General features: G+C 41.0%; 2 protein-coding genes and 2 pseudogenes across 3 annotated transcripts; 2 read left to right on the top strand and 2 right to left on the bottom strand.

The window, feature by feature from the left end:
• Positions 1-49,310: 49,310 nt before the first annotated feature.
• Positions 49,311-126,248, bottom strand: LOC132098587 (uncharacterized). The gene is made up of 4 exons (XM_059504649.1): positions 126,183-126,248; positions 126,017-126,054; positions 118,870-119,544; positions 49,311-49,520 (listed from the first exon to the last, which is right to left on the bottom strand). Exons 1-4 carry the CDS (start codon positions 126,246-126,248, stop codon positions 49,511-49,513), a joined length of 789 nt encoding a protein of 262 aa, XP_059360632.1. The 3' UTR covers positions 49,311-49,510.
• Positions 61,176-95,465, top strand: LOC132099082 (zinc finger BED domain-containing protein 4-like). 2 transcript variants are annotated; one of them, XM_059505520.1, is made up of 2 exons: positions 61,176-61,237; positions 91,090-95,465. In XM_059505520.1, exon 2 carries the CDS (start codon positions 91,284-91,286, stop codon positions 95,028-95,030), a length of 3,747 nt encoding a protein of 1,248 aa, XP_059361503.1. In that variant the 5' UTR covers positions 61,176-61,237; positions 91,090-91,283; the 3' UTR covers positions 95,031-95,465. The 2 variants fall into 2 exon arrangements, with proteins under 2 accessions (XP_059361503.1, XP_059361504.1); XM_059505521.1 differs by lacking the exon at positions 61,176-61,237 and adding an exon at positions 61,466-61,488.
• LOC132098515 (dol-P-Man:Man(7)GlcNAc(2)-PP-Dol alpha-1,6-mannosyltransferase-like) lies at positions 102,015-106,082 on the bottom strand (annotated as a pseudogene).
• Positions 126,249-131,260: 5,012 nt separating the features above from the next.
• Positions 131,261-135,065, top strand: LOC132098586 (uncharacterized; annotated as a pseudogene).
• Positions 135,066-144,179: the final 9,114 nt, after the last annotated feature.

The following is a 144,179-nucleotide window of genomic DNA, read 5'->3' as shown; positions in this document are numbered from 1 at the left end:
GCGGTTCTTCAGGGAACTAAGGTTACATGCATAACCAAGACTTTTTTTTTTTTCTTTTCTGTTTTTCTTATCAGCATTGTCAACAAAGGATGAGATGCAAGGAGCTTCCTCAAAAATTCAAAGTATGATTTCCAACCCTGACTCTTCTGATGAAGGAGACAGCCTGCATGAAAAGAAAAGGGGAAAAAGAATGGCAAGAAAGGAAAAGAAAAAAAAGTCAAAAAAAGTGGAGTCTTCATCCTCTTCCGATGAATCAGTATCCTATTCCAACTCTGATTCATCTGTTTCATCTTCACCCCACAAACCAAGGAAACATAAGAAGAAATCAAAGAAAGCAGAACAAAAAATGCAAAAAAGCAGAAGAGGTATGTTGTCATTGTCATATGTCATAATAACTATGCCATCATCAATGTTATACTTATAATGGTATCCTAAAGTACTCGGGAAAAGTTTGAAATACTAGTGTAAAATGTTGTCAAGTAAGGCCTTGTCCACACGGACATGGGTATTTTTATAACCGTGACTTTTTTTACGCGGTTCGGCCGTTCGTCCACACTGAAACGCAATATCAGGTCACTGAAACCGAACATTTTTGAAAACTCCTGCCAGGGTGAGGATTTTCAGAAACGCTGGTTGCAGTGTTGTCGTGTAGACAGTCAAACCGGGGGTTTTGCCTTGCGACGTCAGAGTTTGTAGGCTTCTGATTGGCCAACGTGGCTTTACAATATTGCCACCTGCTGGTGTGGCATGCTCTTGACAGCGCTTGATACCGTGTTTTTGCGTTTTCATGTAGACGGCGACCGAGCATGTGTGGACGGGATTTTTTTTTTTAAACGCAGGAGGAAACACTCCGGTTCTAAAAATACCCGTGTCCGTGTGGACTAGGCCTAAGTGCATTATCAAAAACACATGCCTGATAGCGCTCCGGCGCCATGCCGGATTTCCGGCGTACAGACTTGTCTGCAGGAAAAAAAAAAAAAAACAGGTTTGCGTTCGCGTGATCTGACAATTCCCAAGATCTGAGAGGCGCTTTCACTAAACCACACCAGTAAGCCTACTTCAGCCAATCGGTAAAAGGGTAGGGTCTGGTCTTGGTTTTTGGCCAATCAGATTGTTTCAGCAGTCACTCCACGTGCGAATTTGTTGTTTTGTGTTTCCCATACACTACGAATGTGTTTCCCACACTGGCAGCGCGAAACATAGTCAAAGTCATGGAGTGCAACTTTATGAAGCCAGGGGAAGATACCAAACTTGTCGATAAAGGCATAAAGAATAAATTAGACTATCTAACCGAAATTAGCGGAGGATAAACTCGACCGTTATGCATCTGTCTGTCTCGAGGGAGCATGCGGGCTATCTTATTACACACCCGGCATCTCGCCAGAATTTAAAAGAAATCTGTCTGACAAGCTTAAGAATAACATGTTTTCACTTAACATTGATGAGGCCACGGACAACGGTGGGGTTCGGTGCATGAATATACACGGAGAATACACTGTATAAAAATGAATAAAACTCGCGTGCAATTTAATTAATGTAATGCGGAACTACTGTTAGATATGCGGGTTCTTTAGGGACACCTAATCTGTAGCCCCGCCTTAGCTCCGAAGCCATACTGTCTATGCTCCGAAGCAGGCTGCGATGTAAAGATTGCAATGCTGGAATATGTTGTGTGCGTGTCTGAGTGAGGCGCGGGCGCGATCGAACAGTGGAAATATAAAAAACATACTCAGTCATTTTTTTGTTCATACGGGACATCATTCAAACTGCAAAGTGTTAACTTATATTTGTGGACACTCGCAATATAAAACAACAGTGTGCTTTTGTCAAACTGTAAACTCTTGATAAACTGTAACCTACAACTGCCACCCAACCAAAATCTCACACACACAAGCACACACACAGTTTAAACGCAGAAATATTTATCCAACCCCATATAAAAACAGTCTGTCAGTGCCGTCTTTTGGACATTCATCATGGTTTTCATTTCTTGTCCTCAAACACAGCACTAATCTGTTTATTTTTAAGTTACACATTCTACATTGGTTATAGAAAATTAAATGTGTTTTTAATGGTAGTATTATTTTATACAGAATTAAATTATTTATAATTGAGATAGGAATAAAGTTAGTGTTAATTAATATTTTAAGTAAAACAAATATATTGATCTGTAATATAGCAAATTAATTTTAAATTCAGGTACAATTACCAAACATATCTCAAGGTCTTTTTGTCTTTTTATTAATTTAATTAATAAACTAATTATATAAAACTATTGTCAGTGCACTACAAATAAACTGGTTCTATGCCTTTACTTTATTAATAAAACTTATTTAAAAAATACAAGGCTTAAGACATTTATTTTCCTTTGGTGGTACAGCCTGAGACATGCAAAATAAAATAAAAATTGCCTTCTGCAATTTTGTTTTGCTTTTCCCTCCGAACCGTGATGTCTGAACCGAGGTATGAACCGAACCGTGACTTCTGTGTACCGTTCCACCCCAAAATGTACCCATTGATTCTAAATGTACTGGTCCGAATTTATGACAAGGATGCAGGCAGTGTGAAAACACAGCACCTTGCCAAGGGACTATTTATCAAAAAGGGACTATTTATCAAAAAACACCCCTGGATCCCGCTTGACAATTATGTTGATCAGCCATATATCTTGGCTTAGGGGCCCGCTTACCTCCCATGGAAAAAAGTTGAGGCTCAGGATTTTTTTCTACTATCACCCCTGAAAACAATGTCATAAATAGTTTTCACTTCTCAATTAACATCATAGAAAGCTAAATGAATATTTGGTGTAACCAATTTTGTTTATGTAATCCCAGACTCAATAATGATTATCAGGACCCAATGGGGGTTGTTCCATCTGTGTCAGTGCCTATGTGCTCTATGTGAATGATATTGATATTTAAATTGATATTGAAATAATTAACAAAAGTTTGTGTGACATCTAATGTGCCTTGGATTTCTCACATTATTAAGGGTTTTTCTTTCTGCTCTCAAATAGCATTCAGTATATTGTCATTTAATATTTAAAATACATTTCTTGAATGTCAAATTTGATTTGTGAGAAAGTTTAAGCACACTATTTGGGACATTGTTTATATATATATACAGTGTGTGTGTGTGTGTGTGTGAGAAATATTTTATTTGAGTCTTATTTGAGTCACTTACCAATCATGCACCTTTGTTCTCTCCCAGTGTTTCTACCAGAGCATGCCATTCAGAGGTACAAAAAGGTCTTGCAGTACATCAATAAGGGAGTCACCAAAACCCTGGCATACCACAAGTGTGGGGTTGACCGAAAAACAATTGTTGACACTGCAGCGATAGCGGAGCTGGAGGCGTGTGACATTGAAGCCTACAAGACCTTGCGTGAAAATTTTCATAGAGGGCAAAAACTGTCACGATTTGCCGACCAATGCAGGGAAATTTGCATGAAAGAGCCACTTCAAACTGTGATTGAAGAAACAAAAAAAATGGCCAGCTAATTGACCTCTGTCACAGACAAAAATAACTGGTGTTGGCAAGGTTGAAGTTCAAACCTTGACAGTTGACGTTTTATAATTCGGTCAGTTTTTTTGTAATTTGGTCTGACAGGTTTGGAATTAAAACAATGTTTTCTTTATGTTTACCTGCTGTTTTATAGGTTTTTTTGTTTTTGTTTTTTTTGTACATGTACACTTTCATTACACTTTTTGCAATAAATTTCAATGTTCTAATAATTTGTCATCTTGTATTGTGTAATTACAGTTCAGTAGCACATAATCATCTGGTGATATCAGATGATTATTATATTATTCATTAATGGGTCCCCTATATTTTCACTTTAGAATACTGTTCCAGGTTCTAGGTAATTCCCTCAGAGTTATGTAGTAATTCTTTATTAATTACTAATGGGTTCCCTATATTTTCACTTTAGAATACTGTTCCAGGTTCTAGGTAATTCCCTCAGAGTTATGTAGTAATTCTTTATTAATTACTAATGGGTTCCCTATATTTTCACTTTAGAATACTGTTCCAGGTTCTAGGTAATTCCCTCAGAGTTATGTAGTAATTCTTTATTAATTACTAATGGGTTCCGTATATTTTCACTTTAGAATACTGTTCCAGGTTCTAGGTAATTCCCTCAGAGTTATGTAGTAATTCTTTATTAATTACTAATGGGCTCCCTATATTTTAACTTTCCCTCAGTAATTCCTAAGTAGTTCCTTTCATAACTATGTAGTAATTCTTTGTTAAATATTCTAGGGTACCCCGTATTTTCACTTCCCCTCAGTCATTGCCTATTTTGAAATAATTGACCTAATAAAGACACACATAGGCCTACTGTATTGTATATACATGTATAAACCTACCTGAGGTAAGTTAGCTAATTGTGGCAAGGCACTTGGGGTTCCATTCCGAAGTTTATTTCTTCATAAAGACCTCACTCACGAAGCAGTTGGCCATACATGGGGGTTAGGGTAGTAGGGTAGTAGTTACTTAATAGTTTTTTTTCTTGAACCTTAATTAGTAGATACTTATTAGTAGTTATTTAGGAGGCATGACTAAATTCAGTAGTTATTGATTAGTTAATTGTTACTTAACACAATAAAAAAAAACGATATTACATACTGATTAGTTAACACATCTTCCTTAGTAGCAGAGGTGGAAAGAGTACAAAAATATTCTACTCAAGTAAAAGTACCATTACATTAATGAAATTTTACTTAAGTACAAGTAAAAGTACCAGTCTAAAAATCAACTCAAGTAAAAGTAAAAAGTAGCTCATTTAAAATTTACTCAGAGTAAAAATTACTTAGTTACATTTTAACAGTGGGAGGGAGTCAAAAAGGGGACAGGCCAAGGGGTGTCAAACTCAGTTCCTGGAGGGCCACAGTCCTGCACAGTTTAGATTTAACCCTAATTAAACACACCTGATCCAGCTAATCTAATCATTTAGGTTTATTTGAAAACTACATGATATGTGTGCTGGAGCAGGGTTAGAACTAAACTCTGCAGGGCTATGGCCCTCCAGGAACTGAGTTTGACACCCCTGGGATAGGTCTAGTAATCTCAAACTAGTTGTTTTTAATTAAAGGAATCAGTTATTTAGAATAATAAAACATTTGGGCTGTTACCAGGCAAATCAGTATCAACAAACTCATCTTTTAATGCAGAGGAAATGCAGAAGATTCATTGGAAGTGGCATTTAGATGTATTACACTGTTTAGTGCAGGACAAGAATGCATTTAACCTGCAGTTACAAATGCATGAATAATGTTTTGATATACAAAACATAAAATGTTGAATACTCATTTGAAATGATAAAAAATTAATTATAAAAAAAAAAATCAAAAGATACTTTAAATGTGAAATTAAAATGGCCAGTATGTGTCAGCAAGTCACTGTTAATAAGTGAGTCATTGCGATTGAACCGAATCATTTAAACGGTTGATTCATTCAGGAACGAAACACTGTCACGTTGCTCAGAGACGCAAAACTGTGCTTTGGTGGCTGTGTTTGGAATTATTTTCTGTTGTAGAAATAGAGCTAAAAAAGGCAATATGGTGTCTAAAACGCAAGTCTCTTAATTAACTTGTTTACTGAACTGTTATATATATATATGTATGTATGTATATATTCATGATGATTTTTGGAGGAAAAGACGGCATTCTTTGTGTGATTTTGATTTAATGTATGAAATTATATAAATATGTGAATTTTCTGCCACTATATCTTCAATTTTGTGATCATTCTAAATGCATTTTAGGAGACTGAATCACACAGTGAAAGAACGCACTATAAATGCGCGTGCACATCATTAAAACAAAAAACATGATATTATCGCAGATGATATATATAGCACACTCCTCACCACTGTCTTTTTGGCTAATTTGTGCAAAACCTCTTGCTAAAATGTCAAAGCTTCATTTTAACCACCAATGCAACGATGCAATTATTTAGCTTACCTCTACATTCTTGCGAAGGGTTGATGTCTTGTCGAGATTTTATAAGCTGCTAGTTTGGTCTTCCTAAGCAAGTACAGCTTACACTGCATAATAGAGCATACATATGGCCAGGGGTTCACTTCATTTCCTTCGAGTTCAACTTCAGAATATGACGGGGTTTCGTTTTCTGCGGTGTCTGCACCACTAATGCCTGTTTTGACCGTCTGCATCTTTCTTGTGATTTTAGCGCCAGTTTGCCCTCCTGCCCATTATTTACTGACGTAGTTTCCAGGGAGCGATTTTATTTTTATTTTTTACTCAGTAATTAATGTGTTTTAAAATGTAGCGAAGTACAATACTTTAAACAAAATATACTTAAGTAAAAGTAAAATTACAGATTTAAAAAATTACTTTAAAAAGTATTAGTACACAAAAAAGCTACTCAATTACAGTAACGCGAGTAAATGTAATTCGTTACTTTCCACCTCTGCTTAGTAGTTAATAGTAGTGACTGAAGTGTTCATAGATAAATACCTATTAGTTCTGCAATAATTCCTTATCAACTATGCATTAAGTAAGATACAGTATTCTAAAGTGTTACCCACTATGAATGTAATCGGAGGAGGTTTGACCGCTATCCCGTCTCACTATACGGTTAACATTTCAACCAAAGTAACATAGGGGAGCTCACAAAGAGAAAATCTGAGTTACACAGACTCAAGATTTTTATTTGTCACATACATGGTTATATGGAGAGCATATGATCAGCAGTGAAATGTAAGGTGGTAGACTATATGAAATGACATTATATGCGTATAATTCAGGTATAAACAAATGAAATGTAACAAATTAGAAATGTAAGCGTCTAAATCATATGCACAGTTCCATTGAATGATAAATTCATTTTAACAATGCTTATGAACTGAATGTACGAAGGAAACGGTTAAAATAACCACAGCATTAACAACGACCATAAAATAAGAGCGAGGTTTATCTGACAATCAGATGCATGAAAGTAGCGTTGGTTGCTTTAGCAAACAGACATCGGGCGCATTTTCTCGCAGAACCATCATTCGCCGATGGAGAGGAAAAGTTAAATACCTATAGCATTTTATTTTGTGAAAATGAGATGAAAAAGTTTTCACATTGAAAGAGAAGTGATCTCGCTCTCATAGACGTGCCAGGCTTTATCTGCAGCTAAACTGAATAAAAGCAGAATGAACTGATGAAATGTTAAGAAAAAAAACCCCACAATAAATACAATTTATGAATGATGCAGTGCTAATTTACATTTATTACAGTACAGAAACTATAAAGTATATTTTCTACCTCATTCTGTGCAGAAAATTTAAATAACTGCTAATTAAATTTAGTACATAAAACAATCATAAAATTGCCATTAGGAAAAAAATATTGATTACAAATGATTGATTATTATATAGAATTATATAGCAGTGATTTCTTACAGCAAATTAAAATAAAAAAAGAGAATTCCTTGTAAAAAAAATGTTTATGATAATATATAGGCTACAAACATAAAATGATTGTATTATACATTTGTCACTTCTGAAATGATGGCTACGCCCCTGGTGTGACAAAATGTTAGCCTATACATAATACTCTTAAAGCTCTTTGTTTTAAATCCTGGGCTTACATACATTTTTACGTGTGCCATGTCATGCCATAGCATCATTAAACTAGCATCAAACAATGGACAAAGGTTGTTTTTTTTTTACCTATGGTTCTCGAACCATAAAAAGCTGCTGTGTTTGAAAACATGGTAAATGAACCGTGCCGACAGTCACGAACTCGGATAAACTTTACCTTTGTTCATGACCACTCCTATAGCCCCACTTGGCCTGCTATGGCAAATGGTATTTGGGAGCACCGACAAGGGAAGATCAAACCCCAGAAGTGACAGTAGAAACGTGACTGGGCCTGGCATGCACTAGCACTCTCGCTTCTGGCCCAACAGTGGAAACATGGCTAATGACACTGGACATTTAAATAACATACTTTTTGCTTATATACACTTTCCATACCAAAATGCCTTCAAACATTTTTTAAAGTCATAGTTTAAGAAATTGCAGACAAACCTCTTTAATGCTGACAGGCTCTGCAAAAATGTGTGCTTGGTCTTTCTCCTGTAACTGATTCAGCACAGCCCTTAGAAGGACTGTGAAAGGAGTGAGATGGACCTCCATTAATGTCTGCTGAAGCATAATCTGCAACATAACCACATCAGTCATCATCCAAGAACATAAGTATGCAAACAATTAACTAGACTTTAGCCGGTATTTGTTTTGGTACCGAATGCCACGGTTCTCAGGCAAATTCCAAATGGAAGTGATCGTCCCTTTCCCCTTGGAGTGGGGACTTTGAAGCGAGCAGGGCACAAGCGTGCCATTAAGTAGTCATTAGGAATGCACTTTACAAAAGTAGCGACAAAATGTCCTCATTAACTTCAGCTGGGATGTTCCCGTGACAATATGTCCGTCAGCAGATGTCGCTGTTTTACTGTCATAAATGTCTTTTTATTGTTGTTTGCATAACTGTTGCAAATAAACATTTTATATTTTAAAAAAGTTTTTAAAGTCACCTTTATTTATATAGGGCTTTAAACAAAATACATTGCGTCAAAGCAAGACCAACATTCATTAGGAAAACAGTGTGTCAACAATGCAAAATGATAGTTAAAGGCAGTTCATCATTGAATTCAGTGATGTCATCTCTGTTCAGTTAAATAGTGCCTGTGCATTTATTTGCAACCAAGTCAACGATATTGCTGTAGATGAAGTGACCCCAACTAAGCAAGCCAGAGGCGACAGCGTCAAGGAACCGAAACTCCATCGGTGACAGAATGGAGAAAAAAACCTTGGGAGAAACCAGGCTCAGTTGGGGGGCCAGTTCTCCTCTGACCAGACGAAACCAGTAGTTCGATCAATTCCAGGCTGCAGCAAAGTCAGATTGTGCAGAAGAATCATCTGTTTCCTGTGGTCTTGTCCTGGTGGTCCTCTGAGACAAGGTCTTTACAGGGGATCTGTATCTGGGGCTCTAGTTGTCCTGGTCTCCGCTGTCTTTCAGGGCAGTAGAGGTCCTTTCTAGGTGCTGATCCACCATCTGGTCTGGATACGTACTGGATCCGGGTGACTGCAGTGACCCTCTGATCTGGATACAGACAGGATCTGGTGGCTACTGTGACCTCGGAATAAGAGAGAAACAGACAAATATTAGCGTAGATGCCATTCTTCTAATGATGTAGCAAGTAAATAGGGTGTTATGGGAAGTGTTTCCGGTTTATCTAATTAATACAGCCTAAAAATCCTTTAACGGATTTGGATATTAAAAGCATACTAGTATGTTATGTGTAAGCCAGGTTAAAGAGATGGGTCTTTAATCTAGATTTAAACTGCAAGAGTGTGTCTGCCTCCCGAACAATGTTAGGTAGGTTATTCCAGAGTTTAGGCGCCAAATAGGAAAAGGATCTGCCGCCCGCATTTGATTTTGATATTCTAGGTATTATAAAAATTACGTTTTGAGAACGTAGCGGGCGTAGAGGATTATAATGTAAAAGGAGCTCATTCAAATACTTAGGTGCAAAACCATTTAGGGCTTTATAAGTAATAAGCAATATTTTAAAATCTATACGATGTTTGATAGGGAGCCAGTGCAGTGTTTACAGGACCGGGCTAATATGGTCATACTTCCTGGTTCTAGTAAGAACTCTTGCTGCTGCATTTTGGACTGTAGTTTGTTTACTAAGCGTGCAGAACAACCACCCAATAAAGCGTTACAATAATCTAACCTTGAGGTCATAAATGCATGGATTAACATTTCTGCATTTGACATTGAGAGCATAGGCCGTAATTTAGATATATTTTTGAGATGGAAAAATGTTTCACCGGGCCGCGAAGAAATATAGAGTTGAGTATCATCAGCATAACAGTGAAAGCTAACACCATGTTTCCTGATGATATCTCCCAAGGGTAACATATAAAGCGTGAAGAGTAGCGGCCCTAGTACTGAGCCTTGAGGTACTCCATACTGCACTTGTGATCGATATGATACATCTTCATTCACTGATACGAACTGATGGCGGTCATATAAGTACGATTTAAACCATGCTAATGCACTTCCATTGATGCCAACAAAGTGTTCAAGTCTATGCAAAAGAATGTTGTGGTCAGTTGTGTCAAACGCAGCACTAAGATCCAATAAAACTAATAGAGAGATACACCCACGATCAGATGATAAGAGCAGATCATTTGTAACTCTAAGGAGAGCAGTCTCAGTACTATGATAAGGTCTAAATCCTGACTGGACTTCTTTTTCTCTAAGAAGGAATATAATTGTGAGGATACCATCTTTTCTAGTATCTTGGACAGAAAAGGGAGATTCGAGATTGGTCTATAACTAACTAGTTATTTGGGGTCAAGTTGTGGTTTTTTGATGAGAGGCTTAATAACAGCCAGTTTAAATGTTTTGGGGACATATCCTAATGACAATGAGGAATTAATAATAGTCAGAAGAGGATTTATGACTTCTGGAAGCACCTCTTTTAGGAGCTTAGATGGTATAGGGTCGAGCATACATGTTGTTGGTTTAGATGATTTAACAATTTATACAATTCTTCCTCTCCTATAGTAGAGAATGAGTGGAACTGTTCCTCAGGGGGTCTATAGTGCACTGTCTGATGTGATACTGTAGCTGACGGCTGAATGGTTGCAATTTTATCTCTAATAGTATCGATTTTAGAAGTAAAGTAGTTCATAAAGTCATTACTGCTGTGGTGTTGGGAAATGTCAACACTTGTTGAGGCTTTATTTTTCGTTAATTTAGCCACTGTATTGAATAAATACCTGGGGTTATGTTTGTTTTCTTCTTAAACAGAAGAAAAGTAATCGGATCTAGCAGTTTTTAATGCTTTTTTGTAGGATAGGTTACTTTCCCGCCAAGCAATACAAAATACCTCTAGTTTTGTTTTCCTCCAGCTGCACTCCATTATTCGGGCTGCTCTCTTTAGGGTGCGAGTATGCTCATTATACCATGGTGTCAAACTGTTTTCCTTAACCTTCCTTAAGCGTAAAGGAGCAACTGTATTTAAAGTGCTAGAAAAGAGAGAGTCCATAGTTTCTGTTACATCATCAAGTTGTTCTGAGGTTTTGGATTTGCTAAGGAATTTGGATACATCAGGAAGATTACTTACAAAGCAGTCTTTTGTGGTAGAAGTGATGGTTCTTCCATACTTGTAACAAGAAGTAGAATTTACAATTTTGGCTATATGAATTTTGCAAAGAACTAAATAATGATCTGAAATATCATCACTTGGCTGCATAATTTCAATACTATCAACATCAATTCCATGTGACAGTATTAAATCTAGAGTATGATTTCAACAATGAGTAGGTCCTGAAACGTGTTGTCTAACCCCAATAGAGTTCAGAATGTCTATAAATGCTGATCCCAATACATCTTTTTCATTATCAACATGGATATTAAAATCACCAAGTATTAAAACTTTATCTGCAGCCAGAACTAACTCGGATGTAAAATCACCAAACTCTTAAATAAAGTCTGTATGGTGCCCTGGTGGCCTGTATACAGTAGCCAGTACAAAAGTATCAGGAGTCTTGCTCGCTCAAGGTCATGTCTCAACCATTGCCACTCCTTCAGCTGCTCCTTCAATGCTTGAGTCTCCTCTTCCATCTGTTTCGGTCATTACATTGTTTTCATATTCAACTAAACTATATTATTAAAATGCAAAAATGTGCATTATCATGCTGAAGTGCTGCTTAAAAAATATTTCACCTAAAAATTAAAATATGCAGAAAATGTATTCCTCAAACCATCCAAGATGTATATGACTATGTTTCTTCATTAGAACAGATTTTGAGAAATTTAACATTGTCACTTACTCAACCAGTGGTTCCTTTGTAGTGCATGGGTGCCATCAGAATGAGAGCTTTTATCCGAACAGCTTTTAAGATCATTGCAATAATTCACAAGTAATCCAAACTCCAATCGATCAATTAATGTCTCATGTAGTGAAAAGCTGTTTGTTTCTAAGAAACAAACCCATTAAGGCATTTTAAAGCCATTACTTCTGTTCAAAATAACAGTCCATAAATCATAATAACACTTCCTCAAGTGAAAAAGTAATCAGTTTTCTCAACACATAAAAATCCACAGAAATAGTTATACAAAACTAATAATATAAACCATGCTTGATTTTTATCCTGATGGACAGATAGTTAAACACATCTTAATGATCAATTTACTGCAGACATGCAGTTTTTCACAAGAAATTAATTGATGGATGGAGTAATGTGGATAACTTAAAATTATTAGGATGTTTTTCTAAGCTGTTTGAACTCTTGTTTGTCCGATGAAGAAACAAACTCATCTATCTACCTGGCCTGTAAATGTTCAGAAAATTCTAAATTTTAGTGAATTATTCCTGCAATGCTTCATAAGGATATACTTACAGGCTGTGCATTTTTCTGGGAATGTAGACTAGTTTAGAGTCGTCTGTTGAGGGGCACTCCATTCCTTAATAGTCTTTTAAGCATCCAATAATTCAAGATAAGTTCGCCAAATGCAGCCGCCTTCTGTAAAGAAACTTGATTGAGGATTGTGTTTAATCTATAGGAGAATATGACAGCATACAATGAAATAACATGTTTTAAACATTCTTGCAGCAATGGCTTAAGCTTATGAAATGGTTTTAATTTTGCATGATCACTGGGAAATAATATGATGTGTCAGATTGGATTAAAAACGTCTCAAGGTTACGAATGTAACCCTGGTTCCTTGAAGGAACGAGACGCTGCGTTGATCGTTTTGGGGAACGTCCCTGACGAGACCGACTCTGAATATCGTGTGCAATCTGTCCAACGGAAGGGCGTGACGTCACGGGTGGGGTGAGGTGGCGACCAGGAAGCTATAAAAGCACGTGCCGTGCAGCTGGCTTCAGCTTCGAGTAGGGAAGCAAGCGCCAGGCAGGGGTGCCGGGAGTATGGCTCTGCGACGCAGCATCTCGTTCCTTCAAGGAACCAGGGTTACATTCGTAACCATGAGACGTTCCTTTTCAGGAACTCGAGCTGCGTCGAGCGCTTTGGGGAACGATGTGCCCACACTGCCAGACTTCCAAATCCCTGCCTAGTGTGTATCCGAAGAGCACAGCTAAGGCGAGAGAACAGAAGAGCCCGGAGTGGCTCGCATATCAAGGTCATAAAATCTGACAAATGTAGAGGGCGTGGACCACCCCGCAGCGTTTCAGATGTCCAAGAGGGACACACCTGCTGAGAAGGCCTTAGAGGCCGCCATACCCCCAGTGGAGTGAGCCTTGGCTCCCAAAGGAAGGGGAAGACCAGAGGACTCATAGGAGACGTTAATAGGGGCCACCGAAAGGGACTGATGATCTCCAACTCTCTTTAGCAAGGTGATTGCCAGTAACAGGGCAGTTTTAAGCATCAGATGTCTGTGTGAGATGTCTTGTATTGGCTCGAATGGAGCTTTACAAAGAGCCTCTAAAACCACAACCATATCCCAGGGGGGAACACGGGATCGTACTGGAGGTCTCAGCCTCAGCGCACCATGGAGGAAACGTGTAACTAGGGGGTGTCTACCCACTGACTGATCATTGAAAGGGACATGGTAAGCAGCTATGGCCGCCACGTACACCTTTAAGGAGGAGTGGGTTAACCCTGCAGAGAGCCTAGCTTGTAGAAACTCCAGAACTGTACCAACTGAGCAGTTAACAGGGTCAAGCTGGCGGTCTCCGCACCATGAGGTGAAGAGTTTCCACCTCAGGGCGTACAGTTTCCTCGTAAAGGGAGCTCTGGACTGGAGGAGGGTCTCAACAACCTCAGTTGAGAGACCGGATTCTATGAGCTGTGCCCCCTCAGGGACCACACCCACAGTTTCCACAGCTCCGTGCGAGGGTGAATTATCGTGCCCTGAGCCTGTGAGAGTAGGTCTGTCCTGATCGGAATCTCCCACGGAGAGCCGTCGAGGAGCGAGACTAGATCTGCGAACCATACTCGGCCCGGCCAGAACGGGGCTACTAATAACAGACGGACCCCATCCCGGCGTACTCTCGCCAGAACTCCTGGGAGCAGAGCGATAGGGGGGAAAGCGTACAGACGAAGCCTCGGCCAGGTCTGTACCATAGCGTCCAGTCACAGGGGAGCTGGATGACCTAGAGAGAACCAGAGGGGACATTGCGATGTCTCCTGAGTCGCAAAGAGGTCAGCCTGGGCTGTGCCAAACACTCTTCATATCTGCTTCACTACTTCGGGGTGTAGTTTCCATTCCCCGGGCCTCGGCCCCTGCCTCGACAGTATGTCTGCTCCCACATTCAATCTCCCAGGAATATACACTGCTCTGAGCAAGATGAGTTTGCCCTGGGACCACAGAAGGATCTGGTGTGCCAGCTTGTACAAGGGGCGTGAACGCAGACCCCCCTGGTGATTGATATAAGAGACCACTGATGTGTTGTCGGTGCGCACCAACACATGGTGAACTCTCAGGTCTGGGAGGAAATGTTTCAATGCTCGATGGACTGCTAGCATCTCTAGGCAATTGATGTGCCATGTCAGATGGCGACCACTCCACAGACCGCGGGCAGGGTGGCCACTCATGACCACACCCCAACCGGTGAGGGACGCATCTGTCGCTAGCGTTACACGGCGACAAAGAGCTCCCAGCACTGGGCCCTGATTCAAGAACCAAGGTTTCTTCCACATGTCTAAGGCACGAAGGCATCGCCGCGTGACCTTGATAACTCGAAGTGGATTCCCCCTCGGGGAAAAGCCCTTGGACTTGAGCCACCACTGCAGGGGTCTCATGTACAGCAGGCCAAAAGGTATCACGTTGGACACAGCTGCCATCAGACCTAACAATCTCTGAAATTGTTTGACAGTGAGTGACTGGCCTTCTTTGACTCTCTCGACTGATGTGAGGATTGACTCGATCCGAGCAGGAGACAGACGTGCCTGCATCGTGGTCGAATTCCACACTACGCCTAGATAGGTGGTTCTCTGAACTGGAGAAAGTACACTCTTCTTGGCGTTTAGTCTCAAACCCAGCTCCCCCATATGTGCGAGAACGACATCTCGATGTCGAACCGCCATCTGCTCTGATTGAGCTAGAATCAACCAATCGTCGATATAATTTAGAATGCGGATGCCCTGCATACGGAGGGATACCAGAGCCGCATCTACACATTTCGTGAACGTGCGGGGTGAGAGTGCAAGGCCGAAGGGAAGTACTCGATATTGATAAGCTTTGCCCCCGAAAGCGAACCTCAGAAACATCCTGTGTTGTGGAAGGATGGATATGTGGAAGTATGTGTCTTTGAGATCTATTGTGACAAACCAGTCCTTGGATCTGATTTGAGCTACAACCTGCTTGACAGTGAGCATTTTGAACTTCAGTGGCATAACTGAGTGGTTCAGGTGACGTAAGTCTAAGCTCGGACGCAACCCCCCATCCTTCTTTGGAACTATGAAATACCGGCTGTAAAACCCGGATTCCCTGTCTAGAGGAGGGACCACCTCGATGGCCTCCTTCCTTAATAGGGTATTCACTTCTTGTTCCATAACCAGAGCCTGCCGGGGGCCGACTACTGTCGGTGTAACCCCGTTGAACTTCGGCGGTGGATGACCGAACTGAATGCAGTAGCCTTTTTCTATTGTACGCAGGACCCAATGAGATACATTTGGCAGTAGTTTCCACTCCGCGGAAATAACTGGGAGCCGCGCTCGCTGGAGGCCGCTGTGCCCTGAAACTCTGGCAGGGTTGACAGACCGACCTCCTGAGGGCACTGAGGTGAAGCGGGCACCGTATAATGAGGTGGACCATGCTCTAGCCCAGTAGGGGCTACCCTCTGGATCCCTGTGCCACTGGCGTCAGGATCTCTTTGTCGAGGACTTCCGGGCCTCGATAACTGTTCTTAAATCAGCTTGGATTTGGAAGTCCCCGACTCATAGCGTCGCTGAGGCCCTCTGTCCCGACTTGGGGGAACACGAGGAGCCGGCATGTGCCGTGGTCATCTCCCGCCCAGATGTTCCACGAGAGCGACGAGGAAAGAAATTTTGGAACGCCGCCGCCTGTTTCCGTGCCTCCTGGAACCTGTCGACGACATTATTGACTGTGTCGCCAAACAGGCCAGAAGGCTGAAGCGGGGCATCCAGGAGGCAGACCCTGTCTCTTTCTCTGATTTCTGACAGGGCCATCTAAGGCTGCCATAGACCGCCCAATCGTGCGAGCAGTCTCTTTAGTGGCGAGGAGGGAGAGATCAGCGGTCTTTCTAAGCTCTTCAATATCTTCAGACTTGATCCCCTCCCCCTCGTCAATATCTCCCAGCAGGTCGGCCTGATATGCTTGCAGGACTGCCATGGTGTGACGGCAAGCCCCAGCCTGACCTACTGTCACATAACATTTGCCCGCCAGCGAAGATGTCACTCTAAGAAGCTTGGTGGGCAACGTCGAAGCCTTTAGAGACGATGCCGACCCAGGCAACAGATAGCCCGCGAGCGTCTGTTCGACCCGTGGCACTGCTCTATAACCCCGCTCTCCCAGCCCCATCACGTTGCCATAGTATAGTGAATCGGGGCCGAAGAGGCGGGTCGAATATGGATGATTCCACGATCTCGATATTTCGCCGTGGAGATCGGGAAAAAAATGGGAACCTGTGAACCAATGTTTGAATGTGGGTAGTCCAAGTCAGGTCCATAGAGATGTTTACACCAAGTTACATGAAGTTGCTCACCCTCTCCACAGGGATCCCGCTGATCATAAGAGGAGTATAGGGCTGCTGCTGTCTCTTCCTGAAGTCAACAATCAGTTCTTTAGTTTTCTCACATTCAGAGAGAGACAATTGTCCTTGCACCATGATGTAAGTTTCTCTACCTCATCTAGGTATGCGGTCTCATTATTGTTGTAAATGAGGCCCAAAACCACAGCATCATCAGCAAATTTGATGATAGATGTGGAGCTGTGGGAAGATGTGTCATGTGTGTAGAGAGAGTAGAGTAGGGGACTCAGGACACAGCCCTGTGGGTCTCCTATGTTCAGGGTGACGAAGTTGAAGGTGAACTGACCAACTTTCTATTGTTGTAGTTAAGTCCTGTATCCATTCAGTTTCTTCTATTATTACAGCTATTGTATATTCATCATTATCAACTGCTACTGTTCCCTCATCTTTAAAAATGGCTTCTATCACTCCAATTTTTAAAACGACTGGCGCTGATCCTAATGGTCTAAATAATTACAGGCTTATTTCTAACCCCCCTATTATTTCAAAAATACTTGAAAGAACAGTAGCAAGACAACGTGAAATCACATTTAAAAAGTAATGACATTTACAAGAATTTTCAGTCAGGCTTTCGACCCAAACATAGCATGGAAACAGCTCTTGTTAAGGTTATAAATTATCTTCTCCTAGCTGCTGATTCTGTTTTTCTGTCTATTCTTATTCTGTTAGATGTTAGTGCTGCATTTGATACTATTAGCCATTCGGTATTATTGGAACAGCTGGCTTGCATAGATATAGCTGGTAATGCACTTATCTGGGCTTCATCTTATTTAAGTGATAGAAAACAGTTTGTGCAGATTGAGAATGTATGTTCAGGTCCGGTCTCAGTTTCTCATGGCATTCCACAGGGGTCGGTTTTGGGTCCACTTTTATTTATCATTTACATTCTACCTCTTGGTCGTATTTTTCATTCCTATGGTATTAATTTTAATAATAATTTTTAAGATGATGACACACAAGTGTATATTTATACAAGACTTTGTAGAAATGTTTCTCATCCCCCTCCTGACTTTATAAAATGTCTCCAGGACATTAATATTTGGATTACTAATAATTTTTTTTAAGTTCAACACCAATAAGACAGAAGCCCTCCTTGTGGGTTCTAGGTCTGTCTTATCTAAAACTCAATCCTTTACCTTGTTCATTGATAATTGTTCAGTCAATTTTTTCTGCCCAGATGAAAAGTCTTGGAGTTATACTGGATGGTATGTTTTTGTTTGGTTCTCATATTAGTAATGTTTCACATTCTGCATTTTTTCATTTACACAATATTGCTAGACTTCATTCTTCACTCTCTCATAGTACTGAAGTGCTTATTCATGCATGGGTTACATCTCAGATTGATTATTGTAATTATCTTTTATTTGGCATTGCTGAAAAACAACTTAATCGATTACAGTTCATTCAGAATTCAGCAACTAGGATAATTACCCGTTCATGTACTTTCTATCACATAAGTCCTATTCTTTTTAAGTTGCATTGGCTTCCTGTTCATTATTGTGTAAGTTAAAAAATGGTACTGCTTACCTAAAAAGTCCTTCATTATAATTTGGCACCTCATTATCTTTCAGATCTTCTCTACCTGCGGGTATCACTGTTGGTCTTATTCCTGCTTCCTGATTGCCTTGCTGCTGTTTTGTGATCATAGCTCCGTGTAGCTTTGTTTCTCTGTAGAATCTTTATCTTACTACCACTCTCTGTTGTTTAAAGTGATAAAAAATAACTTAATTCACACCATTATTATCTATCAATCTAATCTGATGAATTTGATCGTTCACTTTTATTTTAAATGCGTTAGCACTCGTTAGCTTGTCATTAGTGTTTCCATTCGTGCCTATCACTGTTTTCTCCTCTCTCTTGTTACTCTCTCTCTCTATGGTTTTCACAAGTTCATCAAACAACTGTGGTAAGAATCTTTCATCAAGCACTGTGAGTAATGGCTTCTCCTGCTATTGTTATTTGCACCTCTTGCCACATGTACAGTTTATCTATCTCTGTCGGTGATGAGGGATTCACATGTGATTAAATAGGGAAATAGTTAGTCTGACAGAGAAGATTTCAGAATTAGAGACACGCATCCAAACTTTAATTGAGGACAGTAAGAATGTGAGGGCTCTAGATATGGCTTTGGATGTGTCTAGCTCAGGGAGTCCTGTACATTGTCCGGTTCCGGTAACAGAGCCATCGCAGCAGGGCAACTGGGTGACAGTGAGGTGGCATGGTCACGGGTCAAAACACTGCTCTTCTGTTCCGATTAAAACAATAAACAGGTTCTCCCCACTCAGTGATGCACCCACTGAGAAACTTGATGAAAGCGCTCTAGTTACTGGTGATTATATTGTACGGAACGTGAAAATAGAGACACCAGCCACCATAGTCCAATGTTTACTGGTCCAGTGTTTAGAAATATTTTAACTAATCCAGGGCTGTAACTAATGATTATTTTGGTAATCAATTATTCTACTGATTATTTTGACAACCGTTTAATCCAATTTTATTTTTAGTAACACAAATAGACCTAAGTCAAAACCAATCTTTAGTATGACTATTTATATATAAACTAACAATGAGGCAATAATAATTGGCTCAAATAAAACATCAAAACCAGGAAATAACAAGATTGTAATGAACAACACTGTTAAAATACATAATGTAATGCCTATATATAACATGAACATAACTTAAGCACATTATGAATTAAAACAAACACCTGCAGAGGGAGCCAACGGCCTGGTGACGTTTCACTTTACAGCTTGGTTAAACAATGTTTAAATCCATTAAATTTTAATTTTTGGCCACATGCAGAAACATTTATTTTGAAATCGTGATGTACAATACAATGGCATATTTAGACATAGGTTGATGTTTCTCCTGTGTTGGCAAAGGTTTATGAATGATTTACGTTACAAATCTAGTGAGATAATGCACACGGTTTTTCCAGATTACGTTAAGCAATTAAAATTCACAGCGTATACAGAGGAAGAGTTTAGCCCCTTTCACACATACAGTATTCACTGGTAAATTACTGGGAAGTTACCAATAATAGATGATGTGTGAACAGGACCTTTTCAGAAATCCCGGTAAATATGTTTTGGCAATCATATCATTCTTATGGAGATGACATGATTACTCTGAGCTGTTTACAAAGCTCCGCTGCTTTAGAATTAGCGTTTCTATGTAAATACGCTAGATGGATATATTTGGGCAGTACACCTGCAAAGCGTTAGCACTCGTTAGCTTGTCATTAGCTTTTTCATTCAAACCTATCGCTGTTTTTTTTTTTTGTTTGTTTTTTTCTCCTCTCCTCTCTCTCGCTCCAGTTTTTCACAAGTTCATCAAAACAACAACAGTAAGAATATTTCATCAAGCACGGTGAGTAATGGCTACGCCTGCTATTGTTATTTGCACCTCTTGCCACATGTACAGTTTATCTATCTCTGTCGGTGATGAGGGATTCACATGTGATAAATGCAGGGAAATAGTCAGGCTGACAGAGAAGATTTCAGAATAAGAGACACGCATCCAAACTTTAATTGAGGACAGTAAGAATATTAGGGCTCTAGATACGGCTTTGGATGCGTCTAGCTCAGGGATTCCTGTACATTGTTCGGTTCCGGCAACAGAGCCCCTGCAGCAGGGCAACTGGGTGATGGTGAGGCAGCGTAGTCGTGGGTCAAAACACCGCTCTTCTGTTCCGATCAAAACATTAAACAGGTTCTCCCCATTCAGTGATGCACCCACTGAGAAACCAGATGAAAGTGCTCTAGTTATTGGTGATTCTGTTGTACGGAACGTGAATATAGAGACACCAGCCACCATAGTCAAATGTTTACCGGGAGCCAGAGCGCCTGACATCTTGGCAAATTTAAAAGTGCTGGCTAATGCTAAACATAAATACAGTAAGATTGTTATTCATGCCGGCGCTAATGATGTTCGACTTGGCCAGTCGGAGATCACTAAAAATAACATTAAAGAGGTGTGTGAACTTGCAAGCACGATGTCAGACACTGTAATATGCTCTGGTCCCCTCCCTGCTTACCGTGGTGATGAGATGCATAGCAGATTGTCATGACTCAATGGCTGGATGTCTAAGTGGTGCCCACAGAATAACATAGGTTTCATAGACAATTAAATGAGCTTTTGGGGCAGACCTGACCTGTTGAAAAGAGATGGTCTTCATCCCTTCTGGGGTGGTGCTGCTCTTCTCTCTAGAAGACTGGCACATAGTCTTAGAGTTTGTACTTGACTAACTGGGGCCCAGGTCAGGAAGCAGACAGACTGGCTAAACCGACCATCTGCTAACTGCCTCACGTAATAGAAGTAATTTAATTCTCAGCACATAGAGACTCTTTCACCTAGATATCACACTATAGAGGACTGTGTCTGTTCCCCGAACTAGAAAATACAAAAAACATCCTAACCAATTTAAGAGTAACAATTTAATTGAGGTTCAACAAATAAAAAACAGATGCAATACGGATAAACACATGATAAAGCTTGGCTTATTGAATATAAGGTCCCTTTCTATGAAAGCACTATTTGTAAATAATATGATCACTAATCATAATCTAGATGTGCTCTGTTTGACAGAAACCTGGCTAAAACCTGATGATTACATAATTTTAAATGAGTCTACCCCCCAAGATTGCTGTTACAAACATGAGCTCCATCCAAAAGGTAAAGGGGGAGGTGTTGCTTCAATTTATAACAATGTTTTCGGGATTTCTCAGAGGGCAGGCTTCAAGTATAACACGTTTGAAGTAATGGTGCTTCATATAACATTATGTCAATGTCAATGTCACCTTTATTTATATAGCGCTTTAAACAAAATACATTGCGTCAAAGCAACTGAACAACATTCATTAGGAAAACAGTGTCAATAATGCAAAAATGAGAGTTAAAGGCAGTTCATCATTGGATTCAGTTATGTCATCTCTGTTCAGTTAAATAGTGTCTGTGCATTTATTTGCAATCAAGTCAACGATATCGCTGTAGATGAAGTGTCCCCAACTAAGCAAGCCAGAGGCGACAGCGGCAAGGAACCGAAACTCCATCGGTGACAGAATGGAGAAAAAAACCTTGGGAGAAACCAGGCTCAGTTGGGGGGCCAGTTCTCCTCTGACCAGACGAAACCAGTAGTTCAATTCCAGACTGCAGCATAGTCAGATTGTGCAGAAGAATCATCTGTTTCCTGTGGTCTTGTCCTGGTGCTCCTCTGAGACAAGGTCTTTACAGGGGATCTGTATCTGGGGCTCTAGTTGTCCTGGTCTCCGCTGTCTTTCAGGGATGTAGAGGTCCTTTCTAGGTGCTGATCCACCATCTGGTCTGGATATGTACTGGATCCGGGTGACTGCAGTGACCCTCTGATCTGGACACAGACTGGATCTGGTGGCCACAGTGACCTCGGAACAAGAGAGAAACAGACAAATATTAGCGTAGATGCCATTCTTCTAATGATGTAGCAAGTACATAGGTTGTTATGGGAAGTGTTTCCGGTTCCGGTTTACCTAATTAATGCAGCCTAAAAATCCTTTAACGGATGTGGATAATAAAAGCATATTAGTATGTTATGTGTATGCCAGGTTAAAGAGATGGGTCTTTAATCTAGATTTAAACTGCAAGAGTGTGTCTGCCTCCCGAACAATGTTAGGTAGGTTATTCCAGAGTTTGGGCGCCAAATAGGAAAAGGATCTGCCGCCTGCAGTTGATTTTGATATTCTAGGTATTATCAAATTGCCTGAGTTTTGAGAACGTAGCGGACGTAGAGGATTATAATGTAAAAGGAGCTCATTCAAATACTGAGGTGCTAAACCATTCAGGGCTTTATAAGTAATAAGCAATATTTTAAAATCTATGCGATGCTTGATAGGGAGCCAGTGCAGTGTTGACAGGACCGGGCTAATATGGTCATACTTCCTGGTTCTAGTAAGAACTCTTGCTGCTGCATTTTGGACTAGCTGTAGTTTGTTTACTAAGCGTGCAGAACAACCACCCAATAAAGCATTACAATAATCTAACCTTGAGGTCATAAATGCATGGATTAACATTTCTGCATTTGACATTGAGAGCATAGGCCGTAATTAAGATATATTTTTGAGATGGAAAAATGCAGTTTTACAAATGCTAGAAACGTGGCTTTCTAAGGAAAGATTGCGATCAAGTAGCACACCTAGGTTCCTAACTGATGATGAAGAATTGACAGAGCAACCATCAAGTCTTAGACAGTGTTCCAGGTTATTACAAGCAGAGTTTTTAGGTCCTATAATTAACACCTGTTTTTTTCAGAATTTAGCAGTAAGAAATTACTCGTCATCCAGTTTTTTATATCGACTATGCAATCCATTAGTTTTTTAAATTGGTGTGTTTCACCGGGCTGCGAAGAAATATAGAGCTGAGTATCATCAGCATAACAGTGAAAGCTAACACCATGTTTCCTGATGATATCTCCCAAGGGTAACATATAAAGCGTGAAGAGTAGCGGCCCTAGTACTGAGCCTTGAGGTACTCCATACTGCACTTGTGATCGATAGGATACATCTTCATTCACTGCTACGAACTGATGGCGGTCATATAAGTACGATTTAAACCATGCTAATGTACTTCCACTGATGCCAACAAAGTATTCAAGTCTATGCAAAAGAATGTTGTGGTCAATTGTGTCAAACGCAGCACCCAGAGAAACAAATGTTAATGATAAATCCCCTGTGATGTTTCTACTGGCTACTGTATACAGGCCACCAGGGCACCATACAGACTTTATTAAAGAGTTTGCTGAATTTACATCCGAATTAGTGCTGGCATTGGATCAGCATTTATAGACATTGTGAACTCTATTGGGGTTAGACAACATGTCTCAGGACCTACTCATTGTCGAAATCATACTCTAGATTTAATACTGTAACATGGAATTGATGTTGATGGTGATGAAATTATGCAGCCAAGCGATAGGCCTGTTGCGATAGTCGATAAATCAATTAATCGCTCGATAAAAAAAATGAGCTCGATAATTTTTTCGGCCGGGATGATTCATGTCTCAATTTTTATTTAAAAAAATGTAACGCCATGGTGTGGGGTTATTCTGGAGCGCAGCCTGTGGACAGCCCATGGTAGAAAACACCGTCTCCGATGGCAAAGATGTCCCGTGAATAAAGAGATAACATCTCGCTAGAGTGACCAGCTTTGGGAAGCAACCTTTCATTTGCTTGTGGATGTTTGCGTCTCAAGTGAAATTTAATTGTACTTGCACTACTGCTTTATTTTAATACCGCGTAGCATATTTTCCAAGTAACTTCGTTGCCCTTTCTGTCAAACTGGGCCTACTTTTCGCTCGCTTCATTTGGCCGACTCAGCTAAATATGTCTGTAGGCGTGTAATTGCGTGTGTCAACGCGCCCAGTGAGTTAACACACAGCGCGTGTCGTTTTCTCTTAAAGCGCTCGGGCAGTCGCGCTCCCGAGGTGTCTGTCGTTGCTAAGCATCCATCAGCTGCGATATCCGTAACAACAAGGACATTTCAGCAATGAGTTTCCAACACCGAAAAACCCTTGCTGTAACTCTGTTACAAGATTTATTTATGAAGAAAAGTAAAAAATGCTGCAGTGTTTAGGGGCAGCCCATTTTTCAAAAACGATGGGGAATTTCACCCAGAAGGAAGCTGATTGAGTTGGTTCTTTTCACATGGCCTTGTGCCCTTGCTTCATTCTGAAAAGCTGAGGTTTTTAACTACATGTGCTGTGGACACGCCTGGAAGAAAACGACCGCGTCTCTTCAGTTCTGAGAATGCATACTGCATTTGAAATGACGAACTTGATCACAAAAAAGACGCGATATGTGAACGGCCCCTTCATCGGTCTAAATGTTAACTTTCGGTTAACGGTTAAACGGTCAATATGAGTATACCTAACTGGCATATACACTAGTGATGCGCGAGTCGTCTCATAAACCGCGGGCCCCGCGGGTCGGGTTGGGGCGGGTTAAGAAATTGGCACTTTATTGCGGGGCGGGTTGGGGGCGAGTCACTAAAAACAACATTTTTAAAAATCCATTTATGTTGCATGGAATTTAGTGGTGGAAATTATGATTCTTTCAAGATAATTCGTTGATTTTCAGTTCATTCACCAAAATGATTAATTCACTGATTTGTTCAGTGACCATTTCTTCATATTACACAAATACACCAGCAGTTGGCGAAAAAGAGTGTCTTATGTGTTATGTCTTAAATCAATGAACGTATTTACTTGTGACAAAAACTGATTTGGCTTTATTAAAGTGTGTGCATTATCGCATTAAATAAATAGTCTAAATAAATTGTTCAGATTAACAAAGCACAAGGTTTTATCGGGGATTAAACGAGGAGTTATTTTCTGCATTGCAAATATAAAAACATTTCATTCACTAACGAGATGTATCAGTTCATTCAACTCTTTCACCTACGAGAAGATCGTATTCGTTCACTACATTCAACAAGTCACATGCTCCGTCACATCTTGAGTAGCTCTTTTTGACAGGATGAAACGGTTCACAGAGCTGTTCACGAGCTGCGCATGCGCTGCTAATAGCGCCGCGTTCGTGCGCTGCTGTGGGAGGAACTTCATTGAACGAGAAATTAGTCTTTTACTGTCTATGGTCAGTGGATTACGTAAACGAGAACGATTCGTTCACCTAAAAGATCTGTTCACGAATGAACCATCATAGTGCAATTACAACGTAACTTCCGTGATGTCCCGATGGGCGGGTCAGGGCGGGTCAAGAAATTGTACTTTATTTGCTGGGCGGGCTGGGGCGGGCCAAATAATTTCATAAAAGCGAGACCCGCGAGTTGGAAAAAACCCAGACCCGCGCATCATTAATATACACATAACATACAAACATACAAAATTAATACATTTTAAGCCACACAAAGTCAACATGTTGCTATTTATATAAATAAAATAAAAGTTTATTGATCTTTGAAAAGGTGTACCTGCGTTATTATGCCATTATCATGTTGAAACATTATATAGTTGAAACTGGTCTTAGAACGACAAGATTATAGATTTTTACGCGATAACTTCTTGGACAATTTATCGTCAAGCAAAATTTGTTATTGTGACAGGGCTACCAAGCGATGACATCTCAGATCATTATTTAGGTTTTGTGCAAACTTCATATAGCTAAAACTGTAAATTCTACTTCTTTTTACAAGTATGGTGGAAACATCAGTTCTACCACAAAAGACTGCTTTGTATGTAATCTTCCTGATGTATCCAAATTCCTTAGCATATCCAAAACCTCAGAACAACCTGATGATGTAACAGAAACTATGGACTCCCTTTTCTAGCATTTTAAATACAGATGCTCCTTTACGCTTAAGGAGGGTTAAGGAAAATAGTCTGACACCATGGTATAATGAGTACACTCGCACCCTAAAGAGAGCAGCCCGGAAAATGGAGCGCAGCTGGAGGAAAACAAAACTAGATGCATTTCGTATTGCTTGGCGGGAAAGTAACCTATCCTACAGAAAATAATTAAAAACTGCTAGATCTGATTACTTTTCATCTCTTTAAGAAGAAAACAAACATAACCCCACGTATTTATTCAATATAGTGGCTAAATTAATGAAAAATAAAGCATCAACAAGTGTTGACATTTGCCAACATCACTGTAGTAATGACTTTATGAACTACTTTACTTCTAAACCATGCAGCTATCAGCTTCAGTATCACATCAGACAGTGCACTATAGATCCCCTGAGGTACAGTTCCACTCATTCTCTACTATAGGAGAGGAAGAATTGTATAAACTTGTTAAATCATCTAAACCAACAACATGAATGTTAGACCCTATACCAGTGGTTCCCAAACTGGGGGGCGCGCCCCCCCTAGGTATTGCAGGGGGGGGGCGCGGCACGGCTACGGCTTCCCGGGTTAGTTACAATGCTAGCATAACAGCATGGACAAGTTTGTGACAGTGCTCCCAGCTAAACGCAAACCAGATGATGAATCTTCACCAAATGTAGCAACTTCAAAAGCAAAGACAAGAAAATATGACGAGGCATATCTCGCACTCGGCTTCACCAGCACAACAGTGGGTAAGGAGGAAAGACCACAGTGTGTTGTGTGTCTAAAAATACTAGCTTGCGACAGTCTGAAGCCGAACAAATTAAAACGCCACTTGAAGACAACACATCCCGAGCACAAAGACAAGCCGGTGGAGTTCTTCAGAAAAAAACTCACACAGTGTCGTGCACAGCAGAGTCGCTTTACTAAAGCAGCATCCCTGCCTGCAAATGCTCAACTCGCATCCTACAAAGATGCCTAGAGAGTTGCTCAGTGTAAAAAGCCACACACTATATAGCCGAGGAATTAATACTTCCCTCTGCGATCGACATGGTCTCAACTATGATCGACGAAGCCACTGCCAGCAAGCTAAAGGCCATTCCTCTCTCAAACAATACTATCTCAAGGCGTATTTATGATATGTCAAAAGACATAGAAGAGCAGCTAAATGACAAGATATGGGACCGACGCTTTGCTCTGCAGATGGATGAGGCGACTGACAGTAATAAAGACTGCTTATTGATAACATACGTCAGATTCATTGATGCCGATGATTTGAGGGAGGATTTGCTTTTCTGCAAACAAGTGACGAGCAGAGCCACTGCAGACGAACTGTTTAAAATAATTGACACTTACTTGAGAGAGGCCGATCTGAAATGGGAGGACTGTGTGGGGATCTGCACAGACGGGGCTCAGGCCATGGCTGGGAGAAGAGGGGGGCTGCAAGCGCATCTCCCCTAACGTGCAGTGGACACACTGTATGATACACCGAGAGGCGCTGGCGTCTAAACAGCTGAGTCCCGAACTGCACGATGTTATGACGGATGTCATCACTACAGTGAACTACATTAAAACATTACATGGTAAAATTTTATGATACATGATGCAGTGTCACTTTTAATAATTGTGAAGGTGATTTGTCTTTTTTTTTTTTTAGTTTTGTTCAGGAAGAAGTTGCCATTTTGTATGACTTACAATGTTAAGTAAAGTCCAGTGGAGTTTAGAAACAAAGGATTTGTATGTTTGTGTCAGTGTGGGGGGCTCGAAAATATTCTTATCTTCAGAAAGGGGGGCCCTGCAGAAAAAGTTTGGGAACCACTGCCCTATACCATCTAAGCTCCTAAAATAGGTGCTTCCAGAAGTCATAGATCCTCTTCTGACTATTATAAATTCCTCATTGTCATTAGGATATGTCCTCAAAAACTTGACCCCAAAGAACTAGTTAATTATAGACTGATCTCGAATCTCCCTTTCCAGTCCAAGATATTAGAAAAGGTAGTATCCTCACACTTATATTTCTCCCTAGAAAAAAAATGCTATCTGTGAGGATTTACAGTCAGGATTTAGACTGTATCATAGTACTGAGACTGCTCTCCTTAGAGTTACAAATGACCTGCTCTTATCATCTGATCGTGGTTGTATCTCTCTGTTAGTGCTATTGGATCTTAGTGCTGCGTTGGACACAATTGACCACAACATTATTTTGCACTGACTAGAACACTTTGATGGCAATAATTGAAGTGCATTAGCATGGTTTAAATCGTTCTTATATGACCGCCATCAATTTGTAGTAGTGAATGAAGAGGTAACATATCGATCACAAATGCAGTATGGAGTACCTCAAGGCTCAGTACTAGGGCTGTTCTCTTCACGTTTTATATGTTACCCTTGGGAGATATCATCAGGAAACAGGTTAGCTTTCACTGTTATGCTGATGATACTCAGCTCTATATTTCTTCGCGGCCCGGTGAAACACACCAATTTAAAAAACTAATGGAATGCATAGTCGATATAAAAAACTGGATGATGAGTAATTTCTTACTGCTAAATTCTGAAAAAACAGAGGTGTTAATTATAAGACCTAAAAACTCTGCATGTAATAACCTAGAATGCTGTCTAAGGCTTGATGTCTGCTCAGTCAATTCTTCATCATCAGTTAGGAACCTAGGTGTGCTATTTGATAGCAATCTTTCCTTAGAAAGCCACGTTACTAACATTTGTAAAACTGCATTTTTCCATCTCAAAAATATATCTAAATTACGGCCTATGCTCTCAATGTTAAAATCAGAAATGTTAATCCATGTATTTATGACTTCAAGGTTATTGTACTGCTTTATTGGGTGGTTGTTCTGCACGCTTAGTAAACAAACTCCAGTTAGTCCAAAATGCAGCAGCTAGAGTTCTTACTAGAACCAGGAAGTATGATCATATTAGCCCAGTTCTGTCAACACTGCACTGGCTCCCTATCAAACATCGTATAGATTTTAAAATATTGCTTATTACTTAAAAAGCCCTGAATGGTTTAGCACCTCAGTATTTGAACGAGCTCTTGTTACATTATAATCCTGCACGTCCACTGCGTCCTCAAAACTCAGGCAATTTGCAATTTCCTATTTGGTGCCTAAACTCTGGAATAACCTACCTAACATTGTTCGGGAGGCAGACACACTCCTGCAGTTTTTAATCTAGATTAAAGACCCATCTCTTTAACCTGGCTTACACATAACACACTAATATGCTTCTAATATCCAAATCCATTAAAGGATTTTTAGGCTGCATTAATTAGGTAAATCGGAACTGGGAACATTTCCCATAACACCGATGTACTTGCTACATCATTAGAAGAATGGCATATACGCTAATATTAGTCTGTTTCTCTCTTATTCCGAGGTCACCGTAGATCCAGTCTGTATCCAGAGAAGAGGGTCACTGCAGTCACCCGGATCCAGTACGTATCCAGACCAGATATTGGATCAGCACCTAGAAAAGAACTTTGCATCCCTGAAAGACAGCGAAGACCAGGAAAACTAGAGCCCCAGATATAGATCCCCTGTAAAGAACTTGTCTCAGATGACCTGCGGGTCAAGACCACAGGAAACAGATAATTCTTCTGCACAATCTAACTTTGCTGCAGTATGGAATTTAACTGCTGGTTTCATCTGGTCAGAGGAGAACTGGCCTCCCGACTGAGCCTGGTTTCTCCCGAAGTTTTTTCTCCATTCTATCAGCGATGGAGTTTTGGTTCCTTGCCGCTGTCGCCTCTGGCTTGCTTAGTTGGGGAGACTTCATTTACAGCGATATCATTGACTTGATTGCAAATGATTGCACAGATACTATTTAAAATGAACTGAGATGATGACATCACTGAATTCAATGATGAACTGCCTTTAACTGTCATTTTGCATTATTGACACAGTTTTCCTAATTATTGTTATACAGTTGCTTTGACGGAATCTTTTTTGTTTAAAACGCTATATAAATAAAGGTGACTTGACTTGACTTATTTGTATACTCCTTTGTGCTCTTTTGCCGCATTTCCACTGGAATTACCCGGAACAATTGTACCAGGAACCTTTTTCCCCAGGAACTATTTTCCCCCCAGACCTGTTGCTTTCTGTGTTTCCTCTTCAGTCTAAAGTACCGGGAAGACTAGGCAAACAGTCTGGTGACGTATGTCTGTCTGCGTTTTTCAATACAAACTACACACATTTTGGACAAGCATCCTCGGTAGTTTGGACTTGATAACATCAGTCAGCTCACCTTGGCTACTGCAATTTTCCTCACTGTAGATTTACAATAAAACAAAATATGATATCAAATACCACTGCCTCCTTTCATTTTTCATTTACAAATAATAATAGCAGCAGAAATGTACTTAGTTCAGGGAAATGTGTATATATATGGGTAGTTGACAAATGGCCAAGAAAATTACTTTTTTGGGAAAACATATCTTTTTAAGATAAATACATATATTTGTGGAGTATGAAAACTGCAGTTTCAGAAAATAGTAGTGGTCACTCATTTTGTCAATGACTTCACATATTTCACGTTTTCACTCAGCAGTACTGTAAATGTGTCCTATGGCGTGACATTTAAAAAGTACTAAGAAATTATATTAAATGACATTAAAAAATACTTGAGACAGAATTGTTCACATTATTAAAATATTATTTTCTTAAAGTGATATTTATTTTACATGAAAGTACTAATTATAATCATTTTCACCATGAATAGATGAAGTTGATAAACTTTTCCCTACGCATGTCAATAAAACTTTTTTTTAAAGATATTTTAAAATAAGTATATTTTTCTGTTGTCTTATGTTTGTCACACCATAGGACAAAACGTCACACCAAAGGACAAGGATAGTCATTGAAGTGAAGTGAAAGTGACATTCAGCCAAGTATGGTGACCCATACTCAGAATTCATGCTCTGCATTTAACCCATCCAAAGTGCACACAGCAGTGAACACACACACACTGTGAACACACACCCGGAGCAGTTGGCATCATTTGTGCTGCGGCGCCCGGGGAGCATTTTTGGGGTTCAGTGCCTTGCTCAAGGGCACCTAAGTTATGGTATTGCCGTGAAAATAAAATCCCTAAAAACATCGCATAACATTCATGAACACCATTCCATCAAAACATATTCTTTTTGTTTTATTAATAAGTTTGTCTCTTCCTTCCTAGTGATTTAATGTTGAATGTATCCAATTCCCCGATAACCTTCATTTCATGATATCTGTTTGAAATAATGATAGAAATTAATGTAATGTGTACTTAATTATGAACTCATGACCTATTGTTCCCCCTACAAATGTAACCACTTGTCAATTTCTTATAAAATACAATATAGATTATTATTCTGTAATAACAAGTTTATTATGTAACTATTGTTGAACCTGAACCTCACAAAGGTCTATTCTGATACTGAATAATAAGCAGTAATTCAGTCACTCAGTCAGGGCTGGGCGATATATCTAACGATACAATCATGCGCATCTAGTCAGTAAATCTGACAGGCTATGCGTAGATCACTGACAAGCTACGCAATATTGCGTTCATTATCACAGATGAATCGTCTTCGATAATGAATGCAATATTGCGTAGCTTGTCAGTGATCTACGGCTCTGTCTATTAAATGCCTCTCCATTTGAAAGCAGGTGATGGCGATTTAGCGCTAATCATGGAATCAGATTTAACTGACTATATGCACATGATCAGGGCCTGGTTCCCCGATAACGCTCACTCTTAGCGCGCTAAGAAGACTCGAAAGATATATCTTACCAAAGTTGTTTATGTTCCTAAGTGTTTTCCCCGAAGTGTCCCTTTGGAAGCTTCTTAACACGCTGCCTCTTACGTCCGACGTTACTATGGTGCTGTCCCGAGTGATGGTGCTGAATTAGTTGGCATCGATTTTCCACTTCACATGAAGTTGCATTACAGCGTTAAGAAAGACAACACGTTCTATGCAAATTAAACATTCCTCAAATTATTACAGTAACATTTATTTTAACAGTTTAAGTTATGAGTAGAATATAGACTATAAATTAAATTATCAAATGGTCAGTAATATGTTCACACGATATGTGACGGTTAGACGAGCCGGGTATCCCTCACTAATCATCCACCCTTCTTATCCCATTGTGCCACTTGTGTCGCTTCTTGACATGGGTTTAACGACCTCTAAAAATTATTTAATATATACTTTTATATTAATGGTAAGGTACTTTACAATCAGAATTGATTGACAAGCAGCTGCAGTTACTTCTGTTTAATGCGGTATTGATTGCTATTGGTTAATGTTTTTAAATAAAAAGCAACCTATGAACCAAGAGAGAGAGTTAGATACAGATGGTCGGGACGCAACATATAAAATGGCACCTAGCCCTTTGACCGTAGCCCTCTCCCACGACCACGATGAAGCTCCCTGTAGCAAAAAACCTTAGCGCTGCAAGCAGCTTGACTTCAGGGCTTAAAGCAAAATTTCGCCGCGTTAGCCTGGCAAGCGCAGGTCTGAGAAGGTCCAGCAGCTCCATAATGAGTTGTCTTGGGAAGCAATTTTTTTTCTTTAATATAGCCACGTCAGGCAAAATGTCAAAAGGGCTTAAGTTTTGTCAAAAAAAAACTGACATGGACTAAACGGCTCCGCATCCGGTGCCATCTTTGATTCAATACAAGGACACGTTGGATTATTGCCATAGTTCGTCGTTTATTGGACACCACCATGCTTACCAATTTATAGATAGATTATCAATTTAAGGCCAAATTGTTTGCAAGATTTTCATTATCAAAAGTGATTCGCTTTAATGACATTACGAAATAGCCCAGGCTAATTACCACCATATTTGTTCTGATACCAAATAAAGTCAACTTCATAAATAGGCCTGTATCCATTGCGAAAATATTTTATTATTAGTCTAAAAATGTCAATAACATAAAATCATTGTTGAGCCTCAACATTATTAACATTCAATAGTTTGACTTGTACTGCACTGCGCTGATTTCTAAATACTGCAGTACAGTGGAGGCGACTAGCGTCTTGAGCTCAAACAACACTAAGAGAGAGCTTACGAATGGTCCAGACCAACCTTACGAAAGTGTGACTTTTACAGAAGATATACTTAGAGTACGAACGTGTCGGGAATCGTGCCATAAGGTTAAGAGTGAGGTTAAGGAATAGGTTAAGAACTACTTAGCAATAAGATGTTTTGGGGAACCGGGCCCATATCGTTAGATATATCGCCCAGCCCTACACTCAGCAAGATCCCTGAATTATATTAAGATGTACAGTATATGGCAACACTTCAGTTTGAATTACTTTCTCCGTCATTCTCTTAGGATCACTTCCTTTCTCTGTGGATCCTTTTTAATTCGCTCCCTATACTGTCTGGTCCTTTCTTTTGCACACATCTCTCCCTCAGTTCTTTCTGTTCTAAAAAAAAGTTAAGTAGCATTATAAGTAGTAGCACTGTATTTATGTACTTTGTATTTGTTTATAGTTGTTACATCATACATTGTAGTTATTTTAGTAACACTTCAGAACATTTTATGTAGTCTCCAATAAACAGCAATAAACATTAAAATGTAAGTCATTATTGAATTTAAAATCATCAAAACTGGTCAAAAAAGAATGAAAAGTATGTTAACAAACTTTATCTATTGGCTTTAATAGCTTCTTAAGGAGGTATTGTTCTATTGTGTGACATTGAAGATTGAAGATTGAAGATTTTTCAACACTATTTTTATTTAAGTTAATATTTATGTCTATCGTCACACCATAGGATGTTTCTGAGATTTGGCTCAAAGTTGTAAAAAAATAAAAAAATAACTTGGGTATTAAAACATCAAATTAATGTAAAACACGAAAATGTTTAACCATTTACAGTATTCTAAATGATGAAAATGTGAAATAAATAATTTTTTATCTCCTGTGACGCTGAAAAAGCCACGTCACATCAACTACCCATATACAGCCATTACAATGAAACAAAATATTGTATCAATTGCTTCTTTTTATTTTCATTTTAACATATAGATAAATTGAAAACAGACCAAAGATTACCTGTTAGATTTACCGTATTTTTCGGACTATAAGTCGCACCTGAGTATAAGTCGCATCAGTCCAAAAATACGTCATGATGAGGGAAAAAAACATATTTAAGTTGCACTGGACTATAGGTCGCATTTATTTAGAACCAAGAACCAATAGAAAATTAGCGCCACGGTACACAGCCACGAGAGGGTGCTCTATGTTCTTAGTGTAGTGTAGACTACAGGAGCACTGAGCAGCATAGAGCGCCCTCTCGCGGCTGTAGACGGTAATGTTTTCTCTTGGTTCATTTCTCTTAGTTTATTTGTCTTGGTTCATGTGAAATTAATTTTTATAAATAAGTCGCACCTGACAATAAGTCGCAGGACCAGCCAAAGTATGAAAAAAAGTGCGACTTATAGTCTGGAAAATACGGTACCCAAAACAAATTATATTTTATGTTTAACTACTAAAGAGACGTCTGAGCCAGCGGCACATATCAGAAGGACTAGCCTAGGTGAGACTGCTCTAGGCGGATACATGAGCACTGAACTCCTGCTGATAGTGTGGAACTGACCACCTCCGAAATCGGTGAAACACATTTTTAAATAGGCACTGTCTTTATAAATAAACAGCAGATTTGAGTTTTAAACATCTACATTCTCACCTGAAATACTATTAAGATTTCATTTCATGACACAATAACAGTAATATTCTGAAAATGATCAGAATAAATGGTGGTTAAAATCACAATGCTGTGTGAACTCAACCAATCAGCATGTTTAGCGCCCAAGTCCCGCCCCCAAAAGTTCCGGAAGGTGTTATGGGAAGTGATCCCGGTTCACCTAATTAATGCAGCCTTAAAAATCCTTTAACGGATTTGGATATTAGAAGCATATTAGTGTGTTATATGTAAGCCAGGTTAAAGCCAGGTTCAGCACATTTATTGTCTGTTCTAAACTTCAAGATGAGTTCCTTTGGTGGTAAGGCTTTTAGTTGTGCAACGCTGAAGCTATGGAACTCTTTTGGGAACGTTAGAGAAGGTCCTTATAGTTATTGTTTCAGTTGCTTGCTCGGCTAGCATGTTTACAAAGCTTAGTGTTACATCTGTGAACTCGCTGACGTCTGATGAACTTGCCCGAAACATGTCCCAGTCTACATCATCAAGAGCCACGTGTATGATAGCTTCTGAGTGGGAGGACAAGCGCGTCACTACTCTGTGCACTGGGGGTTCTTGAACGAGCCTTTGTTTATTGTGACAGGGGGGGCGTGGTTTAGCGAAGTCTGCAGCGGGAGAGAGAATCAGGAGACGAGCGGTAAGTGAGTGGTTTGGGAAGAAATTATCATCACCTGTTTCTTGTTCCAGTAATTGGCGTGGAGAGAGTATAAAACGCCAGGGGAGACGGAAGCAAGTGAGAGAGAGACGGACTGCTGACGCGAAGCCGGAAACGAAACCGGAAGGAGTAAATCGGAAGTGCTGTGACCGTGTGTCAGAATAGAAGTCACCATTTGGTGTTTGCAAGTTTTAAGTTATTTTCTGTTTAATAAATACGTCAGCAGTCCTGCCGACCCCTTTGTCCTCTTCCTTGCCCACACGAACTTACTACATTTATATTCTGATTTGAGGAAAATGGCCGCATGGTCCAATTTGCCAAAAGCAAGCTTTGTAGGCATTGTTAAACTGAGAGTAGCAATGATCCAGTGTATTCGGTCCTCTGGTTGGACAGGATATATGTTGATAAAAGTTCGTCATGACTTGCCTGAGGTTGGCTTTGTTAAAGTCCCCAGTTATGACAAGAGAAGCGTCAAGATGTTTGTTGATGTAGCCGCTGAGTGCATCATTAAGCATAGACAAGGCCAAGCTTGTGTCTGCCTGTGGTGGGATGTAAATAGAAGTAAAGATGATCAATCAAAACTCCCGGGTTAGATAGAATGGGCAGCAAATAATGGATAGATGTTCCAGATGAGGCGAGCATGAGCGTGACAGAGTGGAGATATTCCTGGGGTCACACCATTTCTGGAGATATTCCATTGGGGTCATTCACCTTTGGATTTACCGGCCTTGGCTGTTCTGTCCATCTGTAAAACAGAGAAGTTATCAGATGGCGTTACAGCAGTGTCCGGGACCGAGGTCGTGATCCATGTTTCAGACAAACAAAGGATGTTACAGTCCCTTATGTCCCATTGGAAACTTATCCTGGCTCCACGATCGTCCATCTTATTCTCCAGAGACACTTGCGAGCAGAATGCTCAGTAGAGCAAGACTGTGAGCTCTTTTCTTCAGTATGTTGCGAATCCCAGCGTGTTTCTTGATCCATCGCACCGGGTGATTATTCAAGTGGCCATTGTTCATCTCTGCGTTCCGGAGAAACTCAGATGGCCACGATGGGTTGGAGGATAAAGTGTCCTGAAACAGGTTATTGAAGTGGTGTCCAATGTCCAAAAGTGTTCCTTTGTCGTAACTGATCAGTGCAGACATTATGTGTGTTAAAAGAGAAAGCAAAAGTAAGTAAAAAAGTAAATAAAAGCACAATCTAAGTGGAGAGACCTGGATAGTGTCCGAACTCAGTGGGGCCATCTTAATATCATTAATATCATAAAGAGAAACTTACTTAAAGAGGTTGTTCCACATTATTAAGTCACAGTTCTCATGCAAAATGGCGAGGAAGAAATATCTTTCTGAAGATGAAAAGTGTTAAATTGTGCACTGTAAAGGTCGACCAATATATCGGTCGGCCGATATTTGTCATTTTTTAATATATCGGCATCGGCCGATATCCGTGTTTAGTAGCGCAGATTTAAAGTCAGGCACGTCGGCGGGCAGCCCCGTGTTATTGGTGCGGTGGAAAGTGCTGCTGCCGCATGTGAAGGACCCCAAGCCAAAATTTGGAAGATTCAACAACAGTCCTGGGAGATAAAGGTAGTCAGAGAATTTCACTCTGTAACTGGGGTGGAGAAGTTGGCAGCTCTCACAAACACTGCAGCGTGATTGAGGGCTACGTTACTCCGCCCCGCTCACAGACAGCACCGTGCTCGGAGAGAAAGCTGTCATGGAGCTGCCCAGAACTGAGAATGACATTTGTTCGGAAGCATGTTTTAATGCAGACAATAGCCAGGTTTCCATCCAACTCATTTGCATTTAGGGATGTCAATATTCGATCATTTCCATGATCGATTGTCATTTAAATTAACAATCAATTAATAACCTTAATGCTGCAAAATGTGTCTGCAGTGGTATTATTATTATGTGCAAAAGCCAATTGGAAAAGAAGCTTTCTCACCCGAATTAAAGGGGTTTTAGTCTGAATAAAATGCTAGTAGCAGGACTGTAAAATGAATAGATATGATTATGATCATTTGATAAAATGGAGAGAGGGCGCCATACGTTTGAGATCATTTTACTTTGTTGACTGTTTCCCTTCAAGGAGACCGCTGAATGCGCCTCTTTAAATGGTTTCGTGGTGCACGTTATTGTATTTTAAAACGCAATTGCAATGTTTTCAAATGACGCGGGTTTGGCTAGATGTATTTGGAGGTTTTTGCTCACGTCTCGTTCTGCACATATCCAAATGTTTCCATATTCGCAGTGTATCTGAATGTTAAACTATAATATATATATATATATATATATATATATATATATATAAATATATATTTTTTTTTTTAAATGTAAACTAGACGGAAAAGATCATCCTCTTCACATGAGCAAAAACGTCCTTGGCATAACAGCAGAGTGGACCGGTATACTACGGTCTATTTAAACTGATCAGTGTAACCATTTATATGTTTGGTTGACTGTATTTTATTTTAACAATGAACAGACTGTGATGTAAGTTTGAAATTAGAATGCACTTTAGATGTTTTGTGTCATTTATACCAAACACAAATGTTGCTGGTTGCTAGTGTGTTTGCAGCACTACTATTATTTATTTTTTATATATTTTATTTTTTATATTTTTCAGTTTGATTTTTATTTATAAAATTGTATTTATTTAAATGTATAATTAAGTTTACATTTATGTTCCAACAAACTTGAAAAAATCTGCTGAATAAATGCTCTAAAACTTTTATATAAATGATTGACTTATATATATTAACTGTTTTTTATATTTAATACTTGGTCAGTTTATTGATTTGTTTTGTTAACTTTGGATAAATTTTTTATTTTAATACCGTGCAGTGCACAAAATTAAGATTCGAGAGATGGTTCAAGTCAGTGCTCAATAAATGATGAAAAGTTTAGAAATGTTCTGCATCCACTTCTTATTAGTGTGACATTTTAGCATGCAAATGAAGGGGAAAACTTCAAGATATCAGCCCTAAAAATCAGCAGCACATATCAGCCATCAGCTGACCCTGACCTCTAAGCATCGCCATCAGCTATAGAAAAACCCATATTGGTCGATCTCTAGTGCACTGTCTTGCAAAAGGCATAAAAACAATTGATACACAAAACCAGAAAGGTTATTATTGAAGAACGAACTGTCAAAAGATTTGTAAATGATTCACAGCACAGAACAATTCGATCAGATAAAGGCTAATTAAGAAAGGTTTCTGTGAGAAATTAATGTTATAAAGATGTTATTAACAAATTAATGTTATTAAAAGGGCAGCTATAAAAAAAACACTGTTGAGCAGCAAACAGGTATTTGAAGCTGCTGGTGTCTCTGGAGTCCCAAGAACCTTTTGATACAAGATCCTTCAGAGACTGGCAGTTGTGCATAAAGCTGTATTTCGACCACCCCTAACCAAAACTCACAAAGAGAAACGTTTGCAATGGACTCAGAATTACATGAAGATTAACTTTCAAACAGATTTATTCACTGACAAATCCCGTGCTACACTTAATGGTCCGAATGAGGATAGTTGATGAATGGCCACCCTGTTCCAACAAGACTGAGACTTCAGCAAGGAGGTGGTTGAGTGATGATTTGGGCAAGAATATTGGGAAGTGAGAAGGTAGTGTAGGTCCCCTTAGGGTCCCTGACAGCGTCAAAATGACCACTGCAAGATATATGGAGTTCCTAACAGACCATTTTGGTATAGGAGGAAGATTTGAGATTTGCCTTCCGAAATAAAATGATTTTCATGCAGGATAACACACCATTCCATGCTGAAAAAAAAAAAACACCACTGATCTATGAGGGTGTGAAGCAGTACAAGTCAAGTCAAGTCACCTTTATTTATATAGCGCTTTAAACAAAATACATTGCATCAAAGCAACTGAACAACATTCATTAGGAAAACAGTGTGTCAATAATGCAAAATGATAGTTAAAGGCAGTTTATCATTGAATTCAGTTATATAATCTCTGTTCAGTTTTAATAGTGTCTGTGCATTTATTTGCAATCAAGTCGATATCGCTGTAGATGAAGTGTCCCCAACTAAGCAAGCCAGAGGCGACAGCGGCAAGGAACCTAAACTCCATCGGTGACAGAATGGAGAAAAAAAAACCTTGGGAGAAACCAGGTTCAGTTGGGGGGCCAGTTCTCCTCTGACCAGACGAAACCAGTAGTTCAATTCCAGGCTGATGCAAAGTCTGATTGTGCAGAAGAATCATCTGTTTCCTGTGGTCTTGTCCTGGTGGTCCTCTGAGACAAGGTCTTTACAGGGGATCTGTATCTGGGGCTCTAGTTGTCCTGGTCTCCGCTGTCTTTCAGACCAGTAGAGGTCCTTTCTAGGTGCTGATCCACCATCTGGTCTGGATACGTACTGGATCCGGGTGACTGCAGTGACCCTCTGATCTGGATACAGACTGGATCTGGTGGCTACGGTGACCTCGGAATAAGAGAGAAACAGACAAATATTAGCGTAGATGCCATTCTTCTAATGATGTAGCAAGTACATAGGGTGTTATGTGAAGTGTTCCCGGTTCCGGTTTACCTAATTAATGCAGCCTAAAAATCCTTTAACGGATTGGGATATTAAAAGCATATTAGTATGTTATGTGTAAGTGTTATGTATAGCTCCAAACAACAGCTCTGGGAGGCAATACTGGCATCATCAAATGAAATACTGCCAGAAACTATACATGGACTTACAAGTTCAATGGATGAGAGAAGTGTTAAAGTCATCTCCAAAAAGGGTGTAAATATTAATATGTAGCTTGAACTGTAAAAAGTTTTTTTTATTTTTTTTTTTATTAAAAAAAAAAAGATCTGTCCATGCAGCACATATGACAGATTTATGTTTTGAGTTCATTATTATCCATTTAATGTTTTTAAAGTGCCTTCTGCATAATTATTTGGTACAACAAATGTGTTTTTTTTTTTTTTTTTTTTTTTTTATATATCGCTAAAACTGTTGACATTACCAGTTCTTTCACATTTAATGACATTCTCATTTTAAAATAATAGTTGAGGATAAAATTAACCCTTAATCATATTGGCTGATTTGGAAAAACAAACAAAAATGGCCTGGTTCTCTTACGAGAGCTCTCTCGTACTGCGTCTTAGCTAAGACGCTACGGGAAAAGTCTCTTTTCACGAAATACTGAAGCAAAAAATTATCCTTAATTTTGTATTTTTGTAAAGCGCATTTGCAGCAGTACACAGCCATAGGCGAGACGGCTCGTTCGCTCATTGGCTTGTTCTGCGGCAACTGCACAGCCTATCGAGCGCGGGCTGATGCAACATCAGACCAATAAGGGCGCTTCGCGCCCTTCTTGCCACTTACCGCCGAAACGGGTGTGGCCCAACCTAAAAAAGGAGCTCGAAAAGGCTGACTCACCTGATTTTTCATCTCTTCAGCGAAGCTCACGCATCGCTGGATCACGGAGGAAGCAAGCGCCGTCTGAGAAAGCACATCAGCAGGACGAGCCATTCTGAAGCTGCTGGCATCGCCGCCTTCCATTGCCGTTCCTGCTGCGCTATCCGGCGCCTATATCCTTTCAATCCTGTTATATACAAGCTGTTCTTTATGTGTGTGTGTGTGTTCGCCCTGCGACACACACTCGTAAAAGAGCTCGCGTCTTTTTTAAGATGCCTTCCTGCGGCTCGTCAGAGCCCCACTCAGCGAGGGAGACCGGTACGTCATCTGTGTCTCCTGCCTGGGTGAAGATCATGCAGCGCTCGCTCGCTGACGGCGGATGCCCCCACTGCGAGCTGTTGCCATGGTGACTCTGAGGACTCGCCTGGCCTTTTTCTCTGAGCCTGCATTCTCCGCTGCGCTGAGGCGCCGTAAAAGCATCGCTTCCAGCGGATTCCGGAACCGTCTTCAGCTCAACCGAGCTCGCCGGTTCGCCCTGCTTCACCGGCCCCCCCTGCATCGCTTCCCGGTGGGCAGCGCCCGCTGTTTGCCGGCGCGTCGTCCGAGGAAGTCGATCTCAGGGCCGCGTCGGGGGAAGAGGACACGCGCTCTCTGCTAGCTTCGGCTCAGAAGCCCAGCAGACGAGCTGACATCGAGAAGGAGCCGGGGCGAATGATCGTGTTGGCCGCGATGAGTCTCGGCCGCGAGTGGTTTGCACCAGCGCCCCCCCCTCTCGTTCCCGGCTGGATGGTATTTCCCTTTCGGATGAGCGTACTTCTCAAAGCCCGCCTCGTTTCTTCCTGAGCTTCACGAAGAGGTGGCGAAGGCTTGGAACGCTCCATATTCAGCACGAACTCGTTCGTCTGTCTCACTAGCATTCTCCACACTGATGATGCTAAAAACAGGAACTACCACTCACTTCCGCCGGTGGAACAGGCGATAGCGACGCACCTTTGTCCGCCCTCTGCTGGACGGCGGCAAAAGCGGTGTTGCCATCTAAAGCCTCCTGTGTGACGCTGCGTCGGCGCTACTAACGATGGCTGCTTCATCGAAGCGCAGGTGTACGAGTTCCGCTGTGGCCGAGCTCTCACCCAAGCGCGCCGCTGTTTCAGTTCCAGGAATTGTGACTGTCTCAGCGTTTTCTGCAATGCGCAAGCCTGCACAGTTGCCCGCTTGCCTGCACACAAAAGCCGTTATCACAACAGCTTCAGCAACGCAGCTCGAGACCCCCGTTCTCGCTCTACTGGCCGTCGCCCCGCGCCGCGGGGACCGCGGCAGAGGATTACGGTGAGGCCGGGAGCCCCGAAGCCATCCTGGGAAAGCCATCTACGCATGCTGCATGACGCTGCGTCGGCACTACACACGATGGCTGCTTCATCGAAGCGCCAGTGTACGAGTTCCGCTGCGGCCGGGCTCTCACCTAAGCGCGCCGCTGTTTCAGTTTCCAGAGATTGTGACTATTTCAGCGTTGTTTGCAATGCGCAAGCCTGTACGGTTGCCCGCTTGCCTGCACACGAAAACCGTTATCACGGCTACCCAGATATTTCCCGAAAAAGGTGTAATTTCTGGTGTCCCGGCCACGGCCGATGGTGCTATAAATGTAGTGACGATGCCCACTGCTCAGTGCCCATCTCCGCATATAAGCACAGCCCTTCACACAGGGCTCGCGCCTATAAAAGCGACTCAAGTCGATCACGCGCACTACATAGTAGACGTGCCCACTCCTCAGTGCCCACAATCACTATGTCACACGCGTCATGTGGTTTCTGTAAAAACGAAACCCGTGCACGTTCGTCCGGCCACGGCCGATGGTGCTATAAATGTAGTGACGATGCCCACTCCTCAGTGCCCATCTCCACATGTAAGCACAGCCCTGCACACAGGGCCTGCGCCCATAATGTCGACTCAAGTCGGTCGCGCACACTGCATAGTAAACGTGCCCACCCCTCAGTGCCCACAATTACTATGTCACACGCGTCATGTGGTTTCTGTAAAAACGAAACCCGTGCATGCTCGGCCGGCCACGGCCGATGGTGCTATAAATGCAGTGACGATGCCCACTACCCAGTGCTCATCTCCACATATAAGCACAGCCCTGCACACAGGGCTAGCGCACATAAGATCGACACAGATCGGTCGAGCGCGCCGCATAGTAAACGTGCCCACTTCCCAGTGCCCACATACACTATGTCACATACGACGCGGGGCTTCTGTAAAAACGAGGCCCGTGCACGTACATTCTGCACAGGCAGACAGCGAGTTTAAAGTGGTAAAAGTGCACACATGCAGCCCACGGTTACTCGCAGATATATCGAGTCCCACGGGACCCGCTCAGCCTCCCTCCAGTCGGTTAAGCCCCGGAACGGGGTCGAGGAAGAGCGATCTGCCCGCTGTGATCAGCGCGCTCCCCGCCTCAGATGCGCAGCACACTCGAGCGCCGCCGTTGCCCAGTCAACAGAGCGCGTTTCGCATCCAGCCCTTAGCCATTCATGCAAATGCATGGTCAGTGCTTCCAGGGGTTTCGGATTGGGTGCTAGGCATTATAAAGAGAGGCTACACGCTACAGTTTTCTCGACGCCCACCGTGCTTTTCAGCGCGCGTCGAAACTACGGTCAAAACAGAAGTAGCACACATACTTCGGGCCGAAATATCAAAACTGTTGAGCAAAGGGGCTGTAGAGCCTGTGTCTCAAAGCGAGGGGGGGCTGTACAGCAGATACTTTCTGGTGCCCAAGAGAGACGGGGGTCTCCGGCCCATACTGGATCTAAGACAGCTGAACAGGCATTGATGAAACGCAGTTTCAAAATGCTCACGACCAGGAAGCTCCTCGCGCAGATTCGCAGAGGGGACTGGTTCATGTCAATAGATCTGAAGGACGCGTATTTTCAAATACAGATAGCGTCAAACCACAGGCGATATTTGAGATTCGCCTTCGAGGGCCAGGCATACCAGTTTGCAGTCCTGCCATTCGGCTTGTCCGTAGCTCCTCGTACGTTTACGAGGTGCATGGATGCAGCGCTCGCTCCTCTTAGACTCAGAGGCACACGAGTGCTGAATTATTTGGACGACTGGCTGGTTCTGGCCCGATCATGAGCGGAGCTCATGGACCACAGAGCCGTTTTACTCGATCACCTCGAGAAGCTCGGCCTCAGTGTCAATTGGGTGAAGAGTTCGCTGAACCCCAGTCAGACGATCCTGTTTCTGGGTATAGTTCTGAACTCGTGTTCCATGACGGCGCGGCTGTCACCACAGCGCGCGATGGGCATTCAGCGTGCAGCGAGTTCTTTCCGCTGTGGCGCGACTGTGTCGCTCAAACACTGTCAAAAGATGCTGGGTTTTAATGGCCTCAGCATCTCCGGTTCTGCGGCTGGGCCTGCTCCGCATGCGCCCCCTGCAGTTCTGGCTAAAGGCTCGGGTGCCGCGCAGAGCGTGGGCGTCTGGCCGGCTGCATTTCAAGGTCGATCAGAGCTGTGTTGCGGCTCTAGCACCTTGGACAGCGAACGGCTGGTACCGATCAGGTGTAAGCCTGGGGACTTCCCCGAGTGTGAAAATGGTGTCGACGGACGCCTCCACTTCGGGATGGGGAGCGCTGCTCGAAGGCAGACCGTCCTTTGGCCTATGGTCAGAATGGGAAAAGCTCCATCATATCAACTGCCTGGAAATGCTGGCAGTGGAGAACGCGCTGACGCGCTTTTGTCCCCATATCAAGGATCACCACGTCATAGTCCGTTCGGACAACATGTCCGTGGTGTCCTACATAAATCGCCAGGTCGGTCTCGGGTCCCGAAACCTGTGCAGGCTGACGGAACGCCTCCTGATTTGGGCTCAGCGCAACGTGTGCTCGCTGAGAGCAGTGCATGTGCCTGGACTGCAGAATCTGGGTCCAGACAGGCTGTCCAGAGGCAATGTTCCTACGGGCGAATGGTCTCTACACCCGCAAACAGTCCGGCTGTTGTGGCAGAGATTTGGCATGGCGGAGGTGGACCTCTTTGCGTCCCACGAAGACGCTCACTGCCCCGCGTTCTTTTCCAAGAACGAAAGCGCGCTGTCACGGAGATGGCCGTGCTGCCCGCCTTATGCGTTCCCTCCCGTCTCCCTCCTTCCGCAGGTGATAGAACGGGTGAGAGAAACGAGATGTTCAATACTGCTTGTAGCACCTCTTTGGAAGAACCAACCATGGTTCCCAGATTTGATGCAGTAAGCAGATGTCGCCCCGTGGCCGGTACCATTGAGGAGAGACCTCCTCTCGCAGGCCAGGGGCTCGATTTGGCACCCTCAACCGGAGTTGTGGTCCCTCTATGTATGGGCACTCAATGGTTACCCGCTGATCTCGCAGTGAGAGTGCTAAATACCATCACTCAGGCTAGAGCTCCGTCGACACGACGTCTGTATGCCTCGAAGTGGTCGGTGTTCTCCAGCTGGTGCACAGCTCGAGGTTATTCACCCCTTAGTTGTGAGGTGACGGAGGTCCTCTCCTTCCTTCAGGGGCTGTTGGATAAGGGCAGAGCCCCATCCACGCTCAAAGTTTATGTGGCTGCCATCGCGGCGTTTTCTGAAACGGCGTCCGGTCAGTCAATAGGAAGGAATGATTTAGTCATCCGATTCCTCAGAGGAGCTAGGAGGCTGAATCCTCCCAGACCTCCGTCAGTCCCTATGTGGGACCTCGCGGCGGTTTTGGAGGCCTTGAAAGGTCCCCCTTTCAAGCCTATCCAATCGATTAGCCTTCAGCATCTGTCGTTCAAGACAGTATTCTTGTTGGCTCTCGCTTCTGTGAAGTGTGTGGGTGATTTGCACGCGCTCTTGGTGAGCCAGTCGTGCTTGGAGTTTGGGCCCAATGACTCAAGAGTCATACTCAAACCTAGGCACGGTTATGTGCCGAAATCCCTCAACACACCGTTTCGGGCTCAGGTTATTGCCCTGTCTGCCCTGCCGGTGTCAGGGGAGGATGGAGACTCGAGTCTTCTTTGCCCTGTCAGGGTTTTAAGAGCTTATGTGTCTCGCTCTGCTGCCTTTCGGCAGACGGAGCAGCTATTTGTCTCGTTCGGTGGGCGTTCCAAGGGAATGGCTGTTTCGAGACAGACTCTATCCAGATGGATAGTTGACGCCATAGCGTTAGCTTACGCTTCCAGGGGCCTTCAGTGCCCGTTGGGCGTCAGAGCACACTCCACAAGAGGCATCGCCTCGTCGTGGGCGTGGTCTACTGGGATCTCCTTGCAGGATATATGTATGGCGGCAGGTTGGGCCTCGCCGTCTACATTTATCAGGTTCTATAACCTGGAGGTTCCCGCCTTGCAAGCAAGGCTGCTGTCGGTATAGGCGAATCAGGGCCCTGAGGGGAATTCTGAGTTCACGAGCGCTATGCGCTGCCGACTGTTATATGGGCAGTATTGCGTAAGACCCGCATTGCCGCATTGGTCAGGCCTTGCCTCGGCTGTGTGACGTCATATTGCCGCATCTACGGATGCTGCTAGATATGGGACGGAGGGCTTTTTCCCTTTTCTGTCCTGGACTCTCTGTGAGTCCCTCAGGTGACTGTGCACTGTAAATCCTGGGCGTTGCTTCAGGTTTATTGGTGTGTGATCCCTGCGCGCACGGCGTTTTACATTGGGTTCCCGTAGCGTCTTAGCTAAGATGCAGTACGAGAGAGCTCTCGTAAGAGAACGTACTCGGTTACTAAACGTAACCTCGGTTCTCTCTAGAAGAGCGAACGAGTACTGCGTTCTCTGCCGTGCGCACGATTCACTCTGGTTCGCTTCGGCGATGAAATAAATCAGGTGAGTCAGCCTTTTCGAGCTCCTTTTATAGGTTGGGCCACACCCGTTTCGGCGGGAAGTGGCAAGAAGGGCGCGAAGCGCCCTTATTGGTCTGATGTTGCATCAGCCCGCGCTCGATAGGCTGTGCAGTTGCCGCAGAACAAGCCAATGAGCGAACGAGCCGTCTCGCCTATGGCTGTGTACTGCTGCAAATGCGCTTTACAAAAATACAAAATTAAGGATAATTTTTTGCTTCAGTATTTCGTGAAAAGAGACTTTTCCCGTAGCGTCTTAGCTAAGACGCAGTACTCGTTCGCTCTTCTAGAGAGAACCGAGGTTACGTTTAGTAACCGAGTACGTTTTTTGGAATTTGGAAAAGGTGTGGATGCATTCCACAAAAATCATACCATGCTGATTTACATGACTTAAACTAAACAACCACGTCACAGCTGAGGAAGTTTTTTCAAAATACTGTTACCATGGTACTGATGTATACCATGGCCCTGAAGTCTCTTTTGGAACATATTTCTGGTTTTCATTTATTAAATTAAATATTTGCAAATCAACTGTTGGCATAGAGAAAAGCCAAGGTGGATATACTAGCAGAGCTACTGTGGGACTAACATCAATATTACTGATACCTATTTGTTGAGCCTGCTTGCCTACTGTCCAGCCAAAGCTATTCAAATATATCTGCTTATACTCCCAGCACCTCTCCAATATTTTCTTTCCTGGATGATTTGTAAAATGACCTTTAATACCAGTCCAATATACCATTTTAAGTTGAATTTCACGAATGTCTAGTGGTGTTTCACCCATTTCTACCTGCAACGCTGTCTCAGGAGAGGATCTAAATGCTCCACAACATATTCTAAGGGCTTGGTTTTGAATCACTTTTATCCTATTTAATTATAATGTTGATGCTGATCAATATACTATTCTACAATAATCAATTGCTGATCTAACTAATGCATTGTATACCCTTCTAAGAGAATGTCTAGTAGCTCCCCAATCCACTCCTGCCAAGCACCTCAGCACATTGACTCCTTTCTTACATTTATCTACTAACTTCTGAATATGTGACCCAAATGTTAATTTAGAATCCATCCATACTCCCAGATACCTTATTAGTGATACTTGCTCTAATGTTTGATTATACAGTTTTAGCTTAACTTCAGGTGTTTTCTTCTTCTTTGAAAAACATATTACCTGGGTTTTTGCGACTGAAAAACAAAAATCCCATTGATTAGCCCAATTTCCAACAACATCTATAGCCTCCTGCATTTTCTGCCCTACATACTGCAGGTTCTTCCCTTTTTTCCACAAAGCCATCATCCGCATATAGTGCTTTTTCTATTCCTAATTCAATTTCCCCCAAAATATCATTTATCACTATATTAAAAAGTATGGGACTACAAACACTTCCTTGAGGGGTTCCATTATCTACTTGGTAAATATCAGAGTATTTAGTACCTACTCTCACTTGTATTGTTCGTTCTTGCAAGAAATCCATAATCCAGTTATATAACCTCCCCTTAATGCCCATTCTATCTAATTTAATTAACAGTCCTTCCTTCCACACCATATCATACGCTTTCTCGATGTCAAAAAAAAAAAACTCCTATTACCGCTTCTTTTTTCATTAAAGCTTTCCTTATTTCATTCTCCAAGCATACAATTGCATCTAGTGTACTACGTCCCTTTCTGAATCCACTCTTGATATGGATATAACAAATTTTTGGTTTCCAAATAAAATAATACTCGTGAAGTAACCATTCTTTTCATTACTTTGCATATGTTTGATGTTAAAGCAATAGGTCTCTATAGTTCATCGGAATTGAGTGGTCTTTCCCAGGTTTTGCAATAGGTACTATAATGCCTTGTTTCCACGAATATGAGAGTTTTCCTGATTTCCATACTTAATTGTAAAGTTTTAAGATTACATCTAAAGCTTTATCTGACAGATGCTTGATCTTATCATAAACCACTTCATCTTTCCCTGGAGAAGTATGTCTTACCCCTTTTAGTGCCTGTTTTAGTTCATTCAATGTAAATAAGGCATCCATTGGATTTTCTGAGAAAACTTTTTGATTTAACACATCTGGATTATCACTTAACTTTTGTTCTCTTTTTTCCCTCATTTCATCTAAAATGTTATCATTACTATGCACCTTTACAAATGCCTCAGCCAAAACCTCTGCCTTTTCTTTATTACTAATAATTTGTCTATTTCTACTTATTAAAAATGGTATCCTGTTAAAATGATGTATCCCTCCCATTTTTCTAATCATTCCCCATACATCCCTAATGTCAAGTCAAGTCACCTTTATTTATATAGCGCTTTAAACAAAATACATTGCGTCAAAGCAACTGAACAACATTCATTAGGAAAACAGTGTGTCAATAATGCAAAATGATAGTTAAAGGCAGTTCATCATTGAATTCAGTGATGTCATCTCTGTTCAGTTAAATAGTGTCTGTGCATTTATTTGCAATCAAGTCGATATCGCTGTAGATGAAGTGACCCCAACTAAGCAAGCCAGAGGCGACAGCGGCAAGGAACCGAAACTCCATCGGTAACAGAATGGAGAAAAAAACCTTGGGAGAAACCAGGCTCAGTTGGGGGGCCAGTTCTCCACTGACCAGACGAAACCAGTAGTTCAATTCCAGGCTGCAGCAAAGTCAGATTGTGCAGAAGAATCATCTGTTTCCTGTGTACTTGTCCTGGTGGTCATCTGAGACAGGGGATCTGTATCTGGGGCTCTAGTTGTCCTGGTCTCCGCTTTCTTTCAGGGATGTAGAGGTCCTTTCTAGGTGCTGATCCATCATCTGGTCTGGATACGTACTGGATCCGGGTGACTGCAGTGATCCCCTGATCTGGATAAAGACTGGATCTGGTGGTTACGGTGACCTCGGAATAAGAGAGAAACAGACTAATATTTGCGTAGATGCCATTCTTCTAATGATGTAGCAAGTACATCGGATGGTATGGGAAGTGTTCCCGGTTCCAGTTTACCTAATTAATGCAGCCTAAAAAATCCTTTAACCGATTTGGATATTAAAGCATATTAGTATGTTATGTGTAAGCCAGGTTAAAGAGATGGGGCTTTAATCTAGATTTAAACTGCAAGAGTGTGTCTGCCTCCTGAACAATGTTAGGTCGGTTATTCCAGAGTTTAGGCGCCAAATAGGAAAAGGATCTGCCGACCGCAGTTGATTTTGTCACGGTTGGTAAACTGTGATCTCTGGGTGTTTGCACTTTGTGGTGAAGTCTGTGTGTTTCGCGTCTGCACTGATTAGTTTGTGGGCATCTCCGTTAATTGTCATCAGCAACAGCTGTCACTCATTACTCATCTCCTATATTTTGGCTTGTCTCATGTCTTGTGTTTGTGAGATCGTTGTTTAATGTCGTGTACCCTGTTTGTCGGCTTCAGTGTTGTCTGAGTTGGATGTCTGTGTTTTCCCAGAACCTCATCCACTCTACGCACTTCCACTCAGCTACAAACACTTACCTTCGGCTCTATTCCCCGCAGTTCCTGTGCCATCCTCTCCTGCTGCCTTCTCACCGTCATCATCCGGATTCCTCACCTTCTCACCGCCATCATCCGGATTCCTCACCTCCTCACTACCATCTTGGAGTATCGTCTTCTCAGCCTCATTGTTGTCTTGTGTTTATTTGTTTATTCATTTTCATTAAAACTGTTAAACTCGCGTTTGTTTCCAGCCTTTCCTCCACCCCACCGTCACAGATTTTGATATTCTAGGTATTATCAATCTGCTTCAGGTCAGGAAGCAGACAGACTGGCTAAACCGACCGTCTGCTAGCTGCCTCCCGTCACAGAGGTCAGTTAATTCTCAGCACATAGAGACTCTTTCACCTAGATATCACACTATAGAGACTGTGTCTGTTCCCCGAACTAGAAAATACAAAAAACGTCCAAACCAAATTAAGATTAACAATTTAATTGAGGTTCAACAAATAAAAAACAGAAGCAATATGGATAAACAAATGATAAAGCTTGGCTTATTGAATATCAGATCCCTTTCTACGAAAACACTTTTTGTAAATAATATGATCACTGATCATAATATAGATGTACTCTGTTTGACAGAAACCTGGCTAAAACCTGATGATTACATTATTTTAAATGAGTCCACCCCCCAAGATAACTGTTATAAACATGAGCCACGTCTAAAAGGCAAAGGTGAAGGTATTGCTTCAATTTATAACAACGTTTTCAGGATTTCTCAGAGGGCAGGCTACAAGTATAACTCGTTTTAAGTAATGGTACTTCATATAACATTATACAAAGAAACAAATGTTAATGATAAATCCCCTGTTATGTTTGTACTGGATACTGTATACAGGCCACCAGGGCACCATACAGACTTTATTAAAGAGTTTGGTGATTTTACATCCGAGTTAGTTCTGGCTGCAGATAAAGTTTTAATAGTTGGTGATTTTAATATCCATGTTGATAATGAAAAAGATGCATTGGGATCAGCATTTATAGACATTCTGAACTTTATTGGGGTTAGACAACACGTTTCAGGACCTACTCCTTGTCGAAATCATACTCTAGATTTGATACTGTCACATGGAATTGATGTTGATAGTGTTTAAATTATGCAGCCAAGTGATGATATCTCAGATCATTATTTAGTTTTGTGCAAACTTCATGCCAAAATTGTAAACTCTACTTCTTGTTACAAGTATGGAAGAACCATCACTTCTACCACAAAAGACTGCTTTTTAAGTTATCTTCCTAATGTATCCAAATTCCTTAGAATATCCAAAACCTCAGAACAACTTGATGATGTAACAGAAACTATGGACTCTCTCTTTTCAAGCACTTTAAATACAGTTGCTCCTTTACGCTTAAGGAAGGTTAAGGAAAACAGTTTGACACCATGGTATAATGAGCATACTCGCACCCTAAAGAGAGCAGCCCGAAAAATGGAGCGCAACTGGAGGTAAATAAAACTAGATGTATTTAGTATTGCTTGGCGGGAAAGTAACATATCCTACAGAAAAGCATTAAAAACTAATAGATCCGATTACTTTTCTTCTCTTTAAGAAGAAAACAAACATAACCCCAGGTATTTATTCAATACAGTGGCTAAATTAATGAAAAATAAAGCCTCAACAAGTGTTGACATTTCCCAACACCACAGCAGTAATGACTTTATGAACTACTTTACTTCTAAAATCGATACTATTAGAGATAAAATTGCAACCATTCAGCCGTCAGCTACAGTATCGCATCAGACAGTGCACTATAGACCCCTTGAGGAACAGTTCCACTCATTCTCTACTATAGGAGTGGAAGAATTGTATAAACTTGTTAAATCATCTAAACCAACAACATGTATGTTAGACCCTATACTATCTAAGCTCCTAAAAGAGGTGCTTCCAGAAGTCATAGATCCTCTTCTGACTATTATTAATTCCTCATTGTCATTAGGATATGTCCCCAAAACCTTCAAACTGGCTGTTATTAAGCCTCTCATCAAAAAACCACAACTTGACCGCAAAGAACTAGTTAATTATAGACCAATCTCGAATCTACCTTTTCTGTCCAAGATACTAGAAAAGGTGGTATCCTCACAATTATATTCCTTCTTAGAGAAAAATGGTATATGTGAGGATTTCCAGTCAGGATTTAGACCGTATCATAGTACTGAGACTGCTCTCCTTAGAGTTACAAATGATCTGCTCTTATCATCTGATCGAGGGTGTATCTCTCTATTAGTTTTATTGGATCTTAGTGCTGCGTTTGACACAATTGACCACAACATTCTTTTGCATAGACTTGAACAATTTGTTGGCACCAGTGGAAGTAAGTGCATTAGCATGGTTTAAATCGTACTTATATGACCGCCATCAGTTCGTAGCAGTGAATGAAGATGTATCATATCGATCACAAGTGCAGTATGGAGTACCTCAAGACTCAGTACTAGGGCCGCTACTCTTCACGCTTTATATGTTACCCTTGGGAGATATCATCAGGAAACATGGTGTTAGCTTTCACTGTTATGCTGATGATACTCAGCTCTATATTTCTTCGCGGCCCGGTGAAACACACCAATTTGAAAAACTAATGGAATGCATTGTCGATATAAAAAACTGGATGACGAGTAATTTCTTACTGCTAAATTCTGAAAAAACAGAGGTGTTAATTATAGGACCTAAAAACTCCGCTTGTAATAACCTAGAACACTGTCTAAGACTTGATGGTTGCTCTGTCAATTCTTCGTCATCAGTTAGGAACCTTGGTGTGCTATTTGATCGCAATCTTTCCTTAGAAAGCCACGTTTCTAGCATTTGTAAAACTGCATTTTTCCATCTCAAAAATATATCTAAATTATGTCCTATGCTCTCAATGTCAAATGCAGAAATGTTAATCCATGCATTTATAACCTCAAGGTTAGATTATTGTAAATGGATTCATGAGATGGGAAGGTACATCCCTGTGCCTACTACTCTCACCGCCTGAGCCCAGCAGAACGGAATTATGACATAGGGAACCGGGAGCTGTTGGCGGTCAGGCTGGCCTTGGGTGAGTGGCGTCACTGGTTCGAGGGGTCAGCGCAGCCCTTCTTGGTTTGGACGGACCATAAGAATTTGGAATACGTCCGTTCGGCCAAGAGGGTGAGTTCACGCCAGGCCCGATGGGCACTCTTCTTTGGCCGGTTCAACTTCTCTCTCTCGTATCGCCCAGGCTACAAAAATGTAAAGCCCGATGCCCTCTCCCGTCTTTACATGGATACTAAGAGAACAGGTGCATAAACTGAAACCATTATCCCTACAGTAATTGTGGTGGGGTCCCTCTCCTGGGATGTGGAGAGGAGAGTGCTGGAGGCCATACGAGAGAGAGAGGTGCCAAGGGGGTGCCCAGAGGGTAGACTTTTTGTGCCGGCTGTGCTGCGCCCTGAAGTCCTCCAGTGGGGGCATTCATCCAAGTTAGTCTGTCATCCTGGGGTTCGGAGATCTCTGGCTGCCATCCGCCAGCGATTCTGGTGGCCATCCATGGCCCAGGAGGTCAGGCAGTTTGTGTTTGCCTGCCCAGTTTGTGCCCAGAACAAGAGTTCTAATCAGCCTCCTGTTGGTCTGCTTACCCATCCCCTCCCGCACCTGGTCACACATACCCCTTGACCATTGAGGGATTCATGGCCTTCTGGTGGATGTGGTTTCTGAGAGGGGGCCACAGTTTGTCTCCCGGTTCTGGAAGGAGTTCTGTCGACAGATGGGGGCCTGTCGAGTCTGTCGTCAGGTTTTCACCCTCAGACCAAGGGCAGTCTGAGTGGGCAAACCAGGTTCTGGAACAAGCTCTCCGCTGATCTGTCTGTTTTTCCCTATAGTGTGTGTGGTTGTTTAAACTTACCATGTGCTTCTGTGTCACCGTGGTGCCGGTCTCCACCCTCTTGTTTCATTATTATCTTGTTATTGGTCACCATCGCCTGCTGCATCATGTTAATCACTCCTTCTCTATTTAGTCTCCTCATGTGTGCTGTCTGTTGTCAGATCGTCGTGCTGTACTCGTTTATGTTTTAGCTCTGTCCACATCTCTCTTTTGGCCAGCACAGAGATCGTGCCCGTTTTGTTTTTCATCTTTTAGTTTTGTTTTCTCATTCTTCCTCCTGCTTTCAGGCAGCGCTACTCTTCAGCCCTCCTGTGCTCGCGATCACCGATCGCTGTCACTCCTCTTCTTCACCTCGCCGCAGCGCGCCACCAGTTCCTGCCTCAACAGCGCCCCCGCCCCCCTGTCAGTTTATCTGGGCATTGCATTAGTGGATTTTCCAAGTGGAATTCGTCCAGGAGGTTCTTTTGGATCTGCTCCAGACTGCCCTGTACCTGGATAGTTTTTTGTTTGTTTATTTTTTCTTTTCTCATTTGAAATTCAAGCCTGTCTAATATACTGACCTTTTGAGCACCTGCAACTGAGTCCCAGTCTCGCAGTGACACATCATTTCCAACTTTACATCCTCCATAACCCGCACTATGGTTTTCTCCACAATTACAACATTTTGGGTCTACTGCATGCCCACACTTTCCGTACTCGTGCTCTCCTCCACATCTAGCAAAACGTTGTTTTCCATTGCACACTGCAGCTACGTGACCAAACTTCTGACACTTAAAGCATCTTATAGGTGGAGGAATGTACGGTCATACCACGTAACTCCATTACCTTTCTCAGGTAATTTTTCCGCATTAAAATGAATCATTACCGAGAGACTATCTACCTTTTGTTCATTTTTGACATATTTAAGTCTCTTCACATCAACTACTACTGTCCTACCTTCTGTCCATGATAGATTCCGTTTGATAGACTCAACTGAAACATCAGTTGAAATCCCTGTTATCACTCCTTTTACCCATTTCCGTTCCTCCATCATTGTACACGATACTTTTATGCCCAGCAAAGATTTTAGTCCTACTGCAGCTTTTTGCTGCTTCTTATCATGACACAACCACAGTAATCTGCCATCTCTCATCCTCTTTGCACTATCGATCTTGCCAACCGCTTCTTTCAAAGCTTTAGTTATTTTAATTGGATTTAACACATTAGCCGATTCCGCCAAAAATTTAATCATTACCTTGTATTCCTCTTTCGGTCTAGTAACCTGTTTCCTTTCTCTTTCTCTTTCACTATCTGATCCAGATGTTTGATCCCTCATTTTTTTCCTTTTACGATTTTCAGCTATGGTCCAATTACTATTTCCAGTACTTTCTAATTCCCAGCCATCCATTCCATCCGTCTCCGGATCACTTCCTGAATCCACGCAACTTCCTTCCATCACCACCTCAGTCACACCCCAGTGTTGCCTTCTGCCCAATCCCAGCCACACAGTTCTCTCAACCCTTTTTTCCACCAGGCCGCATTTTATGGTCCAAGTGCAAGTCTCGCGGTCGTCTGCTCAGAGCCTCGGCACATGCTCTCCGATGGCGATATTTACGTCACGCCTACCTAGCGGTCCATAGCGGACTCGCGAAAAGTATAACAGAGGCTTAAGATACTAAGACGCGCACGGGAGCATGACTTTACACGCGACATTGCAGAAAATGTCAACAAATGTACAAATGTAGCCTTAGTTGATCCAAATATGGAAAGCAATTTCAAATTTTATAGTTTTGCCACAGTTCTTCAATTAAGGATGATTGCTGCGTAGTATATGGTGTTTCCATTTGCTTGAACTTCTTCAAGTGAGTTGCGGGGCGAACCGAAAATCCTCCTTCACTGATACTGCGACTATTCTTTTGGGTTCATTCGCTGGCATTCTCCACATTTCTTTTTTTCTCCCTTAAAAACAAATTTGTAATTTCTGATGCCCAATTTTACAGAACTAATGGCTGTTGATGACTATTTGAATTGAATTCTGCCAAAGTGCGCGCTTGTAGCCTATGTGTTCATAATGATATGTAATGTCTGAAAATAATTTATGAAAAACAAAATAATTAAACATAAAAACATTAGGCTATAGCTCAGGGGTTTTCAAAGTGTGGGGCGCGCCTCCCCAGGGGGGCCCAGAGCATGTCAGGGGAGGCGCGGGGAAAAATGATAATAAATGTAAAATATAATTGAGTTAAATTATTATAAGTATTTTTTATTATATTTGAATGTTTTTACTTAAACAATACTAAAAAATAAAAAATAAAAAATATGAGAAACATTTTTCACCCAGAAGGCCGTAGCCATGAATTTGCTGATGTTTGGTAAGCCCGCCAATACAGGTATGTGCCTATTAATACTATGGAGCGGTTTCTGAGACCCCCCGATTCAAAGCCTTCAACTTCAGGGCTTAAACCCAAAAGACGACGATATGATGATCAGTACTTGAGTTTAGGATTTACGTGGACAGGACCAGCTGACGAACCATGACCTTTATGTGCGGTTTGTCAAGATATTTTGGCAAATGACAGCATGAGACCCACAAAACTTCGGCGACATCTTGAAACCAAGCATGTTGAGGTGGCAGGAAAACCTCCAGAATTTTTCCAGAGAAAACTTCAAACCTTTCAAGGTCAGAAAAAAATTGTGGAAGATTTTGTCAAATTAAATGGAAAGGCCACTGAAGCTTCATATCGCGTTTCATTGCGTATTGCCAAGGCAGGCAAAGCACATACGACTGGAGAGACGTTAATTCTGCCGGCAGCAAAAGACCTGTGTTCCGTGATGCTAGGATAGGCAGCGGATTCTAAGCTTGATTCTGTTCCACTCTCTGACAACACAATAAGTCGGCGCATCTCAGACATGGAGCAAGTGTTAGACAGTGTCAGAAACAGCCCATTTTTTGCACTCCAGATCGACGAATCCACCGATGTGGCCAGCTGCGCTCAGCTGTTAACATATGTGCGGTACGTGAAAAACATGGACATTCAAGAAGAGTTTCTATTTAGTAATCCTTTGCCCACCAACACAACAGGTGAGCACATTTTCAACAAATTAAACGAATTTGTGAGAAAGAACGATATAGACTGGGAACGCTGCTGTGGCATATGCAGTGATGGGGCAAAATCAATGACAGGCCGCCACAGTGGTCTCATATCGAGGGTTAAAGAGGTAGCTCTGAGAGCCGTGTGGACCCACTGCACAAACCATAGACAAGCCTTAGCTGCCAAGAAGATGCCAAATGATCTTCGGAGTGTCCTCGATGAAGCTGTGAAAATTGTCAACCTGATAAAAGCACGACCTCTAAATGCTCGTCTTTTCCATGTTTTATGCAATGAATTGGGTGCGCATTACAAACAGCTGCTTCTGCACACCGAAGTCCGATGGCTGTCTCGGGGCAAAGTTCTATCACGACTTTTTGATTTGTGTGAGGAAGTACTACTTTTTCTGTCAAATGTTCAGTCACCACTGAAGCAGCACATGAGTGATTCAAGTTGGATCGCAAGGTTGGCTTATTTATCTGACATATTTGAATGCCTCAACATGCTTAATACATTGTTGCAGGGCAGCGACAATGTGTTTTTGGCATTTGAGCAAGTGTCCTCGTTCCGGAGAAAGCCGGATCTATGGGCCACTCGTGTGGAGAAAGGATGCTTGGACATGTTTCCTACGCTGGCTGACTTCATGCAAGAGGCAGGGCCGACAGTGGTTTCTATTCAGCTTTTGGTCGCTGAACACCTAAGGGGTCTGTGTCAGCAATTCACACACTATTTTTCCAACAAGACAATCCAGGACGAGTGGATTCACGATCAATTCAAATTCCAGCCAGCAGAAAGTGACGCACTGTCTATACAAGACGAAGAGGCTTTGATTGATCTGACTAGTAATCATGAACTGGAGCAAATGTGATTACACTCTCTTCGATTGGACATTTCTGGCTCTCTATTCAAAATGAATATCCTGAACTTACACAAAGGGTAGAGATGTTTAAATTTTGGCGTTGTTTAAAGTTCTTTCCACACGCTCTGTTACAGGACATCTGACTGTTTTGACTAGGGTGGACAGTTCTTGCAATTTTAAATTGCTTAAAAAATATCCATCATTGTTTTTGTTTCAGTATTTTTAGTTGTAAAATCGTCATATTAACCTACTTGTTATTACTCAAAAAATAACTGCACTTTTCATGTTAATACAAATAATAATAAAAGTGAGGGGGGGGGGCGCCATTGGGTAAGCTGTGTCAAAAGGGAGGCCCTCTGTCTTAGACTTTGAAAACCCCTGCTATAGCTTATATTTCTTTAGTAGTCTACATTTTTTTAATTAATGTAAAAAATAAAATTAATTGTAAAACTAAAAGTTTTTTTTTTTTTTTTTTATTGTGTTCAGCATGGTGGGATGCATTTGAATTCGTGACAGGCCGCATGCGGCCCACGGGTTAGACAATGTTATTGTTATGACAATGATATTTCTTAAAGAAAAATGTTTTTGCGCATGCACGCACACACACACACACACACACACACACACACACACACACACACACACACACACACACACACACATATATATATATATATATATATATATATATATATATTTTATTAATTCAAAATTCATATCTACAAAATGAAGCAAAATGTCAGAAATACTAAGATATAAATGAAAACAGACCAAATTGTCCTCAGAATCTTTTTTTAATCAGATTGAATAACTGGCTCTTTGAAAAACTCAAGAACAGTCATGAAGCAACTAATTAAAATGTGTTATGCATGTACTCCATCTGTACAGTAATGAAGTCATGCAAATTGAAACTCTTCTCAATGTACTAAGCATTAACACTGTATTAAGAATTTAATTTCTTGGATTTCTCAAAGAGGCTGTTGATTGTGGGCTGCGTCTTGCTGGTGGCAGGGTTAACTGTGTGGCTTTGGGCACCAGTTAGGGCAGTATGGTTCTGAATTCTGTAAAATTTTTAATATAAAAAATAATTTATATATTAAACTGCCCATTTCATATTTTTTCAATACAATAGAATACAGAAAATGTTTACATTTATGTTGTATGTTAGTACTGTACTTTCAATAAAATAAAAACAGTGTGATACTTTTTTTTATTAATCAAATGAAATCAGTGTTAGCAAAATACATTTTAGTATTCCAGAATTGGCACAGAAGCTGCACTTTAAGTGACTCTGCAATTACAACTGCATAAATAATGAGTATGTATTTTATATATGAAGTTTTCAATATGAAATGCCAAATACATTAAATATAAATGAAATGCTGAAAAAAAATATTTTATGTACTACCATTAAATGGGAAACTACTACATCCAGTAGGTGGCAGTCTTTCTAAATGATTTATTGACAGAGCCATTCAAAAGAAACGTCTGGTCACTTCAGTGATTACTCACAGGAAACTTCGTGAATGGCTCATTTAAAAATTTACTCACCCGATTCGTTCAATACACAAATAATTTTTTAGGAACTAAACAAGCTGATTTTAACTTTATAAACGAATAAAGGGCTGACGAGAACAGACTGCAGATGTAGTCATGTTAATGAATATAACAAAGATTGTTGCAAAGAATGAAAACCATTCATCCAGAAGGTGGACAAAAGAGCAACAAAATTATATACATACTATATAGAAAGTTATTATTTAAAAATGCAGTGTTTAAACTGCTAATTTTATTTTTTGCTAATATTTTCAGTCCCTGTCTCTAGATAGCTTGAATAATATGCAACACCTTACTGTAATGTTAAACAGGACATCGTCAAAAATGAAGATAAATTATTTAAGGTAAATAAGTTACACTAACCTTTGTGTACTCTGCAAAAGATGTGGGATGTGTCCGAAGGTAGACATTGTCTCCACATTTCTTTTTTTCTCCCTTAAAAACAAATTTGTCATTTCTGATGCCCAATTTTACAGAACTAATGGCTGTTGATGACTATTTGAATTGAATTCTGCCAAAGTGCATGTGTTCTCTGTAGACATTCACGGCAGTTTGGTTTTCCGTCATCATCAGATAAAAATCCAAAGTAATTCCATATTTCACTATGTGAGTTGCTCTTTTTCAAGAGACTGTCGCGGTCAAGTGTTGTATTTAATTTCATTGTATTCACAGGAACATACCATTGCAATTTAAAATGAAATGAACCGAATCAGATGTGTGTCGGGGGGAAAAAAAAAACACAACACCATATATGGTATATAAGGAGCGAATTCTACACAGGTTTTTTTGTGTGCTTAAAGGGCACCGCAGAAAGACGACAGGAAGACAAAAGACACTATATTGTTTATTTGCGACACAAGTGTTCAACGTTTTAGCAACTACCCCACAAGCCACATACAACAGTACTTATGGTAGAACCGTAATGATGATACTACCTTTAAAAAATACAGTGGCACCGCCAGTATTTTGAACCCTTAGTATCGCGATACTACTGTAGTACCGGTAAACCGTGCAACCCTAATATATATATATATATATATATATATATATATATATATATATAGCTTAATGATTCTGAGTACAACAATACAAAAATAATAATTTCTATATTAAATTCTAAATCTCAATTACATTTACAATTTCATTGTTGCGTGAACCTCTACAAACATGTCTTTCATTTAATTGTAAATAGGAATTACAAATAAATAAAAAAAACTGGTTTAGGGGCATCTCTTAAGCAGCAAGAATACAGAAAAATACCACATGCTTTAAATTGGCCTAAAAACACATTTAAACATCAAAGGGCCTGCGTGTTTTGCCCCACCCCATTTGGTGCCTGACTGCCCCTGAGCGTCTATGCATAATAATGCAAAGTGAAGAATCTTTGCATATGTATGACCTTTTATCAGCTAAAAGGGACTGAATGACTGTAGTTTTGTTTTATTAACCCCGCCTACTGAAAACCTCTATGACGCCATAGAGCCATGTTTCTTCCGTCTGACACCGGATGGCGCTACTACAGCGCACTGTTTACGGCACAGGAGACAAAGCAACCAACTCGATTTCAACACTGGATAAACCGTACGCTCTATTTAACCATTTCACAGCCGAAACTACTGAAACCCCGGGACACGAAGGTAAGTTATAATTGTGTCTTTATTCGAGTGTTCTACATTGTCTCGGGAAGACACATGCATGATTTTGGTTTAGATTAAGTGGCCCGGCTAGTTCGACGAGCTTCTCTGTTTTGTGCGACCTGGATCCGGTTCTGCCTCATCAGGTTATGTCCTATGTGGCCTAACTCAACCACACAATTGAGTTGTCACTAAGTCAAATTCGCTCTTTCTTCGTAATTAAATGTTTACACATAGGCATTTTAAATCCCCAGTAGTCGTTTTTATAAATTCAATAATAAGAAAATACAACGAGTAACTCGAGTTAAAGAAGCGTGACGTGTTTTTCTGTTGTTTTGTCTGCGAGCTAATGCACTAGCCGCTAGCATGTGTCGCTCGAGGTCGCGAGACCGTTGAGGTGAGTAGCTCAAGCAGCACCCCGACTTCCTTACTATGTACAACTCGGAGACAAAATCTTATTCATACTACATGAACATACAACAGGCATACGGTAATTATTATAGTAGTTGGCTACTTGGTGTCTATATTTTTATTTATGCCTTATATCGTGACAACTATCAGAAAATGTAAGTGTTATTTATATTCTTTAAACCAAATATGAATAGTTTAGCATAGTTTGACATGTATAGTGTATATTTAGTTTTTCCTATTAATGGCTGTGATAGGCAATATTGGCATTGATGACAACAATGTTTTGTTTAATTTAGCTATTTTCATTTATAAATAGTTGAAAACCAGAATAGGGCTATATGACTATTAATTGTTAATTATAGCGATATATATATATCAGTACAGACCAAAAGTTTGGACACACCTTCTCATTCAAAGAGTTTTCTTTATTTTCATGACTTTGAAAATTGTAGATTTTCACTGAAGGCATCAAAACTATGAATTAACACATGTGGAATTATATGTGGAATTATATACATAACAAAAAAGTGTCAAACAACTGAGAATATGTCATATTCTAGGTTCTTCAAAGTAGCCACCTTTTGCTTTGATTACTGCTTTGCACACTCTTGGCATTCTCTTGATGAGCTTCAAGAGGTAGTCACCTGAAATGGTCTTCCAACAGTCTTGAAGGAGTTCCCCGAGAGATGCTTAGCACTTGTTGGCCCTTTTGCCTTCAGTCTGTGGTCCAGCTCACCCCTAAACCATCTCGATTGGGTTCAGGTCCGGTTACTGTGGAGGCCAGGTCATCTGGCGCAGCACCCCATCACTCTCCTTCTTGGTCAAATAGCCCTTGATGCCTTCAGTGTGACTCTACAATTTTCATAGTCATGAAAATAAAGAAAACTCTTTGAATGAGAAGGTGTGTCCAAACTTTTGGTCTGTACTGTATATATATATATATATATATATATATATATATAATATAAATAAATAAAATGACAGTTACTATGTAGGACAATCAAGTTGTCGTTATTTATATAGAGCTTTATACATTACAGATTGTCAAAAAAAGTGTTAAACAGGAAAAATGTGTTGATATTGCAAGAGGACAATAGAAAACAGTCAGTTTATCAGTTAAAGTCAGTTCATTGTGAATTCAGTGATGTCATCATCCAGCTCATCCACTTCCATTTCTGTGATGTCAAGTCAACAATGTTGCCAGAAATTGTGTCCCCAACTAAGCAAACCAAAACTCTATTGGTGACACAAATGGAGAAAATCATCTTGGGAGAAACCAGGCTCAGTCGGGAGTGGTTCTCCTCTGGCTAGATGAAAACAGCATGGTGTGGTTTAATTGTATATTATAATATAATATGTAAGGAATAATTGACGATGGGCCATTTAATTATTAGAAAAATAATGCACACCTAAGGTGGTGAAGCGGCCACAAAGCGGAGTGGCCATTACACCTCGGGTGTGCATTATTTTTCTAATAATTCAACGGCTTGGAGTCAGGTATTCCTCTTATACTTTGGTTACCACACCTCAAGACATCGACCAGATGATATATTTGAAGGGATTCGTCCGGTTTTTGTACTTAAATTGCTATTGTGAGTAGGATTATTTCTTCCGCATCTCATCCAATGCCTCTTTTGCTAGTTCCAAAACGTAATTTTGGTAATGGAGGCTTGAGCTGTTGACAGTTATTAATGAAGTTATCAGAAAGAGAGCGAGAGCGGCAGAGACACACACACAGAGAGAGAGAGCTTGTGTGAATTAAGCTAAAGTACCTCTGTGAGTCCCTCAACACTCTTCTGCTGTAGCATCTCTAAACAGCGCTGTTATTACCTCGCTAGTGAGAGATGTCATGTGTGACCTTTAAGTTGCTATATAGCTAACTGATAAAATCGTCAGAGCAGCGCTGACAACACATTTTTGCACAAATTACGTATTATTACAGTTTTATATGCAAAGGGATCTGGAACTGTAATGCGGTCAAGAGAGCTGCCTGGAACTACATTCGCCGTGCATTTCCCAGAAAATAATTGCACACCTCAACGTTCATCAGCCAATCAAATTCAAGCATTCCATTGCCCTGTGTACAAATGTTTATATAAACACTTTGCATAGTTAACTGTAATAATGGTCATGCAGTTTGCACAAAAAAGTGTTGCCCTGACAATTGTATCAGTTAGCCTATATAGTGTAGCAACTTAAAGGCTGCACACAACATCTCTCACTAGAGAAGTACTAACATCACTGTACAGAGACACAAAAAAATTTAGGGCTGCAACTAATGATTATTTTGATAATCGATTAGTTGGTCGATTATTTTTTCGATGATTCTTTAAAAAAATAAATTATTATTATTTAAAGTTTGACAAAAACAGACACGTTCTGCCCAATGTTTTTTCAAACAAATGTGCCAACTGAATGCTATAAAAACATACAGTACTTAACAATTTATTAGACCACCTGTCATAAGACAAAACACGTATTTTAAGAATCAAAAAAAATAAATTAAATATAATTAAATCTCAAAATGTTATTGTCATTTATCGGGCAAATAACAAACCAAAACGGCTAAATAGTATTTATTCACATAATAACAAAAATTGCCTTCTTTGACTTTGATAACCGCTCACATGCTTGCTGGCATTGTTTATGTACTTTCTTGACTGGGAATAAAAAAACATACATCACTTGACTATTTTTTATGCCTTTCTTTCATAGACAACAGCAATAAATATATTATAGCATTATAGCAAATAGCCTTTCTACTGTAACTAAAGAGCTACCATATTTAAGGACTTACCAATACAGTAAGCTAAAAAAATAATTTTGATATTTACCAATACTGTTAAGAACAACGGAGGCTCAAATCTTACAAAATTGGTAAAAAACCTTACATAAATTTGTTAATCAGGGTAGGCAATATAGTTTAAATCTCTAGATCAAACATTTAAATAATAAGGATAATTAAGATGAATAAAATCACATTAATGCTCTGCAGGAACACGCATCGCATGCACTTTGATCACAGTCAGTCTTCTCTTACTGTCATTACTTTATCCTGTAAAAGCATCTGATTTATATTTCAGACAATTACACACTGCTGTCCCTTCAGTTTCTAGTACTCTTACTTGCACTGCATGTTGACTTTTAAACACAAATTCAATGTTGAACAACGGGTATTTCAGCACAGTGAATGTTTTTTGAGTAGTGAGTAGTGTCTCCCTCTCTACTGTTTTCCATCTGTTTAATGCGTGCACCTGCCGCGCCGGCGCTCTTTCAGTAAATATTTCAACTTTACCCAGGCTGTCAGGATGGGCCTTTATGCAAAAATGTTGCCGATGATTTTAATTATTGATAGTAATTTCTATGTTATGTTTTTTACAGAAACACTGAATGACCAAAAAAGCACCACCACCAGTTCAGTAATGTTCATTTAAAATGACTAATATGCATTCAAACATGGTTATCAAGTTTATTTCTAATTACTTAAATTATTTTATTAAATAATACTTGTTTATTATAATGCTTAATTGTGTACTTTCAGATATTTAAAAAAACTGTGCCATTTTACAAACAAACGTGTGTGTATGTATATGTGTTGTGTACATCGGTCTGGCTGCGGTGCCTTCTACAAACGCAGTTAAAGTCAATGTGATGAGTAGACTGCAGTTGGGCTCAGGTGGTTGTGGTGTGGGATGTGTTTCCCATACATTTATTTATTTTTGGAGACTCGCCACGATTTTAAAACTGATCGATTTTCAAAAAGGCTTCATTGAATAAACATAAGTAACGTTATGTACTGCACGTTTAATAATAATAATTCCATACATTTATGTTTAAATATCAAAATGAGGCACGGGTGTTTTTATATCACTATTTCGGAAGGAAGACTTACATTACATTACATTTATTCATTTAGCAGATGCTTTTATCCAAATTGACTTAAAAATAAGGACAGTGGAAGCAATCAAAAACAACAAAAAGAGCAATGATGTATATATAAGTGCTATAACAAGTCTCAGTTAGGTTAACACAGTACACGTAGCATGGGCTTTTAAATAATAAATAAAGAGAAAACGGATAGAATAAAAAAAAGAATAGAGCAAGCTAGTGTTAGATAACGCAGCGTTTGTGAGCGTAGCTCTGCTTTGTTTACAGCTGTTACTGGGGAAACCTCTATTTCTCACGCTTTATGCATCTCCTGCTCGGAAATAATTAATTTGCCATTTCATTATGTCCACCTGATTTACGCAGCAAACATATTTAGTTTATCAAAAAAAAAAAAAAATCTACTCTAGAGGGACTTGGCTGTTGTTATTGATTCTATTTGGAAGTCTACCGGAAGTTAAGTTAGGGCCACAAAAGCGCACATGCTCAGTAACGTTTGTTTATGTTGTTGCCGTTGAAACCATCTATATATATATATATATATATATATATACATATATACATATATTAGGGATGCAACAATACAGTTAGCCCACGGTTCAATACATAACTTGGTTTTTAACCACAGTTTTCGGTTCGGTTCTGATGGCTTGACACGTAAGAGTGTGTTTTTTTTGTTATTCTATGCTTAGGCAATAGGAACAGTAAGAGGTTAAGAAGAAAAAATAAAAACGATTCATTGCAATACTCCTTTATTTTACTTAAAAGCAAAGAAAAGTCCACTAGTTCCTAGTGTATTGTATAATATAAAATATTTTTTTCTTTTAAAATTAACACTAACTTCTCACAACTGCTGGTAGCCCATGTACAAACTGGGGAACACACAAATTCCTAAATTTTGAAAATAAACATACATTTGAAGTTAGTAAACATAAATTGATAATTTCAAATAAACATACATGTACTTCAGTAAACATAAACAAATGAATAAAATCTAAATTAAACTTAACAGTACTCCGGTACAGTATTCTTCATTCAGAATGTAAAGTGCAATTTCACTTAGGTCAGCTATCTATTCTTGTATTTTGAGGTTCTTCTGTATAAAGATAAGCCTGTCAACATTCTCTGCAACAAGGAGCTTTTTGCATTTACAATGTCCCTGGCAGTGGAGAAAATTCTCTAACTCGCAACAGAGTGTTTTTTGGAGGACTTTATTACCTGATCTGCTGTCCTGCTGTGATATTGCTGGGTGATGGTGCCTCAGATGTGCAGTCATGTTGGAAGTTTACAGTAGGCTACACGTGTAAAACAATGCTTGCAAACAGTCATTTTTTTTGTTGACCATTTTTTCTTTCTCTGCATTATACTCAACGGCTCGGAAAAGTCTCCACACCATAGATTTGAAAGACGCCGGCGCTTCCTCGGACTGCCTCACTTCACCGCTCGCCATGTTAAAGTGTGGAATGATGGTTCAGCACCCCTTACGTTAGAGCATAGTCATTGAATATTTACTCGCGGGGAAGAGTTTCCTCATCTCAGCTCGTAGATTTACAGGCACATACAAAACAGTAAATTCGGAGAGAAATAAAACGCACAAATTATTTAAACGTAAAACCGAAAAAAAACGCAATTCACAAGCACGTATTGAACCATGGGTGTCATACCGAACGGTTCAATACTATATTGAGAATTGTGGCATCCCTTATATATATATATATATATATATAGGAATTACGGTGTGTGTGTGTGTGTGTATATATGTGTATATGTATGTATGTATATGTGTTGCGAGGGGCACAGATACTTCAAAAGTATCGCGATTCTCGGAAATTAAAAATGTCAAGATTCCTACATTTTTTTATTAGTATCGATACTTCAAAGAATGACTGCGTTCCAGATTTGTAAGAGGCGTATTTCATGTTGGTGTGTGCAACGCACGCTTCCAGTGCCTCCCTATGGACATCTGTGTTTTTCTCCTCACGCAAGCAGCAAAAAAGCACTATAGCGAGATGGCAGCATTAGTGGCTTTACTAAACTGATTTGGCTTTACTAAAATGTGTGCATAATCGCATTAAATTTAAGTTGTTCAGATGAACAAAGCATGAAATACATGTGTGTGTATATATACACACATACATGTGTGTGTGTGTGTGTATATTAGGGCTGAATGATATGGACAAAATTTCATATCTCGATTTTCATGCCAGATATCGAGATATATATACAATACGATATGACTACGTGTTCTTTTGCTAAGCACGACCTGCACAACACTTCACTCTGTTTAACATCGTTGTGGCAGGGGGGGCGTGGTTTAGCGAAGTCTGCAGCGGGAGAGAGAATCAGGAGACGAGCGGTAAGTGAGTGGTTTGGGCGAAAATTATCATCACCTGTTTCTGGTTCTAGTAATTGGCGTGGAGAGAGTATAAAACGCCAGGAGAGTTGGAAGCAAGCGAGAGAGAGACGGACTGCTGACGCGAAGCCGGAAACGAAACCGGAAAGAGTAAATCGGAAGTGCCGGGACAATGTGCCAGAATAGAAGTCACCATTTGGTGTTTGCAAAGTTTAAGTTATTTTCTGTTTAATAAATACGTCAGCAGTCCTGCCGACCCCTTTGTCCTCTTCCTTGCCCACACGAACTTACTACAATCGTCTTTTCTGAATCCAAAATACTTCCAAATTATGGAAGATGATTTATGGTTTGGCACCAAGTCAGATTCTGCACTGCCACCGGCCGCATTATCTCCCGCACTCATTTTCTTTCTTTCTAATTTATCGGCTGTATCTGTACAGTGTGCATAGACGTTGGAACAGGGGCTGGGGGAGGGCCCTCTCGGGGTCAGGTAGCTGGGGAGGGTTTTTGTTCGTTGTTTTTGTTTTCCGTTGTTTTATATATATATATATATATATATATATATATATATATATATACAGAATCTGAATTAAAATGTTTGATTTAAGCCTACATTTCAAAATTTTATGTCAGAAAATGTATTGTTTTTAAGCCTTTCGCACGTACGATCACACAGGTGTAATCAGTCTAGGCTGGTTCCTGGAGCGTACGATCAAGTGCATCACATGATCAACTGCTAAATTCAAATGTTGAATTTAGCCAGAGACAGGCGTGCTCAGAGCTGTCATATATCACAACTTTTCAGTGTTTTCAACCACATACTGTTTATTTTAGGTTTCAAACATATAAATTCACATAAGTACTAAAAAAACAATACATTTAGAGTTTGTAAAATACACACTGATGTCTATAGAAGAGGTAATAATAATCCTTTCCATTATAATTGGACACGTTTTATTCATATCAGATACACATTGTAACTTCAATGTTTACTCTATTCTATTCCCAGTTCACCCGCCACTTACTTTTAAGTATTTCGGGAGAAGTGGATGAATTCACGTGTTGTAAACATAGAGGTTGTAAATCCAACAGATCCGATTCTCTGAACTGCGGCACAAACTAACACGGCGGTGCCCATCGCGCATACAGCTCAACTAACGCGATCATTATAAAGGTGTTTAAACAACAATATACTTCCACTTGCATGTATTTGACAATCGGAATATCAGATATTTCATGCCATAGCTAACACATTTGTGAATATTCTGAATAAAAAAGGAAAAATGACAATCAAAGCAGATCATCATTCATTCAGCGCTGTTGCTGCTGCGGATTTTTCCGGAAGTGCGCTCGTGTGCACAGACTACATTTTAATGGTTCGCTATGTCATTTGTGTGGAAGTATTTCGAAATCTGTGCACTAGACACGGGCAGCCGTTCAGCACTGTAAATGCAGCGCTACATGTCTGAGGCACAGATAGCAGGAAGCGATCAGCCGTCGGTGTACTGACGCACAAATAAGAGCCCCTTTCCTGCGCGCACTAAAGCTGCACGAGCGCATACTGTACCGGTCCGCACCCTGAACACGAGTAGACCGTGAAGAGCTGTTCAGATCAACTTCTCGCGTGTTGGATGAGAAACGAAATGGACTGAACTGTGACAAAACTGAAATGTTTATTTATTTATTTATTTATTTATTTTTTGTAAATTAGAACTTGCATATACGTTTGGAAAGCCAGAAGTTAACGTCAGTTCTGTATAGGATGATTATTTTTATTTTACCTTGAAATTACATAGACTTAATTTAATTTAATCACCTGCTGTAGCACACTGAAAAAAAAGTGATTCATTCATCCAATTAAAATGTTTTAGGGTAATGATTGATATTTATATATTTTTTTACTTTACTATATTTTAAAAAATATAGATGTGAATCATTACCCTATTTTTTTTTTTTTTTTTTTTTGGATGAATGAAATACTTTTTGCATCTTTGTTTTATTCGCACTAACATTATTTGATTTTAACATTTTTGGAATAATGTATTTATATAGCATACTTTTATTTAGTCTCACTGGTAAAAACCTTTTTTTTTTTTTCTTTTGAAAACCTTAGCCCGGTGACACACTGGCATATTGCACCTGTCAAACATAGTCTATTTTGCCGTCAATACTGTTGACGGTTTCCTTTATCAGTAGGCTTTATATTAATGCTCAACATGAAGAATAGATATTGTTGTAGTAGTAGTGAAGACAAGATCCTGGTCTTTTTCTGCACCTCGGCGGTCTCCCTCAATGTCACCTACAGTAGCAGCAGCGCGACAGCACCTCGTCAGGCACGATTCTGGTGTGTAAAGACACAGAGAACGCGAAGCAGGTGTCACGCAAGTGACAAACAGCAGAAACGCCACGCTCATGCCACGCAGCCAGTGTGTCACCGGCCTTAGTATATATATATATTAGGGGTGTAAAGGTACGCAAAAATCACGGTTCGGTACGTACCTCGGTTTTAAAGTCACTTTTCGGTACAGTAAGGGAAAGAAATGCAAACATTAAACTGCAGGTTATTACTATAAACTTTTTTTAACAATTACAATTACAATTAGTTTTTTTTTTTTAAATACTTTTTAATAAAATATATATAAAATAAAAAAAGAATAAGAAATAAAATACTGCTGCAAAGTTCTCCACTAAATAAAATACTCTGTCTCAAACCAATATCATATAATAAAATATAATGAAAAATATAAATAAATAACTATGATTACAGTGCAGCATTACCAATCCCAGCTTGTAGGCCTGCTCATATTTAAAAACTATATATATAACTTTTCCAAAGTGTAAAGTGCAGCATGAACAGTTTCAGTTTTTAGACCTGCTCAGATTTCGTTATTGCGTTGGCCCGATCGGAATTAAGAGCAAAGGTCTGTTTAAATGCCGACGTGAACTGCGTTTGAATTACAATCGTTTTTTTCCTAGTTGTAGTGATGTTCACACTCTCGTGATGCCTTTTGAAAACCTTATATTGCACCTGTCAAACATAGTCTATTTTGCAGTCAATACTGTTGACGGTGTCCTTTATCAATAGGCTTTATATTTATGCTCAACATGAAGAATATATATTGTTGTAGTGAAGACAAGATCCTGGTCTTTCGGCGCCTCTGCGGTCTCCCTCGATGTCACCTACAGTAGCAGCAGCGCGCCAGTGCCGCGTCAGGCACGATTCTGGTGTGTAAAGACACCGAGAACGCGAAGCAGGTGTCACGCAAGTGACAAACAGCAGAAACGCCACGCTCACGCCACGCAGCCAGTGTGTCACCGGCCTTTAGAATCAGCTGCAGGGCGGGATTTGTGCTGAACGCGAAGACTTCCGTCACTTAATATGTTCGTTTGGAAACACGAAAATGTATATTTTCCGCAAACAAAATATTGCATTCGGTCATGCGGTACACACGTGCACCTTACCGAAAGCCCTGTACCGAAACGGTCCGGTACGATTACATGATACATTATATATATATATACACACACACAATGGGGAGCGAAAGTTTGGGCACCACAGGTAAAAAAGTTTTTTATTAATGTGCATAAAGACGCCAAGAAAAGATGGAAAAATCTCCAAAAGGCATCAAATGACAGATTAGACATCCTTATAAGTAAAAAAATTTAGATTTTATTTCCATCATTTACACTTTCAAAATAACAGAAAACAAAAAAATGGTGTCTGCAAAAGTTTGGGCACCCTGCAGAGTTAATACCTTGTACTGCCCCCTTTGGCAAGCTAGGACCTGACAGTGTCATGGATTGTTCTCAATCATCGTCTGGATAGACCAGGTGATGTCAATCTCAAAGGTTTTAAATGCCCAGACTCATCTGACCTTGCCCCAACAATCAGCACCATGGGTTCTTCTAAGCAGTTGTCTAGAAAACTGAAACTTAAAATAGTTGACGCTCACAAAGCAGGAGAAGGCTATAAAAAGATAGCAAAGCGTTTTCAGATGCCAATATCCTCTGTTCGGAATAAAATTAAGAAATGTCAGTCATCAGGAACAGTGGAAGTTAAAGCAAGATCTGGAAGAACAAGAAAAATATCAGACAGAACGGTAGAGGTGTAAATATTAATCGATTCGTATCGATGCATCGATTATACAGCCAACGATTCAATGCATCGATGCGTCCGCAAGACTATCGATTAATGTGTTTATTTTGCCACCCGTCTGTGTTCGCCTGTCTATTTTCAGCACCCGCTCCGACAATGCGTGCGTACAACCTAGGCTACTCCTAAGCTGCAGGTGGCGCTAACCTCATTATTGTCTTCTTCTTCACACCGCTTCACACGCACGTTACGTTTCATTCACAGTCTATCTATCTATGTTCACACACACATTGAGTCAAGGGCGATGGAACCGGCAATGAAAGTGAAATGCTACACATTCCAGTCGGCGCCAAGTCATGGGTGTGGAAGTATTTTGGCTTCAGGAAAACCGAAGGAGTAGTGGTAAGAGATGTTGCTGTTTGCAAAGAGAAAGACTGTCAGTGTGTGATAAGATACTGCGGCAATACGTCAAATCTATCCGCACAAAAGGCGCCATGGTATTGATGGCGAGTGTAAAGAAAGAACACAGGGCCAGGCTTCCATGCCCCCCACATCACTGTCACTGACAACGTTTTTCCCTCCAAAGTTGTCAAGCACTTCAAAAAGAGCAAAAAACATCACCAAAGACATGAGGCCCTATTGCGTTTAGTACAGCAGGGGACATTGTGCGTTCAGAGCGTAGTGTATTGTCTTCTGAGCATGTGGACCAGTTGATTTTCTTGTAGAAAAATCTGTCAAGGAGCACCACTGAGAGTATTGAACTGTAGAACTGTAGTCAGTCTCCTTGTTTTTGGTTGTTTTGCCATTAATGGGCTGTAGGCTTATGTCCTTGACTTTTGTTACTTGTTTTGATTCTTACTGCACTTAAACTGTTTTGAGTAACTGTTTTATTTGCAAGGTCCCTGCTATAGCCCAAGCCATGAGCCATGCTTCTAAATACCTAAATACCTCATTCTTCTAAAATGCAAATGCATTTTTGTTCTTTTGTAGTGAATGGGCTGTAGGCTTATGTCCTAGACTTTTGTTACTTTTTGTTATTATTGCACTCTACCTGATTTTGTGGAGTTAACTGTTCTATTTGCAGTTCATCTACTGCAGAGGATGTGTGACCATTACCTCTTAATAAGATACAAATTGTATTTTCAAAATGTAACCAATTTTGTATAAAAGAAACGTGCAGGGTTGATGTACTTGAACTGTAGAGGTCTTTTTTTTTAACAGTGAATAGGCTAATTGGCCATAGTAGACCTGCACTGTAAGCATTAGACTTTATTATTGTTATTTTGTTCTTATTACAATTTATCTGATTGCACTTTATTGTAACTGTAGATGCAGTTTATATTTGCTGTTCTATTTGCAGTGCATTGAGCACAACTGCTATAGTGTAACATACAGTAATGGAATACTGTTAATGTATTCTCAATAAAAGGCACATTATTTATTATTTTTGTTGATTTATTTGAAACTTAATAGATATCATTTAAAAATCTATTATTGAATCGTATCGAATCATATCGCAGGGAATTCTGAAGTATCTAAAATAATCTAATCGTTGGCTTAAGAAATCGGTATCGTATCGAATCATCATGAAGGCTCCGATTTACACCACTACAGAACGGCTCGCAGGATTGTGAGAAAAGTAAGTCAAAACCCACGTTTGACTGCACGATCCCTCCAGAAAGATCTGGCAGACACTGGAGTTGTGGTACACTATTCCACTATAAAGAGATACTTGTACAAATATGGACTTCATGGAAGAGTCATCAGAAGAAAACCTTTTCTACGTCCTCAACACAAAAATCAGCATTTGAAGTTTGCAAATGAACATATAGACAAGCCTGATGCATTTTGGAAACAAGTTCTGTGGACCGATGAGGTTAAAATAGAACTTTTTGGCCGGAATGAGCAAAGGTATGTTTGGAGAAGAAAGGGCACAGAATTTAATGAAAATAACCTCTGTCCAACTGTTAAGTATGGGGGTGGATCGATCATGTTTTGGGGTTGTATTGCAGCCAGTGGCACAGGGAACATTTCACGAGTAGAAGGAAAAATGGATTCAAAAAAATTTCAGCAAATCTTGGATGCTAACTTGATGCCATCTGTGAAAAAGCTGAAGGTAAAGAGAGGATGGCTTTTCTACAAATGCATAATGATCCTAAGCACACCTCAAAATCCACGGTGGATTACATCAAGGGGCATAAACTAAAGGTTTTGCCATGGCCTTCACAATCTCCTGACCTCAACATAATTGAAAATCTATGGATAGACCTTAAAAGAGCAGTGCGTGACAGACAGCCCAGAAATCTCAAAGAACTGGAAGACTTTTGTAAGGAAGAATGTGCAAAGATACCTCAAACAAGAACTGAAAGACTCTTGGCTAGTTACAAAAAGCGTTTACAAGCTGTGATACTTGCCAAAGGGGGCAGTACAAGGTATTAACTCTGCAGGGTGCCCAAACTTTTGCAGACACCATTTTTTTGTTTTCTGTTATTTTGAAAGTGTAAATGATGGAAATAAAATCTAACTTTTTTGACTTATTATAAGGATGTCTAATCTGTCATTTGATGCCTTTTGGAGATTTTTCCATCTTTTCTTGGCGTCTTTATGCACATTAATAAAAAATTTTACCTGGGGTGCCCAAACTTTCGATCCTCACTATATATATATATATATATATATATATTGTCGCGGGCTGAAGAATCACACGGCAGGCTGTGATGAAGGTTTAAAGCCCCGGAGGGTGTATTTATTAGTGGTTGTGAACGTGACTGTGCCAGTAGTGTCCGGTGCTCGTCCTCGGTGCTGTGTGATCCTGTTTGCCGGCCGGCTGAGTGCAAGGGGAATCGGTGTCCGGTGCTCAGGTGGCGGGCTGGTCGGTCACTCGCTTTCTGGAGAGATAAGAGACACAACATTAGCTGGCGATCTTCTGGAGAGCTTTCTCACCCGTGTCTTAGGTGCAGCTTTTGTAGTCGCCCTTTGAGCGTCTTCAGCTGGGACCGATCAGCCCGCGGTGATTGTGTGCAGGTGGATCTCCTCCGTTGCCAGGGCGACGCTGATAGGTGCCCAGGACACGGCTCACACTCCCCCCCCCCCCCCCCCCCCCCCCCTAAGTGTCGTCCTGGTCCCTCGGGCTAGTGGGGAAGTGGGGGCTGGGGGGGGAGTCATCCCAGACAGACCTGCGAAAGCTGTCCACAGGCGGGAGAGTCCATCAGCATTGGCGTTGGCGGCTCCAGCTTGATGTTGCACGTCAAAGTGGAAGTCCTGGAGCGCTAGGAACCACCGCGTCGCCCGGGCCATCCATTGCAAAGGGGCGTGATCGGTGATGAGAGTGAATTTCCGTCCCAGGAGATAATACTTCAGCTCCAGGACTGCCCACTTGACGGCCAGCGCCGCCTCCTCCACCGCCGCGTACCGCTGCTCTGTCGTGGACAGCTTTCAGCTGATGTAGACCACCGGGTGTTCCTCACCATCTTGTATCTGGGATAGCACGGCTCCCAACCCGGTGTCGGATGCGTCCGTCTGCAACAAGAAGGGACAGTTAAAGTCAGGGGCCCGCAATAGCCTTTGGTGAGGTCAAGCGTGGAAATGAACCGGGCCCTCCCCAGCCGCTCCAGCAGCTCGTCGACACGGGGCATCGGGTATCCATCGAACTCGGAGACCTCGTTAAGGCGGCGGAAGTCGTTACAGAACCGGAGGGTGCCGTCCGGTTTTGGGACCATGACTATGAGACTGGACCAGGGACTGCGGGAGGGCTCGATGATTCCCAACTTCAACATCTCCTGAACCTCCCTTTCGACGGCAGGTCGCCGGGCCTCCGGGATTCGGTAGGGCCGCTGCCGCACAATGGTCCCTGGAGGTGTGCGTACGTCGTGCTGGAGTATGCGGGTCCGCCCGGGACGTGGAGAGAACACATCCGAGAATTGACCGACCAGATGTTGGAGCTCCGTCCTCTGGGTGGCCGACAGTTGGGGGCTGATGTCGACAACCACGGGAGAGGTGCCGGCAAGTGCTGCGACCTGAGTCCTCGTCCCCTCCCAGCGCTTCAGGAGGTTAATGTGGTATAGTTGACTTTCCTTCCTTCGCCCCGGCTGGCGTACTCTGTAGGTCACGGGCCCCACTTTCTCCATGACAATATATGGGCCTTGCCACTTAGCGAGGAATTTACATGCTGCCGTAGGGACGAGAACCAACACGTAATCCCCTGGCTGGAACTCATTTCCCTCACTTGCTCGATCGTGGTCCGATGGGCGGTCGGCTGCTGCTCCCAGGCCTCTTTGGCGACATCGAGCAGGCCACGGGGCTGCCGCCCGAACAGCAGTTCGAAAGGTGTGAATCCTGTGGAGGCCCGGGGGACTTCCCGGATGCTGAAGAGGACGTACGGCAGCATTTGGTCCCAATCCCGTCTGTCGTCCGCAGCCACGCGACGGAGCATCTGCTTCAACGTCTGATTGAACCTCTCGACCAGCCCATCGGTCTGAGGGTGGTAGACGGTGGTCCGGAGCTGTTTGACCTTAAGGAGGTGGCAGAGGTCAGCCATCGTCCGGGACATGAAGGGGGTGCCCTGGTCTGTCATTATCTCTCGGGGGATGCCGACCCGGCTACACAGCAGGAAGAGCTCCTGGGCGCTGGCCTTGGAGGTAGCCTTGAGCAGTGGAATGGCTTCAGGGTACCGGGTCGCATAGTCCACGATGACCAATATGTGTTCGTGGCCCCGGGCGGACTTTGGCAGCGGCCATACTAAATCTATTCCTATTCGCTCAAAGGGCACCTCGATGATGGGCAGCGGAATGAGCGGAGCTGGGGGAGGAGTATGAGGCGACGTCCGTTGGCAGTCCGAACAAGCTTGACAGAATCGTTTGATCTCCGCCTCCATGCCAGGCCAGTGGAATCTGTCTCGCATCCGTTGGGTAGTATTTTGCGCCCCCAGGTGGCCAGCCATCGGATGGGAATGGGCGAGCTCAATAATCATCTGGGTCCGTGTGCGTGGGACCACCAGCAGTTTCACCTCCTCCCCTCTCCGCTGCGCGACACAGTACAGCAGGCCATTCTGGACCACAAAGAGTGGGGTCGGGCGCTGTCTGAGGCCAGGAGGACAGAGCCGGGGAGCTCGGCGGAGGTCTTTCTTCTTCGGATGGTTCCCGGCAGGGCTGGCAGGCTGGGTAGCTTGAGTGAGTAGTTGCTCCAAGCCTGGCCAGTCTCTCCCCAGCAGCACGGGTACCGGCAGGTCCTTGACCATGCCCACTTCCAGGGGCCCGGTGCCGGTCTTCGTGGAGATGGTCACCACTCTGGTAGGTACACTCTGGGTGTCACTGTGGACGCAGGTGATGGATATGCGAGCTTTGGTTCCCGCCCGTGGGGGAACTATGGAGGACTGGACCAGGCTTACGGCGCTCCCGGAGTCTAGCAAAGCTGTAAACGGTAGGCCGTTGATGAAAACCTCGGTCTGGGGTGCCCCTCGCGGTGGTTCCAGATGAACTGCACAGCCTGCCAGCCAGGGGCGATTGGGTGAGGGCGGTGGCTCAGTTGGCATGGGCTCATCCTGTACGCCGACCTGCTGACTGCGCGCTGGGTGCCCTCTGGCGTGCGTCGCTCCTGGTACACCCTCCGGGGAAATGGCGGTGCTCGCTCCCCAGCCTCTCGTCGCAACGTCGCCTCCGCTGGCTAGACTGCCTCAATGAGATCTCCTACGGTCCGTGGGTTCCTCATTCCGGCTGCCTGCCGAAGGGGGCGTGGCAGGGCATGCAGATACCGGTCCACGACGACGCGTTCGGCCGCTTGGGCAGCGCTGGGGTTCCCGGTGAGCAACCAGTGATGGGTGAGGCGGTTGAGTTCGGCGGCTTGGGCACGGGCTGGCAATCGTCCTCGGTGCTGCGTGATCCTGTTTGCCGGCCGGCTGAGTGCAAGGGGAATCGGTGTCCGGTGCTCAGGTGGCGGGCTGGTCGGTCACTCGCTTTCTGGAGAGATAAGAGACACAACATTAGCTGGCGATCTTCTGGAGAGCTTTCTCACCCGTGTCTTCTTAGGTGCAGCCTTTGTAGTCGCCCTTTGAGCGTCTTCAGCTGGGACCGATCAGCCCGCGGTGATTGTGTGCAGGTAGATCTCCTCCGTTGCCAGGGCGACGCTGATAGGTGCCCAGGACATGGCTCACAATATATATATATATATATATATATATATTAGGGATGTAACGGTACGTGTATTCGTACCGGACCGTTTCGGTACAGGGCTTTTGGTACGGTGCACGTGTGTACCGATTGACCGAATGCAATATTTTGTTTGCGGAATATATACATTTTCGTGTTTCCAAACGAACATATTAAGTGGCGGAAGTCTTCGCTTTCTGTGCAAATCCCGCCCTGCAGCTTATTCTAAAGGCTGGTGACACACTGGCTGCGTGGCGTGAGCGTGGCGTTTCTGCTGTTTGTCAGTTGCGTGACACCTGCTTCGCGTTCTCTGTGTCTTTACACACCAGAATGGTGCCTGACGCGGCGCTGGCATGCTGCTGCTTCTGTAGGTGACATTGAGGGAGACCGCCGAGGCGCCGACAGACCAGGATCTTGTCTTCACTACAACAATATCTATTCTTCATGTTGAGCATAAATATAAAGCCTACTGACACCGTCAACAGTATTGACGGCAAAACAGACTATGTTTGACAGGTGCAATATGCCAGTGTGTCACCGGCCTAAGGTTTTCAAAAGGCATCACGAGAGTGTGAAACATCACTACAACTAGGAAAAAAACGATTGTAATTCAAACGCAGTTCATGTCGGCATTTAAACAGACCTTTGCTCTTAATTCCGATCGTTCTATTTTGCCGTCAATACTGTTGACGGTTTCCTTTATCAGTAGGCTTTATATTAATGCTCAACATGAAGAATAGATATTGTTGTAGTAGTAGTGAAGACAAGATCCTGGTCTTTCCGCACCTCGGCGGTCTCCCTCAATGTCACCTACAGTAGCAGCAGCGCGACAGCACCTCGTCAGGCACGATTCTGGTGTGTAAAGACACAGAGAACGCGAAGCAGGTGTCACGCAAGTGACAAACAGCAGAAACGCCACGCTCATGCCACGCAGCCAGTGTGTCACCGGCCTTAGTATATATATATATTAGGGGTGTAAAGGTACGCAAAAATCACGGTTCGGTACGTACCTCGGTTTTAAAGTCACTTTTCGGTACAGTAAGGGAAAGAAATGCAAACATTAAACTGCAGGTTATTACTATAAACTTTTTTTAACAATTTTTTTACAATTAGTTTTTTTTTTTTTAAATACTTTTTAATAAAATATATATAAAATAAAAAAAAGAATAAGAAATAAAATACTGCTGCAAAGTTCTCCACTAAATAAAATACTCTGTCTCAAACCAATATCATATAATAAAATATAATGAAAAATATAAATAAATAACTATGATTACAGTGCAGCATTACCAATCCCAGCTTGTAGGCCTGCTCATATTTAAAAACTATATATATAACTTTTCCAAAGTGTAAAGTGCAGCATGAACAGTTTCAGTTTTTAGACCTGCTCAGATTTCGTTATTGCGTTGGCCCGATCGGAATTAAGAGCAAAGGTCTGTTTAAATGCCGACGTGAACTGCGTTTGAATTACAATCGTTTTTTTCCTAGTTGTAGTGATGTTCACACTCTCGTGATGCCTTTTGAAAACCTTATATTGCACCTGTCAAACATAGTCTATTTTGCAGTCAATACTGTTGACGGTGTCCTTTATCAATAGGCTTTATATTTATGCTCAACATGAAGAATATATATTGTTGTAGTGAAGACAAGATCCTGGTCTTTCGGCGCCTCTGCGGTCTCCCTCGATGTCACCTACAGTAGCAGCAGCGCGCCAGTGCCGCGTCAGGCACGATTCTGGTGTGTAAATACACCGAGAACGCGAAGCAGGTGTCACGCAAGTGACAAACAGCAGAAACGCCACGCTCACGCCACGCAGCCAGTGTGTCACCGGCCTTTAGAATCAGCTGCAGAACGGGATTTGTGCTGAACACGAAGACTTCCGTCACTTAATATGTTCGTTTGGAAACACGAAAATGTATATTTTCCGCAAACAAAATATTGCATTCGGTCATGCGGTACACACGTGCACCTTACCGAAAGCCCTGTACCGAAACGGTCCGGTACGATTACACGATACATTATATATATATATATACACACACACAATGGGGAGCGAAAGTTTGGGCACCACAGGTAAAAAAGTTTTTTATTAATGTGCATAAAGACGCCAAGAAAAGATGGAAAAATCTCCAAAAGGCATCAAATGACAGATTAGACATCCTTATAAGTAAAAAAATTTAGATTTTATTTCCATCATTTACACTTTCAAAATAACAGAAAACAAAAAAATGGTGTCTGCAAAAGTTTGGGCACCCTGCAGAGTTAATACCTTGTACTGCCCCCTTTGGCAAGCTAGGACCTGACAGTGTCATGGATTGTTCTCCATCATCGTCTGGATAGACCAGGTGATGTCAATCTCAAAGGTTTTAAATGCCCAGACTCATCTGACCTTGCCCCAACAATCAGCACCATGGGTTCTTCTAAGCAGTTGTCTAGAAAACTGAAACTTAAAATAGTTGACGCTCACAAAGCAGGAGAAGGCTATAAAAAGATAGCAAAGCGTTTTCAGATGCCAATATCCTCTGTTCGGAATAAAATTAAGAAATGTCAGTCATCAGGAACAGTGGAAGTTAAAGCAAGATCTGGAAGAACAAGAAAAATATCAGACAGAACGGTAGAGGTGTAAATATTAATCGATTCGTATCGATGCATCGATTATACAGCCAACGATTCAATGCATCGATGCGTCCGCAAGACTATCGATTAATGTGTTTATTTTGCCACCCGTCTGTGTTCGCCTGTCTATTTTCAGCACCCGCTCCGACAATGCGTGTGTACAACCTAGGCTACTCCTAAGCTGCAGGTGGCGCTAACCTCATTATTGTCTTCTTCTTCACACCGCTTCACACGCGCGTTACGTTTCATTCACAGTCTATCTATCTATGTTCACACACACATTGAGTCAAGAGCGATGGAACCGGCAATGAAAGTGAAATGCTACACATTCCAGTCGGCGCCAAGTCATGGGTGTGGAAGTATTTTGGCTTCAGGAAAACCGAAGGAGTAGTGGTAAGAGATGTTGCTGTTTGCAAAGAGAAAGACTGTCAGTGTGTGATAAGATACTGCGGCAATACGTCAAATCTATCCGCACAAAAGGCGCCATGGTATTGATGGCGAGTGTAAAGAAAGAACACAGGGCCAGGCTTCCATGCCCCCCACATCACTGTCACTGACAACGTTTTTCCCTCCAAAGTTGTCAAGCACTTCAAAAAGAGCAAAAAACATCACCAAAGACATGAGGCCCTATTGCGTTTAGTACAGCAGGGGACATTGTGCGTTCAGAGCGTAGTGTATTGTCTTCTGAGCATGTGGACCAGTTGATTTTCTTGTAGAAAAATCTGTCAAGGAGCACCACTGAGAGTATTGAACTGTAGAACTGTAGTCAGTCTCCTTGTTTTTGGTTGTTTTGCCATTAATGGGCTGTAGGCTTATGTCCTTGACTTTTGTTACTTGTTTTGATTCTTACTGCACTTAAACTGTTTTGAGTAACTGTTTTATTTGCAAGGTCCCTGCTATAGCCCAAGCCATGAGCCATGCTTCTAAATACCTAAATACCTCATTCTTCTAAAATGCAATGCATTTTTGTTCTTTTGTAGTGAATGGGCTGTAGGCTTATGTCCTAGACTTTTGTTACTTTTTGTTATTATTGCACTCTACCTGATTTTGTGGAGTTAACTGTTCTATTTGCAGTTCATCTACTGCAGAGGATGTGTGACCATTACCTCTTAATAAGATACAAATTGTATTTTCAAAATGTAACCAATTTTGTATAAAAGAAACGTGCAGGGTTGATGTACTTGAACTGTAGAGGTCTTTTTTTTTAACAGTGAATAGGCTAATTGGCCATAGTAGACCTGCACTGTAAGCATTAGACTTTATTATTGTTATTTTGTTCTTATTACAATTTATCTGATTGCACTTTATTGTAACTGTAGATGCAGTTTATATTTGCTGTTCTATTTGCAGTGCATTGAGCACAACTGCTATAGTGTAACATACAGTAATGGAATACTGTTAATGTATTCTCAATAAAAGGCACATTATTTATTATTTTTGTTGATTTATTTGAAACTTAATAGATATCATTTAAAAATCTATTATTGAATCGTATCGAATCATATCGCAGGGAATTCTGAAGTATCTAAAATAATCTAATCGTTGGCTTAAGAAATCGGTATCGTATCGAATCATCATGAAGGCTCCGATTTACACCACTACAGAACGGCTCGCAGGATTGTGAGAAAAGTAAGTCAAAACCCACGTTTGACTGCACGATCCCTCCAGAAAGATCTGGCAGACACTGGAGTTGTGGTACACTATTCCACTATAAAGAGATACTTGTACAAATATGGACTTCATGGAAGAGTCATCGGAAGAAAACCTTTTCTACGTCCTCAACACAAAAATCAGCATTTGAAGTTTGCAAATGAACATATAGACAAGCCTGATGCATTTTGGAAACAAGTTCTGTGGACCGATGAGGTTAAAATAGAACTTTTTGGCCGGAATGAGCAAAGGTATGTTTGGAGAAGAAAGGGCACAGAATTTAATGAAAATAACCTCTGTCCAACTGTTTAGTATGGGGGTGGATCGATCATGTTTTGGGGTTGTATTGCAGCCAGTGGCACAGGGAACATTTCACGAGTAGAAGGAAAAATGGATTCAAAAAAATTTCAGCAAATCTTGGATGCTAACTTGATGCCATCTGTGAAAAAGCTGAAGTTAAAGAGAGGATGGCTTCTACAAATGGATAATGATCCTAAGCACACCTCAAAATCCACGGTGGATTACATCAAGGGGCATAAACTAAAGGTTTTGCCATGGCCTTCACAATCTCCTGACCTCAACATAATTGAAAATCTATGGATAGACCTTAAAAGAGCAGTGCGTGACAGACAGCTCAGAAATCTCAAAGAACTGGAAGACTTTTGTAAGGAAGAATGTGCAAAGATACCTCAAACAAGAACTGAAAGACTCTTGGCTAGTTACAAAAAGCGTTTACAAGCTGTGATACTTGCCAAAGGGGGCAGTACAAGGTATTAACTCTGCAGGGTGCCCAAACTTTTGCAGACACCATTTTTTTGTTTTCTGTTATTTTGAAAGTGTAAATGATGGAAATAAAATCTAACTTTTTTGACTTATTATAAGGATGTCTAATCTGTCATTTGATGCCTTTTGGAGATTTTTCCATCTTTTCTTGGCGTCTTTATGCACATTAATAAAAAATTTTACCTGGGGTGCCCAAACTTTCGATCCTCACTATATATATATATATTGTTGCGGGCTGAAGAATCACACGGCAGGCTGTGATGAAGGTTTAAAGCCCCGGAGGGTGTATTTATTAGTGGTTGTGAACGTGACTGTGCCAGTAGTGTCCGGTGCTCGTCCTCGGTGCTGCGTGATCCTGTTTGCCGGCCGGCTGAGTGCAAGGGGAATCGGTGTCCGGTGCTCAGGTGGCGGGCTGGTCGGTCACTCGCTTTCTGGAGAGATAAGAGACACAACATTAGCTGGCGATCTTCTGAAGAGCTTTCTCACCCGTGTCTTCTTAGGTGCAGCTTTTGTAGTTGCCCTTTGAGCGTCTTCAGCTGGGACCGATCAGCCCGCGGTGATTGTGTGCAGGTGGATCTCCTCCGTTGCCAGGGCGACGCTGATAGGTGCCCAGGACACGGCTCACACTCCCCCCCCCCCCCCCCCCCCCCCTAAGTGTCGTCCTGGTCCCTCGGGGAAGTGGGGGCTGGGGGGGGGGGGGGGGAGTCATCCCAGACAGACCTGCGAAAGCTGTCCACAGGCGGGAGAGTCCATCCGCATTGGCGTTGGCGGCTCCAGCTTGATGTTGCACGTCAAAGTGGAAGTCCTGGAGCGCTAGGAACCACCGCGTCGCCCGGGCCATCCATTGCAAAGGGGCGTGATCGGTGATGAGAGTGAATTTCCGTCCCAGGAGATAATACTTCAGCTCCAGGACTGCCCACTTGACGGCCAGCGCCGCCTCCTCCACCGCCGCGTACCGCTGCTCTGTCGTGGACAGCTTTCAGCTGATGTAGACCACCGGGTGTTCCTCACCATCTTGTATCTGGGATAGCACGGCTCCCAACCCGGTGTCGGATGCGTCCGTCTGCAACAAGAAGGGACAGTTAAAGTCAGGGGCCCGCAATAGCCTTTGGTGAGGTCAAGCGTGGAAATGAACCGGGCCCTCCCCAGCCGCTCCAGCAGCTCGTCGACACGGGGCATCGGGTATCCATCGAACTCGGAGACCTCGTTAAGGCGGCGGAAGTCGTTACAGAACCGGAGGGTGCCGTCCGGTTTTGGGACCATGACTATGAGACTGGACCAGGGACTGCGGGAGGGCTCGATGATTCCCAACTTCAACATCTCCTGAACCTCCCTTTCGACGGCGTGTCGCCGGGCCTCCGGGATTCGGTAGGGCCGCTGCCGCACAATGGTCCCTGGAGGTGTGCGTACGTCGTGCTGGAGTATGCGGGTCCGCCCGGGACGTGGAGAGAACACATCCGAGAATTGACCGACCAGATGTTGGAGCTCCGTCCTCTGGGTGGCCGACAGTTGGGGGCTGATGTCGACAACCACGGGAGAGGTGCCGGCAAGTGCTGCGACCTGAGTCCTCGTCCCCTCCCAGCGCTTCAGGAGGTTAATGTGGTATAGTTGACTTTCCTTCCTTCGCCCCGGCTGGCGTACTCTGTAGGTCACGGGCCCCACTTTCTCCATGACAATATATGGGCCTTGCCACTTAGCGAGGAATTTACATGCTGCCGTAGGGACGAGAACCAACACGTAATCCCCTGGCTGGAACTCATTTCCCTCACTTGCTCGATCGTGGTCCGATGGGCGGTCGGCTGCTGCTCCCAGGCCTCTTTGGCAACATCGAGCAGGCCACGGGGCTGCCGTCCGAACAGCAATTTCGAAAGGTGTGAATCCTGTGGAGGCCCGGGGGACTTCCCGGATGCTGAAGAGGACGTACGGCAGCATTTGGTTCCAATCCCGTCTGTCGTCCGCAGCCACGCGACGGAGCATCTGCTTCAACGTCTGATTGAACCTCTCGACCAGCCCATCGGTCTGAGGGTGGTAGACGGTGGTCCGGAGCTGTTTGACCTTAAGGAGGTGGCAGAGGTCAGCCATCGTCCGGGACATGAAGGGGGTGCCCTGGTCTGTCATTATCTCTCGGGGGATGCCGACCCGGCTACACAGCAGGAAGAGCTCCTGGGCGCTGGCCTTGGAGGTAGCCTTGCGCAGTGGAATGGCTTCAGGGTACCGGGTCGCATAGTCCACGATGACCAATATGTGTTCGTGGCCCCGGGCGGACTTTGGCAGCGGCCCTACTAAATCTATTCCTATTCGCTCAAAGGGCACCTCGATGATGGGCAGCGGAATGAGCGGAGCTGGGGGAGGAGTATGAGGCGACGTCCGTTGGCAGTCCGGACAAGCTTGACAGAATCGTTTGATCTCCGCCTCCATGCCAGGCCAGTGGAATCTGTCTCGGATCCGTTGGGTAGTATGTTGCGCCCCCAGGTGGCCAGCCATCGGATGGGAATGGGCGAGCTCAATAATCATCTGGGTCCGTGTGCGTGGGACCACCAGCAGTTTCACCTCCTCCCCTCTCCGCTGCGCGACACAGTACAGCAGGCCATTCTGGACCACAAAGAGTGGGGTCGGGCGCTGTCTGAGGCCAGGAGGACAGAGCCGGGGAGCTCGGCGGAGGTCTTTCTTCTTCGGATGGTTCCCGGCAGGGCTGGCAGGCTGGGTAGCTTGAGTGAGTAGTTGCTCCAAGCCTGGCCAGTCTCTCCCCAGCAGCACGGGTACCGGCAGGTCCTTGACCATGCCCACTTCCAGGGGCCCGGTGCCGGTCTTCGTGGAGATGGTCACCACTCTGGTAGGTACACTCTGGGTGTCACTGTGGACGCAGGTGATGGATATGCGAGCTTTGGTTCCCGCCCGTGGGGGAACTATGGAGGACTGGACCAGGCTTACGGCGCTCCCGGAGTCTAGCAAAGCTGTAAACGGTAGGCCGTTGATGAAAACCTCAGTCTGGGGTGCCCCTCGCGGTGGTTCCAGATGAACTGCACAGCCTGCCAGCCAGGGGCGATTGGGTGAGGGCGGTGGCTCAGTTGGCATGGGCTCATCCTGTACGCCGACCTGCTGACTGCGCGCTGGGTGCCCTCTGGCGTGCGTCGCTCCTGGTACACCCTCCGGGGAAATGGCGGTGCTCGCTCCCCAGCCTCTCGTCGCAACGTCGCCTCCGCTGGCTAGACTGCCTCAACGAGATCTCCTACGGTCCGTGGGTTCCTCATTCCGGCTGCCTGCCGAAGGGGGCGTGGCAGGGCATGCAGATACCGGTCCACGACGACGCGTTCGGCCGCTTGGGCAGCGCTGGGGTTCCCGGTGAGCAACCAGTGATGGGCGAGGCGGTTGAGTTCGGCGGCTTGGGCACGGGCTGGCAATCGTCCTCGGTGCTGCGTGATCCTGTTTGCCGGCCGGCTGAGTGCAAGGGGAATCGGTGTCCGGTGCTCAGGTGGCGGGCTGGTCGGTCACTCGCTTTCTGGAGAGATAAGAGACACAACATTAGCTGGCGATCTTCTGGAGAGCTTTCTCACCCATGTCTTCTTAGGTGCAGCCTTTGTAGTCGCCCTTTGAGCGTCTTCAGCTGGGACCGATCAGCCCGCGGTGATTGTGTGCAGGTAGATCTCCTCCGTTGCCAGGGCGACGCTGATAGGTGCCCAGGACACGGCTCACTATATATATATATACATATATTAGGGATGTAACGGTACGTGTATTCGTACCGGACCGTTTCGGTACAGGGCTTTTGGTACGGTGCACGTGTGTACCGATTGACCGAATTCAATATTTTGTTTGCGGAATATATACATTTTCGTGTTTCCAAACGAACATATTAAGTGGCGGAAGTCTTCGCTTTCTGTGCAAATCCCGCCCTGCAGCTTATTCTAAAGGCTGGTGACACACTGGCTGCGTGGCGTGAGCGTGGCGTTTCTGCTGTTTGTCAGTTGCGTGACACCTGCTTCGCGTTCTCTGTGTCTTTACACACCAGAATGGTGCCTGACGCGGCGCTGGCGTGCTGCTGCTTCTGTAGGTGACATTGAGGGAGACCGCCGAGGCGCCGACAGACCAGGATCTTGTCTTCACTACAACAATATCTATTCTTCATGTTGAGCATAAATATAAAGCCTACTGACACCGTCAACAGTATTGACGGCAAAATAGACTATGTTTGACAGGTGCAATATGCCAGTGTGTCACCGGCCTAAGGTTTTCAAAAGGCATCACGAGAGTGTGAAACATCACTACAACTAGGAAAAAAACGATTGTAATTCAAACGCAGTTCATGTCGGCATTTAAACAGACCTTTGCTCTTAATTCCGATCATTCCAACGCAATAACGAAATCTGAGCAGGTCTAAAAACTGAAACTGTTCATGCTGCACTTTACACTTTGGAAAAGTTATATATATTTTTTAAATATGAGCAGGCCTACAAGCTGGGATTTGTAATGCTGCACTGTAATCATAGTTATTTATTTATATTTTTCATTATATTTTATTATATGATATTGGTTTGAGACTGAGAGTATTTTATTTAGTGGAGAACTTTGCAGCAGTATTTTATTTCTTATTCTTTTTTTTATTTTATATATATTTTATTAAAAAGTATTTAAAAAAAAAATACAAATTGTAAAAAAATTGTTAAAAAAAGTTTAGTAATAAACAACCTGCAGTTTAATGTTTGCATTTCTTTCCCTTACTGTACCGAAAATGAACCGAACCGTGACTTTAAAACCGAGGTACGTACCGAACCGTGATTTTTGCGTACCGTTACACCCCTAATATATATATACACATACATATATTTACATACACACACACATATATATATATATATATATATATATATATATATATGTATGTATGTATGTATGTATGTGTATGTATTAAATATGATTCTCAATTTATCCAGACTCTTGCAGCTCTAGTTTACATGTTGTTTATTGCTGCCTATAATTCATTAAAATAGAAGATTAATTTCATAGTACAAGTTGATTTCAAAATGCACATACAATTTTAGCAAAAAAGATGTATATATTCCTATAGGATTTCTTCACTAAAAGTCTAAAAATCTCACCTCGTTCTCGTGGACCCAGTCTCGTCCCTCGTCTCGTGGGCCTTGTCACATCCCTAATATATAAATATGTGTGTGTGTGTGTGTGTACAGTGGGGCTTGAATGTTTGGGAACCCCTTGCAGAATCTTTGAAAATGTGAATAATTTTAACAAAATAGGAGAGATCATACTAAATGCATGTTTTTTTATTAAGTACTGTCCTGAGTAAGATATTGTACATAAAAGATGTTTACATTTAGTCATTTAGAAAAATTGTTCAATGTGTCATACTTGTTTAGTTGCTTTCTTTCTAGGGCTGTGCAAAAAATCGAATGCGATTTTCATGCATATCTCATCAGTAAAGACGCTCCTGTAATTAGTAGTATATCTCCAGCACGTGCGTTCGGATCAGGGTTGCCAGGTTTTCACAACAAATCCTGCCCAGTTGCTTCTCAAAACTAGTCCAAAACTAGCCCAATCGCGTTTCCAGGAGGTTCCCCGATAAAAATTGCTTCCCGGGGTTAGAATATATGTTTTTTAGCAGGGTTGCCTTGGTAAAATTCGCATTTTAGGGGTTATATATCACATTATTTTTATTGGAGTCGCTTCGACCCGCGGACATGAAAAACAACCACAGACTTGGCAACACTGGTTGGCATTTACTACACCGAGCCGTAATTCACTGACGATCTACACAAAATCAATGTTAAAATCGCAGGCTATTCCTTGTCGATTTTGAAAACGATTTTGTGTTAGTTGTCGGTAGACTACGGCTCTGTGTAGTAACTGCCACTCCACCTGAACCAGTGTTGCCAAGTCTGCGATTGTTTTTCATGTCCGCTGTTTGAAGCAACCCCCATACCAATAACGTGATATTGTAGTTAATTTAGTTTTTAAAGTATTTCAGGTGAGAATTTAGTTGTTTTAAACTCAAATATGCAGTTTATTTATAAAGACATCACCTATTTAAAAATGTTTTGTTGATTTTGGAGATGATCGGCCTCATTCGTGCGAAACGCACCGCAGGATGTCTATTCGCATCTTTGCATTGACTTAACATGTAGGGCTGGGTATCGATTCAGATGTATCGATTTCGATTCTCGATTCAATTTTCTATGCAAATGCAATCGGTGATCTTTTGTGCACGAGGTGAATTGTGAGGAATTTTGCTTGTGAATGCATTAGAAATCTACGGAGCGCAGCACGTTAACGGCAAGTTAAAAAGCAATACAAAACAAATAATGTGCCGGTTATGTTGTCATTCCTTTTCTAACTGAATGTAATGTTATAATAGGCCCAATTGTTTAATAATAACATTAACAGTGAAGCGTGCATCTAACTCTGGGGGGAGCTTAGTGTAATAAAATCACCCAAATAAGTCTTCATGTTAAGAAAGAATAGTACACAAACATTTCCAAAAATTTAAAAGGTTATTTTAATATAAAGCATTCATGAATTTTGACAAACATTTTTACAGTCTTAAGTGCATTTATTTATTTGGCCTATAAAAATAATAAAAATAACTTTTATTTTTTTATCATATATTATTATACAGGTTATGCATAAGAAACTTATCCAAAACGACTTACAAAAGAGGAAAAAATTACTCCAGAGTCAGTCACAATGCCAGGTTTATTTTACAATAATAATCAAGTGCTAAGATTATCACAGATTAAACAAGAAATTTGATGCACATCTTTCTAATTCGTTGTATTCCACCTCTTACTACACTTGATAGAGAATCACTTATAACACTTTGCTGTAGGCATATTCCACATAATCATATTCAATAAAACAGTATATTAACACGTAGGAGCTTGCTGCATGAATCCGTGAGTACAGTTTACAAATCTGTGGGAATGGAATGCAAACGCATGCGCACGGATTATAAATTCATGGGTACGGATTCAAAAACCGAGGGTACGGTTTACAAAATCTGAGCGCACCGATTGGAAAATCGTGGGTACGGTTTATTAATCCGTGGGCACGATTTGTTAAACCGAGGGAACAGTTTAAGAATCTGTGAGTATGATTTATAAACTGAGGGGACTGATTGCAAAACTGTCGCCACGGATTGTATTTTTTTTTTCTCCTACAGGTGACGTGCCGCGCTCCGTAGTAATCTTCAGTTGTGTGCTCTGCTGTGGGGGTGTTGTAACGTCTGGGTGATGTCTCATCAAATTGTTCCGCAGACTTGTAGTATTACTACAGCATTTCACCTCTGCATTTCAAATCACGCAAATAGCTTTGTTGTCCACAATACTATCGTTGTCTTCTTGCTTGCGAAATCTAAAATGCTACCTCTGACTTTTTATGTGAAGGGGGCATCAACGTCGACTAAGCACCTGAAACCGCTATTTTAAGCACTGAATGAATGAATGACAGGTTCGCCTCTCGCTCCTTGGTAACATCGCGCAAGGCACATAAAAGGGTGACATCTAGTGGAGAAGACTAGTAATTAGATTAACGTTAATCTTACGTTCAATGTTTGCGGAAATTAATATGAAAAAAAAACGATTCGTGGCCTTTGTGAATCGATTTTGAATCGACCACATTTTAAAAAACGATTAATCGTAAATTGTAAACCGTTTTGGATGCCCTTGGAGCGTGACAGCAGGGCTTGGCTTGAGTTCCACAAAACCAATCAGTGAGTTTCAAAAACCTTGAACACACAAAACTAATTTTCAAGACGGATATCACTGAAAGTAATGATAACTTGCAGTCCAGGTCAGTTAGTGATTTCATTGTTAAATCATCAGATTGATTCAAACAGATAGACCATAATAATAATAATCTATTTGCTAATAACTAACAATAATGTCTTACAAAAATTACTTATAGAGAGTGGCTCCTTTTGTTTATTTATTTATATATTTATTTGTCATTGTGTATATTTTTAATATCATTGTGTAACATTTTTAATCACACATACTTTGTACTGTTAATTGTATTTTATTATTTTAATGTTCTATCTCCCATTTAATTTTTCAGATTCTACAAATGAACACGTGATTTACAGTATCCTAAATGGAAATCAATATATCTGATGCATCTGGGCTCAGATATAACATGTTAAAGTAAACATTTGGATGGAAGAAAGAGCCACATCCATGACACTTGAACGCTTAAAAATCTGCTTTGAATAGAGAAAGTTTTCTTTCACTGCAGAAAATCTTTCTGCAATAATGGACAGGGAGGACAACCTCTCACAGAACACTGAGGATTTAAGTTATGAGCATAATGGCTCCAAAGATATCAAGAGAATAGAGGCCAAAGGAACCTGTTTAAAAATTGAAGGGAAAGATGGTTATGTTTTTAAATCATACAGAATTACTCCTCAAGAGGTACTGGAAGCACATACTTGTCCCCCTGAGTCACTGGCAAATGATTCCTCTTTGGTGTCTTTGTCATTTGAGGGCACAGAGGAAGATGGATCTGAAGTCGATGAGCTTTCAACAGGGGATTCAGCAGCAGAAAGTTGTGAAAAACATGACTCTCAAACATCTCCAACTATTTCAAATAGGAGCCAGAACATTGAAATAAATAATTCAGAAATTGAAACGAGTGTATGTATCAAAGCAGAACCAAATGAAACGGGTGAAATCGCTCCGGATGATGAAAAGTTGTCATTTGATGGGGCCTTTGGCCCCTTTGCCACCAGAGGTTATGATGATGATTATGGTAGCTTGTTCAGTGGGTACTCCAGTACTCTGTATGATGTTGCAATGGATGCTGTCACACAAAGCCTTCTATCATCCATAAGAAGTCCCCTAAACCCTAGAAAAAAATCCCCTGCTTGGAACCATTTTTTCATATCACCACGTGATAGTACCAAAGCAATCTGTATGTACTGTATGAAAGAGTTCAGCCGGGGTAAAAACGAGAAAGATCTCAGTACTAGTTGTTTAATGAGGCATGTGCGAAGGGCTCACCCCACTGTTCTTCTGCAAGACAGTGACTCGTTAAGTAATTTGTCCAATAATTCACCTTCAATACCTCCTAATATATCACCAAACAATGGAGACTTTTCTGTAAGCATCAAGCCCCCTACAGACAACAATACTCCACTGTCCTCCTTTCTAGCCGAGGCAACAGACATAGTATCCAAAGACTCTTTAAAAAAGGTCAAACCAAAAGCAGAAAAAAGCGTCAAGAGTGTGGTTCCATCCCCACATTCCATAAACAACCATAATGATGATGCCACTGACTTGGGAAGTGAATGCCCTGGATCAGCCCCTAAGAGCTCAAGTTCCCGACGGCGCTCCGCAGTGTGGAAACACTTTTATTTATCCCCTGCTGACAGCTCGAAAGCAGTGTGTATTCACTGTATGAATGAGTTCAGTCGTGGCAAAAATGGGAAAGACTTGGGGACGAGCTGCCTTATTCGCCACATGTGGCGGGCCCATCGAGAAATAGTCATTGAAGAAAATGGACAGAGCTCAAGTATTCCTCTCCCTTACATCACTCCACCAACATTGCTCTCTCGCACACAAGACTCCGCAGAGGTCAAAAAGGAATTCCTCTGTTCATCCCATCGCTCTGATGACATATCAGATGATGTGCCCAATGATGACAGTGAGCACATGATTCTTGAGGTTGAGGCAACTGATACTACATATCGATCTGGAGAAGAGCCCTCACATGATGCATCTTTTAGACTGAAAGGGGAAAATATATCTCGGTCATCCTCACCAGATGAACACACTGAGGAGCACAACATATCCCAAGATCAGAGCTCAGTTTTTCAACAAAACAAGAAAATAATGAAACGGGTGAAATCAGAAGTATGGCATCATTTCGTTGTCTCACCTGTTGACCAACTCAAAGCTTTGTGTCGGTATTGTCCCTGTGTCATAAGTCGTGGTAAACGAGGGGACTTTGGCACAAGCTGTTTAATGAGACATTTGATGCGACGGCATCCTGATGTTCTCAAAACCCAAAAAAGCACAAATGACAAAGTTTCCTCACCTCAGTCTGCCCATTGTACTCCTGCTGCAGAGGATGACATGGCAACAGATGCAACGGATAGCCCTCCTGCTGAGAACAAACACCACACCCTGCCTGTTTTCAGCAAAAAGACTTCAAAGCTATGGAATCACTTTTCTATTTCCTCTGCAGACCCAACAAAGGTGGTCTGTTTGCACTGTAGCCGCACAATTAGCAGAGGCAAAAAGACAACCAATTTAGGCACTAGTTGCTTATTTAGGCACATGCAGAGATTTCATGGGAATGTGCTTGAAATTAATAGTAATATCTCAGGTGATGTGTCATCTGCTGAAATTCAAATTAAGCAGGAGCTTATGGACATTTCTTCTTGTGAGGAGAATGCAGAGAAGTTCAGTGAATGCCACCCAGCTGCCAAAAAAATAACCAAACTCATTGCAGAAATGCTTGCACTGGATCTTCAGCCATCAACTGTAGTGGAGAATGTTGGCCTGAACAGATTACTGGAATACCTCCAGCCACAGTATTCTCTCCCTTCCTCATCCTACTTTACCAGCACTGCAATACCAGAAATGTGTGGAAGCGTGAAAGAAGTAGTTCTTACCCACCTCAAGGAAGCTGAAGGTGGAATCATCCATTTCACGACAAGTGTTTGGGTGAGCAGCCAAACTCAGGAGTACTTGATTCTTACAGCCCACTGGGTAACATTTGAGTCTCAAGTTCTGCGTCAGGGACAAGATTTCCACTGCTCAGCCCTCCTTGGTGTTTCTTCAATTGACTGTGACTACAATGTGATGAACGTACAAAAGCAGCTTGAATATCTTTGGGACACCTGGATTGGTTCCTCAGGCCTTAAAATTGGATTTACTGTAACAGATAATCAAACTATTGGAAGCATACTAGAAAGCAGTGATCACACCACCATGCAGTGTTTTGTTTATAGTATAGACCTCATTGTTAATGAAGCCATAAAAAATCAGAGGATGGTTCAGAACTTGCTTAGTATGGCTCGAAAAATCTGTGAGAGAGTTCATCGTTCTGCTAAAGCAAAGGAGAAGTTGGCAGAGCTGCAAAAAGCTTATCTGTTACCTGAAAACCAGCTGGTTCAGGATGTTCCTTCTAAGTGGAAAACATCGTATTTTATGCTTGAGCGATTAGTAGAACAAAAGAAAGCCATTGATGAGATGTCAATAGAGTGCAATTTCAGGGAACTGATAAGCTGTGACCAGTGGGAAGTCATGCAGTCAGTCTGCAATGCTCTTAAGCCTTTTGAGGTTGCCTGCAGAGAGATGAGCAATCGCACAGCAACACTAGGTCAGGTCATTCCACTCATTCACATACTTAACCGAAAAATAGATATGCTTTTTGATGAGACCATGGGGATTGACAATATGCTCAAGTCTTTAAAGGAAGCAATGGTGGCTAAAATGTCCCCTACACTTCATGACCCCAGGTACATATGGGCAACCATGTTGGACCCAAGGTATAAAACCTCCCTTTTTACTGAGGAAGAAGCAGAGCAGTGTAAGCATGACCTCATACAAGAGCTTGAGGTGTCTACATCTAACTCTGTGGAGACAAAACCACCACTATCAAATGGATGCAGTGAAATTCCAGCTTCATCAAACAGCTTGGCCTCAAGCAAAGAAAACCTCTGGGCTCTTATGGATGACATTAGACAGAGAATCAAGCGGGAGGAGAGACCAAAATCATTGGAGCTTGCAGTGCTGGAGTATTTGGAGGAAGACATTCTTGACCAGAGTTGTGATCCTCTGAATTATTGGAACCTAAAGAAGTTACTGTGGCCTGAACTTGCCAAAGTAGCTGTACGCTATGTGGGTTGTCCACCCAGCATTGTACCAGCAGACACACTTTTTAGCACATCAAGTCTCAGCTATGCTCTGAATCAGTCCCGGCCATTGCTAGAAAATCTTGAAGGACTTCTATTTTTAAAGGTCAACCTTCCTTTGATATATTTTCGGTATTGATGATTGTGTATTTATATTTGCAAGGCTGTTTCTTAAAATCTCATGAACCCTAACCTAGGACCACTGATATTTAATTGAATAAAAGATTGCTTGAGTACTACTGTTGAGTACACTTTATCACTGGAGTCTTATTTCTGGTGAAAAGTTTTTTTTCAGGAAGGGGGGGGGGGTTAGCTAGCTATAGGGTTAGTTATTGTTTGTTGCTGTACTTTAATTTCTTTTAGAAAATGCATTTTATCTTTGTCTTCTCTCTCCTTGTGCCTTATACAAACTACTTCAGGACAACATGCTGTAAATATTAACTGATCTGCAAAGAATGATGATGAAATTTAAATGATTTTAGAAATTTTAAACCACATGCTGAATACTGTTTTTATATAAACACATGGCCCATAATAAATGCTGTGACTGAGAGATGTTTTAAATGCATTTTATTCAATTCTGTGATTTTTGAGGTACTGTTAGAACTATGGTTATTTTTAACCCTTTTGTTGATGATTGTTTTGTTTGTATCTGTAAAAAAGTAACAATGTTGTACTTTCAGGTTAAAATCTTTTTAGAAAATTTGTCAAGTACATTTTTTATTTTTTATTTTAATCTAAAAGAATTAAATTATGGGACGTCAAGAATATGTACTGTACATTTTATAAATAATTTCCAAAATATAATTCCATAGAGGAATAATTCAGACTGGAACAACTAGGTTTTTTTTTTTCATGTGGTAATTTGTAAATAAAATTTTACACTTTGAAGCCATGTTGTGTTTAAATTTGTTAAAGTTTCAGGTCTTTGTCTTGTGATTTTCTTTGATTATTATATTGCTTCTCAAGGTTTTTTTTTTTTTTTTTTTATGGAAAAAGTAGTTAAAATATGACTGGTCTCCCTTCAGTCACACACTGACACTATTCCCAATTGAAACCATCCTTTTTTTTTTCATGTTATCCACCCTAGGTTTTTAAAGCAAATTGTTGATTCGGTTGGACCAGGTCTAGTGTCCTTTTTACACTTACAGTGCTTCAGGCTATACTTTTTATCTACCAGTATGTGTGTTCCCTGGGAATGGAACCCACATCCTTTTGCGCTGCTAATGCAGTGCTCTACCACTGAGCCACAGGAAATAAATGTTTACTGTGGTGGTTCCTGCTCATCTGAAAGTGTCTACTGTCACACCTCTCCTAAAGAAGCCTTCACTCGATCTGTCAAATAAAATAAAAAAAATTTCGCCCGATCTCTGTTTTACCATTTATCTCCAAGGTTTTGGAAAGATTGTGTTTTTTCGAACTTCAATCTTTCCTTGCTGTAAATAATCTGTTTAAGCACTTTCAATATGGTTTTAAGGCTGCCAGCAGTATGAAATTTGCTCTTTTGAGTGTGTTAAACGACATATTTTTAGCCACTGATATGGGTGACTCTGTGGTCCTCGTTCTCTTAGATTTATCAGCTGGTTTCAACACTATTAACCATTCTGTATTGATCAATAGACTGAAATACTGGGTGCGTCTCTCTGGCACAGTTCTAAAGTGGTTTCCGCTCCAGTTTTTCACAAGTTCATCAAACAACTATGGTAAGAATATGTCATCACTAAAAATAACCTGAAAGAGGTGTGTGGGCTTGCAAGCACAATGTCAGACACTGTAATGTGCTCTGGTCCCCTCCCTGCTTACCGTGGTGATGAAATGCATAGCAGATTATCATCACTCAATGGCTAGATGTCTAAGTGGTGCCCGCAGAATAACATAGGTTTCATAGACAATTTGAGGAGCTTTTGGGGCAGACCTGACCCGTTGAAAAGAGATGGTCTTCATCCCTCCTGGGGTTGCGCCACTTTTTTCCCTAGAAATATGGCACATAGTCTTAGAGTTTATACTTGACTAACTGGGGCCCAGGTCAAGAAGCAGACAGACTGGCTAATCCGACCATCTGCTAGCTGCCTCACGTCACAGAGATGAGTTAATTCTCAGCACAGAGACTCTTTCACCTAGATATCACACTATAGAGACGGTGTCTGTTCCCCGAACTAGAAAATACAAAAAACGTCCAAACCAATGTAAGAGTAATAATTTAATTGAGGTTCAACAAATAAAAAACAGACGCGATACAAATACACAATTGATAAAGCTTGGCTTATTTAATATCAGATCCCTTTCTACGAAAACACTTTTTGTAAATAATATGATCACTGATCATAATCTAGATGTGCTCTGTTTGACAGAAATCTGGCTAAAACCTGATGTTTACATTATTTTAAATGAGTCCATCCCCCAAGATTGCTGTTATAAACATGAGCCGCATCCAAAAGGCAAAGGTGGAGGTGTTGCTTCAATTTATAACAACGTTTTCAGGATTTCTCAGAGGGCAGGCTACAAGTATAACTCGTTTGAAGTAATGGTACTTCATATAACATTATCCAAAGAAACAAATGTTAATGATAAATCCCCTGTTATGTTTGCACTGGCTACTGTATACAGGCCACCAGGGCACCATACAGACTTTATTAAAGAGTTTGTTGATTTTACATCCGAGTTAGTTCTGGCTGCAGATAAAGTTTTAATAGTTGGTGATTTTAATATCCATGTTGATAATGAAAAAGATGCATTGGGATCAGCATTTATAGACATTCTGAACTCTAATTGGGGTTAGACAACACGTCTCAGGACCTACTCATTGTCGAAATCATACTCTAGATTTAATACTGTCACATGGAATTGATTTTGATGGTGCTGAAATTATGCAGGCAAGTGATTATCTCAGATCATTTAGATTTGTGCAAACTTCATATAGCCAAAATTGTAAATTCTACTTCTTGTTACAAGTATGGTAGAACCATCACTTCTACCACAAAAGACTGCTTTGTAAGTTATCTTCCTGATGTATCCAAATTCCTTAGCATATCCAAAACCTCAGAACAACTTGATGATGTAACAAAAACTACGGACCCTCTCTTTTCTAGCATTTAAAATACAGTTGCTCCTTTACACTTAAGAAAGGTTAAGGAAACCAGTTTGACACCATGGTATAATGAACATACTCGCTTCCTAAAGAGAGCAGCCCGAAAAATGGAGCGCAGCTGGAGGAAAACAAAACTAGAGGTATTTCGTATTGCTTGGCGGGAAAGTAACCTATCCTACAGAAAAGCATTCAAAACTGCTAGATCCTATTACTTTTCTTCTCTTTTAGAAGAAAACAAACAAAATCCCAGGTATTTATTTAATACAGTGGCTATATTAACGAAAAATAAAGCCTCAACAAGTGTTGAGATTTCCCAACATCACAGCAGTAATGACTTTATGAACTACTTTACTTCTAAAATCGATACTATTAGAGATAAAATTGTAACCATTCAGCCGTCAGCTACAGTATCGCATCAGACAGTGCACATCGACCCCCTGAGGAACAGTTCTCTACTATAGGAGAGGAAGAATTGTATAAACTTGTTAAATCATCTAAACCAAAAACATATGTTAGACCCTATTCCATCTAAGCTCCTAAAAGAGGTGTTTCCAGTAGTCATAGATCCTCTTCTGACTATTATTAATTCCTCATTGTCATTAGGATATGTCCCCAAAACCTTCAAACTGGCTGTTATTAAAACCTCTCATTAAAAAACCACAACTTGACCCCAAAGAACTAGTTAATTATAGACCGATCTCGAATCTCCCTGTTCTGTCCAAGATACTAAAAAAGGTAGTATCACAATTATATTCCTTCTTAGAGAAAAATGGTATCTGTGAGGATTTCCAGTCAGGATTTAGACCGTATAATAGTACTGAGACTGTTCTCCTTAGAGTTACAAATGACATGCTCTTATCATCTGATCGTGGTTATATCTCTTTATTAGTTTTATTGGATCTTAGTGCTGCATTTGACACTATTGACCATAACATTCTTTTGCATAGACTAGAACACTTTTGTTGGCATTAATGGAAGTGCATTAGCATGGTTTAAATCGTACTTATATGACCGCCATCAATTGGTAGCAGTGAATGAAGAGGTATCGTATCGATCACAAGTGCAGTATGGAGTACCTCAAGGCTCAGTACTAGGGCCGCTACTCTTTACGCTTTACATGTTACCCTTGGGAGATATCATCAGGAAACATGGTGTTAGCTTTCACTGTTATGCTGATGATACCCAGCTTTATATTTCTTCGTGGCTCGGTGAAACACACTAATTTAAAAAACTAATGGAATGCATAGTCGATATAAAAAACTGAATGACAAGTAATTTCTTACTGCTAAATTCTGAAAACACAGAGGTGTTAATTATAGTATCTAAAAACTCTGTATGTAATAACCTAGAACACTAAGACTTGATGGCTGATCTGTCAATTCTTCGTTATCAGTTAGGAACCTAGGTGTGCTATTTGATAGCAATTTTTCTTTAGAAAGCCACATTTCTAGCATTTGTAAAACTGCATTTATCCATCTCAAAAACATATCTAAATTAAGGCCTATGATCTCAATGTCAAATGCAGAAATGATAATTCATGCATTTATGTCCTCAAGGTTAAATTATTGTAATGTTTTATTGGGTGGTTGTTCTGCATGCTTAAGTAAACAAACTACAGCTAGTCCAAAATGCAGCAGCAAGAGTTCTTACTAGAACCAGGAAGTATGACCATATTAGCCCGGTCCTGTCAACACTGCACTGGCTCCCTGTCTAACATCGTATAGATTTTAAAATCTTGCTTATTACTTATAAAGCCCTGAATGGTTTAGCACCTCAGTATTTGAATGAGCTCTTTGTTGCATTATAATCCTCCACGTCCGCTGCGTTCTCAAAACTAAAAAAAGCAATTTGATAATACCTAGAATATCAAAATCAACTGTGGGCGGCAGATCCTTTTCCTATTTGACGCCTAAACTCTGGAATAATCTACCTAACATTGTTCGGGAGGCAGACACACTTTTGCAATTTAAATCTAGATTAAAGACCCATCTCCATAACCTGGCTTACACATAACACACTAATATGCTTCTAATATCCAAATCCGTTAAAGGATTTTTAGGCTGCATTAATTAGGTAAACCGGAACAGGGAGCACTTCCCATAACACCGGATGTAGATGCTACATCATTAGAAGAATGGCATCAACCCTAATATTAGTCTGTTTCACTCTTATTCCGAGGTCAACGTAGCCACCAGATCCAGTACGTATCCAGACCAGATTGTGGATCGGCATCTAGAAAGGACCTCTACAGCCCTAAAAGACAGCTGAGACCAGGACAACTAGAGCCCCAGATACAGATCCCCTGTAAAGACCTTGTCTCAGATGATCACCAGGACAAGACCACAGGAAACAGATGATTCTTCTGCACAATCTGACTTTGCTGCAGCCTGAAATTGAACTGCTGGTTTCGTCTGGTCAGAGGCCCAAATGAGCCTGGTTTCTCCCAAGGTATTTTTCTCCATTCTGAAGATTTGGTTCCTTGCCGTTGTCGCCTCTGGCTTGCTTAGTTGGGGTCACTTAATTTACAGCGATATCGTTGACTTGATTGCAAATGAATGCACAGACACTATTTAAACTGAACAGAGATGACATCACTGAATTCAATGATGGACTGCCTTTAACTGTCATTTTGCATTATTGACACACTGTTTTCCTAATGAATGTTGTTCAGTTGCTTTGACGCAGTGTATTTTGTTTAAAGCGCTATATAAATAAAGGTGACTTGACTTGACTTTCAGTCATTTTTTCTGACAGGAAATATGTGGTTAGGCTAGGAGAATTTTTATCTTCCATTGTTTCTCTCCCCTTGTGACATTCCGCAAGGCACTATTTTGGCCCACTTCCTATTTTCATTATATATGCTATACCTCTGGGAGTGTTATGCTGATAATACTGAAATCTATTTACCTTTTAGGAAAAAATTATCCACTGGCCATGACTGCTCTTTTATCCTGTCTAGATGAGGTTAAATCCTCTGTTTTTTATATATATATATATATCCTTAAATGAGGATAACTAAAGTAATTGTTTTAGGTCCTTTGGAAAATATTAAACATTTAATTTTGAAGTGGCATCCCTATCGGCTTTTAGGTCTTCACAGGTACTCTGGGTTAAGATGACTCATTAAAATTTGATAAACAAATTTCCACTGTGACTGGGTCCAGTTTTCATCAGCTCCGTATACTCGTATAAAAATTTAACATTTCCTCACTAAGACTGAAGATGATGGTCCATGCTTTTATTACATCACATCTCGATTACTGTAACTCATTATACTGTGGCATTTCTAAAGCTCAAATTGCCCTTCTTCAACTGGTCCAAAATGCTACCTCTAGATTTCTTTTTAAAAAATTGAAAAGGAATCACGCCACTCCGTTTTTAAAAGCCCTTCATTTGTTGCCTGTTCAATAAAGACCACGTTTTAAAATCTGATTATTTCTTTTTAAATCTTTACACAATTAAAAACCTGGCTACCTATCTGAATTGCTGCATCAGTACATCTTCTTGAGAATCCTAAGATCTGCTGACCAGAACCTTCTTTTAATTCTGCATTCCAGACTTAAGCTTTTAGATGACCATGCCTTTTCTGAAATTGGCCCTTGCATCAGGAATTACTTGCAAGTGGATATCCGAATGGCCCCTAGACTGACCATTTTAAGGCTCTTTTAAAAACCCATGTTTTCAGTGGCCTATTTGGTTTTATATTAAATATTTTTAAGCCCCTTGAGATGAATCATCTCATTTACAAGGGGGTCCTCAATATCCCTGCCCATTTTATTTTCTATTTGTGTTTTATTTTATAATGGTTCTTTGTTTTAGCCTGTTTTGTGTGTTCTTACTACTCTTATGATGATGCTTTTGTGAAGCACTTTGGTCAGTCTTTTAAATGTGCTATATGAATAAAGTAAACTGGAACGGCAGTTATATCATCATTCATGCAATCATACTGTTGACACAAACCACTGGGAGGTGTTGTTATAATGTTTACAGAAGGAAGCATGGAGCAAATGACCATGCCATTCAAATCCCCTAACTCAGGACAGTTCCCCTCACAGTAAAACAGACCAGCAAAAGAATTCAGCTAACCACTTCTGTAAACATTTGTCAATGTCTCAGTTCATGGAATATTTTATTCAATTATTAGTCACAATTTCAGTTCAAGCTTTCACTAACTACATTATTTGAGTTTCTTTCTAGCAGCACACGCATGTTGTTTATCTTGATTTTGAGAGGTGGAAATTGGGATATGTCAAATACAAAGCTTTGGTATCCTGAGAAGAAGACCTAAGGTTTTTGCTAGAATCTTTGAGCAGCAATATCTTCATTGGATTAACTTCCATTAACAGGTGTGAATATGTTTTGATAACTGCATCATCAAGAGTTCTTCATCATCATCCTCTTTCTTGTCATATCTACGAAAATAAAGAAAAACATTCAGACAAATCACCAATATTGCAAATTTAAGGCATTGTCTTTAATAATTAATTGATGTCACTCCTGCATTGCTTTCCCTCCTGGGTAGTTGTGATGGGAAATATAAAGAGAAATACTTTTGTATACTCCATTTAGCATCAAATGTCCTACCACAACTATGTAGCCAATTTTATACATTTGTGACTTTTGGTAATTCTTCAAACTGTAACAAATCAGAAGAGAAAAGAAAAGTTAAACTGTATCTAAAAATACCTGTTAACATGATATAACAAAGATATTTGTTTTCCTGTTTAAACCACCTTTTCTTTAGCAAAACAGAGAATATGCAAATTGTAACACATTTAGTACAGCTTTAATCTGCTGATTGTTTGAATGTATCAGAATTGGTGTTAGCCATATGGAAAAAAAATAAAATAAAAAAGACTGTAACTGAAGCTCTGGTCTCTTTTCAGTGTTCTCTGCTCCTCTCCCTCTACCAGAGTTCTGCCCCACTGGGCAATTGTTTTGAATCCATGGACCAAACAAAAGTCCTCAATGGCATTTCTTTCACTCTCTTCTCTTTTAAAATTTATTTATTTTATCTTTCTGTCTTCCTTTCTATATACTGTATATATACTTTTAATCATAAATATTTTCAACATTGAAATGCTATTTATACAATAATCACATTCTAATAATATATTATATAATATATGAGAAATGCATAGTTGTATAGCATTAATGTTTATAGTCACATGGCAATCCTACACATTTTAAAACATAATTTCATGGATTAAGCAATAAACCATGAAAGTATACAAATGAACAAGATAATGTACTCTAATGTATTCTATAATTGTCTATTTTGTGTTTTACAGATGAATGTAATACAGGTTTTAAATAGGGATTTGCACAATGGGTAACATCAGAACCACTTAAAGGGGAAATTTAATAAATTTTTTGCATTTAGATTGATTTCTTGAATGTTTGCCAGCTCAGAAAAGCTGAAAAGAAAACAAACAGCCAGTTCAGGCTGCCTGAGTCTGAAACGGTGTCATCCAGCAAGCTTCAATTTGCAGCTTGAGGTTGAATGAAGTTCAAATGAAGTTTAATGGTTAAATAATGTTCTATTTGAAAACTACTTGAATATAAAAATATATTAAGGATAATTAAGTAAATAATACATTAAATCAGCATTTAGCTTCAAATATTTTTCAATTAAGCAAATATAGCTGTAAAATGATTAAAAAAATTTAATAAAATGAAGAACAAAAGAAACTCATTATATAGAACAAGTAGTAAGTCTATCAGTCTGAATTTACACATTTTGACAGCAGAGTTTTTGTCTGTCCCATTTGTTGCTGGTATAACTAACAGTGAAAAAAAGATTTGTTAAGGGGTATAACCTGTCAAGTTGATTTTAATGAGAGTTTGATGAAAATACAGAATTCATATTACTGATAGACTTGCACTGCTCCAGTGATTATAAAGACAATGATTTTTTTGTATATAAAAAATTACAAATGTCATATAATTAACAGACAGTTTTCACGCAGCTAACAGGAACTGTGTGTAGATGAACATTTAGTCACTGGCTTGATTCGTCAATGCATAAAATCATTAAACCATTTTGTGGAAAAGAACATCTGAGTATGACCTCAACATTACACCGATCACAGGTGAAAATATGTTTCTAGAGGTTTGTTTATAAAGTTTACAGAATTTGTTGTTGAAAATTGTTTATGAACTTACAGTCTGACAGAAGGATTTCAAAGTACATATTTCATATTTATGTATATAAAAAAAACACAACAGTCCTATAGTTAACAGATGGTTTACACGCAACTAAGGGAACTGTGTGTAGTTGAACATTTAGTCACTGGCTCGATTTGTCGATGCATAAAAGCATTAAACCATTTTGCGGAAAAGAACATCTGAATATGACCCCAACATTACACTGATCACAGGTGAAAATATGTTTCTAGAGGTTAGTTTGTAAAGTTTGCAGAGTTTGTTGTTAAAAAAAATTGTTTATGAATTTACAGTCTGACAGAAAGTTTTACATATTACATATTTAATCTGTTTGATCATATTTGATGCATGGAACACAGGCAAAAATATTTCTTCCTCGTACATTTAAAAATCATAGGTATTTTGGCAGTGTTATATTTTATCAGTGTATGGCTTGCTACTAAGGGACTGTTGTACATTTCTTTTTACATTTCTTTCCTTTTACTATCATGTCACTTAAGCCAATTAAGCTATAAAATGCTAACAACACATTACTCAAGCTTTGTTTCAGCAAATTCTTATTCAGTCTAGCTCTAATTAGGTACACCCAATTTTTTATCTTCCTATCAAAATTCTCAAAGGTATAAAATAAAATCTCATCTTAATGGTGTTTTTTTTCACTATTCTGTTTAACTCTGAAATACATCACATTACGGAAGTAAAATGGGTTTCATGCAGGGAAATTCAAATCTATATTTTCTATCAAAATATGTTCAACTTACATGTAGGAACAGCCGCAGGCGGCAATAATGTTGAACATAAGGAAGGTGTAGATCAGTTGTTCCCAACCTTTTTCAACTCGTGGCCCACACAACCAAACACATATGTTTGTGCGGCCCACTGCAACAAAATTAACTGACCCTGCTATTGTTGGGTTAATAACTTGGTACTCAGAAGCTAGATTGTTAACTGTCTTTATTGAATGAACTGGCAATGAACAGAAAATAACTAGGGCTGCATGGCACCGCTTGGCACAACTGCTGTTGTTCTGTAGCATATGCAGCAAAAATATCTAAGATCAATTGGCAGTTTATTCTTAAACCAATCATCAAGCTCGAATAGTGGAAGCATAGTGACAGTTTAATATTATTCTTTGTTATTTAATTATATTAAATGATGTTATGACTCAGATATTTTTACATATATGAACAATGTAATTATTTATTTTAATAGTATCTGGCCCACCTGCAATACCATCGCGACCCACACAGGTTGAAAACTACTGGTGTAGATGATGAAATGGAGCTCCTTGTGGGGCAGAAAGTAGTACAGCAGAATGAAGCCTACAGTTACGATGAGCAGTTTTCTTATTCATCTGTCCAACAGGGCAAATTGAATAAATAGTATTGTGCTGCCAAGAGCTCAAGAGAGAGCAGAGTAGAAGTACCAAAGAAAAGGAGAGGCACAGAAGTCAAGGAAAGATACTGAAAGAGACAGAATCATGCATTTTTATAATAACAGTAATGCATAAACATAGTTTTAAAATGTTTAGTTGGCCCAAATATTTAAAATTCTGTCATCATTTAATCAATTTCATTTTACTTTAAAAAAAAATCTGCATTTCTCTCATTCTTCTTTGGAACACAACTCTTTACTGGTCACTCTTACTCATGTGAACACAATGATCTATTGATCATCAAAAAGAATGCATAAGCAGCATACAAGTACTTCTTCCACATTTTTATATGTTATAGATTAATGTGACGTTAAGAACAAAATTTAAGTAGTTCAGATGTTTACTTGAGAGCCACTGAGCACGAAACACTGAGTAGTGTTTACAATGTATACAATAAAAACTTTTTTTGCAAGAAATTTGCATAAGAAAATGGCATTTGTGTTTATATGCACTCTGTTAGCAGTTTTATTAACTAACATGTGCATGCAATAAGCAGCTTCCATTATCCCACACAAATGCAGACTCTTCACAAACATGTTAGTCCTATGGACTAGTACTCCTATTAAGTACTTTTAGAATAACTGGAAAAGGCAACCAGCTCCTCCTTTTGTGCTCCGCAAAAATTATATTGGTTTAGATTGTCATGAGAGACAATGACAGAACATTTTATTTTGACTACTCCAATAATTTAAGCTACAAGCATTTTACAAGAATTTTGCAAAAGGATATTCCTCAATTTGAGCTTTTATTCAAGACAGTGTTGTACCATAGTGCCTGACCCTCAGGCCAGAGCAGCTTATCATCAAAGTGAGACCTACAAAAGACATCAAACTCACTTCAGTCTGTGAAGGTCTGTGTCTGTGCATGATGAGAAGCAAAACATCTGAACAGATGGAAAAGTCTACATTTAGCTTTAGACAATTAGGGTATATGCTAAAAGAAAATAGTAATAGTGAAAATACTGAGATAAAACAGAGAGAACAAGCACTTGTGCATCACTGTCCCAAAGATAATACACCAGAAGGTATGGCATGGTAAAGCAATTGTAGAAAATGGAGTTCCCTGCTCAGGAGTGACAGCAACAACATAAAAATGAAGTGAAAATCTTGACATCTGCCAAGTATGGTAACCCATACTCAGAATTGGTGCTCTCCATTTAACCCATCCAAGTGCACACACACAAGAGTGAGTAGTGAACATACCATGAACCCGAAGCAGTGGGCATCTATATCCAGCACCCGGGGAATGGGTATTGACGGTGGAAGAGAGCACTGTTCATTCACTCCCCCCTACAACTCCTGCCAGCACCAAGACTAAAACCTGCCACCTTCAGGTTACAAGTCCAACTCTCTAACCATTATACCACAACTGTCACCGCTGACAAAAGAAGAGACACGAGTCAGAGCGAAACACAATAATAGCCAAAACGGAGAGCCAAATGAAGGCGCTATGTCTCTGGGCCAGCCAAGATGTGAGTGCAAGCGAAACTATTCAATAAAACACAATTTGGAGAAACTTTTTAATGCAAAATTTAAAGTTAGACAAAACAATGCTCTAGGAATAATATAAAAAGATGCCATTACAGTGACATTTTATTTATATGATTCTTATTTTTGATTCTTCTTGTTTTTGCCATAGTGAAGTAAATAAATGTTTAGATGATTGTATAAGCAGTGTTGTTGCCATATGCTCACATTTGCAACTGAATTTAATCAATAAACTCAGTCAATTAACTTGACAAGAATTATCCATTTAACTAAACATTAATTAAACATTAATAATGAACGTAAACTTATTTACCTCTCATACTATAAATATTGTACTCCAAACCACTCAAAGCCTAAGTTGTGACAATCACATATCAGTAAACAAATATATTATATTAAGACATGTTGTTTTCTAAACCAAAATTACAAAATTATTCATAAAAAATAAACTGTAAATATTGCTCCAAAATACAGGTCCAACTCCACCTAAGAAATGTCAGAGTATACTTTGTACTTTATATAATCTGTACCTAAAGGCAAAGCAAACATATTTGGGAGGGTTCTGGTACTGTCAAACATCAGATGGAACTGTGTGATGCAGTTAAAGCAAAATAGACTGGCCACCACCTCTCTTTGCATCTGCCATAGTGACAGAATCACACATAGTCCAAGAAATCCTCTCACTGTGAAAAAAAAAAACATAATAGAAGATGAAACTGAAATAAATAAAATTAGTTTAATGTAAAGCTACAGGTTGTGATCACAGACATATCTAGGATCTGAGTGTAAAAAAGAGGGCAAACACATCATTGGTGCACTTTGTGCTGATATGAACAGCGCCATAAAAATTAAAAGCACCATAGTAGTACTACAACAGTGTGCTTCAGCCATTTTCTATGGAGCGAATTTTGTGCCTTAATTAAACAAACAAATCCAGCATTTTGCAAACAAACTAGATCTGCTTTGTAAAGGAAAACTCGACTGGCAAACAAACTCGATCTGCTTTTTAAAGGAAAACTCAATTCGCAAACAAACTCAATCCGCTTTGCAAAGGAAAACTTGACTCGCAGACAAACATAAAGCAATGTTCAAATAGAAAAGTAAATTTGAGTGAAAACACAGTTGAGTAATATTGTGTTTTACAAATATAAATAAATGAGCCTAAATGATATTTCACAAATAAATACAAACCATCCAATGGTGTAACCATCCATACATTGTACCCTTTATACAAATACCAAATCTAGTGCATACAAATGCATACCTGTCCAAGTATGCCAGAGTGCAGTCTGGATGATGGGGCGGGGCGATACGTTGGGCGAACAGCTCAGCGGTTATTGGTTTATGATTAAGATGAGCTTATTGGTGTACAGATGAGTGACGATTTTACATCTTATTGGTGTAGAGAATTATGATGCTGTGAGTGGGATTGGAATGCGGAAGTAGACATTCAGATGAATAAACTTTTAATATAAATTAAAAAGCGAATATAAATGTTGTGTTTTTGCATTTATTGTTGCGTTTCCACAGCATCCTGTATAAATACAAAGAGTTTTGGATTACGACGAACAGAATAGAAATAAATGGTCTAATTTACAATTACTCCCTCAACGGCTGTACGCGCTACCTCGGCATTCCTCGTTAGTTTTTGAAAGTGACATGGCAATATAATGCGAAGTATGGTTATGTAGATAGTTATGGAGTACCTTGATTTATATATTCACATTATATATATATATATATATATATATATATATATATATACATATGCTTCTATATAAAAACATAATACATTTAATCACCCCTTTAAACACTTTCTAAAATCATTGGTAATTTAAATATTACACATAATTGTCACAACTAAATTAAGAATTCATTAATTAGATGGACTTGTCTAATCCTAATCCCCTCAATTTAATATCTGAACAACTATGTAGCTGCAATAACTAAAATACCTCTGCATTTACACACATATGTAATTATTAGTTCTTAATGAATGTATGTTCACAAACTCTGTCAGAAGACACTGCCTTTTGAATGGTGAAGTTCTTCCCCTCAGTGGTTGGTATGAAATTGAAGGGACTATATACAAGTACTATATTGGTCAGCACCACGGATCATTCCATATATAGCTATCGATTAACATCAGCATCAAAGACATTTAAAAACATTTCAGCTTAATTCATTTTCAGACAGCAGCGAGTGTTTGAAATAACTTCTGTTTGCGATCTAATGTGGATTTTGTTTACCACATAAGACAGAAATATTTATATTCAATGTAAAAGATATAGTACAGAGTAATGTTTCATGTAGGAACATTCAAACAGCTACATTTACATTTGCGGAGTGAAGTTGTCCAGGAGAACAGCACACCACCACCTCCTGATCATTTCATCCTGAAAAAAAAAAAAATAATAAAAAATTATAATAATAATAACATACACACAATAATCATGCATGTCTGTATAAATAACTTGACAAATGTAATGGCATACCTCTGTAAAATCAAATCTAAGAACTAAAGCCATGTACAGAGTGTACTGTTACAATCCACAAAGAACAATAAAATGAGCAAGTAATAACAATTATTAACAATAATTATACTAATTTAATGTACCATGGATAAATAAATGATCGAACATCGCATTTAATGTTAACATATAAGTTATATACACAACCACTTTTACTCACCTCAGGCAATATATTTGTATATATAATGTTAATATATAAATCAAGGTACTCCATAACTATCTACATAAACATACTTCGCATTATATTGCCGTGTCACTTTCAAAAACCAGCGAAGAATGCCAAGGTAGCGTCTACAGCCGTTGAGGGAGTAATTGTAAATTAGACCATTTATTTCTATTCTGTTCGTCGTAATCCAAAACTCTTTGCATTAATACGGGATGCTGTGGAAACGCAACAATAAACGCAAAAACACAACATTTATATTCGCTTTTTAATTTATATTAAAAGTTTATTCATCTGAATGTCTACTTCCGCATTCCAATCCTACTCACAGCGTCATAATTCTCTATACCAATAAGATGTACAATCGTCACTCATCTGTACACCAATAAGCTCATCTTAATCATAAACCAATAACCGCTGAGGTGGGCGGGGCGACACGTGTTATGATTGTGAGACAGTTGGCTTTTTATGAGATCTCTCAGCTCGATTTTCTCACACGCGTCCAGGCAGATTTTCTCACAAATGCAGTTGAGTAACTTCTTCTTCCAAAAAAGTAGATGGTGCTAAGCTAGGGGATTAACCTTGTAAACAGGGGACTTCCAGGTCAGCAGTACGTCCTAGAGATGGGAAGTTCGGATCATTTTACCGACTCTGACTTTTGAGTCTCGTTCAGCAAAATGAACAAATCTTTTTTCAAGTCATTTTGTTCATTTCGTTCATTTTAGCAAGATGTAATTAAAATGTTACGTGTTACTTCCCCAGCACATCTAGTACTTACGCAAACGTTGATCACACTACAAACAATACAAACGTAAAATGCTATAAGATACAGAAAAGATTAATTCATTCATTACCTGGGGCTTCAGTCTGTGATTAGCTCACCTCACCTCTTGTCTGACAAGTCTTCGGGCTCAAGTCATTCTTTAATCACGTGACAGCCCCATACCCTAAACTAATGCAGTCCGAGCCGTAAAGAGAATTGATTAGTTCATCTCATGAGTCTTTCGGGTCGAGTCGTTCCTTAATCACGTGACAAACCCATACGCTACTTCTGACACTTCTGTCACTGTGTTTTTGTTATTGTTTCTTCCGGATCTGTGGTGTGTTATTATTTTATAAATAAATAAAACCCTGTTATAAATAAAATATTGATGAATTTGTCTTTTTGACTCTCTATCAGTAAATAAACACTAGGCTATATAATAAAATAATAATTCAAGCCTACAATACAAAGTATTTATAGCCTAGTTTGTTCATTTATAATCCAATTTTGAGTTTGCTTTTCCTAGGCAAACTTGACATTTTCGTCGAATATATGTACAAGAAGACTGCTCAAAAAGGACATAATGACATAAATTAAAAGCAAATAACATTTTAAATCCTAAACAAGTAACACTACAGTTCTATAGTCTAATCTGAAGGGAGAACTCAAAAGACATAAAACATACAACAATCATTTTTGAAGGTTAGAATCCACTGTAAAAAATAAAAAATAACAAACAGAAAAAATAAAATCGCTTCTTTATCAAAGGGATTTCGCCATCATATGGACAAAATTTAAAGCATAACCAATAATTATTAAAAAAATAATAATAGTACTATGCACCCATTTGTAAGGAATGTTGTAAATTAACTAATTACTCTAGCCAATGTTGTCACGTCATGTGACAAAAGAACGAACAACCCGAAGACCCGAAAGATGAACTAATCAATTCTCTTTCCGGCTCAATACCGCATAGGTTTAGCGTATGGGTCTGTCACGTGATTAAGGAGTCAAAGGGTGCATTTGGAGCCTGTCCTCCAACAAAAAACGACCATATAGGTCGTTTGTGCAAGCACCTTATTACGGCCTATATTTACGTTTTAAAGTAAAGCGCCCTCTAGCGGGCGTAAAAATAATTACAGTATCGCATTGCGTCTGTCGTCATGAAATGACGTATCACGTCACTACCAATCAAAACGCACGTTTATTTAAATGCAATGTGTGGGCTTTTTACACATATCTCACAGTATTTCCTACATATTTTACTAGGTTGCTTATTCGTTCGAATGACCACACCTAACCCCACCCCTAAACCTAACCCTCACAGAAATAATGCTAAATTATGATTTATTGAGCATATACATTTTCGTGCATGTCCGTTCCCTGGGATCAAACCCATGATAGCATGATTACATATCAAGGTATAACGCAATAATCTACCAACTGAGCTACATGAAACGCAAATCAGAGTGCAAATAAAAGAGTACAAAACATTAATATGAAAACAACCTTTTGCCGATAGGGGCGCAATGGTAGGATACGCTCTGATGGGTCGTATTTCAGGGATTTGGACAAACGACCTATACGAGCGTATTGGTTGGAGGACAGGTTGTGCGTTTGACTTGAAGCAAGGCTAAAAACGTCGATCGGCGAGAGTAGCCGCTTGCAGTCAGGGCGGAGTTGAAAGCAGAGCCGTCAAGCTGGACACTTTTTGCTCCCTGTTAGTGACACTCACGTGGTGTTTGCATACTTTGTCACAAATGAAGTGAATTAAATGCAATATTTGTAAAATACACAGACGTTTTAGAAACTTTTTCATGAGCAACAGAAACTGTTTTTACATACTGCTTATTCGATATAAGCAGTGCCATATTTTCAAGAATAAAGTTCAACATAGACATATACTATTTAAATACCAATACAGTGGGGCATATATGCTTTTATCTGTGTTGTGTGACTCAGTACAACAGTGCGACTATATTTAAAAGCTTTTACCATTCTAAAAACACAGATTTGTTGCCATTATTGGAACTGAAATGCTTCGACTAACATGAAACACACGTGATCGTTGTCATGTGGTGGATCTGGCCAATCGTGAAACAGATGTGTCGTCATCAGCGCTCCTGCACAGGGGGCAGGGTTTCATATTTTACTGAAGCAGCCCTGGGCTCCGCCATTGGCTAGCCGACCCCCACCTGCTGTTAGCATTCCATTGACTCCCATTCATTTTGGCTTCACTTTGACAGCGAATAACTTTACATCTGAGGCGTTTAAAGACTCCATTTTTCCATTAATTAATTCTAAAGAAACACAAAAATGTATAAAAGGGTCCATTACCTTGTATTTTACGTTATTGTCCCGTAGAAGCAGTTTTTGTAAAAATAGGCTAATGATTGCGTCATAACCTGCGACTCTCTGTCGCACAGTAGAGAAATTACCTTATGGACAGGAGGAGAAGCTCGCAGGCAATCTTAGATATAATGTTATAATGTATTATAAGTCTCTTATCTTGCCATTTTTCTGATGCTACTTTACTTAAAGCGGTCAAAGACCACTTATAAGAAGTAATAATAACAACATTTGTTTTCTTCTTTTAGACAGCCATAAGATCAGATATCAGATCAGATGAATGTGTTATATGACACATTTGCTTTGAACTATTTTTATTGTAATATCAGTTTGATTATTTTGATGGTACCCTTTAGACAGCTGTTCATAAGTAACTCAGCAACTACATATCAACTAGTGGTCATTAGAGTATTAGTATGTCTGCTACTGTAAATATATGCAAACACTTTATTTTGATGGTCAACCAACAGATAAAATGACTATAAGTTTCTTAGCAAGTACGTCAGCTTATTCTACCATATTCAACCATTCTTGAGCATATTAATACTATAAAGTTAGTTGGCATGTAGCTGCAAAGTTGCTTATAGTCGATTGATTAAGGGGACCATCAAAATAAAATGTAACCATATAAAACATTACATTTTTTTTCAGTTGGAGAATTAAGCTCACATCAATTAATTAACATTAGCTCCACAGAAACACTCAAATAACACTCATCATCTAACCATTCACAAGCTGTAGTAAGATACTGTGCAGGTCTTAAATATACAATGTCAAGATATGATACAGTCCATTATTCTATAAATGAAGTAGATTTAATATAGTGTTCATTGTGTTATACATAATCATACTTTTAAACTTACAACCACAAATACCTAAGTATTATGATGTATTATAATTGTTGTTATGATTATTCATGAGTTGATATAACATATTATAAGGTTTTTTATAATGCATTATGCATTCATTATAATGTCTTAAGAATATCCTTATAATGTATTATAAATATGGGCTTCATAGAAAGTGTTATTCAATTCAATTCAAGTTTATTTGTATAGCGCTTTTTACAATACAAATCGTTACAAAGCAACTTTACAGAAAAATCTTTTTCTACAATATTTAGTAGTAGCTTATGGTGGTGACTGTCTGTTTGTGCACGTTTGACAGGATTTTTAGAAAAAATTAATACAAGACATAGTCAGCTAGATGATGAACATTATTAATATTATTAATTAATAATTATTATATGATGCAGTCACACATGTAGCAATAATTGTTAGTTCTGTTTGTTGATTCAGGGTTAGCATCATCTGAGGTCCTCTGAGGGTCAGCATCATCTCTTCTCATGTGTTCTGGATCCAGACTGGAGCTTGTGTAAATCCTAGTGGCAAAATATAAAAACAAAATAGAGACATCATTAGCATAGCTGCTGATCCAACAAAGTAAAATTAATTTAACCCAAGCTAATGAATAAAAATGCACATTTGATCAGATGCAACTACACTCACAATTTAAGAGATACATTGTTCGAATGCTTGGCGAAAGAGATGCGTTTTTAATCTAGATTTAAACAGAGAGAGTGTGTCTGAACCCCGAACATTATCAGGAAGGCTATTCCAGAGTTTGGGAGCCAAATGTGAGAAAGCTCTACCTCCTTTAGTGGACTTTGCTATCCTAGGAACTACCAAAAGTCCAAAAGTTTTGTGACCTTAGGGTGCGTGATGGGTTGTAGCGTGGTAGAAGGCTAGTTAGGTACGCAGGAGCTAAACCATTTAGGGCCTTATAGGTAAGTAATGATAATTTGTAACTGATACGGAACTTAATAGATAGCCAGTGCAGAGACTGTAAAATTGGGGTAATATGATCATATTTTCTTGACCTCGTAAGGACTCTAGCTGCTGCATTTTGGACTACCTGTAGCTTGTTTATTGACGAAGCAGGACAACCACCTAGAAGTGCATTACAATAGTCCAGTCTAGAGGTCATGAATGCATGAACTAGCTTTTCTGCATCAGAAACAGATAACATGTTTCGTAGCTTGGCAATGTTTCTAAGATGGAAGAATGCCGTTTTTGTAACATTGGAAATATGGTTTTCAAAAGACAAATTGCTGTCTAATATAACACCCAGATTTCTGACTGTAAAGGAAGTAACAGTACATCCGTCTAGTTGCAGATTGTAATCTACAAGATTCTGTGTATTGTTTTTTGGTCCAATAATTAATATCTCTGTCTTATTCGAATTTAATTGGAGAAAATTATTTGTCATCCAATCTTTTACATTTTTAACACACTCTGTCAGCTTAGATAATTGAGAAGTTTCATCTGGTCTCGTTGAGATATATAGCTGAGTATCATCAGCATAACAGTGGAAGCTAATTCCGTATTTTCTAATAATATTACCAAGGGGCAACATGTATATTGAAAATAGAAGGGGACCTTGGACCGATCCTTGTGGCACTCCATATTTTACTGATGATAAATGAGATGACACCCCATTTAAGTAAACAAAATGGCAGCGACCGGACAGGTAGGATCTAAACCATCTTAGAGCCTGCCCTTGAATACCTGTATAGTTTTGTAATCGATCTATGAGTATGTCATGATCTATGGTGTCGAACGCAGCACTAAGATCAAGTAAGACTAGAAATGAGATGCAGCCTTGATCTGACACAAGAAGCAGGTCATTTGTAATTTTAACAAGTGCAGTTTCTGTGCTATGGTGGGGCCTGAAACCTGACTGAAATTCTTCATACAGATCATTTTCATGCAGGAAAGTGCTCAATTGAGCAGACACAACTTTTTCTAAAATTTTAGGCATAAATGGAAGATTTGAAATAGGCCTATAATTTGCCAGTACACTAGGATCTAGTTTTGGTTTCTTAATAAGAGGCTTGATAACCGCCAGCTTGAATGGTTTTGGGACGTGACCTAAAGATAACGACGAGTTAATGATATTGAGAAGTGGTTCTTCGGCTACAGGTAACAACTCTTTCAGTAATTTAGTGGGTACAGGATCTAATAAACATGTTGTTGGTTTAGATACAGTGATAAGTTTATTTAGCTCTTCCTGTCCTATAGTTGTAAAGCACTGCAGTTTATCTTTGGGTGCGATGGATGAAACTGAAGTGTTAGACGCTGTAGAATCTACATTCGCTATTGTATTTCTAATGTTATCTATTTTATCAGTGAAGAAATTCATAAAGTCATTACTATTTAACGTTGGTGGAATATTTGAATCAGGTGGTGTCTGGTCATTTGTTAATTTAGCCACTGTGCTAAATAAAAACCTTGGATTGTTTTGGTTATTTTCAATGAGTTTGTGTATATGCTCTGCCCTAGCAGTTTTTAGAGCCTGTCTATAGCTGGACATACTGTTTTTCCATGCAATTCTAAAAACTTCAAAGTTAGTTTTTCTCCATTTGCGTTCAAGACTACGAGTTTCTTTCTTGAGAGAGTGAGTATTACTGTTATACCATGGCACAGTACGTTTTTCTCTAACCTTTTTCAATTTGATGGGGGCAACAGTTTCTAATGTATAAGAGAAAATAGTGCCCATGTTGTCAGTCATTTCGTCTAATTCATGTGTATTTTTGGGTACAAACAAGGGCGTAGATTTGGTTTGAACATTGGGGGGGTTGAACGTTGTATGCTGCCCGTTATTTTTTTCAAAAAATTATTTTTTAATGTGTATTGTTATTGGATAATTTATTTCTTCCTATCTATCTATCTATCTATCTATCTATCTATCTATCTATCTATCTATCTATCTATCTATCTATCTATCTATCTATCTATCTATCTATCTATCTATCTGGCAACATGCTTTAACTGATTACAAATTCAACATATAGAAATATGAAAGAGACAACATTTAGACATTTATTTTAAGATTTTTACATTCCACCTTAATGCATTTTAATTTTTTTTCTAAAGGGAAACACATCTTTAAAACATTAAAGGCATTAATGTATAGCCTAACTTTACAAAACTGCTGTTTTTCTATACTGTTTCCTATTTTATTTTATTGATTGAATGGCATCTTCTTTACCTGATCACCTGCTCCTCCTCTCCCTCTGCTGACTTTTCTACCCTGCAGCTATATTTACCTCGAATACTAGCAAAACAGACAGCTGCTTTGGTAACTTGTTATACTGATAGTTATAGCTAAATACATTGCAATGGATTAGCTAGCTAAAATATATGTGGTGTGTACTAACTATTACACAATATTATCATACCTCATTCTCAGTACATGCTTTATTTTTTTTGCATCCCTCTCTGACCAGCAGTTAAATATAGTCCGCTGTGCAGCGCTTCTCTTAATTTTTGACGTGCTCTCCCATTCAAACACCACTCGCTTGTTTTGGTGAAAGTGCGACTCATTGGTTGGGCGTTACCAATCGGTTCAATGGAGGGGGAGTATTTTTTGTCTGATTTATTATGATATACTCATATTTGATTAGGAACAAAATTATTTTTACAAAATAAATGAATTCTATTTTTTCATATTATATTTTTCATTTGATCTACTGTGATTTTCATGTTGAGATAAAGTATTTCAAAAGAGTTAAACCTGTATCCTGTTTTCTGGGTAACATTGAGAATATCACTATATATTGTTGCAACACCTCCGCCACGACCATTCTGACGTGGCTCATGCTTATACCAGTAATTTGGTGGAGTAGACTCATTAATATCAAAAGTAGACTAGAATATCAAAATCAACTGCAGGCGGCAGATCCTTTTCCTATTTGGCGCCCAAACTCTGGAATAACCTACCTAACATTGTTCGGGAGGCAGACACACTCTTGCAGTTTAAATCTAGATTAAAGACCCATCTCTTTAACCTGGCTTACACATAACATACTAATATGCTTTTAATATCCAAATCCGTTAAAGGATTTTTAGGCTGCATTAATTAGGCAAACCGGAACCGGAAACACTTCCCATAACACCCTATGTACTTGCTACATCATTAGAGGAATGGCATCTACGCTAATATTTGTCTGTTTCTCTCTTGTTCCGAGGTCACCGTGGCCACCAGATCCAGTCTGTGTCCAGATCAGAGGGTCACTGCAGTCACCCGGATCCAGTACGTATCCAGACCAGATGCTGGATCAGCGCCTAGAAAGGACCTCTACATCCCTGAAAGACAGCGGAGACCAGGACAACTAGAGCCCCAGATACAGATCCCCTGTAAAGACCTTGTCTCAGAGGAGCACCAGGACAAGACCACAGGAAACAGATGATTCTTCTGCACAATCTGACTTTGCTGCAGCCTGGAATTGAACTACTGGTTTCGTCTGGTCAGAGGAGAACTGGCCCCCCAACTGAGCCTGGTTTCTCCCAAGGTTTTTTTCTCCATTCTGTCACCGATGGAGTTTCGGTTCCTTGCCGCTGTCGCCTCTGGCTTGCTTAGTTGGGGACACTTCATCTACAGCAATATCGTTGACTTGATTGCAAATAAATGCACAGACACTATTTAACTGAACAGAGATGACATAACTGAATCCAATGATGAACTGCCTTTAACTATCATTTTTGCATTATTGACACTGTTTTCCTAATGAATGTTGTTCAGTTGCTTTGACGCAATGTATTTTGTTTAAAGCGCTATATAAATAAAGGTGACTTTTGACTTTTTTTGACTTTTAAGACCAAAATAATCATTTGGTTTTAGCCAGGTTTCGGTCAAGCAGAGTACATCAAACTATTATCTGTGATCATTTCATTTACAATAACTGCTTTGGGTGTGAGTGATCTAATATTTATGATCCCAAACTTTAAAAATTGTTTTTGTTCATTTACTTTACATGTTTCTGGTTTAATCACGATAAGATTTTTTCTAGATCCTACATTATATTTATATTTTTACCTCACTATTTGGGAAACAGACACAGTCTTAATAGTTTTTACAGCACAAGTACTTTTATCATTTAAGCGGGTGGAACAAAACTCATCATAATAGTTATTTGAGAATTGTCTTACTAGTCACATGGAGCGAAGTGTCCTGGAGATGTTGTCAGAAAGCAGCTCCGCTCCGACTCTGCTGGGGTGTAAGCCATCAGCGCGAAACAGCCTAGGACGCTCCCAGAAAAGATTCCAGTTATTAACAAATAGCAGTTTCTGTTCTTTACATGATGACAACAACCATTCATTTAAAGCAAAAAGTCTACTGAACCTTTCATGTCCTCGTCGATACGTGGGCAGTGGTCCTGACACAATGATTGTCGTCGCGGGCGTCGTGCTGCGAACCATCTCGATCAGGCTGCTGAAGTCCCTCTTCAGCGTCTCCGTCTGCCGCAGCATGGTGTTGTTAACCCTGGCGTGAAGCACGACCGCTCTGGGGCTCTCGTCGGCCTTCAGGATCGTGGGTATCTGCGCAGAAACATCGAGAACATGAGCACCAGGGAAACAATGAGTGTGCACTTTACCTTCGGCTAACGTAGCACGGACGTGTCGGACGATGGAGTCTCCGATGATCACAGCGTCGCATCCTGTCTCGTGGAGGGGAGCGAAGCGGTTCCGGATGGAGATCTCGAAGGCAGGAGTGGGAGAAGTCGTCGCCCGGGGCCCGGCTCGCGTCCTCCGCTGTGGATGCACCCAGGGTCCATTGTGTCCCGTCGGAGTGAAGGACATCTGGGAAGATCGTGTCCTGGGTGCACTGGGCCTGTGCAGAGAAATACACAGAGTAGACATGGTGGGACTGTTAACAGCACGCTGTATACTTACCCCGGACTTGTGAGCGTCAGCCCGGGATGATTCCAGCGCGGCTCTCCGCTCTCTCAGCTGGGCCTGCCTCACCTCCAGGTCGCGAATCTGCTTCCCCACGGCCTCGAGCTCGAGGTTATCAAAAAAATGTTTGTGGTATACGCCATCTGTCTATGAATAACCTTAAAATAACGCATGTCTAACGCATTACATGTTTGTTTCTTGTTTTTTTACAGGCATACCCTGTTTGCACAAAAAAGTATTGGTATGGGTCCATTGTAGGATTATCCTTGAACAGTCCATTGCCCATCGAACCATTAGTGCGTCATAAAACACAGTCATGGTTCCAAGATGGCTAAAGGAGATGTCACCCCCCCCCCCCTTTCCCTTTTTGTGCCTGTCTAATCTCGTACCAGCGATGCCAGGACAGCAGGAAAAGATTTCTCTTTGTTCCCCAAACTTAAGACCAAATGGCCAAGAAACCCTGTGGTGACCTCAATGGGTAAATCCCCATCCTTATCAGCAAACAAAGGATGCTAAGGCATTCCTATGGCCCTGGATCACCACAAACCTTAAACCTCCTTTCTGCAGCTGTAAATTCCAGAGACTTTGTCTCCAAAACCAATAGACTGAAATTTAACCCACTTGTGGTCTCAAAATTGCTTCCAATACGCTGAATTGATTACCAGTATTTACCTCACATATATCTTAAGTAACATGTATGTTTTATATAACCTGTGGAATTCTTTCTGTGTGTTTAACATTTATTACAGCCTATTCGTAGGGTTTTCTACCTCAGTTATAGAAGTTGCCTCATACATGTGTATTCTCTGTATTATGCATGCTTTATATTACTCAAGTTAATTTTGTGTGTTAAACACTTATCACAGCTAAATCCTTATTTACCTCAACCTCAACTTTGGGATGTATATGTAGTTTGGTACCTACTTAATGGGTAAATGATTTCTAGAATTTTGATGTAAAGTAGATGTGTGTAGGATGCACCATATTTAAACTATTAAGTTTGCTTATTAAAGCGTTTAAACTAAACTCTCAGAAGTTTGGACACACGCGATCATGTAGACATTATGCTAATTACATTGCAACAGTGTTGCCAGATTGGAAATGTCCAAGTATCGTACCAGAAGTTAAAAATTATCGTATTTGGAAGAAAATTATCGTACACGAGTCAAAAGGGTTATTTATCTATTCTAAACCAACAACATTTAGACACGACCTGCAAATTACCACAATAGATAACAAGGCAAATTGCTGGAAGGAAGCAGTGAGACAAAATACTATCCCATTATTTTCAGTGTCTGTCTGCTTCGCGGGGCATATTAAAACATATTAAAATGATTTTTAACACTTGCTTTGTCGCGTCCAGTGAAGAAGGAATTTAGCTGTTGATGCTAGGTGCAGTTAAGCCCTATGACTGCAACTACTATCATTTAAATTTTCATAAAATTCTGAAATTATCGTACATTACGGGATTTTTTCATTATTGATCGTACATCTTACAGAGGTAAAAATTATCATACAAATACGATAATTATCGTACGTCTGCCAACACTGCATTGCAAGAACCGGAGAACGGGGCGTAGGTCCCGTCTAAGACAATATCTGATTGGCTGTCGCACTAAGAAGGACGGGTCAGATGGACACGCTTATAACCCAATGACAAGCTTTTTACCTTTGCTTTTTGCCCTGCTTTTGCAGTGACTTTGCTCTTGCTTATGTTTTATGCTGACCTTTACCTCGTCCAGCGTGTACTCTTCAAACCACCAAGAGCTCACTCAAAACTCATCAACTCTTCTGTAAGATCCTTCACTGAACTTCGTCAAAGAAAACACTCTCAGAGTCGCTCCAGACTTAGAGGAAACTCTGTTGCATAACAACCCGCAATCCAGGAAGTCTCGCGAACGAAGCGCCACCCGTTAAAGCCAACCATCACTCACCATCGAGTTCTGTCCCTCAGAACGTGTCATCAACCGACTGCCTGCCAATCAGCGCCAGAGATTCCCTCTCCAGCAACTTCGTTAAAGAAGGGAACGCATCCAAAGCAACAAGGAGCATCCAGACGCAAGTACACAATATCTCTTAACTTGTGCAAATCTTATTAAGAAAACGAATTAAGATTAAAGTGATAGTAGATTGATTCTCTCAGGTTGCGGTCAACAAATAGTGTCTAACGCTAGACACTTGGGACTCCATTCACCCTCCGTTAATAACATCACTTTTCTCTGTCACTGTTTGAATGAATGTTTGTGTGTTTTCGTTAGTTTAGTTTGTGTGTATTAGAGTAGTTCAATAAAGCCTTGTTTGATTTTACATACCAGTGTCTTGTGCTGTGGGCTGTAGCCGCACTGGGTTGTACATAATAATTAACTCAAATGATATATAGGGAATTTGGGTAATTAATCAGGAATATGATTAATATATATATATATATATATATATATATATATATATATATATATATATATATCATATTACAGTTGCATTAAAATTATTGAAGATGAAAAATAGGTCAATTGTATATATTAATAACTCATCACAAGGCACTGTAATTTACTCATTAATATTTCAATATTCCATTCTTCATATCAATTATTGTGATACCTTTTACTAGAAATTAATGTAAATCAAACGTGGTTCATCCAGCAAACGGCCGTAAGATTTACTTATTAATTCTCAGTAACACTATCACTTCTTATAATTCCAGGACAAATAGTTTCTGGCCATGAAACCATTCTCCTGTCCTTATAAAATTTATATTACTTAAAAGTAACAAATGAGCTTTGTAGCTAAGATCGACATTTCATTGACTCCGTAACATGAGCAACTTAGACAGACAATCTGGAGTATATGGAATTTAATAATTGAACTAATAATACATCAACTACGATTTATACAGAGTAAATACGCGTACGACAATATAGACAATATACTTTGTACAAGACATAACCAAATCCAAATGAGGGAGAGAGAGAGAATGAGAGAGAGGGTGAGAGAATAGGCGTGATATGCAAACTCACAGACAGTAACCCTTGAAAGGCAACATAGAAATCAAATCATAGACAAACTTTAAGCAGCATTTAAATCTCCATAGAGAATGATACTTGCAAGTGTCTCTGTGTCTCTTTGTGTGCTGGAGCAGTGTGCGTCGGTCTGGGTGTGTCCTCCCGTGTTCACCGGGGCGAGCGGACTCGTGCGAAGTTTTGAAGGTTCAAAGAAAGCAATGTTTCAGAATTCGTCTTCCTCGTGTGGAGAGGCGAATAGGTGAATAAACTTAGTAATGAAAATAAACGAAAACAAAAGAAATAAACGCTCTCGGAGGAGCCATGAAAAGGCTGTCCTCTCAGCCGCTGTGCTGAGAGGGACGGCGATAGAGGAGCGGCCCAAGGCCACGCCGAGGGACGAGCAGGGTCGACGAGGATCAGGAGAGCAGCGCGTAAGAGAAGAGAGAGCGAGCTGGACATTCCGGGGTCAGCTCTTATGGCTTGAAATGGTTCCTTTGTCTCTGTGGAAACACCCACCCTAATAACTTAGGCTTGTCAGATCTCAGCAGTGATATTCTTGCAGTTCGTAATTCAAGATTAAATACATTTTTCATTAATTTGCTTTAGATAAATGAGTTCGTCAAAGCATGACGATTAAACAGACACCAAAAGTGACATATATAAATGATCAAAACATGAAGTTACATTCAAATGCAAAATTACACACATTTAAAGATTAACACACACTAATAAATTGCAGATAGTCCCAATTTATATGGGAAACATCTAATGAACCAACAAAAACAATAATATATAAATTTAGACTACATCTGAGTACATTTTACCATTCTTTTTGTAAGAGTTAGCCTTCCTGTCCTGTTTCCCAGTGGGATCATAAAGTTTTATGACCTGTTCAGGAGTGGGGTTACAGAAACATGACTCTATTTGAGAAAGTTAAAATGAGGAGAAACATTTCCAATTTATAAGATAGTAAAATTATAATCCTCGCATAACAAGGATTAACCATTTTATGCAATGCAAAACATATTCGAAATACATATTATTAAGGACTTTATTCTTAAGAAAAGTGTAGGATAAAACATTTGTGGGTGTGTGTGTGTGTGCATGGGTGTGTGTAAGTTGAAAGGAGAGTTCATTTCTCCTTTGAAGCTCGAATGTGTTGTCGGGCCGTGGGGGAAAGAAAAACGGGGGTTTCGTCCTTTTTTTCTTTTGAGGCTCCCGCGAGTGTCTCTGGAGACTCTCTCTAAGGTGTAATAACTGTCACCCATGGCAGGATGTTGCCGACATCGCGGCGCCCCAAATGGTGGGGTAAAACTCAAAGTCCTGGTTTTTGAGTGCAGAATGTGTTAGGGTTAGGATTCATTAATATGGAACAGATGGCTGAAATACCATCAGCTCAATAGTGTTACAGTGCTTACAAGTTACTGCCTTAAACTGTAGATTCTGTTACCTTGCTCATAATCAGTTATCATAATTTTATGATATTATTACCGTAGGTCACGGGATAATATTTTTTCCAGAACTGATAAAATACCCTAATCTCAATTTATCGGTGGACGAATAGTTGATATAGTGTTAAATATTAATTCTGAATAATTTGCATACTAATTTGGTTCGTATTCACTGTAATTCGATCCCCTTTCGTGTTATAATGATCTTAATTCCCTTATTAATCTTACATTTTATGGTGGAGAAAAATTTTGGGCAGTTTAAACAAATTTGTAAGCACAAAATAAGTCATTTGTGATTGTATCTAATCTATTGGTCCGGAAAGATAGATTAGAGACACAGGAAAACAAGTATTTTATTGTTAATGTGTAACGTTAAGAGCGCATAACAGGGCGTTGTGTGAATGAATGGAAATCTAAACTCACATTTAGTTTGTGTAAGTGTTGTGTTGTTATTGCTGAAACTGCAGTAAACAAATTTAAGATTGCCTGTTGAGACGAAAGAAAGTCGCCTTACTGCGCAAAAAGACAGAAGTGAGTGTGTTCCTTACTTTTTACCTAAAAGGCCTTATAGCTAGATTGATTAATTATTGCGTGTTCCAATGTTAAATCAACTAAGCTGTCTCCCTACGTTGACATTAGAGTAGCTAACTAATGTACCTGTTTGTATCAACTCACTTGGTGAAGTTAAGATACTATTACTTGTGAAACACTACATGTGTCCGAATCTGATTTGAATGTGAGTATTTTGTTAATTTTGATCAAGTAAACTGATGCAGTAAATCCTGCATGCTGTGTTGCGTGTCCACAGAAAACTAACATGAAGAATTCCGATCTGCCTAGATCGCAATAACATTATTGTTTTAACCTTAGTGCATCTGCAGTGCACAAAATATTTTGCCTCACTCACAAAGAGCTGAGATTTATTGAGCGCTATATCGTAAAGAATAAGCGCCCATTGTTTGTGTAATACTGAAATGCGCCGCCATTTCATGTAATGTTTTGAACTTTGTCTGCACGCAGACATACCCATGTGCGTCTTGAACTGTATTGCTGTGCGTCACCATAGTAACAGCCGTGACACTTTTCAATTGTGTAATAGGAAATCTTGACCTTCAAAGTAAACCAGTTACCAATTAGATCAGCCATTCTAATTTTATTCACTTTTGTATTATTTAATTTTTCTAATTTATTTTTATTCCTTTATTTTACTTTATTTATTTACTCTGTTTATGGTTTATTTCCCATTTTCATTTGTTTTCTCTCTCATTCTATACCGTCATGGGCAGTTCCTTTGCATGTTAATTACTATTAACGCTAGGATTACACTGTCAGTCTCATTTCTTTAAAATAAATAATGAGGAACTTCATTGTTCATTTGTTTTAAATAGATTTTAGATAAAGAGATTTTAAATAAAATTGTGTTTATTTACTTTTAATTTTACATTAATTTTCTTTTTGTTTTCTTTTCTTTCCTTTTTCTTTTCTTTCCTTTTTCTTTTCTTTTCTTTTCAAAATCTCATATTGCCAGTATTGTTTTCCCTTCCGCTCCATTTTCCCTTCTCCTATCTTCAGTGGGAGCAGTAATGTAAGTATTGTGACACGTGTCCCGAGCTCTCATCAGCGTCGCCCTGGAAACTGAGCAGTCACACCTGCTCCTGCTCGTCACGGGCTGAGCGGCCACACCTGCGCACCATCAAGAGCTGCCTTCTTAAACACAGCAAATGAACACAGAGGTGAGAGATGTCTCCACGAGACCCGGCTTAACCTATCTATCTGTCTTGTTTGCAGAGAGCAGTGTGTGACCGCCAGCCCCACCGCACACGGGAGAGCACAACGGACCCACACTACCACAGCGCACAGACCGAAGAGGAAGCCGAGCACCCTGCACCAAGCCACCTCATGCCACCGCCTTCAGCCCTATATTTATTAATAAAAATCCACCCTTCGGGGAACTCACCTGTACCTCCTCGTTGTGTCCTTCTTCACCCCGCCACACTGGTGGAGAATGCGGGCAGGACAGTGAAGAAGACACCGACAACCCCCTTCCCACGGGTGTTTCCCCAGTTGGACTGGTTTGATTGTTTTTTTTGGTTTTTCTTTTGCCACACGCCCTGTTGGCTCACGTGTCTTATCTGGTTTCCGCAGGTGGCGATGGAAGAAGTTTTGAAGTGCCTCACCGAGGTGAGCATCCGCCAGCAACAAATTATGGAGCACATGGCCTCCCGGCAAGGGGAAACCGAACGGGAGCTCGCCGCGCTCCGTATGACTGCCGGCGCACGTACTCCGCTGCCTGACCCCCGTGTCCAGGCCACGCAGCTGCTGCCGAGGATGAAGTCCCACGATGACGTTACCTCGTACCTCCAGATGTTTGAGACCGTGGCCACCCGGGAGGCATGGCCCCAGGAGGAGTGGGCCCGTATCATCGCCTCACTGCTGACGGGAGAGGCACAACGGGCTTACTTCACACTTCCCCCAGAGCTCAACGGATCTTATGAGGAGTTAAAAAAGGAAATCCTGGGCCGGATGGGGCTCTCACCGATCAGCGCTGCCCAGCTCTTCAATGAGTGGGCCTTTGATCCACGGCAGCCGGCCCGAGCTCAAGCGGCCAACCTCTCCCGTCTCCCGTCAGCACTGGTTACTGGCCGGGGGTCCCACCGCACACCAGGTAGCGGAGTGTGTCGTCGAGGATCGCCTCCTGCGGGCCCTTCCGCGCCCGCTTCGTCAGGCAGCCGGCATGCAGAACCCAGCGAACGTGGACGAGCTGGTCGAGGCCATCGAGCTGCCGGAGGCCACCCAACACCGGGAGGTTGGGGAGAGAGCGCCGCCGTTTCCCCAAAGGGTGGTCCAGGAGCGGCACACGCCGGAGGGCACCCAGCGACCGGTGAGCAGGCCGGCGGTTCCCGGCCCTTGAGATGAGGCCATGCCCACCGAAGCACCCCACTCTCCGCAACAACCTTGGCTGGCAGGCTGCGCCATGCACACGGAGAACGCTCAGCGGGCGTAGGACTCCGGCTCTTCTGGACTCCGGCAGTGCGGTCCGCCTTGTGAGGACGGCGGTATTGCCCCCGCGGCCTTAAGCCAAAACGAAGCTCTCCATCACCTCGGGCGAGATTGACTGACTAGGGTTCGACCAGTTGCTCGCCACCGTCACTCAGCCTGCCGGCCCGGCCGGGAACCGCCCATCCCGGAAGCCCAGCAAGAAGGCCCGACGGAGTCCCGTGCTGCTGGCCTCGGACAGCCCCAGAGATGGTGAGTCACCCCTTCCAACTCCTAATCTCTACTATGATCTGTACCAACAGGTGACAGGGGCTGGAGGGTTCTCCAAAGAGCAGCACGTGGACGACCGGTTAAAACACTGTTGGGGCCAAGTAAGAGTGGTGGACACGTGTACTGAGCTCTCATCAGCGTCGCCCTGGAAACCGAGCAGTCACACCTGCTCCTGTTCGTCACTGGCTGAGCAGCCACACCTGCGCACCATCAAGAGCTGCCTTCTCAAACACGGCAAACGAAACGATTTCTCCACGAGACTCGGCTAAACCTATCTATCTGTCTTGTTTGCAGAGTGCAGTGTTTGACTGCCAGCCCCACCGCACACGGGAGAGCACAACGGACCCACACTACCACAGCACACAGACCGAAGAGGAAGCGGAGCACCCTGCACCAAGCCACCTCACGCCACCGCCTTCAGCCCTATATTTATTAATAAAAATCCACCCTTCGGGGAACTCACCTGTACCTCCTCGTCGTGTCCTTCACCCCGCCACAGTATACAGGTCCTTCTCAAACAATTAGCATATTGTGATAAAGTTCATTATTTTCCATAATGTAATGATAAAAATTAAACTTTCATATATTTTAGATTCATTGCACACCAACTGAAATATTTCAGGTCTTTTATTGTTTTAATACTGATGATTTTGGCATACAGCTCATGAAAACCCAAAATTCCTATCTCAAAAAATTAGCATATCATGAAAAGGTTCTCTAAATGAGGTATTAACCTAATCATCTGAATCAACTAATTAACTCTAAACCACCTGCAAAAGATTCCTGAGGCTTTTAAAAACTCCCAGCCTGGTTCATTACTCAAAACCGCAATCATGGGTAAGACTGCTGACCAGAAGGCCATCATTGACACCCTCAAGCAAGAGGGTAAGACACAGAAAGAAATTTCTGAACGAATAGGCTGTTCCCAGAGTGCTGTATCAAGGCACCTCAGTGGGAAGTCTGTGGGAAGGAAAAAGTGTGGCAAAAAACACTGCACAACGAGAAGAGGTGACCGGACTCTGAGGAAGATTGTGGAGAAGGACCGATTCCAGATCTTGGGGGACCTGCGGAAGCAGTGGACTGAGTCTGGAGTAGAAACATGTTGGTGTTGGTCCACTGTGTTTTATCAAGGGCAGGGTCAATGCAGCTAGCTATCAGGAGATTTTGGAGCACTTCATGCTTCCATCTGCTGAAAAGCTTTATGGAGATGAAGATTTCATTTTTCAGCACAACCTGGCACCTGCTCACAGTGCCAAAACCACTGGTAAATGGTTTACTGACCATGGTATTACTGTGCTCAATTGGCCTGCCAACTCTCCTGACCTGAACCCCATAGAGAATCTGTGGGATATTGTGAAGAGAAAGTTGAGAGACGCAAGACCCAACACTCTGGATGAGCTTAAGGCCGCTATCGAAGCATCCTGGGCCTCCATAACACCTCAGCAGTGCCACAGGCTGATTGCCTCCATGCCACGCCGCATTGAAGCAGTCATTTCTGCAAAAGGATTCCCGACCAAGTATTGAGTGCATAACTGAACATAATTATTTGAAGGTTGACTCTTTTTTTGTATTAAAAACACTTTTCTTTTATTGGTCGGATGAAATATGCAAATTTTTTTGAGACAGGCATTTTGGGTTTTCATGAGCTGTATGCCAAAATCATCAGTATTAAAACAATAAAAGACCTGAAATATTTCAGTTGGTGTGCAATGAATCTAAAATATATGAAAGTAAAATTTTTATCATTACATTATGGAAAATAATTAACTTTATCACAATATGCTAATTTTTTGAGAAGGACCTGTATATTTATTGACATAAATGTATGGAAACAACATCCACATGCTAACTGAGTCAGTATCCCTTCTCTCACTAGCATCCTTCCTTGTCTTTTCTTCTCTTCTACCCATGATATTTCTGGAACTGAACCTGTGAGAATCAATCAGTAATTACAGGATGTTTTCGAAAATAAACTGTTCACAAACATTCTGAAGTTTTCAACAGTTGTGTGAATTCACCCTCCTTGCACCACACGCTACCCTCTCAGATTTTGGAATCCTATACGGTCTAAGCCAATTAAATTGATAGGAGGAACAATAAACTATTACCGCTCACTTAACACATTCCAAAAAAAAAGAACACGTGACAGTGTATGGTTTCGATCCTATAAGAAGGAGCATGATTATTGTCATTAACACATTCTTTCTACCAGGAAGAAGTTATAACAACTATAATACACATAATTAAGAGATTCTAGGTACCTTTCAATTTGATCTTCATTGAAATATTACTATTATTTTATTCGTAGTTCTTTGTTTCACAGTTCTGATTGCTATCTGCTATCTTTGAGTATCACCTTGCTTTGTCTGGTCTTTGCTCACTCTCCCTCTACTTAGCTTTGTCCTCCAAGCTGTATGCACTATTTTCTCCCACAGAGACTACGAGTAGCAGTACACATCAACGGAGGCCCACAGTTCCAGCAAACCACACTTAACTTCCCATCACATACTTAGCTCACCCACACTTTCACAGATCTGTGCCAGTCTCTTTTCCAGGTTTCCCTGCCGTGTGCCAACATGTCTCGCACTGATAATCCCATCACCCACTGGGAAGACTTAGAGAACTGGTCGCAAAAAACAACTGGATGCCAACATCTCTGACATCATGACACAGGATCCATACCGCAGCTACAACCACAAGGAGATTGCAAAGATAACTGGCTCCCTGAGTCACACGCTGATAGCCTCACTCAAACTGAGCGATGAGCAAGAAGCTCACCTCCAGGAGGAGCTGACTCGCGTAAAACAATGCATCAACCAGTTAGAACTAAAAGCACGGGACCAACAGGAAGGTTCCAATGAGGTGGAGCCAGGCGCCAAAGAGGAAATCGAAAGGCTTCAAGAAACATTGACAAAACCACCAGCCGAGAATTAGAACAAGCTAAGGCTGCCCAAGATGATCTGGCCAACAAGTTAGAGTATGCAGAGCAGCTACTGGAAAAAAACAAGGCTGACTTCAGAGACAAGAACAGCCGAATAAAGGCCCTTGAAAACCATCTTGAAAGGTCACGAAATCAGATCAGCGGCTTGACACAACAGCTCGACTATGTAAAAGAAGAATCCGACTCAATCAGAGAGGAACTCAAGCATGCTTATGAGCTGCACCCTGAGCCAACCAGGACAAGGCATCCTCTGGTCTCACCCCTGCCCAGCAGAGCTGTGTCTCCTATCCTGGGATTGCCACATCAAAGAGAAAGTGAAGAATCACCACCAAAGCCCTATTCAGCTGTCATGGAGGAGCGCTACCCTGCTGACAAGAGAAGGGGTATCTCCGAACCGACCATGAAGCTGCACATGGCCTGGAACTCAAAGACCTTGACAGACTGGCCAGAAAACAAGTTCACAAATTCACAACATCAACAAATTCACCCCAAATGTGGCAGGAAGTCAAGATGTCCAGGCCTACCTGCAAGATATCGACTTCCACTTGGAAATGAGATCCAACATGACAGACAGAGACAGACTCTATTTGCTTCGAACCCCAGGAACAACTAGCCCAAGGGGTCAATGATGAAATCCACCCAGGCATCAATCAGACCAACCCCACACTGAGTCCACACAAGAACAACAGACTGCACCAGGTATCAGTTCACAAGAAATGCTGCAGATGTTTATGAAAGAATTCTTCAAACGCAATGAGGACAGGAAATGGGAAAAGAAAGACAAGTCAGATTCAGCATGACTAGAGGCGAAGCAAGGGAACAGCGACCACCTGGTACACATCAACCAGAGCAATAACCACCTCTCTCACACTCACCACCCTCAAAACACGACAAGTAATGCTGCCATAACACCATTGTCAAGGAAACAAGAGACTGAACCTGAATGCCTAGCAACAGATTCAGAACCTGATCCGACACATGTCAACTCATACCATGGAAACCTCCAACAACCAGAGGAGAATGGAACCACTCAAGTACCAGAAAGTGCCATCTTGGTTGTCTGTCACCCCAGCGAGCAACAGCAAACAAACCACAACACTCTACCTGTCTCAACCCAAACTCCAGTTCCTCAACTTCTGGGTGACCTCATTGAGAAAGTTGCGGCAAGGAAGTTCTATCTCTCCATCATGCTAGAACACCATGTCAAACTAGAGGCCCTAGTAGACACGGGAGCCGACATCACCCTAATGTCCACTCAGCTCTTAGAAGAAATTCAAGAAAGAACCAAAAGAACCAGTGGAACCCTCAGACTTCAAAAGTGTGCACTCAACGTTCAAGCCTATTCCCACACGGGACTGCGGTTGTAGCAGGTGGCCCCAATCCACCGCCTTCAGCCCTATATTTATTAATAAAAATCCACCCTTCGGGGAACTCACCTGTACCTCCTCGTCGTGTCCTTCACCCCGCCACAGTATACAGGTCCTTCTCAAACAATTAGCATATTGTGATAAAGTTCATTATTTTCCATAATGTAATGATAAAAAATAAACTTTCATATATTTTAGATTCATTGCACACCAACTGAAATATTTCAGGTCTTTTATTGTTTTAATACTGATGATTTTGGCATACAGCTCATGAAAACCTAAAATTCCTATCTCAAAAAATTAGCATATCATTAAAAGGTTCTCTAAATGAGGTATTAACCTAATCATCTGAATCAACTAATTAACTCTAAACACCTGCAAAAGATTCCTGAGGCTTTTAAAAACTCCCAGCCTGGTTCATTACTCAAAACCGCAATCATGGGTAAGACTGCTGACCAGAAGGCCATCATTGACACCCTCAAGCAAGAGGGTAAGACACAGAAAGAAATTTCTGAACGAATAGGCTGTTCCCAGAGTGCTGTATCAAGGCACCTCAGTGGGAAGTCTGTGGGAAGGAAAAAGTGTGGCAAAAAACACTGCACAACGAGAAGAGGTGACCGGACTCTGAGGAAGATTGTGGAGAAGGACCGATTCCAGACCTTGGGGGACCTGCGGAAGCAGTGGACTGAGTCTGGAGTAGAAACATCCAGAGCCACCGTGCACAGGCGTGTGCAGGAAATGGGCTACAGGTGCCGCATTCCCCAGGTCAAGCCACTTTTGAACCAGAAACAGCGGCAGAAGCGCCTGACCTGGGCTACAGAGAAGCAGCACTGGACTTTTGGACAAATTTTGCATGTCATTCGGAAATCAAGGTGCCAGAGTCTGGAGGAAGACTGGGGAGAAGGAAATGCCCAAATACCTGAAGTCCAGTGTCAAGTACCCATAGTCAGTGATGGTCTGGGGTGCCATGTCAGCTGCTGGTGTTGGTCCACTGTGTTTTATCAAGGGCAGGGTCAATGCAGCTAGCTATCAGGAGATTTTGGAGCACTTCATGCTTCCATCTGCTGAAAAGCTTTATGGAGATGAAGATTTCATTTTTCAGCACGACCTGGCACCTGCTCACAGTGCCAAAACCACTGGTAAATGGTTTACTGACCATGGTATTACTGTGCTCAATTGGCCTGCCAACTCTCCTGACCTGAACCCCATAGAGAATCTGTGGGATATTGTGAAGAGAAAGTTGAGAGACGCAAGACCCAACACTCTGGATGAGCTTAAGGCCGCTATCGAAGCATCCTGGGCCTCCATAACACCTCAGCAGTGCCACAGGCTGATTGCCTCCATGCCACGCCGCATTGAAGCAGTCATTTCTGCAAAAGGATTCCCGACCAAGTATTGAGTGCATAACTGAACATAATTATTTGAAGGTTGACTCTTTTTTTGTATTAAAAACACTTTTCTTTTATTGGTCGGATGAAATATGCAAATTTTTTTGAGACAGGCATTTTGGGTTTTCATGAGCTGTATGCCAAAATCAGCAGTATTAAAACAATAAAAGACCTGAAATATTTCAGTTGGTGTGCAATGAATCTAAAATATATGAAAGTTAAATTTTTATCATTACATTATGGAAAATAATGAACTTTATCACAATATGCTAATTTTTTGAGAAGGACCTGTATATTTATTGACATAAATGTATGGAAACAACATCCACATGCTAACTGAGTCAGTATCCCTTCTCTCACTAGCATCCTTCCTTGTCTTTTCTTCTCTTCTACCCATGATATTTCTGGAACTGAACCTGTGAGAATCAATCAGTAATTACAGGATGTTTTCGAAAATAAACTGTTCACAAACATTCTGAAGTTTTCAACAGTTGTGTGAATTCACCCTCCTTGCACCACACGCTACCCTCTCAGATTTTGGAATCCTATACGGTCTAAGCCAATTAAATTGATAGGAGGAACAATAAACTATTACCGCTCACTTAACACATTCCAAAAAAAAAAAGAACACGTGACAGTGTATGGTTTCGATCCTATAAGAAGGAGCATGATTATTGTCATTAACACATTCTTTCTACCAGGAAGAAGTTATAACAACTATAATACACAGAATTAAGAGATTCTAGGTACCTTTCAATTTGATCTTCATTGAAATATTACTATTATTTTATTCGTAGTTCTTTGTTTCACAGTTCTGATTGCTATCTGCTATCTTTGAGTATCACCTTGCTTTGTCTGGTCTTTGCTCACTCTCCCTCTTCTTAGCTTTGTCCTCCAAGCTGTATGCACTATTTTCTCCCACAGAGACTACGAGTAGCAGTACACATCAACGGAGGCCCACAGTTCCAGCAAACCACACTTAACTTCCCATCACATACTTAGCTCACCCACACTTTCACAGATCTGTGCCAGTCTCTTTTCCAGGTTTCCCTGCCGTGTGCCAACATGTCTCGCACTGATAATCCCATCACCCACTGGGAAGACTTAGAGAACTGGTCGCAAAAAACAACTGGATGCCAACATCTCTGACATCATGACACAGGACCCATACCGCAGCTACAACCACAAGGAGATTGCAAAGATAACTGGCTCCCTGAGTCACACGCTGATAGCCTCACTCAAACTGAGCGGTGAGCAAGAAGCTCACCTCCAGGAGGAGCTGACTCGCGTAAAACAATGCATCAACCAGTTAGAACTGGAAGTACGGGACCAACAGGAAGGTTCCAATGAGGTGGAGCCAGGCGCCAAAGAGGAAATCGAAAGGCTTCAAGAAACATTGACAAAACCACCAGCCGAGAATTAGAACAAGCTAAGGCTGCCCAAGATGATCTGGCCAACAAGTTAGAGTATGCAGAGCAGCTACTGGAAAAAAACAAGGCTGACTTCAGAGACAAGAACAGCCGAATAAAGGCCCTTGAAAACCATCTTGAAAGGTCACGAAATCAGATCAGCGGCTTGACACAACAGCTCGACTATGTAAAAGAAGAATCCGACTCAATCAGAGAGGAACTCAAGCATGCTTATGAGCTGCACCCTGAGCCAACCAGGACAAGGCATCCTCTGGTCTCACCCCTGCCCAGCAGAGCTGTGTCTCCTATCCTGGGATTGCCACATCAAAGAGAAAGTGAAGAATCACCACCAAAGCCCTATTCAGCTGTCATGGAGGAGCGCTACCCTGCTGACAAGAGAAGGGGTATCTCCGAACCGACCATGAAGCTGCACATGGCCTGGAACTCAAAGACCTTGACAGACTGGCCAGAAAACAAGTTCACAAATTCACAACATCAACAAATTCACCCCAAATGTGGCAGGAAGTCAAGATGTCCAGGCCTACCTGCAAGATATCGACTTCCACTTGGAAATGAGATCCAACATGACAGACAGAGACAGACTCTATTTGCTTCGAACCCCAGGAACAACTAGCCCAAGGGGTCGATGATGAAATCCACCCAGGCATCAATCAGACCAACCCCACACTGAGTCCACACAAGAACAACAGACTGCACCAGGTATCAGTTCACAAGAAATGCTGCAGATGTTTATGAAAGAATTCTTCAAACGCAATGAGGACAGGAAATGGGAAAAGAAAGACAAGTCAGATTCAGCATGACTAGAGGCGAAGCAAGGGAACAGCGACCACCTGGTACACATCAACCAGAGCAATAACCACCTCTCTCACACTCACCACCCTCAAAACACGACAAGTAATGCTGCCATAACACCATTGTCAAGGAAACAAGAGACTGAACCTGAATGCCTAGCAACAGATTCAGAACCTGATCCGACACATGTCAACTCATACCATGGAAACCTCCAACAACCAGAGGAGAATGGAACCACTCAAGTACCAGAAAGTGCCATCTTGGTTGTCTGTCACCCCTGCGAGCAACAGCAAACAAACCACAACACTCTACCTGTCTCAACCCAAAACTCCAGTTCCTCAACTTCTGGGTGACCTCATTGAGAAAGTTGCGGCAAGGAAGTTCTATCTCTCCATCACGCTAGAACACCATGTCAAACTAGAGGCCCTAGTAGACACGGGAGCCGACATCACCCTAATGTCCACTCAGCTCTTAGAAGAAATTCAAGAAAGAACCAAAAGAACCAGTGGAACCCTCAGACTTCAAAAGTGTGCACTCAACGTTCAAGCCTATTCCCACACGGGACTGCGGTTGGAGCAGGTGGCCCCAATCCACCTGACCGTCAGACCAATGAGCCTTATACACCCTGTGTACATCTCGCCGTTGGACACATACCCCCTTCTCATCGGCAAAGACCTGTTGAATCGCCTTGAACCCATAATAGACTTTAAGCACCTACAGTTATGGGCCCAAGTTCGGGAGACCCATCCCTTTCACTCACAATGCTCCACAGAAACTTGGTGCCACATGGCAAGAGTCAAACTTCTCTTCTGTGCGCATTCAAAACCACAGAACCAGGCTCAAATGGCTTTCAATTGATAACAGCTATAGAAATTCAAGGCATGACAGTACCTGACTCTGTGCTAGCCTTATGGGCCAAAAACTCAGCCATAAGCCTGAAGCTCTTCAGAGCCTTAAAAAAGACAAGCCTGAACTTCCACATGCCACCAAGCATAACCGCCTCCCTCTGAATCCATGCTCCTTAACCATGATTACCTCTAAGACTGTCTGTGCCTTAGACACGTGCTGGAACGACAGACCCCTAATACACTACTTCTTCGTTGTCCCCAACCTGCCACACGGTATCTACATCGAAGCAGACATTATGGTCAGAATCAATGCGTACGTGGACACTTTGAACTAAGCTATATGGGCTCCCCTGTCTCGCCAAATAAGCACTTCAGTCAACCTCAAGAATCTCCAATATGGGCAAACCATACCAGAAGTTATGTGCCACGACCAATGAACAGGAGGTCACAATACCTGCCTACACCAAGCATCCACTTAACATACGACCTAGCCAAAACCTCAACTACAATCTGGGTTTCTTCGAGCCTTCCCAGAACTGCTTAAAACTGGGACTCACTCTAGAACCCACACCTCTCATGGAAGTGTCATCTCGTGCTGTGTATGTACTGTTCAACAACTGTACTGCCAACGACATCAAGATCCCTAGAGCAAGTCACCTGGGATGGCTCATCAGCCAAACATTCCATGACTTTGATATCTCTGTACCTGTCATAGGCCCTATACCAGCCCACTTACTGCCAGAAGAAAGCATTGACCACAGAGTTTTCACAGCACCCTTCAAAACCATTGCCATCACCTCCATCCTGCCAGTGTCCCAAGAAAACGTCTGCAGATCAGAACTTCTGGATGACGCACACCTCGCTGTGTACACCATCTCAACACAACCTGTGTCTGAACCAATCGAACCGGTAGTCACCACAGTCAAGGGCCTCTCCGACGACTCTACAGTGGAAGAGCCGTATGCAGGGTTCAATGCTCAGCTCCAACAAATTCTGAACTAGGCAGATGCCCTCCACACTGACAGTGACTGGCAGGGACTTCACAAAGTCCCGTATAAGTACAAAAACTCCTTTGCAAAAGACTCTTTGGACTGTGGACTCACCAACATCCACACGGTATGCATACCGACGCACCCAAGTGCGCCACCAACTTTTGTACGGCAGTACAAAATTCCAATTACATCATATGAGCCTGTGCAGGAAATCATCGACTCAATGTTGAAAAACGGAGTCATCCGTCCTTGCAACAGCACCTATTCAGCCCCCATATGGCCAGTCCTGAAACCCAACAGCAAATGGAGGCCCACCATAGACTATCGTAAGTTGAACCAACAGGTGCCCTTATCACGATGGCCCATTACACAGCTGGACCAAGAAATTCCAAAAATCAAAGGTGCAACAATTCTGTCAACTCTGGATGTAGCTTCAGGATTCTGGACAATTCCTGTGCACCCAGAGGACCAACCCGGTCCCCCTTCAGGTATGCCAATTCACCAGCAGAATTCAATATCTTCCTCAACAAAGCATGCCCTGATGCACGAACCAGAGGCAGCCTTAGCTATGTGGACGATGTACTCATGAAGAGTACCCATGTCACTGATCATTTGAAGGAGATAGATCATGTTCTGAACCAACTAACAAATGCAGGAGCTAAGATTGCTCTCCACAAAGGACAGTGGTGTAAAACCAAAGTAAACTATGTGGGCTTGCGCATCAGACCTCAAGATATCAAGCCACAGTCGAGCCACACCCAAGCTATTCAGTGCATAAATCCCCAGTCTTATCAGGAAACGAAGGATTCTAAGGCATTCCCATGGCCCTGGATCACCACAAACCTTAAACCTCCTTTCTGCAGCTGTAAATTCCAGATACTTTGTCTTAAAAACCAAAAGACTGAAATTTAACCCACTTGTGGTTTAATACAAACAACGGTCTCAAAATTGCTTCCAATAAGCTGAATTGATTACCAGTATTTACCTCACATATATCTTAAGTATCATGTATGTTTTATATTACATGTGGAATTCTTTCTATGTATTTAACTTTTATTACAGCCTATTCGTAGGGTTTTCTACCTCATTTATAGGAACTAATCACCAGAAGTTGCCTCATACATGTGTATTCTACATGTGTATTGGAAGTCAGTTTGTTTGGAAGAGGGAAGCGTGGTTTTATCCAAGCACCTCCTGCAACACTCATTGGAGTCCTGATTGAGAAACTTTGTTTCCAGTTCAATCATAGGAGGAAGATGTGTTCGTGGATGATGGAACAAAAGGAAGTCCAATTTCTACCTCCACCACCACCTGAAATTTACGCGGAACCGACGCACCATCCTTCCACTGCTGTTTCAGATACGTTAGAACAACTCACAGAACGTTTCACCAAACTTGAGGAGCGGATTACCGACATCAATCAACGGTTTTTCACAAGTTCATCAAACAACCGCAGCAAGAATATTTCATCAAGCACGGTGAGTAATGGCTTCTCCCGTCATTGTTACTTGCACCTCTTGCCACATGTACAGTTTATCTATCTCTGTCGCTGATGAGGGATTCACATGTGATAAATGCAGGGAAATAGTTAGGCTGACAGAGAAGATTTCAGAATTAGAGACACGCATCCAAACTTTAATTGAGGACAGTAAGAATGTTAGGGCTCTAGATACGGCTTTGGATGTGTCTAGCTCAGGGATTCCTGTACATTGTTCGGTTCCGGAAACAGAGCCCCAGCAGCAGGGCAACTGGGTGACGGTGAGGCAGCGTAGTTGTGGGTCAAAACACCGCTCTTCTGTTCCGATCAAAACATCAAAACATTTAATTCTCCCCACTCAGTGATGCACCCACTGAGAAACCTGATGAAAGTGCTCTAGTTATTGGTGATTCTATTGTACGGAACGTGAATATAGAGACACCAGCCACCATAGTCAAATGTTTACCGGGAGCCAGAGCGCCTGACATCTTGGCAAATTTAAAAGTGCTGGCTAATGCTAAACGTAAATACAGTAAGATTGTTATTCATGCCGGCGCTAATGATGTTTGACTTCGCCAGTCGGAGATCACTAAAAATAACATTAAAGAGGTGTGTGAACTTGCAAGCACGATGTCAGACACTGTAATATGCTCTGGTCCCCTCCCTGCTTACCGTGGTGATGAGATGCATAGCAGATTGTCATCACTCAATGGCTGGATGTCTAAGTGGTGCCCACAGAATAACATAGGTTTCATAGACAATTGGACGGGCTTTTGGGGCAGACCTGACCTGTTTAAAAGAGATGGTCTTCATCCCTCCTGGGGTGGCGCCACTCTTCTCTCTAGAAATATGGCAAATAGTCTTATAGTGACTAATAGTGTTTATACTTGACTAACTGGGGCCCAGGTCAGGAAGCAGACAGACTGGCTAAACCGACCGTCTGCTAGCTGCCTCCCGTCACAGAGGTCAGTTAATTCTCAGCACATAGAGACTTTTTCACCTAGATATCACACTATAGAGACTGTGTCTGTTCCCCGAACTAGAAAAAACAAAAAACGTCCAAACCAAGTTAAGATTAACAATTTAATTGAGGTTCAACAAATAAAAAACAGATGCAATATGGATAAACAAATGATAAAGCTTGGCTTATTGAATATGAGATCGCTTTCTATGAAATCACTTTTTGTAAATAATATGATCACTGCTCATAATATAGATGTACTCTGTTTGACAGAAACCTGGCTAAAACCTGATGATTACATTATTTTAAATGAGTCCACCCCCCAAGATTACTGTTATAAACATGAGCCACGTCTAAAAGGCAAAGGTGGAGGTGTTGCTTCCATTTATAACAACGTTTTCAGGATTTCTCAGAGGGCAGGCTACAAGTATAACTCGTTTGAAGTAATGGTGCTTCATATAACATTATCCAGAGAAACAAATGTTAATGATAAATCCCCTGTTATGTTTGTACTGGCTACTGTATACAGGCCACCAGGGCACCATACAGACTTTATTAAAGAGTTTGGTGATTTTACATCCGAGTTAGTTCTGGCTGCAGATAAAGTTTTAATAGTTGGTGATTTTAATATCCATGTTGATAATGAAAACGATGCATTGGGATCAGCATTTATAGACATTCTGAACTCTATTGGTGTTAGACAACACGTTTCAGGACCTACTCATTGTCGAAATCAAACTCTAGATTTAATACTGTCACATGGAATTGATGTTGATGGTGTTGAAATTATTCAGCCAAGTGATGATATCTCAGATCATTATTTAGTTCTTTGCAAAATTCATATAGCCAAAATTGTAAATTCTACTTCTTGTTACAAGTATGGAAGAACCATCACTTCTAACACAAAAGACTGCTTTTTAAGTTATCTTCCTGATGTATCCAAATTCCTTAGCATATCCAAAACCTCAGAACAACTTGATGATGTAACAGAAACTATGGACTCTCTCTTTTCTAGCACTTTAAATAAAGTTGCTCCTTTACGCTTAAGGAAGGTTAAGGAAAACAGTTTGACACCATGGTATAATGAGCATACTCGCACCCTAAAGAGAGCAGCCCGAAAAATGGAGCGCAGCTGGAGGAAAACAAAACTAGAGGTATTTCGTATTGCTTGGCGGGAAAGTAACATATCCTACAAAAAAGCATTAAAAACTGCTAGATCCGATTACTTTTCTTCTCTTTTAGAAGAAAACAAACATAACCCCAGGTATTTATTCAATACAGTGGCTAAATTGGGGGAAGTCGTGGCCTAATGGTTAGAGAGTTGGACTCCCAATCGAAAGGTTGTGAGTTCGAGTCCCGGGCTGGCAGGAATTGTGGGTGGGGGGAGTGCATGTACAGTTCTCTCTCCACCTTCAATACCACGACTTAGGTGCCCTTGAGCAAGGCATCGAACCCCCAACTGCTCCCCGGGCGCCGCAGCATAAATGGCTGCCCACTGCTCCGGGTGTGTGCTCACAGTGTGTGTGTGTGTGTTCACTGCTCTGTGTGTGTGCATTTCGGATGGGTTAAATGCAGAGCACAAATTCTGAGTATGGGTCACCATACTTGGCTGAATGTCACTTCACTAATTTCACTAATTCACTAATTAACGAAAAATAAAGCCTCAACAAGTGTTGACATTTCCCAACACCACAGCAGTAATGACTTTATGAACTACTTTACTTCTAAAATCGATACTATTAGAGATAAAATTGCAACCATTCAGCCGTCAGCTACAGTATCACATCAGACAGTGCACTATAGACCCCCTGAGGAACAGTTCCACTCATTCTCTACCATAGGAGAGGAAGAATTGTATAAACTTGTTAAATCATCTAAACCAACAACATGTATGTTAGACCCTATACCATCTAAGCTCCTAAAAGAGGTGCTTCCAGAAGTCATAGATCCTCTTCTGACTATTATTAATTCCTCATTGTCATTAGGATATGTCCCCAAAACCTTCAAACTGGCTGTTATTAAGCCTCTCATCAAAAAAACACAACTTGACCCCAAAGAACTAGTTAATTATAGACCAATCTCGAATCTCCCTTTTCTGTCCAAGATACTGGAAAAGGTGGTATCCACACAATTATATTCCTTCTTAGAGAAAAATGGTATATGTGAGGATTTCCAGTCAGGATTTAGACCATATCATAGTACTGAGACTGCTCTCCTTAGAGTTACAAATGATCTGCTCTTATCATCTGATCGTGGGTGTATCTCTCTATTAGTTTTATTGGATCTTAGTGCTGCGTTTGACACAATTGAGCACAACATTCTTTTGCATAGACTTGAACACTTTGTTGGCATCAGTGGAAGTGCATTAGCATGGTTTAAATCGTACTTATACGACCACCATCAGTTCGTAGCAGTGAATGAAGATGTATCCTATCGATCACAAGTGCAGTATGGAGTACCTCAAGGCTCAGTACTAGGGCCGCTACTCTTCACGCTTTATATGTTACCCTTGGGAGATATCATCAGGAAACATGGTGTTAGCTTTCACTGTTATGCTGATGATACTCAGCTCTATATTTCTTCGCAGCCTGGTGAAACACACCAATTTGAAAAACTAATGGATTGCATAGTCGATATAAAAAACTGGATGACGAGTAATTTCTAAATTCTGAAAAACAGAGGTCTTAATTATAGGACCTAAAAACTCTGCTTGTAATAACTAAAACACTGTCTAAGACTTGATGGTTGCTCTGTCAATTCTCCGTCATCAGTTAGGAACCTAGGTGTGCTATTTGATCGCAATCTTTCCTTAGAAAGCCACGTTTCTAGCATTTGTAAAACTGCATTTTTCCATCTCAAAAATATATCTAAATTACGGCCTATGCTCTCAATGTCAAATGCAGAAATGTTAATCCATGCATTTATGACCTCAAGGTTAGATTATTGTAATGCTTTATTGGGTGGTTGTTCTGCACGCTTAGTAAACAAACTACAGCTAGTCCAAAATGCAGCAGCAAGAGTTCTTAATAGAACCAGGAAGTATGACCATATTAGCCCGGTCCTGTCAACACTGCACTGGCTCCCTATCAAGCATCGCATAGATTTTAAAATATTGTTTATTACTTATAAAGCCCTGAATGGTTTAGCACCTAAGTATTTGAATGAGCTCCTTTTACATTATAATCCTCTACGTCCGCTACGTTCTCAAAACTCAGGCAATTTGATAATACCTAGAATATCAAAATCAACTGCAGGCGGCAGATCCTTTTCCTATTTGGCGCCCAAACTCTGGAATAACCTACCTAACATTGTTCGGGAGGCAGACACACTCTTGCAGTTTAAATCTAGATTAAAGACCCATCTCTTTAACCTGGCATACACATAACATACTAATATGCTTTTATTATCCAAATCCGTTAAAGGATTTTTAGGCTGCATTAATTAGGTAAACCGGAACCGGAAACACTTCCCATAACACCCTATGTACTTGCTACATCATTAGAAGAATGGCATCTACGCTAATATTTGTCTGTTTCTCTCTTGTTCCGAGGTCACCGTGGCCACCAGATCCAGTCTGTATCCAGATCAGAGGGTCACTGCAGTCACCCGGATCCAGTACGTATCCAGACCAGATGCTGGATCAGCACCTAGAAAGGACCTCTACATCCATGAAAGACAGTGGAGACCAGGACAACTAGAGCCCCAGATACAGATCCCCTGTAAAGACCTTGTCTCAGAGGAGCACCAGGACAAGACCACAGGAAACAGATGATTCTTCTGCACAATCTGACTTTGCTGCAGCCTGGAATTGAACTACTGGTTTCGTCTGGTCAGATGAGAACTGGCCCCCCAACTGAGCCTGGTTTCTCCCAAGGTTTTTTTCTCCATTCTGTCACCGATGGAGTTTCGGTTCCTTGCCGCTGTCGCCTCTGGCTTGCTTAGTTGGGGACACTTCATCTACAGCGATATCGTTGACTTGATTGCAAATAAATGCACAGACACTATTTAACTGAACAGAGATGACATAACTGAATCCAATGATGAACTGCCTTTAACTATCATTTTTGCATTATTGACACTGTTTTCCTAATGAATGTTGTTCAGTTGCTTTGACGCAATGTATTTTGTTTAAAGCGCTATATAAATAAAGGTGACTTTGACTTTGGATAATGTTATATGAAGCTCCATTACTTTCAAATGAGTTGTAACATTTCTGCATTTGACATTGAGAGCATAGGCCGTAATTTAGATATATTTTTGAGATGGAAAAATGCAGTTTTACAAATGCTAGAAATGTGGCTTTCTAAGGAAAGATTGCTATCAAATAGCACACCTAGGTTCCTAACTGATGACGAAGAATTGACAGAGCAGCCATCAAATCTTAGACAGTATTCTTTCAGGTTATTACATGAAGAGTTTTAGGTCCTATAATTAACACCTCTGTTTTTTTTTCAGAATTTAGCAGTAAGAAATTACTAGTCACAAGTTTTTTATATCGACTATGCATTCCATTCAATTTTCAAATTGGTGTGTTTAACCGGGCTGCAAAGAAATACAGAGTATCATCAGCATAACAGTGAAAGCTAACAACATGTTTCCTGATGATATCTCCCAAGGGTAACATGAAAAGTGTGAAGAGTACTGAACCTTGAGGTAC

Source organism: Carassius carassius, chromosome 22 (assembly GCF_963082965.1).
Source record: "Carassius carassius chromosome 22, fCarCar2.1, whole genome shotgun sequence".
NCBI lineage: Eukaryota > Metazoa > Chordata > Actinopteri > Cypriniformes > Cyprinidae > Carassius > Carassius carassius.
The sequence above is the reverse complement of the archived record's forward strand: the minus strand, read 5'-3'. Positions and strand labels throughout refer to the sequence as shown.

What these genes read in the sequence shown, in the direction of transcription:
- LOC132099082 (XM_059505520.1), top strand. Translation starts at nt 91,284, where the DNA reads ATGGACAGGGAGGACAACCTCTCACAGAACACTGAGGATTTAAGTTAT.
- LOC132098587 (XM_059504649.1), bottom strand. Translation starts at nt 126,248, where the DNA reads ATGCTCACCTCGGTGAGGCACTTCAAAACTTCTTCCATCGCCACCTGC. An exon ending in GCGGAAACCAGATAAGACAC is followed by an intron (nt 126,055 to 126,182) that starts GTGAGCCAACAG and finishes ATTCTCCACCAG; the next exon opens with TGTGGCGGGGTGAAGAAGGA. An exon ending in GACACAACGAGGAGGTACAG is followed by an intron (nt 119,545 to 126,016) that starts GTGAGTTCCCCG and finishes TTCTCTGCACAG; the next exon opens with GCCCAGTGCACCCAGGACAC.